The 118,395-nt window shown below is 64.4% G+C and overlaps 2 protein-coding genes across 2 annotated transcripts; one reads left to right on the forward strand and one right to left on the reverse strand.

Moving 5' to 3' along the window:
• Positions 1-7,696: 7,696 nt before the first annotated feature.
• ARHGAP23 (Rho GTPase activating protein 23) lies at positions 7,697-27,813 on the forward strand (the record flags this gene model as incomplete). Its single annotated transcript, XM_082010702.1, is given in 25 exon segments — positions 7,697-9,144; positions 11,588-11,767; positions 14,922-14,946; positions 15,851-15,943; positions 16,338-16,416; positions 16,697-16,751; positions 17,731-19,180; positions 19,766-19,921; positions 20,050-20,161; positions 20,251-20,308; positions 20,480-20,617; positions 20,716-21,015; positions 22,236-22,297; positions 22,631-22,758; positions 22,932-23,050; positions 23,132-23,287; positions 23,751-23,829; positions 24,230-24,303; positions 24,385-24,474; positions 24,678-24,803; positions 24,946-24,987; positions 25,103-25,196; positions 26,641-26,672; positions 26,786-27,632; positions 27,635-27,813. Coding segments are annotated over 25 exon segments (4,971 nt in total). The 5' UTR covers positions 7,697-8,847.
• Positions 27,814-31,812: 3,999 nt separating this feature from the next.
• SRCIN1 (SRC kinase signaling inhibitor 1) lies at positions 31,813-75,896 on the reverse strand. Its single transcript, XM_082010789.1, has 18 exons — positions 75,613-75,896; positions 63,027-63,050; positions 47,952-48,144; positions 47,368-47,566; positions 47,102-47,195; positions 45,859-46,688; positions 45,405-45,497; positions 45,156-45,199; positions 44,686-44,864; positions 44,271-44,446; positions 43,876-44,006; positions 42,933-43,080; positions 41,759-42,071; positions 41,150-41,399; positions 40,774-40,928; positions 40,504-40,656; positions 34,892-35,029; positions 31,813-32,429 (listed from the first exon to the last, which is right to left on the reverse strand). The coding sequence occupies exons 1-18, from the start codon at positions 75,871-75,873 to the stop codon at positions 32,304-32,306; spliced, it is 3,507 nt and encodes a 1,168-aa protein (XP_081866915.1). The 5' UTR covers positions 75,874-75,896; the 3' UTR covers positions 31,813-32,303.
• Between the last annotated feature and the right edge of the window lie 42,499 nt (positions 75,897-118,395).

Here is a 118,395-nt window from a genome sequence, read left to right on the forward strand (position 1 = left end):
CCTGGCACTGGGCAGGCGCAAACTCCCCCCGCGATGTGCCCGTAGCCCCTCGAGGCCACGTCCTGCCCCTGCGCCTGGCTCCCCTGCCTCCGAGCAGCCCCCCGGCCTCGAAGCAGCATGGGTATTTGCAGCACCGCTGACCCACGCTGTGGATGCTCCTCCTGTGGCATGGGCGCCGGCATCACCCGGCGGTAATGGACTGGGGGGCACTGGGGTGATTCCCGTCTCTCCTGGGAGCAGCGTGGTGCCAAGGAAGGCCAGCCCGACCGCTAGCTAAAACCCTATTTCCTGCCCATTTTGTGCCAAATCCCAGTGAAGGCGTTGGGTGGGGATGGGAGCCCCACGGGGGGACCTGGCCCTGGGGGCTGGTGGCGGGCGGCACGCCGGTGGCGGGGGGCTGCGGTGTCCCGCTGGCACAACGCCTGCTCATTTGAGCAGAGGTTGCGTGTCCTCACCCCAGAGCTGGATTTGGTTCCTCAGTTCCTGGTTATTTGAACTTGGCTTCCCCGGCCTGGCGATGGGGCTAATAACCGGCCTCAAAAGATTAATTGGGGTGTGCGAAATGGTTCAGATATGAGGAGTGCTGCTCGTCGCAGCGGCTGAGCATTAATCATGGTTTCTCTTCAGATTCCTCCCTGCTTACTCCGTACCGCTGAGCGCTGGCGTTTGGATTTTCAGGGGGGGTTCAAGTCTCGAAATCTGCTCTTCTGCTGCATTTTGGGGTGAAATGTGCCCTCCTGGGGGGCAGCACCTGGAGAGCGGGGGCTTTGCTCAGTGCCTGCCTCTGTCCCCCACTCGCTGGGTGACTTGGGGTGCTGGATGACTTGGGGGGAGTTATTTAACCGCCGCTGCCTCCCCCTGCACGTCCGGGGAGGATGGCGGGGAGGAAGGCGCTTTGCAATCCTCCGGCGAGGATTTTGTGCTGCGTAAGCAGAAACCCTGCCCGACGGCCGCCCCGGGGGCTGCGTGGCAGGGGCTGCGCCCCACCGTCCCCAAGCCTTCGGCCGGCAGCTGCTGCCCTCGTCCCCGCGCGGCTGCTGCCTCTGTCCCGATTTACCTCTGTCCCTATTTACTGGCGCTGCTCGGCAAATTGAATTTCTTAATGCCTTTCCCCCCCCTTTCTTTCTGAACCCTGAACTTGAAAGACAGGAAAAGCCTGTGCTCGGGGCTGCCGCTGCAATCCTGCCTCGCAAGCGTGAAACCTGGCACCGGCGCCGGGTCGGGGCACGTGGCACGATGCCATGCTGGGGTCTGGCCGGCGGCACCGGGGTTTTCGGAGCCGTGGGTCCTCGGCCACGCGGAGGGCTCCGACCTCGCTGCCGCTGCAGTTTTAACCTTGACGTGTATCACGCGCTGTGCCCGGCCGGCAGCTCTGGCACCCGTCTCTCACGCCACGGGGAAACTGATGGGTGATGTGTAGTGTCCTAAACCCCCCGGGGCTGGCAGCGCTGCCTGGGCACCGTCACCGGCAGCGTCAGGTGCCAAGGAACCACCGCCGGGCGTTTTTTAGGACTTGGGGACCGTGGTCTCTGGGGGTTCGATGTTGTAAGTCTGGCAGGGGGGAAATCTGGTGACAGCTCTTGGTTTGGGGTCAGAGCGTGGGGGCTGGCTCACCTGCCCCGGCGGCGTGCGGGTGCTGCCGGGGTGCAGTGGGTGCTGCATGCCTGGGTACCGGGAGCGCTCAGAGCCGGTGGCTGGGGCTTCTCCCGTTCCGGGAGAAAACACGGAGGACAGAGGGGTTGTCCTGGGAAGCTGCTGAGTCCCAGGGAAGGTCTTATATTCTCATTAAAGGGGAAATAAAAAAAGGATTAGGTTTTAAGTTGGTGCCGTCCCATTAATAAACCAAGTTTGTCTTCAGCAGGCAGCAAGACCTGATTTTAAAAAGGAATGGAGATAGATGACCTATTTTAAGCTCTCAAGTTGGAAAATATCGACCTGGCTGCCTCTAGGCCGCGAGCGGCGCGGCCGGCTGCGTGAGCTGTGCCGTGCCGCCTGCTCCCAAAACCTGTCCAGCTTTCCAGGAGCCGGCCCGGCTCGGGATGCCCCAGGTTGCAAACCAGGGTGGCTGCTTTAAACCTGCCGCCGACCTCCTGGCCACGTCCCAAACGTCTCCGGCGCTGGCTCAGAGCACCCGAAGCGGCTGACTCCTTTTCCGTGGCTGCTTATCCCCAGGATTTCATTAAGTCTTCCCTAATTGCCTTCTTGGGCCGCGCCGCAGCGAGCACACCTCCGCCGACGCGGCTGCGTGTCGCAAGACCCGCGGCGTCGCGGTCCGGCGGGTGGGAGCCGCCGCCTTGGTGGGAATCGGCCACGTGCCTGGCAGGTTTGGTCTGCGCCGTGCGAAGCCCCGGGGTCCCCAGCCCCTGGGGCAAGTTGAGTTCCGGGGGTGGGAGGATGCCGGGACGGGGATGGGGGGGTTTGGTCCTGCTCCCGAGCCGTGCTGGGAAAATGGGAGCTGGGAGCTGGAGGGCAGAGCTGGGCTGGGGTCTCCTCAGGGAAAGGGGTAGAAACCCAGGTTGTGAGTCGTTGCAAAGTGGCCGAAGTGGAACACCGGGGACCGCGGGGACCGATCCTGCTCTCGCCCCAGATGGGGGCTAGTGGGGTCTTTGCTTGCTTGAGACCCCGCTGTAGCAGGAGGGAGCCGGGGCTGCGGTGAGCCGTGCCGGGGCTCCAGCAGGGAGCAGGACCCTGCCGTAACCCCCGAGCCCGGCCGCTGGCGCAGCCAGGCAGGTCCCAGGGCTCTGGGCCCCCTCCACCCCCGGGGCTCTGCCTTAAAATATCCGCCACCGGTGGCACCCCCAGGGCAGCACCCCCAGACCTGCCGCCTCACACCCCGAGGTGCGGGCGTGGGGGTGCCTGCGGTGGCTGTGCCCCCCCCCAGCCACCCCGTCAGCAACAGTGGGTCCCTTGATGGGGCCGAGCGCGTGGGGCAGCCCCGGGGCGGGTAGGACGGAGCCCGGTGGCTCCGGGGGACAATCGCGCTATTGTGGCACATAGTGGGCTCTTTTTCTGCCCTGCGAGGCGGGGGGCCGGGCTGCGGTGCCAGCGCTTTCGGGTTGAAGCGCGGTCCGTGCCGGGGCTGGCGGTGACTGGCGTGGCAAGCAGCGGGATGCTGACATCCCCGGGTTGAGGGGCTGCGGTGGGGCGGGGAGGTGGCGGAGGGGAGATGGGCCGGCGCGTTCGCTTACGGATGCGTGTGAGCGGCGGAAAAATGTTGGGCTGCTCCTAATCTCAGGAAAACGCCGTTGGGTGCCGGGGCTGCGGTGGGGCGGGAGGTGCTGTGGGAGTGTGGCTGTCCCCAAAGCCGTGTCCCCAAAGCTGCCTCCTGCCCTCGCTGCGGCCGGGGGGAAGCTCAGGACCCTGCTTGGCTATTTTTACCAGCCGGCAAGAGGTGCAGGATTCGGCACTTCTGTGCATCCCCCGTCCGAGCGTCGCCCATCCCTGCCCTCCCTCCCCAGCCCTTGCGCTGGCCCCTCTCCACGGGCGGCACCCCAGGGAGGTGCGAGGGGGTCCCCAGCCACAGCCCCCACCCCCGGCCTCCGACCTTGAGCGGGGCAGGGGCTGGAAGGCGCGGGCAGCCTTCCCCTGACCTCCCCGGGTAGGATTTTCCGCCGCGGAGGAGCGGGAGCGGAGCGCAAGGTGCCTCTCGGAGCCGCCGGAGGAAATGGCTCATTGTTAGCCCTGCTGAAAAAAAAAAAAAGAGACCCAAAAAATTGCAATAATGAGGCCAGCTTCTATTTGAGGGTTTCCATGGGAAAAACAGGAAACGGAATCCTGTTACTTTTCTAGGGCTTGCTGCCGATAACGCCGTTTTTAGGACAGGGCAGAGAATGAGGAGGAGGAGGCGCTGGGGATGAAGGCAGCCCCGGCAGCAAGCCCTTGTCCCCCCTGCTCGGAGGCTTGGTCCCGCTTCCTCGTGGGCTGGGAGGTAAAACTCCTCGGCGTTGCTCTGGGTCAGTGTTCCCAGCCCCTCCGGTGAGCCGGCGCGGGGGCTCAGGCGCATCCCCGCGGAGCTCGGACCTGGTGCGGCTCCGGTGCGTGTCCCCAGCCCGTGTCCCCTCCTTGGAGCCACCTTCCCCGCCCGCACCGTGCGTTAAGGATGAGCCGTGCGGGCTGGGGGCCTGCGGGGCGAGGGGCACGGAGGGGTCTGGCACAAGGGATGCCCTGGGGGAAGAGGCCATGGGAGAGGTCAGCAGAGGGGACAAGGCTCTCGGGCTGCATTTCCAAATTTCTCTCGATGTGGCACCAGGGACCCCCGGCCAGGCGAGCCGGAGCCGTCCGGAGCTGCCGCTCTGAGACGTGGCAGGAGCGAGAGCCTCGCGGCGCCGGGGCTGGCGTCCCCGGTGCAGAGGCTGCCGGGAGGGAGCTCGGTTTGGTCGCGATGCAGCCGGGAGGGGATGGAGCCAGGCAGGGACCAGCGCGGCTGACGGCGGGGCTGCGAAGGAGACGCTGTCAAGATAAAAGTTTGCGTTGGGAAGGAACAAGGCAATTTCCTTCCCCGCGTTAACACCCAAACTGGAGCGGGAGGGATGTCAGAGAGCCGGTTTGCGGCTCCTCCGGCCTCTTCGCGGCTCCGCTTCTCTTTGGCACTTGGCTCGGTGTCACCCAGGCAGAGTCACCCCGCGCCCGGCTGCTTCGGGTGATGGGGATGTGGGTGGGGGTCCCTGGCCGGGCAGGTGGCTCCGGCGTGGGGTGGGATTTGGCAGCGGGTCAAGCTGCGCCCTTGGCAGCGCCCATCCGGCCGCTCGGTGCCGCCAGCCCAGCGTCTCCCGCAGGACCCCTGTCCCGTGCTTTCCCCGGGACCGGCTGTGAGGATGGGGAGCCCCGTGCCTGTGCTCGAGCCGTGGGTCCCGGCGGCCGTCTCCGGTTCCCCTGCGAGGTCTGTGGGGTTTGCCCGGGTGCCGTGAGCCGCGCGGTGGGTGCTCGGGTGCTGCCGACAGCCGGGCGGTTGTGAGGCCAGTTGTGATGCTCTTGTGGCATCGTAGTGGATGCTCAGAGCAAACCCAGCCGGCATCGCCTGTCCTGACAGCCAAAAGCCACCCCCAGGCTTCCCGCCCCGGCTACGGTGCATCCACCCCGATAAGTCCCTGCCCCGGCTGGGACGTGGCCCGGGGGCTGCCGACGGCCCGGGGGTTTACTGGGAGGTGCCTGGGGGGGTTCTGTCCCTCACCAAGGTGTTGCTGCCTCCTGTTCCCAGTGCTGCTGCTCCTGCGTGGGATGTGCATCCGCTCTCGGGTGGCTCCCAGCCCAGCTCCCTCCCGCTCCCTGCGGGACGCAGCCGCGCCGTGCCGGGGCAGGGGCTTCCCGGGGGATGCGGGGGGCATGCGCCGGCTGTGTGCAGGCAAGCAAGCCCACCCCCAAATCCCCGCTGAGCTGCAAAGCTCCTTGGCCCTGGTTTGGGTTAAAGAGAATTAAAATGCTTTCTCCTGCGGGGCGGTAATCCCGGAGGCTGGGGCACGGCCAGGCAGGCTGCCCGGCTGCTCCCGGGGCGCTCCCCTGGGCACTGCCCGGGTGGGACCCCCCGTTCGACCTTCCCCGCCGGGACCCGCCGCAGGTGGGAGCAGGCAGCGGCTTTGCCATATAAGGGCTGGAAATCGGTTATTGTCTCAACATGGCTTTCTCCTCCCCAAAAATCCTATTAAAACCTCATTTTTCTGACCCTAATCTCAGGTCGCTGTTCGGGAGGGATTAGCGTTTGCCCCCCCAGCCCCGCGTGCTGCCGGCTCCACGCTGGAGAAACCTCCTTCCCGGGTGGGAAGCGGTGCCGGAGGAGGGAGGCTGGGGCCGAGCACCGGCAGCTGCCTGTCCCTCTGTCCTCTGTTCCTGCCCGAAGCGTGACGTTACCCTCGCTGCGTGCCGGGGGTTGCGATGGCCCCGCTGGCAGGGACCCACGGCCGCAGCTGGCGGGGCCAGGACATGGGGTGGGTGGCACCCCCCCAGCTGGGAGCCCCGAGTCCGTGCCGGGGGTGTCACCAGCATCCGAGCAGGGGGGGAGAGCTCGGGGAGCAGCGGCCGTGGGGCGGGGGGTGGCATCGGTGCAAAACACAGAAAGCCCCCCCGGCAATGGCAGGCGCGGCGAAGGCAGCGCTGCCCGGGGCAGAGGCGGGCAGGGGGCTGGGGCAGCGCTGCCCTTGCACGGCTCCTCCGTGCCTCAGTTTCCCAGCAGGTTTGGCTGGGGGGGCGGGCAGGGAGGCGATGCCGGCAGAGGGCCCTGCAGCCCGCCGGCACCGTGGGCGCGTGGGCGCGTGGGCGCGCGTCCCCATGCCCGTGCGCCTGTCCCCGCGTGCCGGCCGCGGCGGCGGTGCATGCCGGGAGCGCGCGGCCTTCCCCCTTGCTCCTGTTTGGCTGCGTATTTAGGACACTCCTGTGCAAAACACAAGTATTTTGGAAGGCGTCCAGGCGCGCTCGCATTCCTCGGGGTGGAATCTGCCCCCGCGAACGCCGCCTGACCTTTCCCGCTTTGGGCTGCGGGAACAATCCTGGGGCCCGTCCTGCCCTCGACGCCCCCCCAGGGGCCGGGGACCCCTCCTCAGCCGGCCCCCGCACCCCCAGGCTGCTGGGGCAGCTCCTGCCTGCTTGCTCAGCGCTGCCAGGAGAGGCACGGGCAGAGGCAGCAGGATCAGACCCGCCGTTCCCAGGGCAGCTGGCACGACTCCGGCTGCCCCGGGACCCCCGGCCGGGGGGGGCCGCCGCGGCAGGCTGCTCTTTCCCCCCTTCCAGCCGGAAAGCGAAGCCCCCCTGGGCGCTGCTCGCGCCGACAGCTGTGTCGGCTGCGTCTCGCTGCCCGGGCCGGGCAGCTCTGCCTGCTGGGACACGCCGCAGCTCTGCAGGCTGCCTGTCCCTGGGCTGGGGGCGCGGGGCTGCGCCCAGGGCAGCTCCCACGGGAGACCCCCCCGGGAGAACCCCCGGCACACACACCGGGTGACGCTGGGGTGGTCCAGGGGAGGAAGACGATGGCAGGGATTTGGGTCCCACGTTTCCCCGTCCCAGTTTCTCCCTGGGCTGCTGGCACACAGGTGCCAGGACGGTGTCATGGGGTGCGCTGGGGGCGTGCAGCCAGGACCCTGGGACACGGCTGCCACTGAGAGTCGAGCCAGCCCCCGGCAGGGCTCAGGGCAGGCGCTGGGGCTGCTTTGGGGCAGAGTCATGGCACCTTGGCCAGGGTAGATGCTGGGGACGTGCTGAACGGGCTGCCAGCACGCAGGGGGTCTGTGTGGCACCGCACCCTGGGGACCGTCCCCGCGCTGGCAGGTGGGGGTGCGGGAAGTGGGTGCCTGGCATCGGGACCGGCAGGCTGGTCGCGCTGTGGTGGGGTGGAGGGGGGGGCGGAGGAGAGGAGGGGGCTGCGGCAAGCGGGGCAGCCGTCCCCGAGGCTGCGGGCTGCAATCCCAGCAATGCCCGGCATTTCCCCGGCGTGGCTGCACGTGCCTCTCCTCGGCCTTCAGCACGGCAGGAATGCAGCGCGGGACCCCCTCGTGCGGGGAGCGGGACAGGCAGCGTGGGGTGAGGCAGGGCAGGGGGATGGTGCCCACCCAAAGCCCCTGCCCAGGTCGGGTGTCTGCGGGTGCCGGGCTCACCCAGGTGCTGCTGTTTTCCTTGTTCCTCCCATGTTTTGACCGCCACGGTGGAGGTGGCTCGGGGGGCACGAAGTGGGTGCAGGGTGGGCTGGGGAGGGGTGGTTTGTCCCCCTGGAGCAGCGGGAGCTCCCGGGCACCGGTGACGAGGGCGATTTGCCGTCCCTCCCTGTGGGCTCGACACAGGGGAGCCAGGGTTGAACTTGGGGGCTGGTGGCTCCATGCCTGGGGGGCGACAGGGACCCGCCGCTTCTGCAGCCCTGGGTACCCCCTGAAATGGGAGATGGGGCTGGGGGGCACTCTTGGTTTGGCTCCTGGTGGGAAACGTCTTTGGAGCCACTTGCCCTTTGCCACAGGCACTGAGCAGTGGGGTCGGGGGGCTGTGTCGGTCCCCGGGGGGCTTTCTTGGTCCCCAAGGGGCTGTGTCGGTCCCTGGGGTGCTGAGCCAGCAGAGCTCGGGGCTGGTCTCTGCTGCGTGGACTCTGCTGGGTGCTGGGGACAGAGAGGGGACCAGGGGTGTCTCGGAGCCCTCACTGCCCCCCTCCCCATGCAGAGCCCGGTGGTGGCTCGTCTCCTGACTGAGCAGGGGGGACACTTGCCGCACCCGCAGGCTGTCCCCCTCCCTGTCCCCGGCATCTCCCGAAGAGCGAGCGGAGGAAGGAAGGAAGGGGCCGGGAGGAGGGAGAGGAGGAAGCGGGGAGGGTGGGATGCTGCCCGGGGTGATGGAGGAAGAAGGGGGTGGATTAAAAAAAAAAAGAAGAAAAGAAAGAAAGAAAGAAAAAAGGGAAAGTCCGGGCAAAGTGACGCTGCAGGCGGCGGGGGCTGGCGCGGCGCGGGGGGCGGTGGGCTGGGCACGCTGATCCCTGCCAGCAGCTGGAGCCCCAGCCTGCCAGCCCAGCCCTCCGTCCATCCCGCCCTCCATCCCTCCATCCCTCCATCCCACCCTCAGTCCATCCCTGCACGGCGCGGGTGGCTGGGTGGGGGCCGGCTGCCGCCCGCCACGCCGGGGCCGTGTTGCTCGCGGGGGGTGCGAGCGAGCGTGCGAGTGCGCGAGCAGCATCGCCGGGCTGGGAGCCCCGCACCGTGCGTCGCCCGAGCCATGCGAGACGGCGCAGCCGGCCCCGCGCCGGCGGCTGGCCCCCGCCGCCGCGCGGCCCGGCTGGGGGGACGAAGCCGGTGAAGGCGGTGGGGAGCCCATGGCCGTGCCGGCCGCTGGCTGAGAGCCCACGCTGCTGCGCCTCGCCTGCCGAAGCCGGGCCCGGCCTGCGGCCGCATGGTGGAGGAGAGCGCGGACGGCGGGCAGCGGGGGTCCCGGCGGGGGCTGCGGGGTCCCCCCCGGCCCCCGCCAGCCCCCAGCCCGGTGGCGGTGGTGAGCAAGGGGGTGTGGAGCGTGGAGCGAGCCGGCAAGAGCGGGCGCTTCGAGCGTGCCGTCGGGGTGGACTGCAGCTCGCCCGAGCCCCGCTGCATCTGGCTGAGCAGCCTGCGCCGGCACGCCGCCGCCGCGGAGCACCGCTGGCCCCCGGCCCCCCGGCCCGGCCGCCTGCCCCCCCGCACCGACAAGTGCCGCCGGGTGAGAACCGTGTGCCCGAGACGCCGGGTGTCGCGCCTCGTTTGGGGCGGGGGGTGCTTTGCAGGGGACGGGGGGCTCCCCCGGTGGCGGGGGGGGGCTGGGGGGGTCGGGGGGGGCCGTGTGCTGGGGCTGTCGTGGCGCCCGGGCAGCGCGCGTCCCCTTCGTCCCCTCCCGTGCTGGAGGGAGGGCTGGGGTCGGGTGGTTTGCTCCCTGCTGTCCTGCTCGCCATGTCCGGGAGGGGGGACAGATCCCGCCCCCCCAGGAGGGCTCTGCGGGGCGCGGGGAAAACACTCCTTTGTTCTGCGGGACTGGGACACTGGCGGGAGCTGCCTGTCCCGTCGTGTCCCCGCGGGGGGAGCGAGGTGGCGCGGTGCCATGGGATCACGGGGGACGGGGTGCTGGGGACGAATGGCTGAGGTGGCAAATCAGGTGTCAACCCCGCTGCCGGGGCAACTGGAGCATCTGCGGGGCCGTGGGGGATCTCCAAGCCCACAGCTGGGGGGCTCTGCAGCCCAAAAAGCTCCGGGCCAGGGTGGGTGAGGAGGGAAACCGAGGCACAGCGGTCCGGGATGGTGTGCTCTGCCCACCCCTTCGCAGGGGCTTGCTGGGTCCCTGCGGCGGGTGACTTCCCCGGTGCGCTGGGGGGACCGGAGGGGAGCTGGGGTCCGGCGGGGGAGAGGCACCACGTTGAGGCTGTGAAAGTCCTAAAGGAGACTTAGCGAGGGCAGGTGGGGTCGGGGCGCCGGGTCCCTGCGGGATGGGAGCGTTCCCAAGTGATCCCTCCTCCGCCACGAGTTACAGGACCTTGGGATGGAGACGGGAAGCGGCCTGGGGGGTATCTCCCTTCGCTTGGCCGAGTGGCCGGATTCAGGCTCACGGGACCAGGTCCAGGGGACCACCGATGCTGTAACGGGTACACCATGGGGACGTGTCCCTGTGTCACGGGCACGCCGGAGCCGTGGCACGTCCCCCCTCCCTGCGGGTCGGTGCTGCCGTTGGTGTCTCCACCGATCCTACCCTCTCCGAGGCTTGTCTGTGCCGGTTAAAATCAGTGGGGCACATTCAGCTGTCAGCTTAAAAATAATCCAGCGAGCCGGCGGCCAGCACAATGGAGGGCGCAGATGGGGACAGGCGCCACGCTGGGATGCTCATGGCCCCGGGGTGGAGGGATGGGGGTCCCTGTGGGAGTGTGGGGTGCCCGTTGCCATCTGGTTTTGGGTCACCGGTCAGGGCGTGCGTGGTGCAGGGAGGGCTTGCGGGGAGCTTTGCCCCCCCGTCTGGTGCTGGTTAATGGGGTTTTCTGCCTCTCCGGTGCCGGTGTTTGGAGCGTCGCGGCTCTCGTTGTGTTCTGGGGTGTCTGTGGTGTCTGCGAAGCCCTTGTACCCCCCAGGTTTGCTCCTGGAGCAGGTCCGCGGGTGCCGTGCCGAGCACCCCCCGTGCCAGGCACTGCCCGCAGTGCCAGCGCTGTGCCCTCACCCCAGGGACCCTATCCCCGGGGGGACGGGACCCCCAGCCCCACCTGCAGCCGGGCCCCGTGCGGGACGTGCTGGCACAACGGGTGCAGCCCGGCCCTGCTGAGCTGCCGTCAGATTTCCCCACCGGCAGCGAAAAGGCCCACTCAGCACAGGCGCAGACAAAGGCTTTTTGTGCCTCGTCCCTTTGTGCGTCCCTCTCCCTCCCCGCTCCCCGTCCATCGCTTCAACCGAGACGGCGCCTGAATTTTAACACCCTCGCCCCGGGGTGGGCTGACGCTGGTGCAGCTATGGAGAGCAGCAGCATCCCTCGCCAGGGCTGTGCTAAACCCTCCCCAACCCCACCGAGGTGTCAGGACTCCTGCTGTCTCTCCAGGCTCCCCGCCCGGGTCCCAGCCGGGATGGCCGCGGCTGCTCTGGCTCTGCCGCAGCCCTGTTCTCCCTCCCGACAGCGGCACCGGAGGCTGCGGGACGGAGCCGTGTCCCTCTCGGCTCGATCCGCTGCTCCAGGCAGCGTCTCTTGCCGGAGCCCAACGTGGTGCCAGGTCCCTGCCCCGTCTCGGGAAGCATCACTCATCTTCCGGCTTGCCCGAGGTTATTCCCGCAGCGCCATCAGAAGGGGACCTTTTGTCCCTGACTCCCCCATCCGCCCCATCTCCTCCTGCTGCCTCCTGGGTCCCACCCAGACCCCCAGGCACAGCTCATTCCCCTGCCTTTTTTTTATTCATTTCCTTCCCATGCATCTTCTCCCGAAAGGTCCAGTACGAGGAGTCTCGGGGGGTGCTGGTGGGGTGGTCTTTGGGGGCTGGAACTTGCTGTTGCGGTGCTGGGAGTAGGGAGGGGGCTCCGAGGAGCGGAGCGGCTTTCCCAGCAGGTTTCAGCCCTCAGCATGGGGCTTTGAGGGGACTGGTGGGGGGCTGACTGCCTACACCCCCGCCCAGAAGTCACATCTTCTTCCTCTTCCCCTACAGCCAACGCCGGGCCGGAGAGATGGGGCGTCCCCAAATGCCAACGTGGCCCCGGAGGGGCTCTTCCCCTGGGTGGGCCCGAAGACGGTGGTCCTGCGGAAGAGCTCGCAGGGGGGATTCGGCTTCACCCTCCGCCACTTCATCGTCTACCCCCCGGAGTCGGCAGTGCACTCCACCGCCAAGGTAGGGCTGGGACTGAGGGGGGCTGAGCTGGGCTTTGGGGGCCACCAGGACCCCCAGAGCTGCTGGAGCGGGGCTCCGAGGTGCCGTGGTTGGATGCAGGATGCTCGTATATGGGCTGGGGGTGGGCAGGGGGAGGTCCGAGGAGCTGTGGAGTGGCCCGTCCGTCGCCTGCCTCGTTGGGGTGCCTGGGGCTGCGCCCACCCATGGGTGGCCCTGGGATGGAGGAGCCCCTGGAGCTGCTGCGAGACGTGCTCGGAGCAAGCAGCAAGTCAGCAGCGTCTCTGGAGATATCCCAGAGCCTTTCCGGTGGAGGACACGTCTGTCTGCGGGAACGGAGAAAATCCCTCGGCTCCCAACGCCAGCTCCGGCATCCCTGGGGATGGCCGGAAAAGGCACGTCGGAGGCTCGGCACAGCGGGACGGCACTCGAGCCCAAGTGACCCACACGTGGCCCCCACGGAGCCGAGCCCGGGAGCAGGTGCTCTGGAGGATGCTCTGCGAGCCCTTCCTGGCATCCCTCCAGCCCTGGGAAGTGCCGGCAGGTCCTTGCCCAGCGAGGGGCACGTGCCCAGCCCCACCGGTGCTCGCCGCCTCTAGCACAGCAGATTTACGGCTCCCCGTTTCCTTCCGGGCTGTCAGGCGGAGGCTTCGGGCTGGATCCGCCGCGGGACCCGGCGGCCGCGACCGTGGCTCGGCTGCAGCCGGACCCTTCCCAGGTGCTGCCTTTTTGTGGGCAACCAACCCCCAGGCTGGCTGTCGCCTGCTGCGCCCTCTGAGCCCTCCAGAAGCCCCGCGCCGGGCAGCACCTCTCCCCTGGGGGTGGGGGGGACCCTGCGAAACTGCGCAGCAGCTTCCAGTGTGGATCGTGCCCTCTGCACCCGAAGGCGACCAGCCAGCTCTCCTGCCCGCCCGGCTCCCGGCCCCCGGGGTTTGAAATCCCCCTCTCGCCCCGCTTTCTGCAGCGGCAGCTCCGTGCGGAGGAAGAGAGAAGCGTCTGGGAGCTGCGTGGTTCACCGCCGCCGTTCCCCTCTCCGGGGTGGGCAGACCTGGATGCTCCCCTCGCCCCCAGAGCTTCGCAGCCCCACGGCTCTGGCTGCCCCACGGCTCTGGCTGCCCCACGGCCCGGCACTCGCTGCCTCCCTCCCCTCCGGCAGGCAGGGAACTGCAGCGGGAAGTGAGTCACGGGGTGGGGAGAAGCAGCTCGCTGGAGTCCCCGCTCAGCATCCTCCGTCACAGCGCTTTTCCCAGGCTCCCGATTCTGCTTTCCCAAAATCCTGCCTGCCTGCGCTGCCCTGCCCACACCGGGAACACCGACCCGGCCCGTCTCCGACGGCGTCACTATGCAGAGGAGCTTTCGTCCTGGGGATGGGGCCTGAAGCTTCTCCGAACTGACCCACTTGCTTCCACCTCCCCACCGTCCTCCCAAGGCGTCCTCCGAGGGCGAAGGACCGATCCTGCCCCATGGCGCTGGGCACCAGGGCTGAGCCCCGCCAGGGCGGGAGCACACGGGGCCGCGTGGGAAGGAGCCAGATCAGCGCCGGGAGGTGGAGATGCTCTTGGAAAGGGGCTGGGAATAGCTCCCGGCACCCGTCTGAGCCAAAGCCGGCGCTCCTGGGCCGGCGGGGCAGGGTGCGGCACGGCTGGCTCAGCACCCGCGGGTGCCGGCGGGCAGCCAGGTCCGGGGGCTGAGTTTCGGTGGGGTTGACTCAGCAGGGAGGTTGGCGGCAGAGCTGCGTTCAGCGTGCCGTGCTTCGGCAGCGCCGCGCCCCGCCTCGGCCCCAGCCCTGGGAGCGGGGCTGCCGGGCTGCCCCGGCAGCCGGGAAGGGCTCTGGGCTGCTGCAGGGCGAGGAGGGGCCGCGAGGGGGGTGAGTCTGTGCCTCCCGGGGACCTCGGTGGCCCCACGCTCCTGCCGTGGCTCCGTGGCACGGGCGGTGGTGCCGGCTGTGTGCCGAGGCCACGGGACGTGGCTTTTCCTTCTCGCCATGCGATGGACACCGTGGAGAGATGCCTCCAGCCCCCTCCTCCTCCTTGCCAGGAACGTCCCCCCGCCACACTGGGATGGGGAACTGGTCCCAGAGGGACCTGCCTGCCCTGGGGACATCGGGGCTGTGTCCCCGCTGCCCTGCACTGACTCGGGGCTGGGGAGGGAGCTGTGGCTGCCGAAGCCTCTTGGCCGGAGCCAAACTCCTGGCCCTCCCGGAGACGGCAGGATGCGGCACTTGCAGCGTGAGAAATCCCCTTCCAGGTGCCGGGGTCCCTCCTTGGGACCCGCGTATGGGGCTGAGCAGCCCGGGGTGCAGCCGGCTCCCCGGCAGGGCTGGGGGCTCGGTGGTGTGGGTGCAGCCCCACGTGGGTGCCAGCACCCTGTGTCCTGCCCCAGCTTGGGCACCTCAAAGGCAGCGTGGCTCTGCAGGGGCGTCCCCACGGGAGGACGTGAGCGATGAGGGCAGCAGCCCACGGACGCAGTTCCCACCCCAAGGGACAGAGCCGCGTGGCTCCCAGTGCTGTCCCCGGCCCGTGGCTGGGAAGGGGGTGCCGGGACCCCTCTGCCGTGCCCCCCGCAATGCCCGCCGCAGCCCTGGCAGCCTGCAGAGGTGGCACCCCCATGGGAACACGCGCCCTCCGCCAAATAATTGCAGGGCTAAATATAGCCCCGCTGGCGGCCGGTGCCCCTCCAAGGACGCCTGCGTGAAGCTGTCCCCTTCCCGGGGGTCCCTGCCACCGGGACCCACTGCCCGTGTGCTGTGGTGGCATGGGTGCCAGCGGGCACCTCCATCCCTCTCCTGGGACCCCACTGCGGGGGCTTGGGCTCTCCCTGGCCAGGCTCAGTGGCCCGGGAGAAGGGTGAGATGCCACCGCAGGGCTGGCTGGGCCCCTTCCCGCTCCCCTGCCCCAATACCGGCCCCTTCCCCGGCAGCTGGGTACGGGGGGCTGCAGCGGGTCCCGCTCCCTGCCCGCCGGCGAGGCCACGCGGGTGGCCCGGCCAGATCCGGTGTCAGGAGGTAATTTTAGCCGGGGGCGGTGGAGGGCAGAGGGACGCGCAGGTCCCACGAGGGGCTTCGTGGGGCGGGCACCCCTCCGGTCCGCTCCCAGTCCCCCCACTGGGGCTGCCCTGGCCTGGCCACCAAATAAACGTTTTTCTCTTCTTTTGGCAGGAGGAGGAGAATGGGAACCGAGCAGGTGAGCACTGGCACCGCACCGCCGGGGGGACCCGTGGGGACCCCCCGCGCAGGGGGGCGTCGCGGCCCGGATCGGTGGGCGTAGGGGTCCGGGGGGCACGCGGCCGTCACAGGTCGCGGCGGGTGTTGTGGCCGGGGGACGCAGTCTGCCGACTCCGCTGGCTGGCACCGCGGCCCTAAATACCGGCCGGCGGCGAAGCGGCGCGGTGCTTCGGTGGCAGCTCGATGGCTCTTGGCGCGGCAGATGGGCTCGGCGTCCCCAAAGCCCTTGGGAGGTTCACTGGACCTCGTGCCCAAGGGGGGGTCTGTGCCGAAGCCGGAGGGGCTGCGGTGCGGCCAGCACCGGCCGCCGCGGCGGGCGGCTCGGCTGGGCGCAGGGTGTTCGGGGACGGGACCCCGCTCTCCTCCCGGAGGCGGGTGGTGACGTGAGCGAATGTGAAGGCGTCAGAACGGATCGGCGTGCTGGCGGGGCGACGAGGCGCCGGGGCTGCGCTCCCCGGGGAGCCGGTGTGGGCGGTGGTGGCCGGACCTGGCACCCGCTGCCCGTCGGGGCTGGGGGGACGCTGGCCTCGCTCTGCGTGGTGGTCCCCGGGGGATTCAGCATCCCTTGTCGGCACCATCCCTCCGCTACCCCCCACTGGCCCCCGGCCCACCCGCCCTCCGGTTTCTTGCAGAGGAGCGTGGCTGCAGCCGCGGCCGGGCCAACGGGTGCCGGGGGGCTGCCCCGGGAGCGGGGCTTTGCCCGGGGCGGGACCTGTGCTCCACGGGTCCCAGGCGCAGGCAGGGCTGCCACGTGTGGGCTCGGGGAGGCGAGGAGGTTACCACGAGGGACCAACTATGCTTCTTGCCGTGGGACGGGTCCGGCCGTGCCGGCAGCTCGCTGACGCTCTGTCCCTGGGGAGCAGGTCCCCCCCGGAGCCGCCTGGAGCCCATGGACACCATCTTCGTGAAGAACGTGCGGCAGGACGGGCCGGCACACCAGGCTGGGCTGTGCACCGGTGAGCGGGGGCCCGCGGCGCGGCTGGGCTGGCAGGGTCCCGGAGCCGGAGGTGGCTCACGGGACGCGTGCCGTGCCCTCCTCCTCTGCCGGGGGCTTTCTTGCTGGGTTTGCTCTTTTTCTTGCATTCCTTCTTTTTTTCTCTCCCGTCTCTCTGCTCGCTGGCACTGCGGGGACTCTGCTCCCTTATCCCCGGCCTGGGATGCTCAGAGCAGCGTCGGGGTCCCCGTGGGTTAGGCTGGCTTTGGAGTCCCCACAGCCCCCCTCACCACACGGGACCTGGCTCTGCCCCTGGCAAAAGCCCCGGCCGTGTTCAAACCCTGCCGTGAGCGACCGCGGGGACAGCCAAGTGCCACTGACTCGTGGTGACACTGTCTTCCCCCCGTGCTCTGCAGGGGACCGGCTGGTGAAGGTGAACGGGGAGAGCATCATCGGAAAAACCTATTCGCAGGTCATCGCGCTGATCCAGAATAGGTGAGTCCCCTTCCCGGGGCTGGGAGGAGCGTGGGGACGGGCAGGGGCGGGGAGGTGACGTGAAGGGGACACGTCGCAGCAGGCTCTGTCCCCCGGGTGTCACCACGGCCGGTGGGAGCCGTGAGTCACTTGGGCGCCCGCGGGCAGCAGCGCGCTGCAACCGTCACGTGGGGACGGGGACGTTCGTCTCCTCATGGGGGATCCGGCCAAGCGTGAGATTGGCCCCGCTGAGGGGGACCGACCCTGGCTGGCCTGACCCCTCCGTCCCCTCTCCCCGCAGCGACGATGTGCTGGAGCTCTCCATCATGCCCAAGGACGAGGACATCCTCCAGCTGGTGAGTTTGCCGGGCGGGTGCCAGGGACCCGGCTGGTCCCAGGGCTTGGGTTCCCCGGCGTGGCTTTCCCGGGCTGTGCTGGCATTCGTGTCCCGCCAAACCTGAGGGGCCGGTCTGTCCCTGCCCGCGCTCCTTCCACGCCTCGGGTCGGGGTGGCCATGTGCCCTTATGTTGTTGGGGACACTTGGGGACAGAGCCCCACCAGCATCCTTGCAGCAGCAGTGGGCACAGAAATGGAGATACCAGGGGGTCCGAGGCAGGAAGGATGGGGGATATGGCCCCTGTTTTTTTTGGGGGGACATCCTCGGGCATAGCTGGAGGGCCTGTTGCTTTGGGTCTCGGGGTCTGGCTTATCCTTGGAGCACCCCAAGTGGCTCTGCTGTCGGTAAGCGGGGGTCTGGGGGCAGCGGTGGCCCCGGCAGGGTGGCCCAAGCCAAGGGCGTTGTGTGTGGGGCTTCGCCCGGTGCTGCTCCGGTCCTGGCTGCCTCCCAGGACTCTGCCGGTGGTGCTGCTGCCGCCGAAGCTGCCGGCACCCACCCCAGGCTTGGCTATTAGGTGCTACCGCTGCTTGGCCCCAGCCGGGGGGACCCGCTCCTGTTGGGCTGGGGGGGTCTTACAGCCCTGGCAAGGGGGCTGTCACGTCTCTGCCTGCCCCGGGCTCTGAGGATCCCCCGGGCACGGAGTCAGAGGTGCCTGTGAAAAGTGAGAAGGGAGAGAGCCGTGCCGTGCCGGGGTATTTTAGGAAGGAGGGGAGGGCGGTGGGGTGAGCGGTAGGGCTGGTGTCGGTGGCAGCGTTGCCCAGTGCCGGGGGGGTGCCCCGTGGGAAAGCGGGACCTGGGGGGCTGCAGCCAGCCCTGCCCAACTCGCCCCAGCGGGGGGGTTTGCTCACGGGTTGGGGAGGAGCAGAGAGCATCCCTGCAGGGGCAACGGGGGGTTATGGCCCCGGCCCCCCCACCCTGACCCCCCTGTCCCCCCGCAGGCGTATTCTCAGGATGCCTACCTGAAGGGCAACGAGCCGTACTCCGGCGGGGCGCAGAGCATCCCTGAGCCCCCTCCCATCTGCTACCCACGCAAGACGTACCCCTTCCAGGCGCGGGGTGCCGAGCCCCCGCCGGGCCAGCCGCCGGACACCCGCGCCCACCGCCCCGCTGCCGCGGGCCCCTCGTCCCCACTCAGCGCAGCTGCGCTCGCCGGCACCCGGAGCGAGGCGGGCGGCAGCCCTGCGCACCGCCCCAACGAGCCGCAGCCCGGGGGTCCCCCCCCGCGCCCCGCCGCACCCCACGGGCACCCCGGCTCCTTCTCCCGCACCGGCTGCCCCAGCAGCGTCGCGTCCTCTCTGCCCGACCGTTACGGGGTCCCCCCCGCCGCTCCCTCCTGCTACGGGGTCCCCAAGCACCTCCCGGAGCACCGGACTCACTGCGGCTTCAAGGAGGGTGTCGGGGGGCTGGCGGGGGCCGGGCGGCCCCCCCGGGACGCGGCGGGCAGCCAGCGGGCGCCCGGCCGGCAGGAGTGCCAGCAGGCTCTGTCCCGCTGGTTTTGCAGCCAGGAGCCGCGGCGGAGCGCCTCGGAGGAGCGGCGGCACGCCATGCCGCCCCGCTACCGCAGCGTGTCCCAGGACCGTTTGGGGGGCTCGGCAGCGGCCCCCCGGGGCTGGCCCCACAGCGCCTCGCACGACACGCTGCTGCAGCCCTCCCGCGAGGGCTGGGCGCCCCGCGCCCGCTCCGACCACTACCTGGGCAGGTACGGGCGCTCCGTGGAGGCACTGGAGCCCGGCGCCCTGCTCTCCCCTGGCTTTGACCGCTCTGCGTGGCCGCCCCAGAGGGTCTGCCAGGCCACTGTCACCGCTGCTGGGCAGCCCGTCCCGCACAGCTCCTTCGCACCTTCGTCCTCCTCCTCCTCGCGGGAGCCTGTGCAGAAGCACCCGTCGCAGCCCAACCTGCAGAGCGTGGATGATTCAGGCTACATCGGCTACCGGAGCTACAGCCCATCCTTCCAGCGCCGCACCGGGCTGCTGCATGCCCTCTCCTTCCGTGACCCGGCTTTTGGCGGCCTGCCCACCTTCAGCATCTCGCAGCGGCCGGCCGCCCCGCTCCCAGAAAGGGGGGTCCCCGCTGTCCCGCCAGCCACCGGTCCCCCACCGGTCCCTACCGCACCCAGGGAGCAGCGGCCGGAGAGCAGCCGGGTGCCCGAGCAGCCGGAGGAGCGGCGGGAAGAGGTGGTTTTGCGGCAGAAGCCGCCCACGGGCCGCAAGGTGCCGCCCCCCCTGCGGCAGATGAACTTTGTCTTCCCCGAGGGGGTGAAGGAGACGGACATTTGCGATCCCCCACCGGCCAGCGGCAAAGGGGACAGGCCGGCGGCCGAGCGGCAGGGCCGGCGCATGGCTCCCTTGGCGGCCCCCGAGGACTCGCTGGCGTCCATCCCCTTCATCGGTGAGTCAGGGCGGCTCGCTGGCCGGGGGGGCGGCTGCTCCAGGAGGCGGGTTCAGGAAGTCCCGTGCCGGGGAGGACACGTTTTGGGGGACAGGACATCTTGCACGGTCTCAGAGCATCCGTCCGTGGCCAGCACAGGGATGGGAAGGGGCTGCACCGGCAGCACCCACTGCACCCAGCACCCCGCTGGGCGTGCTGTCCCCGGGCAGGGCTGCAGGCGTTGGCAATGGGGTGCCAGGGTGGCCACCTCTGCCTGGGGGGGACCCAAATGGGTCTGGGGGAGCTGCCAGCTCTGCCCCCTCCCACACCACAGCCTGCCTGGTGTCTGCTCCCAGGGAGGGACCCCGGAGCTGGACAAGGGAGGGAAGGGATGGGGTGGGTTGTGGGGCCGTGGGGGTCTCTCTGCACGAGGGTCTGGGTGCAGCGCGGCTCCTGGCTTTGCTGGGGGTGGGAGCGTGTCCCCCAGCCCAGCCTGGGCACCTGCAAACCCACCTCCTGCCAGAAGCGCCGAGGGGGTCCCAGCAGGGACATAGTCCCCCCGTCCTGCCCCGGCCCCTCCTGCAACGCTGCCCACCCCTCTCGCAGATGAACCCACCAGCCCCAGCATCGACCTGAAGGCCAAGCACGTCCCTGCCTCCTCGGTGGTCTCCAGCGCCATGAACTCCGCACCCGCCGTCGCCACCAGCCCCTCCTCGCCCACCTTCGCCTTTGCCCTGAGCCGGCACTACTCCCAGGACTGCAGTAAGTGCTGGGGAGGGGGCTTCGACCGGGGCCTGCGGGGAGGTGGGATGGGGAGGAGCAGCCCCCAGCCCTGGAGCTCTGCCCCGTGCCCGTGGGACTGAGCAGCCTGTGCTTTCTCCCCCTCGCAGGCAGCATCAAGGCCGGCCGCCGCTCTTCCTACCTCCTGGCCATCACCACCGAGCGCTCCAAGTCCTGCGACGATGGTCTGAACGCATTTCGGGACGAGGGGAAGATCCTAAGGTAGGGCTGGACACCCCCCCCAGTCCTGCCAGCACGTGGCTCCCGTTCCCTCCCCACCGTCCCGCTCACGGGGGCTGCTCTCCCCCCAGGAGGATGCCCAGCCGGGTCCCCAGCCTCCGCATGCTGAGGAGCTTCTTCACCGATGGGGTGAGTGTTGGGTGACGGTGAGGGTCGGGGGTCCTGGGGGTGCCCCCCCCCGCCTGGGTACCCCTACAGGAGGGCAGCCCAGGGTTGCTGTGCCCGTGGGGATGGGCGGGCAGGGGGCTGGCAGAGCAGGGGGGTGCGTTGTCCCAACGGTGCCCTCCGGTCCCCCCGCAGTCTCTGGACAGCCTCGGCACGTCCGAAGACGCCCGCTCCAAAAGACACTCAACCTCCGACCTCTCGGACGTCCCGTTCAGCGCCGTGAGGAAGGAGGGCTGGCTCCACTGCAAGCAGATCCTCACCAAAAAGGGGAAGGTAGGCGGGTGCCCCCCCGAGCCCGGCCGGCGACGTGGAGGGGACGGTCCCCGCCGCAAGCATCCCTGAGGTCCGTGCCCCGTCCCTTCTCCCCGCAGAAGGTCGGTGGAGGCATCCGGCAGTGGAAGCGCGTCTTCGCCGTGCTGCGCGCCCACTCGCTGTACCTGTGCAAGGACAGGCGGGAGGCGGTGACCTGCGCCCCGGCCCCAGGTGAGGAGGAGCCGCCGATCAGCATCCGAGCGTGCCTGGTGGACATCTCCTACAGCGAGACCAAGAGGAAGCACGTCTTCCGGCTGACGACCGCTGACTTCTGTGAATATCTCTTTCAGGCAGAGGATCGGGAAGACATGCTGGCCTGGATCAAAGTCATCAGGGAGAACAGCAAGGCTGAGGGCGAGGTGAGAGCCACATGGGGCTCCCGGCTGCCTCTGGCTCTCCCGGCACTAACCGCCTCGGCTCTCTCCGGCTCTTTGCCTTGTGCTGCTTCCCCAGGCCACCGCCGGCTCCCCCGTGGCCGGCCGGTGTGGGGCTCGCTGGTCGCGTCCCGTGCTCCCAGGGGTGCACGGGGGCTCGCGGGCGCCGCGGTGTCCAAGAAGAGCGCGGCTCCGCCGGCCTCGGCTGGGGCGGGGTGCGCCGGGGCGCTCAGCGGAGGCGGCGTGGCTCCCCGCACGCCGCAGCGGCGCTTCCAGGCAGGGTCGGCGCCGGATGCGCTGGCGGCATTTGGTCGTGCGGTGGAGAGGAGCGTGCGTGGCTCTGCCGTGGTGTGTTGTGTCTCCTTTGGCGGAGAGAGATCTGGCAGGGAGGTCCCTGCCTGCACCGGCCATGGTGCCCGCACGGTGCTGCCGGATGCCGGGGCTGGTGCTGGGTCGGGGCTGAGTCCTCGCCCGGCAGCCATGGTCTGTGCAGTGGGTCGTTCGGGTCTGAGATGGGGAGAGCGGCTCCCCGGGGCCATGGGCTCCAGCGGAGGAGCCGCGGGGCTGGATGTGCCAGCGCTGGGCTGGCCGCGCGCCGTCTCCCCGCGGTGCCGGGATGGCCTCGTTTGGTTGCAGCGTTTGTGCTGGGGTCGTGGCAGGCTCCGGCCCTGGAGGGTGCGTTGAGCTCGGAGCGGTCTCTGGTTCTCAGCGGCACAGCCCCGCTCCGGAGGGCGCAGGGGGCTCGGTGGGGCCGGCAGCACCGGCACAGGGAAGGTGCTGCCGAGTCGGAGCGTGCGGAGCTTTCTGGGTACCCGCCGGGGCCGTGGTGCCGCCGGGCGGGCAGCGTTCCGCAGGGACGGGTGCGTGACTTTGGACGCTGCGTGGCGCAGCGGGTGCGCCTGGCGCGAGCAGACGGAGGTGCGCGTGCTGCCGAGGGACGCGCTCGTCCCTCAGCCTTTGTGTCCGGCCCGGAGCCCGCGTGCCGCCCCGCGCTGTGGCGAGGAACGCCGCAGACCGCAGCGGGGCAGCGAGCGCTGGCGGGCACCGGCGGGCACCGGCTGTTTCGGGGCAGCGAGGACGCGGTCCTGCCCTCGCCTGGTCCTGCCCGGCCCCGCGCGGCGCCCGGCAGAGCGTGGACTTGCCCGGGGCCTCCGGCGGACGCGCTGCTCAAGCTCTCCCTTCCCCTCTTCTCTCTGCCTCCCCAGGACCCCGGTTTTGCCAGCCAAGCACTTATCAACAAGAAGTTAAACGACTACCGGAAAGTGAGGTACGGACCCGGGGCCGGTGGGCACCGAGACCCCCGAGTGCTTTATTCACCTCGATTTTAAAGTGATGGAGCGAAGCCAGTGCCTTCCTCGATGGGGCAACGCCGGAGGTGCCGGCTGCTCCTGCCTTCGCTCGGGGTGCCGGCAGGGTCCGGTTCAGCCAAACTGGCACTGAGGAAAGGGTTAAAGTGGCTTAGTGCTCCCCAGGGGTCCCCATTACTGGGTGTAGGGTGCAGCCCCATGGGCACGGGTAGGATGCTGGCGTTTGCCGGGAGGTTTTGCGCCGGGCTGGTGCCTCCGGCCATGCCCCACCTGAGCCCCCGCTCTCCCCGCAGCCCCGCGGGCACCAAGCCCGACTCCTCGCCCAAGGGCTCTCGTGGGCTGGGGATCCGAGCCGAGTTCCTGAAGCAGACAGGAATGAGCGCACCCCGGTCCCCCAGGCAGGATGCGGCCGTCATGAAAGGTAGGTCCCACCCCTGCAGCGTGGGGCACGCCGGCACAGCAACCCTGGGGGCTTTGCCAGGAGGGGTCCTCGCCCCAGGGCTGCCATCATGCTCGTCCCCGTAGGGCAGCAGGGATACTCGTCCCATTTGTCCCGACTCATTAGCAAACGATCCTGTGGGTTTTTCTCCCCAGATGAGAGCAGCTCCCAAAAAGCCCCATGGGGCATCAACATCATGAAGAAGAACAAGAAATCTGCCCCCCGGGCCTTCGGCGTGAGGCTGGAGGACTGCCAGCCTGCCCCGGACAACAAGGTAGGGCCACACCAGCAGTGACAGCCCTTGGGGACCCCGCACAGCCCTGGCACCTCCGTCACCCCCTCCCTGTCCCCGCAGAATGTCCCCCTGATCGTTGAAGCTTGCTGCAAGGTGGTGGAGGACCGAGGGCTGGAGTACATGGGCATCTACCGTGTGCCCGGGAACAACGCGGTGGTGTCCAGCCTGCAGGAGCAGCTCAACAAAGGAGCCACCGAGATCAACCTGCAGGATGAGGTGAGGGCAGGGCGGGCTGCATGTCCCTGTCCCCGTCCCTGTCCCCATCCCTGACCCCATCCCTATCCCTGTGCCGCTGGGATGCTCCTGGGGTTGTTGTCCTGGTCCATGGCTCTGTTGCCATCCCCGTCTCCATCATCACCCCCGTCTCCAACACGACCATCATCCCCGTCTCCATCATCGTCCCCATCTCCATCGCCATGACCTTCCCTGGAGTGCCAGGGCCACCTAGCGGTCGGTGGCAGCAGTGTAGGTGGCAGCTTGGGGACACCTTGGGGACATTTGTCCCCTTGCGTCTCACCATGGCACTGCAGCGGCACAGGGCTTTCCTTGCCATCCTGCCATCCTCACAGCCACGGCGGTGCCGGCTGGTGTCACCCTCGGTGTTGGTGGCCTCGGGTCCCGCTGGTGCCTGGGTTTGCCTGGCGTGGTCCCTCTGAGCAGCCTCTTCTCTCCCCCGCAGCGGTGGCAGGATCTGAACGTCATTAGCAGCCTGTTAAAGTCCTTCTTCCGAAAGCTGCCCGAGCCCCTCTTCACTGACGGTGAGTCGCTGCGCCCCGGCCGTGCGCTCCCCCCGGCCCCCAAAGTGGCCACAGATGACCCTGTGCCCATGGCCACATATCCATGGCCGATACCGCCTGACCAGCAGCCCCAGAGCCCATCCCACCCGTCCCTGTGTTGGGGACAGGTCCCCAGACCCCGTGACAGAGTGGGCCAGCCCCCACCCAAGGCGGGGGGCTCTGCAGACCCCCTCCTTGCTGAATCCCTGGGGCCAGCCCTTGTCCTTGTCCCTCCTTGCCCTCTGTGCCATGTCCCAGTGGGACCCCACCAGCAGCCAGCTCCCTCCCCAGCGTCTCTGGCTGGTGCAGCCGGGGGTCCCTGGCCCCGGGGGGTGCCCTCTCCCCTCCGCCTGGCTCTGACCCCCCCGTATGCTGCTTTCAGATAAGTACAATGATTTTATCGAGGCCAACCGGATAGAGGATGCCAGCGAGAGGATGAGGACGCTGCGGAAGCTGGTAGGGAGATGGGGCAGGGGCTGCTGCGGGTGGGAAAGGCAGCGGGGGTGAGCAGAGGGGTGACCCGGCGCCTCCCCACAGATCCGGGACCTGCCGGGTCACTACTACGAGACTCTCAAGTTCCTGGTGGGTCACCTGAAGACCATCGCTGACCACTCAGAGAAGAACAAGGTACTGTCCGCTCACCCCAGGCATCCAGCCCCGGCACCGTCCTGGGGCCGGGCAGGCTCTCCCAGACCCCTGCCCCAGCTTGAGCCCCCCAGCTTGGGCTGAGCCGTAGGTCGTGGTGGGGTGAGAAGGGAAACGGTGCCTGATAGAGCGGGGAACACTGAGGGGTGGCCACGGGCAGGCACTAACCCCAGCTCCGGTTGCAGATGGAGCCCCGAAACCTGGCCCTGGTGTTTGGCCCCACGCTGGTGCGGACATCCGAGGACAACATGACCGACATGGTGACACACATGCCCGACCGCTACAAAATTGTGGAGACCCTCATCCAGCACGTAAGTGGCGTCGGTGCGCGGGCGGGCATCGGCGTGGCTGGAGGAAGGGGCTGATCCGCACGCCGGGGATGGTGGTCCCTGGCCGCGCTGGGCTCCCATCGCTCCTTGCCGGTCCTTAACCCCTCTCCCGTCTCCCCCGCAGTCGGACTGGTTCTTCAGCGACAAGGAGGACAAGGGCGAGAAGGTGAGCCCCGTCTCCCCCGGGGGGGTCTCGCTGTGGGGCGGGGGGTGCGGAGCCCCCATTAGGAGCCGGGGTGCTGTCGGCAGCCGCCTGACCACCACGTCCTCTCCTCTTGCAGACCCCCGTGGATGAGAAGGAGGCTCAGTCTGTGCCCAACATCGAGTACCTGCTCCCCAACATCGGCAGGACCGCAGCACCCGGCGATGCCGCAGGTGAGGAGCAGTGCCCGCGGCACCGGCCCCGCTGGACCTGGCACCGGGGCACCCCGGGGCGCCTCTCCAGCAGCTCCATCCCCCCACGCTCACACCGCCGGGGCCAGCCAGCCCCGCTCGCCGTGGCCACGGCAAACCTGTGCATGCCAGAGCAGGTCATCGCCCCTGGGGGTGCCGGCAGAGCCCCCTCCCCACCCTCTCCCGTCACCCTTCTCTCCGGTGGCTGCTCCTCGTCCTTCTGCAAACCCGGCCGGTCGCGGCACCCTGGCAGCCCACGGGACCCCTGCCCGTGCCCTCTCCCCCGCGCCAGCCCACGCTGCCAACCCGGAGACCGGGAGACTTTGATGTTCGACTGATTTCTTACGTTCTTTCCTTGAACTTCTCTGTGCTGTCCTCTTCCTCCTCCTCCTCCTCTTCCTCCTCCAGCGGACCTCCTCGAGAGCTAGAGCGGGTACAGTGTTGATCCTGGGTGCATTGCTCACGCACTAACTCCTCCGGGCGATCACGAGAGAGTGGGAGCAGGGGGGGACAGCGGGAGGGGGCCCTATCCTGCCCAGCCACTGTCCCCAGGGTCCCCAGCATCGCGAGGGGCAGCCAAGCCCCTGGGGAGCCCCAAATCCTTTACCCCCGTTTCTCCCGGATCGTTGGCTGGTGCCTGCGGTGGCGCTGGGGCTGCTGTTGGCATCCCTGGCAGGGATGGGTGCTGGGTGTCCTGGGACCGGCACACTCGGGCGCTGGGGTATGGGGGTCCTGATGCCCTGGGGAGGGTCAGCACCCCCTTTCTGCCTCCCCCTCTCTCGTCGTCAGTGGCTGCTAACCCCATCCCGGGGCGTGCGGGGTGGGAGAGGGTGTCTGTCGTCTTGTCTTTCACACCACGGCAGCGGGGCCAGGGCTGCCTGTCACCCCTGTGTCCCCACTTGTCCCCTAACCCCCCGGGGAGCCGGGGCAGCCCTATGGCCTGTCCCAGCGCCCTCCGGCACGGCCCATCCCAGACCCCACTCCGAGGCTGGGTCCCCGTCTGGGTGACGTGGCGGTGGCAGTGCCGTGCCCAGCCCCGGTCCCATCTGTGCCCCATGGCTGTGGGGGGGTTGGGGTCCTGCCGCTGGGGTCCTGGCTGTGTTTCCTGGCTGTGTGTGCCTGTGTGTCCCCCCCTTATCCCCACTCCTCTCCTTGGGGCTCTGCAGTGGGTGAGCAGTGCCAGGGACCCCCGTGCACCGCCGGAGCCCCCCCCAGCCTCCTGGCACCTCCTGCAGCTGCCGGCACACAAACCCGCTCGGCGCTGGCGTCACTGCCAGAGGCCAGCCGGTCCGATGGCCCTGGCATGTCCCCATCCCGGTTTGGGGGAACGGAGCGGCATCCCCCAGCTCTACCCACCAAACCCCCTCCCCTGCACGCACCCACCCCCGGGGCCTGGCTAACCCCCCCTCTCTGCTCTGCTTTACAGGCTCGACCCGCAGCGGCTCCGCCAAACCGAAGGTAAGAGGGTCCCGGGCTGGGGTCTGGCAGAGGGGGGTGCGACGGCCGGGGCACGAAGCCCATCCCTAACCCCGGCACCTCCATCCCTAACCCCGGTGTCACCGTTTTCCCAGGGCACATGGCCGTCGCGGAAGGCGCCGCCGCACCGGGAGCTCCTCGCTATCCCCTTCGTCTCGGCCGCTGCCCGCAAGAGGAAGAAGAAGAGGGATGCCGAGGGCGTTGGGAGCAGCACCGACGACGATGTGGAGCGCAGGGACACCCCGGGCCGGGAGCAGGAGATCGAGGGGACCGTGGCCACCCTGGCAGCACCCGGCAAAGCCCCCCACGGCACCGGCGCCGAGCCCGTGGCCCCCAGCCCAGCTGGGATGGAGCAGGAGAGCTCCCTGGAGCCCGGGGGTGCCGGCTGCGATCCGGCGCCGGACGCCCGCTCCATCGTGTCAGGCTACTCCACCCTGTCCACCATGGACCGCAGCCTGTGCTCCGAGGTGCAGTCGGTGGCCGGGAGCCGCGGGGAGGAGGCGGATGATGAGCGCAGCGAGCTCAGCCACATAGAGACGGACACGGAGAGCCGGGAGGGCGCCCGGCCCCGGCCGAGGCAGGCGGACGGGGGCACTGGGGACGAGGACAAGGGGCCCCCCAGCCGCCCCTCCTTCAACTCCCACCGCCTGATCCAGTGCGACACGCTGGCCCGCAGGAAGGTGGGGCGGCCCCGGCTGGCCGGTGAGACCCTGGTGCCCACCGGGGAGGACCAGGGCTGGGATCCCCCCGGGCGGCCCTCGCTGCGGGAGCAGCTCCGGCAGCGCCTGCGCACCTCCGCCGATGACATGGGGGTCCACCTGCGCCGAGCCCACTCCCCCGAGACCCGCCGCAAGAAGAGCAGCTGGCGCCGGCACACCGTGGTGGTGCCCGGCGGCCTCACGGACCTCAACTTCAACGAGTGGAAGGAGCCGCGGGGGCTGGAGGTGCCCCGGGACCCTGCCACGACAAGGACTCGGGGCTCAGCAGCCTGGAGTCCACCAAAGCCTGGCCCCCGGCACCCCCCCCAGCACAGCCCGGCACTGCCGGTGAGGGGCTGGCCACCAAGAGCCCGCCGGGCAGCCCCGGCCCCCCGGCCCCCCTGCGCTTCCCCCAGTGCCTCTGACCTCCCGAGACGCCCCCCGCCGCCGCTCCCCCCCCAGCCAGTGTTTAATTTAAGGACTCACCTTCGTTCTTGTATTTAATTGTGCTCTGGACAAGCTGCTGTTATTTAACGAGTCTCCGTGGCCCCCGCGCCGCGGGCGGGACGAGCTGCCTCGCCCCCCCTTGCTTTGGGGAGCGGCAGGGTCCCACACTGGTCCTGTGCCACAGCCTGGCCCCATCCCGGGGTGCCCCGGCGCCCGGGCAGTGCCGGCAGGGTGGGAGGGGGGCTCGTGGGGACTGTCCCCACCCCACCAGTGGTGGCCCTGCTGTCCCCGGCCGCGGCGGTGCGAAGTGCAGGCGCTTCTCCGGGTGCTGCCGCTGGCCTTGCCGGAGACCTTCCCCGTGCCGGGGACCCCGGGGACCCTGGGGACCTGGGTGCTGCCACACTGACCTGAGCGTGCTCCCTGTGCCGCGGGGTCTGGGCTCTGTGCCGGGGGGCGGCTGAGCTGGGGTGGCCCTTGGCACGCGGACGGGGTGACGAGAGGGGCTGGCACGGAGGGGCACGCTGCGAGGGGCACACCGCCCTCCCCGGCACCCCCATGAGCCGCAGCCACGATCTGGCAGCAGCTTGGTGTGCGGCACGGCACGGCGTGGCGCAGCCCCCTCCCCAGCCCCACTCCCCTTCCTACCCTCCCCAGGCCAGAAGCACTTTAGGAAGGGGGTGCGATGCAGCCGCCGGGGGGGGACGCACGGGGACCCTCGGCCTCGCCGTGCAGGCACACACGTGCCACCAGCTCGGGCGGCCGCTGCCGGGGCCGCGGCGCGGGGCGTCAAGTCACGTCACTGTTTCTCCGTGTCGTTCTCATACGTTCTGCAAATATTTGCTGTAAAGTTGTTTTTTTTCTTTTTTTCTTTTTTTTTTTTTTGTAAATATTGTCTCTGTGTAACATATTAAAAAGGATTTATAAGGATTTTTTAAGAAGCTGAAAGGCCAGCCCCGACTAGGGGACGTGCTGCACCAGTGTTGACTTTTTAAACCCTCCTGCATGTGCCCCCCCGGCGTGTTGTACGAGTCGGCCGCGGAGCCGGTATATGCAAAATTGCAAAAAAAAACCCCAAAACCCCCACCCCGCTTCGGCCGCTGCGCCCCCGTCCCGGTCTATATATTGGAAATAAACTGGTTATTTGAGGAGGTGGTTTCCTGCCGTTATTGTTTCCCCGGCTGGGGGGGGCTCGGTACACGGACCCCCATTTCCCTGTGCCGCAGGTCCTGGAGCACCGGCAGCATCCAGGGAAGGATTTCTCCCGGCTTTCCTAGGAGGCTGGGGGGGAAGGGGGTGGACGCCCCCCCAGATCCTCGACCCGTCCCCAGGGGATGTGGGACCGGGGTGGTCCTGGGGTCCCACCCCACCACCAGCACAGCGACACGACAAGAGACCAAACCTCGGGGCGGGGGGGGTGTGTGGAAAAAAGTGCCATAGAGAAAAAAACCAAAAAGTAATTTTATTAAAGCCAGACACTCTGATAGAAAAGAAAAGTAATAAAGGGAAAAGAAAAATAAAAAGCAACCCTTTGTCATCGGAGTTTGCGAGTCACAATGGTCACGTTGCGCACAGAACTACCCATGGCATCCACAGCGACACAGGGACAGCGCGGGGCACAGGGCGGGGGCGGCGGGGGGCCAGCCCCCCCAGCCCCCGCCTCCGCCCTGTGCAAGGCTTTTTTTTTTTTTTTTTAATTATTTTTTTTCCTTTTAAAACAGTTCACAAGAAAATTCATGCTAAGAGACACACGACGTTGTAGAAACCCCAAAACAGCCTCTAAGGAGTATTAGGAATTTTTTTTTTTTTTTTTTGTCCTTTTTAAAGTCGTAGCCTTTTTTAAACAACATCCAGACGAGTAAAGCGGGGTGCGCATGCAGCGGGCGCCTCCGACACATGCACGATGCAGGCAGCGCTTTTTTTTCGGGTCATTTTTGCAACATTTTCCTTTTTTTTTTTGTCCTTTTTTTCTTTTTTTTTTTTTTTTTTCCCCTCCCCGGTTTAAACCAGAATCAAGTTGGGGTTTTTTTTGTTTGGTTTTTTTTTCTGTCCTCTTGCTTCAGCGAAGGCACCGGGGCGGGTGCTGACGGACGGTTTGCATGATGCCATGAAAGGACGGACGCACACGCACGCGGAGACACACGCTCACGGAGAAACCAGCCTGATGGGCAGCGGCGGGGGGAAAGAAATGGGTGCAAGCCAGTGCCGTGCACCCCCTCACCCAGCGCCGCCCTCCTGGTCTGGAGGTGGGGGCCCCACAGCGTGGCACCCACCAGCGCCAATGTTTGGGAGGGGGCTCCCGGGATAAAGCCGGGGTGCAGCAAAGGGAACGGGGACCCCCCCCCCCCTCCCCCAAAGCAGCCGAAGCTTGCTCCCAGAGGGATGGGGGTCCCGGCACTCCCGTGGGTGCTACCGGGATGAGGGCTGCACTACCTACAGCCCACCGACCCCTTTGCACCCGGGGGGCCGGTGGCACTTGTCCCCCTCATGCCCCCAGGCCAGCGAGGTCCCTGGGGGGGCTGTCTGCAGGGCCCCTCCATGGGTGCTGGTGGGACAGAGGGGGCACATCCGGCCCCCCGGGAGCACCGGGACCGGGAGGGGGGCTGTGGAGGGTGGGACGGGACTGGGGGAGAGGGGGGAACCCCCTCGCCCCCCCGGTCCCGGCCATAGGAAGCTTTGCTACAGTGTTTCACTTTGGTACCAAGAAAAATAATTAAAAACTAAATAAAAACGCATCAGGTGACTTGCTATTGCTGCGGGGAGGCGGGTGCTGCGGCACCCCGGGGCCGGCGCCCGTGGGAGTCAGCGTCCCCGGGGGCACCCGGCCCCTTCCCCCCGGCTCCGGCAAGGGACGGGGACGGGGAAGGAAGGTGCTGCACGGAGGGTGCGAACGCAGCAGGAGGGCTGACAGGCCGCTGGGAACCGGCCCTCTCAAAACCACAGGGAGCTACAGTCTAACCAGGGAAGAAAATCCACCCCCTAATATACCAGACGTGAAGAGATTTATTTCTTTTCTTTTAAATATTTATATATATATTTATATTACGTATATTATATATATATAATATGTAAATATATTTTTTAAAACAATATAAAATGTTAAGACACTTCACTTAAATGTAAAGAGTTGCTTTTTGCAATCCAAAGAAATTGCATCATGATTTTTTTTTTTAATTTTTTTTTCCTCTTTGTTATTCAAAAAAGGCTCGTTCTTCTGTACAAAAATGATTGATATACAAAAAAAGGGGGGGGAGAGAAAAGAAGAAAAATAATAACAAAAGCAACCCAAGGACGAACTAGCCAACGAAAGGAGTGATTCGATCTCGTGTTGCACTGCGGCCGGGCCGCGCCCGCGGCAGCGCTCGGTGCTGCGCGCACCCTGCGCGCGCGCCCGGCTGGGCCGTGCTGGTGGGTGGTGGACACGGGCGGGCGCCGCTCGGCCACGCACCCCGGGGACCCCCCGGGTCCCCCAGGCTTGGCGGGGCTGGGGCCGCTCCCCGGGGGAAGGACCGCGGGGCCGGGGGGCTGCGGCGCGGGGGCTGCGGGGACCTGTCCTGCCTGCTCGGCCCCGAGGGCTTTCGGTGCGCGGGAAGGGGACAGCGGCCCGGCAGGGGGGCCCGGGCCGCCCGAGCCCCCCGAGCACCGCAGCAGCCCTCCGCCCCCGCGCCCACCCAGGCACCCTTTTAAAGTGCTACGTTCCGACCCGAGGGCGCCGGGCCGCCCGGCTCGGCCCCTTCCCGCCCCCTCCCCGTTTTACATCCTCAGCCTTCGGCCCCTGCGGCGGCAGCGACCCCCCCTCGCGAGGGCACCGACCCCTCGGCCGGCAAAGGACGGGGCCCGGCCGCAACGCCGAGCAGCCTGTCCCCCGGGCGGGCGGCTGTCGCGGATGCTCGGCGGCGGCGGGGGGTGAGCCGTGGGGTCGGGGGGTGTCGGGGGTGTCTTCAGCAGCCGCCGTTCCCCACCTTTCCGCGGCGGGACGGGTGCTGCCCGCGCGGGCGGTGGGGTTGGGTGCTGCCCGGCGTCCTCCTTGCTTGAAGCTGGTGAAAGCGGTGGAGCGAAGCTCTGAGAGCTCTTCGATAAACGGAAAACGGCAGGGTGGGAGGGGGAGGGAGGAAAACCAAACCAACGGGAACCCAACAAACCGAAATGAAGAGGAAAAAGGAAAGAAAAAGGGAGGAGAAAGAGAGAGAGGAACAGAAAGTGGCTGGTTGGCCATTGTGGAGCGAGATGGGAGACAGAAGTCGGGCCGTGGCGGAGCGGAGGCGAGACACAAGTCAGGCTGTGGCGGAGCGGAGGCGAGACACGAGGTCGGCCACATTGGAGCAAGACATTGGAAAAACAGAAAGAGAGGGACGGGTGGTGATCCCTCCAGGTGCCTCAAGAAGACAAGTCCCAGGGAGGAGGAGCCCAAGGAAGAGAGAAGCCCGGCCCCAGGAGCAGGAGAGCGGTTGGGTGGAGCTGGCAAGGATGCTCAGAATGAGATGGAGGAGTTCCTTGCCCCAAAGGAAGTCAATACGGGGATGGATGTTCTGCCAGATGCGGGTTTTTCTGAGACCGCGGGGGAAGTCTCACTAGCCTCTTTAGATGGTCTAGCGGCCTAGAAAGAAAAGCAAGATTCAAGGAGGAGGAGGAGGAGGAGGAGGAGAAAGGAGAGGAAAGTCAAAGTTTCTTAAAAAAAAAAAAAAAGGCAAAAGAAAGGAAAAAAAAAAAAAAAGGAAAGGGAAATAAAACCCAAAACAACCAAGAACCAAAGAGGAGTTTGTTCAGAAGCAGCATTGAGTTAGGCCTGAGGTCAAGCAGCTGGAAAAGGTCCACCACAAACAGCACGAGATGAGCTGGTCCCACGTGTTACTGGATGGGAAGGGGAGAGAGGCGAGAGACAGCCAGACGGACAGACGGACATGTGGACAGACAGGCACAGACAGAGGCGGGTGGGCGGAGGGGAGAGGGGAGAAAGGCGGGGAGGGGGACACAAGAAGGGCAGCGTTAGACCGGGGGTGCACGCCGCGCGGCATAGCGCCCAGCTCCGGCAGCCAGCGCCGGGGCTGCCGCGGAGGGGCCGTTCAGCCGAGCGGGGCAGAGCCTCAGCAGCCCCACGCCAGCCCCGGCTCCTCCGAGAGGTGACGGTGCCCACCCTGGCCCCCTGCGCCCACCGCGCTGGTGTGATCACCACCAGCAGTGCCACGACCCAGCTCTGCTCATGCAAAAGCTGGTCCAAAGGGAGCCGGGGCACCGGGAAGGAAGGATGCTCATAAACCCTCCCGGAATGGGGAGAGGGCTCCTCCAGCCCCTCTCACCCCTGCCGCAGGGTGGTGGGCTGCTGGGCAGGGGGGATGGCCAAATCCTGCACTGGGAGGGCAGCGAGGACAAAAGTCCCAAGGAAAAGTCCTGGTCTGGCCACCCCAGCGAGAGCACCGGTGGGTGCAGGGGGCTGGGTGACCGATACTGCCACGGGGTGCCCGGAGGTGGGGGCGAGGACGAGCACGGTGACACACAACCAGGACTGTCCTGTTGTGTGGCCGCCAGGGACTGGGACTTGGTGGCCTCCCTGGGGTGCCTGGGGCCAGGAGATGCTGCCCAGCCCCTTGGAGCTCCCGGCACAGCCCTTTTGGGCCAGAATTTCTCTGCTCCGCAGTCCATGGGGCAGTCCTGGACAGGGCAGCTGGAAGCCCCCGTCTCTCCCTGATTCTGCAGGGGTGCAAAAACCCACATGCACCCACGTACGCTGGGGGGGACTGGCAGGGAGACCCCGACCTCGAGGACGGACGCTGCCCGGGGACGTATCGCCGCCGCCCTGGGACTGCCTCGGTTGCGGTCACGATGAACAGCACCCACGCCGCTCCGACCCTCCGAGGGGGCAGACGGGGGGGCTGAGCCGTATTGCCAGAGCTGGGGGGGGAGCAAGGCACCCATTCTGCTCATGCGACATTTGCCCACATTGCATGAAATCCGCCCCCAACCCAGCTGGGAAAAACCTTTGGTTTATCCAACAGGGTTTATGGATCCAGCAGAATGAGCTAAATGGGGTTTGGGGGTCTGTGAACACCCGGCCCAGGGAGGGGACTTGAGACACAGAGCGGGGAGGGGAGGATGGGGTGAACCTGCTCCTGGTGCTGCTGCCCACGGTGGGGCCAGGAGGTGGGAGGGGAGGGCTGGGAGGGGGAGAGGAGAGGCGGGGAAAGGCAGAGGGCAGTGAACCAGCTGTGGCTACCTTGTGGGTGGCCTGGGCAAGCTGGAGAGCCACCGCCAGCACTGTGGTGTCAGCAAGAACAGAGAGGAGTGAGCCCCGCTGCCAGTGGCAGGAGCGGTCCCCAAGGACAGGTGAGGGGTGGGTGCTGGGCGGGGGGACACACACACCATCCCATCCCAAAGCGCTCCTCTTCCAGCTGCTGTGGCCCCCCCCACCCTCTCCCCATGCTGCTGGGTGCCCCGGTACCATCACCCTGCCTGGGACACCCCCTCTTGGGACGAGCTGCTTCTGCGGACGCGGCGGCGTGGCGCATGGAGGGTCCTGGCCCTCCGAAACCTCCCGGGACGGGTTGGGCAGCCCCAGCCCCAGGTAAGTGAAGCCCCTTGGAGCCCCTGTGCCAAGCACACAACTCGTCACCGTGGCCAAGATGACCAGAGGTCTCCGAGTCCCTCAGGGAGAGGGGACCAATGTTGGGGTGCAGCCCTGTCCGTCAGGGCAGTGGTGGCACGCAGGGCTGGGGGACAAATGACTCTGGCTTCAGCCTCACACCACACCGGTAACGAGTTTGCCACTCTCAGCACAAAGTCGTGTCCCTGTCCCCAGCATCCAGCTATGGAAACCACCACTCCAGGCATGGATGGGAGCGAGAGCCCCTCCTGCACGCCAACAGCTGGGTCCCCATGTCTGCAGCCCCACCGGGCTCAGCCAAGGCGAAGGGAGACACCGAGAGCACGCAGTCCCCAAAAGCAGCACCCACGGGTCTCCCCTGTCCCCCTGCCCACTATGAGGCAGCAAGGGAGATGTGGGCAGCCTGCGGCTTGGCCCTGCTGCCAGGAGAGCCGGCCGGGACGGCGCTAGGGATAGACTACCTGCTGCTGGCCCTGGATCCGCACGTACTCCATCCGCTGCTTTATGTGCTTGCTTTTGTCGGGGCTGCCCTGCTGGCTCTGCTTCAGGCGGGACGCTGGGTTCACCACCTTCATGGCTGGGATGGAAACGCCACCGCTCTGTCGGGACAGAAAGTTTGGGGAAGGGGGTTAAAACCGGGAGATGAAAGCCCGCAGCGGCACCGCTGGCAGCTGGGCACTGCCGGCACTGGCCGCCAGATGCCTGGAGCTGTGCCGAGCCCCTGCGGCACCAGCGTGCCGTCCCCGCCCGGCCGGCCCATGGTGGCAAACCCAGGCAAGGACAAGGTCACCGGCTTCAGGTGCCAAAGGAGCCAGGTCGCTTTGGCGAGCTCAGAAGCCAGCCAGGACTTACCACCAGCCACCACTGCAACGCAAACAGGGAGTTAGGGGCAGACATGGCAAACACCAGGAGACCGAGGGCAGGGGGAGAGCATCCCCCCGGGGCAGGGGTGCACGGCCCAGAGAAAGGAAAAAGAGGCGACGGGAGGCAGAAGCAGATTCCAGGTGGAAACGGCGGCAGTGGAAATACAGAGGTTTTTATTAACTAGCTGTGCACGGATGGAGATATGAAGGCTTGCAAGAGCAGCAGCGAGGGAAACTGTACCCGTACGCACGTTCCCTGGCACTGCGGGTCCCTAAAGCAGCGCCCGCACGGGAGCTCGGGCGATGCCGCACGCCGCAGGCTCACCGTGTGTCCCCCCGCTGCCTGGGGCACCCCAGATCCCCTCCCTGCCATCACTGCTGCCTCCTGCCTGCCCCACGCCAGGCCTGGACCAGCTGCTGCAGGCAGCAGAACCGGCAGTGCCAACGCTGCCCCAGGGACGTGCGATTGCTGCCCAGATTGCACCTCCGACGGGAGAGGGCCAACGGGTTACCGCAGCGAGGCCAGGTTACTAAACCAGTGCAGGCACGGCTCTGCACGCTGCCTGCCCTGCTCTGAGCTCCTCAGTGGTCCCACGGATGGGACACGGGGACCCCCGCAGCCCACAGCACAAGGAAATCCAGTCCCTGCCTGCACCGCACCTTCCCCGGCGCCCCGGGCACAAGCAGGCGCTGGATCTCAGCCTTCGCAACCAGCTCGCAGCGTCCTCGAAAGGTGGCCCGAGACCTGCCCTCTCCCGCTCTGCCTTCGGGACTGACCATGCCAGCCTCTCCTGCCAGACCCTGAGCTGAGGGTACCCGTGCGCGTACCCGTGCCAGCCACAGCCATAAATCCATCCCGCAGCTCCGCTTCTAGTTTGCCGGGCTCCGGCGGCGCAGAAGGAGCTGACAACAGGAGAAATTGCAGCTACACCCACTTGACGGCCCATTCACCCAGCGAGAGCACCACAACGGGGCCGCGGCGTCGCTGAGAACCGGGGCTGAGATAATTACTGCAAATGAAAAAGGAGATTTATTCCCCAATGCTGACTGTTAATAAAGGAGCAGGCTGACATCGGAGCGGCTGAGGGCATTTTCCCCCCTCTTTTCCCAGCTATTCAGCCAGCCAAGCGACTGCCGCAGATTCCAGCAGAAACCCATTTGGATGGCTTCGGGGAGCCCGCGCTGTGATTTAATTAGGAGAAACAGCTGCCACGCTCAAACTGCAGTTCGTTAGAAAAGTGCTTATGCAAAACGAGGGATGCTGCTTCGTCACCCAGTGCACCCAGCCCTTGCCGGCCCTGTGGGATGCTCATCACCAGCAGCGTGCTCAGCCCCAAAACCTGCCAGGGCAGAAGATACCAGCCAGCCAGGGTCTAATTCGGTGCTATGCGCAGCAAGGGATGGGCACCCGGTGGCACCGGCACCGCCTGCCTTTACGCTGCCGACTCCGCTGCCTGCAGTCCCGCTCCTGCTTGCCTGCTCTTCTCAAACCCGTTCAAGTGACAGGGAGAAAAAGAGATTTGTTTTCCACCTTGGCTCTGCCTGGAGGTAGAGTCACAGAGGGAGCAGGTAGAGGTGGAGGAAGAGAAACATCAGAGTGAGTCCAGGGCAGAGCACAGCAAAAGGAATAACAGAAAATAAACCTGCGGAGTGTCGAGAGGGAGCTGCGGCTTGGGTAGCAGAGGTGGCTTGGTCTTTCTCAGAGGTGGGCTCTGGGGAGCGTCATCTCTGGCTTGACTGAGCTCCAGGGCCGTCCCAGCGTCACGGCTGCTGTGTTCGAGATCCCCCAGACCTTTCCTGGTCTCCTCGCCACCATCCTCAGACCCGGCTTGTCCTAGCAGTTCTTTAGGGAATACGAATTCAACCGAGGGATGGCTGCTGATCTCACTGATGGTTATCTCCAGCTCACGGATAGTTTCTTCTAGGCTATCCAGTCTCTGGTATGTGCCTTCATAAATCTCTTTGCTGCGCGGGGTCATGGAGCAGCGAGGGGACAACTGCCCTTTGCCGAGCCCCTCCGCCGCCTTCTCCCCTGCCCTGGCATCCTCCGTACTGCCTTTGCCCGCGGCAGCCGGAGCCACACCGGCACGGCCCGGTGACGCTGCGCAATGGCTTGGCCGTGAGAAAGCAGCGACCTGCTCCTGGGGATGCTCAGCCCGGGACCATCCGCTGCCCCGCGGGGCTGGATTGCTGCCCGGGAAAGACCCGGGATTTGGCACCGGGCAGGCTTGTTTGCAAGCCCCAGCAGAGTCTTCAGGAGGGAGCGATGCCTCCCACAAAGCTCCTCCTCGGGGGTCCCCATCGCTGGGACGCCGGGGAATGGCGCCGGGCGCCCTGCCGCCTGCGCCGGTGGCGGGGAGCGTTGCTTCGCCATCTCCGGGACCTGCCGCCTCTCCCCGGGGACGAGGAGGTTGTGCAGCCGCGGGATCTTGGTGTGAAGACTTGCTGCTGCCTTCTTGCCTGCCGGCAGCGTTCAGAGCAGCATCCCCTCCTCCTTCCCCTGCAGGACAGCTCGTCTTCCACTTTGAGAGTGACGGGACCTTGCTGGCTGCCGGAGGGAACCTCCAAGTCTCTGCTGCTGCGTGGGCACGGCCCCGAGACGGGCTGCTCGGGGGCTGCGGCGCTGAGGCTGGAGGGTACCCGGCTGCGGACACAGGCTTTTCGGAGCTGCCAGGAGACACACGGCATTTCCTTCCCGCCTCGGGTGCGAGCTCCCCTCCTGCTCCTCCGCCGCCGGCCGGGTCCCCGTGCTCCGAGCAGCCCCTTTCCACCCACGCCTCCAGTTCGGCTTCGGGGGACGGCGGCTCAGACACCCACTCGGTGAGCACAATCTGGGGGAGGGAGAAAGCCCTGCTCCCCGGGGCTGCCAGGGCCGGTGGCTCCTAGGTAGAGAATTCAGAGAGATTAAGAGCCCGGGGGAGAGCGGTGGGAAGAAGCGGGGAGCTGCTGGGGAACACTACGTGTCCGCACGCACCACTTGGGTCCCCCATGGCTGGTGCCTCCGGGCATCCTACCGCTGCAGGGGGGTGTTCCCCCAGGAAGGGAGACCCTCAGCTCCCTCCTGCCCAGCCCCGGCGATCCCAGCGGCACCCACAGCACCAGCAGAGGCTGGTGTTCTACTGTGGTTAAGGCAACCTGGGTCTGGGAGATTTTGGCAACAACTTGCCCGGAATTTTTAGCAAAAACGAGTCGGTGCTGTTGTACCTCTCGAATACCTTCGGAGACCCAACGGCCACAGAAATCCAGCTTCGATTTCTCCCATGCTGGTATAAACTGGCACGGCACTGGTGCAAGAGCAGAGCCCGGCCCTTGCGGGCTGCTCGCTCCTGCAGGACGCCGCTGCTGCCAGCGGAGCCGAGGGCAGGCGACGAGGCGTCGCAAACGAGCTGCCAAGGGGCACCGGACCTTTAAAGCCCCTTTAAAGCAGCGAGAAGTCCCTGTCCTTCCCCCCTGCTCTGCTCCTGCCCCGAGGGAGATGCGAGGCGCCCTGCAACGCCCAGGGGAGCGGAGCCGGCCGTGCCCCCCGCCGAGGCGAGGGAAGGTGAGCTGGAGGGATGCTCTGGCAGAGGACGTGCCCCCCTGCAGCCGCAGCCGCGGGGTCTCTGCCCCACACCCGAGCCCTGCCCTGGCTGGGGGGCTGCCGCCTCCGCGGGGGCTCTGCACGCTGCCGGCGCTGTGGCCTCACGGCAGAGCAGGGCGATACGGCGGTGCTCCCCTCGCTAGACGCTTTCTGGTGAGGGGCTCGGCGGGACCCTCTCTGTCCCCTTGTTCTCCACCCCTCGAGCACCCCCAGCTCCATCCCATCCACCCTCCGGCCGCCTCCCTTTCCTGCTGCGCTCGCCACCCCGGAGCGCAGGGCAGGGCGGAGGGCAGGCAGGCCGGGAGGGAGCCGGCGAGGGTCCCGGCAGTCGCCGGCCCGCAGCCCAGCCCTCTCCCTTCCGCCCGCATCATGCACGTGGAGCGGGGTCTCCCTGCGCAGGGCGCGACATGCACCGCCTGCCGCGACCCCCTTCCAGTGAGACCCTCCCCGAGCGGCGGCAAAGCCGCCCAGGCGCCCGGTGGGGCGCGAGAGCAGCGAGCCCTCCCCGTGCCCTGCCTGCTGCGGTGCTGGCGTGGCCCCTTCCCTCCTCCCATCCACGCGGCCGCAGGATCTGGCCCTCACGGCAGCCGCCGCAGCCCCGTGCTGCTGTTGCGTGGGTGAGTGCTCGGTCCTGTGCCGTGCCGGGGCCGCACACGCAGCGGCAGTGAGCGAGGGAGTGGAGAGAAGCCATTAGTTTGTTAAACCAGAGAAAGACGCAGAAGTGAGTTAAAAAGAGGTGGGAGAGGAGGTGGTTAAAGTGCAGCCCGGCGGCAGGAGAAGGGATCGTCGCTCGGAGCGAGCTGTTACCTTCCATCCTTCGGCTGCAATGGAGGCTGCGTTGGGCCACATGTCTGCGTGCCCAGGGGAGACAGCAGCCGCCAGCGGATCGTAACGGAGCTTGGGAAGGAAAGGGGAGGCAGAGCTTCTCTGAAACACCTGGGGAGTCAAACACGGGGGTTGGAGCAGGGAGGCTTGGGGTAACGACGGCGCAGCCCGTGCCTGCAGGGACGCTTGCCGTGGACAGGGGCTCGGCAGCGAGTGAAGCAGCGGCTGTTCTCTTCAGCCACGGAGGCGACCCCGTCCCTCCGCTGCCTGCAGCATTGCCGGTCCCCTGACTCCTGGGGGAAAACCAGCCAGGGAAAACCATCCACGACCCACTCGGGCACCTCCACCATAGCAAATGGGGGGAGGAGGTGGGGCACAGCCAGCCTGGGGGTGTTCAGAGCCTCCGGACAGCGTCCCAAGTGGGATCTCTTGCGGGGTGCCCTGTGCTCAAAACCCAACGAGCCTCCAGCTGAAGCTGCGTAGTGTTAAAAAACAAACGAGTTTGGCTTAAAGCCCAAGACAGGGTGGAAGCGCTGAAGAGAGACGGTGAATCAGGCACACAGCACCTGGACCCAGCGAGGGGTCCGGCAGGCGGCAACTGCTCCGTGCTGCCCATTCCCGCGGCACCGCGCTCCTGCGGGGACACAGGTGAGGAGGGGGAAGCCCACTGCTGTGCCAGTGCTCGGGGTGTCATTCTCCGGACCTGAAGCCAAGGTGTTCCCCGCAGGCGCCGGGTGCAGCCACGCGTGAGCAGTGGCGTGGGCATCGCCTCCTGTGCGGGTAAGCTGGGGCATCCCGCGCTCACCTCCAGCTCCGCAATGATGCGGTCCTCGTCGTCGTCGTCTTTGATGGCAGAGGCGATGATGGGAGGGGTGGACGCTGGCCTGACCACCTCCGACACCGTCCGTCTCAGCTTCACCTGGGGCTTCTGGGTCTCCAGCTCCTCCGACTCGGCCTTCTGCAAGGGGGGGAGCAGGGCAATGAGGGGCGGGGGGCACGGGGAGCCGGGGCTGGTCTTGCCGACGGTGACCCACTCAGTCCAGCCCAGCAGCCATCCCGTGGCCCTGCTCCCTACCTTCATAAAAGCAGGCTCCTTCTTGCTGGTGACGATGACTTCGCCGCTGCGGGTTGTGGTCAGCCCGTGGGACGAGGGGAAGCTCCGGCGCGGCGGGGGAGGCGGCGGTGATTTGGAGGGCTTCTCGGTCCGGTACCGTGGCACCGTCAGTTCGTCTGGGCACAAACGATGCTGTGAGGGCACGAGACCTTTCCCTGCCCCTCTAATATAACACCCGAGGCTCTTCCGCTGCCTCCCGGGGCATAAACCTCCCTTCGGGGCAGCACTGCTCAGCCCAGGGAGACCCGCTGGTGATGGCACGGCCAGGGCACACACAGGATCGGGCACCCCCAGCCCCGGGATCCAGAGGTGGACCCCTGCCCTCCCCACGCCGTACCTGAGCCCCTGCGGCCATTGGGGTCCCCCTTGCCCCCCGACTTCGGTGCATGCTGCGGCTTGGATGGCTTGTGCTCAGGCGTGGAGGCGGTGCTGCCGCTGCCCGTGCCTTGCTTGTGCTTGGCAGCGAACTCCAGGTCGGGGATGGCCTTCATCAGCTCGGCTTGCGTCTCCTCCAGGAGGCGGTTGATGTCCTTGGCACTGTACTGGGTCAGCGCCGCCCGCTTCTCCTCCCAGTCCCGCTCGGCAGCCTGCGGACGGCAGGCAGAGCCCGCTGCAGCCCCATCCGCACGGCAGCTCCTCCTGCCCTCGCAGGCAGGACGTGACCCACAGCCCTGCTGCCGGACCCCCAACCTGCTGCCGAGCCCGGGAGGAGCGGGGGGGCCAGCGCTGCCCCCTTCCCCAAGCTGCCCACCCCCTCGATGTGCAATTGGGGGTGCTCCCAAAGCTGCCAGCATCACCTGGGGCTCCCCACTCCAGACACCCCATCGGCTGCAAACCCAGCGAGGAGGAGGATGACCCAGTTCCTGCCCCCAGCTACAGCGGGCAGACGCAGGGATAGACCCTCTAGAAGAGCCCCCCGAGCTGAGGAACCCATCCCAGGTCTCACCTCCACGGATACGGATTTGTCCGCACTCTTCTTGCTGGGGGTCTCCGGGCCCGTCTGGGTCTTGGCGGGTACCATCTCCGGAGCTCGGGAAGGGTTATTGCTCTTGGCGGGGTGGGTCTGGGTTTGGGAGGGGCTGTGCCCGAAGCTGGGCATGCCCAGGGTCTCGGTGACAGCCGTCAGGTGGTGGAGGCTCACGGGGGGGCTGGTGGGCATCTCCAAATCCAGCCCTTTGCTGAAGTCTGTCTCAGGGGCCACCTTCTTGGGCGACTGGCTGAGGTTGCTGGGGGAGGTCCACACGCCCTCGTCCACTTGCCTGCCAGGGACAGAGCAAAGGTGCTGGGTGTCTGCACGGCACGGGGCGGGGGGTTACTGCACCCTCTCCAAGCCACGCCACAAAAAAATTGCTCTCCCGCAGCTCTGCGTTACGTGGCTGAAGGTTGAGGTTCTCTGATGTCTAGGAAGGGGTTGGAGTCGATGCTACAGCGCACGAATGAGCTCCTCTACCCGGCTGTCCATTTTCAGGAACCTTGTAGGCAACCGGACCTCGCCGATCCTGGCTGAATCTGGCCGAGATTGCCCTTTGGATTCAGGAGTTATCAGGGCCGGGGAGTGACAGGCAGGCTGATTCAGACACTGCGTGATCATACGAGCTCATTTCCACAGAAAACCAGGCTAGCAAGGAGCCCGAGGCGAGCCCCGTGCCGGAGCCCTCCTCCTGCGGCGCGGCCGAGCGGTAACATCCCCAAAGGTCTGGTAATGGGAAGAGGCAGGTGGGCTCAGCCAAGGAGCACAGCTCAGCCTGCCGCTATCGTTAGGTCTGGGAGATGATTTTTCTCCAGCAGAACGTTTTCTGCTCCTCAGGAGAGGGATTTCTGATCACACCAAGGGTTGTGGAAACGTCGGTTTAGAAAGAGGGGTTCTCACATACACACTGGAGAGGACCGAGGGCATTTTTTAGTTCCTCAACAGAAAAATGAGCCTTTTTTTCAACAGCCCTTGGGATTTGCATCCATAATGTAGAGAGGACACCAGCACACGCGCGGAGGGCACAGGGACAACCGAAGGGACCAGCTCTCTCCTCCCAGGTCCCCATAAGGGGCAGATGCGGTTACGTGGGGGACAGTCAGGGCGAGTGCTGGGGGGCTGCGGGGCCAGGACCGGGCTCGGGGCTCACCTGCGGATCTGGGCGAGGGTGTCCGTCACCATCTTGCAGCGCTTGAGCAGACCGTCGAGGCGGTTCGGCTCCTCCTTGAGGAACTTGACGGCTTCCACCTCCACCCGCAGCACCACCCGCATCTTGCTCTGCAGGCTGGGGAACTGGGCTGGGGTGGGAGAGCGGGGGGTCACCAGGGCCCCCCGCTGTGCCAGGGAGCCCCTCCCAGTGCCCGGCTGGCAGGGCCAGAGGACCCCCCGCCCGCCAAAACCACCATGGCCATCATGCCCATGGCAAGGGCACCCCGCCAGATGGAGCGGGACGAATCCTGGGGAGCCTGAGCTGCTGCCTCTCCTGCTCCCCGTGCCCACCATCCCTCCTCCGTCCACCCGCAGGCACCGATCTCAGCCCCTGCGGGTGCCACGGGCACCAAACACTGCCCTGGAGCTGGGGGCTTGGTACCCAGGACCCTGGGGACTTGGAGGCAGGGGCTGACATGGAGCAGGGTGCTCCTGGCTCCCTGCCTGGTGCTCTGCTCGCCGTCGCGGCCGCTCAGCACCAGCCCAACTTTATGGGCAGGAGGAAAGCGGAGCTGCTCCCGCCTCTGCCCGGTGAGCCCCAGCGCTCCCCACGGCCGCCCACGGCCCCCCTTCTCACAGCCTCAGCGACTGCTGCCAAATCCTGCCGTGGCTCAGACAGCTCGCGGAGCGAACAGGGCACGCGGCAGGAGAGGGGGGTGCAGCCCTCGCCCCCGCGGCAGCAGCCCGAAGCCTGAAGGACACACACAACGCTGCCGGGCACCACGGGAACCTGCCCTGGGGATGCAGGCGAACACACCGGCAGCTGCGATCACACAAACCCGGAGGCAACGGGCAACCTGGAGCATCCCATGCCTGGGCACGGAGCAGGGAGATGCAGGAAGGCTCCGCTTGCCACCCAGCCCTGGACCCAGCCACGTCCTCACCCTTCAGGTCCGTCAGCGTCTCCCCGAGCTGCTTGAGCACCACCGCCTTCTCCTCCAGCTCCTGCACCGGGATGAGCCGGTGGTTGTGGGCCAAATCCTTCTGGATCTTCTCCACCGACTTCTCCAGGTCACTGTGAGCACAGGGGCAGGGCAGGGGCGTCACCGCTGCTCCGGGATGCTGGAGAGCACCGGCGGGGCCAGCCCGGCAGGTCCCCGCGCGGCAGAGGGGAGCCGGGCTGGGGACCCCTCCGTGCTGGGCGTGCGGTCAAGGATGTGACCTGGCACCGTGCGGAGCTGCTGATTTACACCCATGGAGGATCTGGCCCATCGAGGTCAGCGCGCAAGGGCCCCCTCCCCACTCACATGCCGAGCCCTGTGGCCAACCCCCGGCTCACTTGAGCTGCTGGGTGATCAGCTCCTCCTCGTTGAGGTAGCGGAGCCGCTCCTCTTCCACCAAGCTGCGCTGGCGCTGCAGGGGGTCCTCGTGCTTGCGCATGGTGTCCGTCACCCGCACGCTGATCTCCGTCTCCGTCCGCCTCAGCATCGTCTTCACCGTCTCCTGGTTCTGCAACTGTGGGGACAAGGAGGGGGGGGATTCAGGGTGGGCCAGATCCCCCCCGATGGGGACTGGTGTGGGTGCAGGGCTGGCCACCGCAGGGACAGCTCTGAGCTCGGCGTGGAGGGGGATTCCTCTGCTCTCCCAGGCCCAGCCCCATGCAAAGTCACCAGAAAAGGGGGATTTTCCTGCTCTGGGGCTGGAACCCCCCCAGTAAGAGCTGGGCCGGGTTGGGGTCCCCACCCGGTACCCACCTGCATCTTCTTGAGCTGCTGCAGCTGGTTGCGGAGGTCGCTGGCGTTCTGCTGCAGGTCGTGGAGGTGCAGCTGCATGTGCAAGCGGGTGATGGCCGTGGGCTGCCCCGCCGGCGTGCTGGTGGCGGAGGGCGGTGGGGGCGCGGGCACCGGTGTCCCCATGCCGCTGCGGCTGGTCGCTGCGGGGAGGGCAAGCAGAGGCTGCTGAGGGAAGATTCCCCACCCCGAGGGGGGTTGCAGACTTCGCTCCTCTGCTTCCCCGGGAAAGACCTCTCTTTCCCCACCCTGTGCTTGGGTCCAGCAGTTCTGGGGGGTCCACCCGCTCCCCCCACGCTGGCTCCAAGGAGAGGCCGCCCCGGCGCGGCCCCGCGGCGGGACGGGGGGGTCCTGCTCCTGCGCCCACCCTGGCACTCCCGGCAGCCGGGGGACGAGGCGCCGCAGGGTGAGGGGCTGGCTCTCCCGTCACTTACACGCTGATGGGGGGGTCCCGCCGTTGGTGGCTTCTGTCTTCTCGCTGCAATGAAAGAGAGGAGGGGAGCGAGCGTGGGCCAGGCGCCTCCGTCCTCTCCGGCTCAGGGGACCGCAGGGGCATGGTGGGGGGCTGGTGTCCCCCGGGAGGGGGCGGGAGCCCCCAGCCTCAGCAGCAAACAGCCCAGCTGGAGGCATCCCCCTCCCCACAGCAGGCCCCGGGGTCCCACGCCTGCCCTCGCGCTCCTTACCTGGGGGTCTCGGCCTCGGAGCCACGGAGCAGCGCGCTCTGCACCAGCCCCGTCAGGCTGGCGATCTGCTTCTCCATCGCCTCCATCCGCTCCCTGCCACGGGGGAGGGAGAGGGGCCGGGTGAGGAGCTGGCTCCGGCACCGCGGACACCCTCAGGCTTGTCCTGGCCTCACCCCCACCCACCCACCGGGTCCCCGCGAGACCCAGGAGGGACGCGGGGGAGGCGGCAGCGCTGCCGTCACCAGCTACATCACCCTCTTCGTTCCCTCTCTCTTCTTGCCTCCAGCCACCCCCAGTCGCTCCCCTCAGCCCCGCACAACGTGCTGCTCCATTTCCCATCCGTTGGCGCCGGGGCAAAGCCTTCCTCCGCTCTCCCTCTGCCTCCCCAGCTGCACCGACGGGCGACCACCTGAGCAGCAAAGCCCGTATCCGCAGCGGGGGGTTCCCCTCTCACCTTGTTTCCGTGTCCTTGGCCGGTCCAGGGGAGCCGAACCCCGAGAGCGGGCGGTCGCCGGGGCCAGGAAACAGCTCCGGCGGGCCAGAGGAGCTGGGGTTGCGCGGCTTGTTGACGGGGCTCTCCATGAAGACGGAGGAGCAGGAGTCCTTGCGGAAGGACTGGCGGACGGGCGAGGAGCGGCTGGGGGGTCCCGAGTAGGGGCTGTGCGGGCTCTGCCCCGGCTGCACGTCCACCAGCCGGCCGTCGGCCATCTTCTGCGGGGAGGAGGGGGGCATGCGGAAACCCAGGCCGGGTCCGTACGTGTCGCTGTAGATGGGCGCGCTGGGCTTGTACAGGCTGTCCTCCAGCTCCGTCTGCAAGGCGGCCGCCGAGTAGGTGCTGAGGGAGCGAATGGAGCCCCGCTTGTACAGCCCCCCCGAGTAGCCGAAAGGGTCTCCCATGCCAGCCAGCGACTGGGTGGAGGTGATGCTGAGCCGGCCCTCGTGCACCATGCCGTAGGGATCGGCGTACAGCCCCTCGTTCTTCACCAGCACCACGTTCTTCCCGGCCAGGTCCTCGTCCGGCTTCACGTCCCGGCGCTCCAGGATGGCGCTGGGGCTGGGCGAGACGCCCGGGGCGGGCGGCAGGTTGGAGAGACGCTCGCTGTGGTGGACGGGGCTGCCGGCGTAGGAGGGCGGGCGGCCGCCGCTGTAGGACATGCGGGAGCGGGACGGGGAGGAGGACTGGAGCACCGGCGGAGGGGAGCCGGAGGCGAGGTGGGAAGCCGGGGACATGTTGTTCAGTCGGCGGGTGGGAGAAGACTCCCTGGAGGTGTACACCATCTCCCTCTGCGGGAAGGGGCGGGGGTGGTCAGCACCGTCCCCCGCGGGCTGCTCCCCTGCCCTTGCTCTGCCTGGCTGGGATCCTGCCTCGCCGCGGACCGGGGTCCGCAGCTCTTGCGTCTCGCCCGGCCTCGGCAAACAGCAGCTCCCTCATTCCCACCCAGGAGCGGGATGATTTATTCTGATGAATCCCCTCATTATCATGTTTATTACCCTGCTCTCAGGCCCCAAACATCCATTCTCTTCAAGTCACACTTCACAACGCTGGAACCGGGCAAGACGAGTCACGGTCCTTACTCCTTCCACAAACACACGCCATTACCAGTCCCTCTGTCTCCATCTCTTTCTCTCTGTTACCGGTCCCAGCCCCATGGGAGCGCCCACCCCGGCTCTCCCCGTGACACCCCGGCCCCTCTTACCCTCAGGTCACCGTTGGTGATGTGCGAGGCTGGGAACGAGGCGTAGAGCGGCTCTTTCCGGTAGATTTTAATGATACTTCTGTCCTGGATGTCGCTGAAAGGAGAGGCAGAGCCGTGAGCATCCCGGCCAGGCAGCTGCCGGGTCCAGCCACAGGACAGCACCCACACCCACCCTTCTGCTTTCATGCCACTAGTTTCCTCGCTCGTGATGCTCTTAAAGAAAGGAAAATCAATCTGCAGTGGCTTTCTGAGCCCCCCAGCCTCACCGGACATCCTCCAGCTCGTAGAAGACGTTGCGCGACTCATCCTTGATGAGGATGGCCGTGTTGGGAGACTTCAGCATCCCCATGGTGAGCTTCTGCGGGAACATGTGGACAATGAGGGCGTGCAGGGTGTCCATGCTGCTGATCTCGTGGGTGATGTGGACACGCCTCGTCTCATCCCCGAACTGCAGGAAAAGGACCCCTGGAAGCAGAGGGAGCAGAAAGCGGTGAGATGTGCCCACGCCTCTGCTCCACGCAACGCTGAAGACGTGCCGAGGGCCGCGACGCCGGTCTGGAATTCTGTTCCAACTGCTCGGAAGCCTCTGCGCGAGCCCGACCGAGGGCTCAGGGACCTCTGGCCACCCAGCCTCACCCTGGAGCCGCGAGGCCGAAGGCAGCTCATCCCCTTCAGCCGCCCTGCGCGGCGGGCAGTGGCCCCCCTCCTCCTGGGGTTATTTGGGCAGGTACAAACCAATCCCACACCCGGCGTACGCCGGCATCTGCCCGCAGAGACGGGCAGAGAGGTTTGGTGGTGGCCAGGCAGGTACGTGCTGCCCGTCCCGGGGGATGCTGAGCCCCGAGGGTACCTGGCGATCGCAGCTTCGTCTGGCTGGTGGACCGGGACAAGGGCAAGCTCTGCCGGAACCGGTTCATCCTGTTGAACCCCAGGGGCAGCTCCGCTTCCGACATGGTTTCCAGGGATTCAGCCGAGGCGAAGGAGAGTTTGGCTTGATCGGCCAAGCCGGGCTGGGAGCCCTGGGAGTGTCGGGAGCTCCTTGTCTAGAAGGGGAGAGGGGAGAGGTCAGAGAGCTGCGCTGTGCCGCTCCCGCGTCTCCTCCGGCGCCCAGCGCCGGGACGGGCGGCTCGGGCGAGGCTGAGCCGCACCCAGGGGTGCTCGGTCCCGGCTCCCCCGCTGAGTCAGCAGAATGATGTGGTCCGGGTACGGTGCCAGCTCCAGGCCTCCTCCTCTAACCACGTACAGCCCCTTACAGTCCCTGTGCCTCCTGCCATTGCTCGCTCACCTGCCCCGCTTCGGGCTCGCAGCGCTCTGCATTGCAAAGCCTCCCGGTGCCACCCCGGGCGTTTCCGAGCTCCCCCGCAGCATCCCACTCGGAAGAAAACCGGAGCTAGCTAGCAGGCGACTGAGCCAGGGCCCGCACACAAGCGCTGGAATAACCTTAGCAATTACAGGAGGTTACACATCCATTACGCCAATGAACCGGCTCCCGGGAAACATAAATGCCCGGCTTATTCTGGAAGCAAAGCAGCGGCAAGGTTTATGGCTGCCTGAGCCAGGGGAAAGTAATAGGTTTGGGTTTATAGCAGTAAAAATTTAATATGCCAGGAGTCCAATTTCGCACGGCCAAGCTGCATAAAAGTTCAGGCTTCAGATACGGGTTCTCTGCACAAACACCTCGGAGCACGCAGCCGGGTTCCCTTGCCACAGGTACCCGCCCGGCAGCGGAGCGAACGCTGCCTGTCGATACCCCGAAATACAAGGCTTGATTTTCCAGACACATGTTTAACGGTGGCAAATCAAACGGAGAGAACAAACAGCTCCTGGGGTGTGGAAAAGGCAGCATGGAAGGGACAACAGCTCTATTTTAAGACCGAAAAGAAAAATCAATACGAAATTATAACAGCCACCATCATCATTTAAATTAGACATTAATTGGAAGATTTAATTAATCCTGTGGGGCGGGGTTTTCTAGGACTTGAAATGTTCTCCCTGTAGCTAATTGCTGGAAAATTGACTGCTTAGTTCTATCGCTGTTATTACCGCACACAGCACGCCGGCAGCGCCCGGGCCAGCGGCTCCACCAGTGCCGGCCACGGGGGCACGGGGGGCTTTGCCGCGGCTAAGGAAGCCGCAGTGAGCGGGAGATGGAGAGACCCGGTCTCCTCTGCCCCATGTCCACAGCACGCAGGTCTTCGGGGCGTAGCGGCCGGTTTTGGGGCTCCCCACCCTCGCACATGGCTTGCGGTCCCCCTCCTCCGGCCGTCTCGCCGCGCGGCGCCGAGCGCGGTGCTGTGAGCGGTGCGGCACCCCAGCTCCTGACCCAGGATGGGTCCTGGGCTGCCAGGGCTGCGCCTTAGCCCGGCCTTGCCCTCCCGGCAGCCCCTTCCCCTGCGCCGCGCCAGCGGGGTCTCGCCCGCCCCATCTCCATCCGCCCCACTGCGCTCCCCCCCGCCCCCAGCCGCAGCCCACAGCTGGGCTGGACTCAAAAGCCTCCAGCGCTGCCCTCCCCAGGACGAGCCTGTCTGGAGGAAATAACGGTAAGAAAGAATGGATTTGGCCGAGGGGGGATCGCTGCCTCCCCCTCCCCGTGGCGTCACCACGTAGCATCCTTGTTGCTAAGGGCTGTTGTGGTGTGCGTGCCTCGGCGCATCACCCCGCGGGCCCTACAGCCCCTATAGCACCACAGTCCCTATGGCCCCTATCGAACATAACACCTCAATGCACAGCAGTCCCTATGGCCCCTATAGCACAACACCCAACACACCACAGTCCCCACGGCCCCTACAGCACAACAGCCCAATGCACCACAGTCCCTACGGCCCCTATAGAACATAACACCCCGACACGCCGCGGTCCCTACGGCCCCTATAGAACATAACCCCCCGACACACCGCAGTCCCTACAGCCCCTATAGTACATAACCCCCCGACACACCGCAGTCCCTACAGCCCCTATAGTACAACAGCCCAACACGCCACGGTCCCTACAGCCTCTATAGCAGCCCGACACACCGCAGTACCTACAGCTCCTATAGCACAACAGCCCGACACGCCGTGGTCCCTACGGCCCCTACAGCAACAACAGCCCAACGCACTACGGTCCCTACAGCCCCTATAGCACAACAGCCCAACACACCACGGTCCCTATGGCCCCTATAGCACAACAGCCCAACGCACCACGGTCCCTACAGCCCCTATAGCACAACACCCCAACAACACCGCAGTCCCTACGGCCCCTATAGAACATAACACCCCAACACACCACAGTCCCTACAGCCCCTATAGCACAACAGCCCAACACACCACGGTCCCTACGGCCCCTATAGCACAACAGCCCAACACACCACGGTCCCTACGGCCCCTATAGCACAACAGCCCAACGCACCACGGTCCCTATGGCCCCTATAGCACAACAGCCCAACACACCACGGTCCCTACGGCCCCTATAGCACAACAGCCCAACGCACCACGGTCCCTACAGCCCGTATAGCACAACACCCCAACAACACCGCAGTCCCTACGGCCCCTATAGAACATAACACCCCAACACACCACAGTCCCTACAGCCCCTATAGCACAACAGCCCAACGCACCACGGTCCCTATAGCCTGCGGGACGGCTGTGGGAGCGGGGCGGGGGGGAGAGCTGCCCTGCTCTAGGAGAGCCCGGACCCCTCCTGCCTTCTGCCTCAGCCCCAGGGTGGCAGCTGACCTCAAGTAATTAAGCTCATCTGATGGAGCTAATTATGGCATCAGTCAAAGAAAAAAAAAAAAAAAAGGAAAAAAGGGCAAGATGGAAATTAATGGATTTTGAGCCCGGGAGGGACCGTTCTGGCCTGATGCTGGGCACAACGTGCTCTCCCGGCGGCCCCGCAAAGCCCTCGCCGGCACCGTGGCGAGGCCGCACACCCCCTCCCCGGCACCCCTCGCTGCAGGGGGTGCAGGACCTGCCGCGGCTGGGCACCGCGCACCCACGTTCGCCGGGCCAGCGCAGGGTGCCGGCGAGCTGGAAAGGACAGACCCTGCGGCGTGAGGGGGGACCCCATGTGCTATGGGGTGGGGGTCTCCGCTGGTTCTTGCCTGGGGCCGTTTGGGCTTTGCCGGGGGCGCAGCCGTGGGACCCGCGCCGAGCTTTGCGGCCGCTGCGGCCGTCCTTGGCCTCCAGCGGCCCGTTGACGAGCCATCTCCGAGGGAATTGTTTTTTATTGCTCTGCCTCGCTAACGACTTATCCCGCTATAAGATAATACGTTAACTGACAACGCAGCCCCCACACCCTCTGCCACCGGCTGGTGCTGCCGGGCCACGGCAGCCCCCAGGGCGGCTCTGCTTCCCCGCCCCGGGTCCCATTCACAAGCCCTTCCAGAGTAGCTGGGACCCCATCGCAGTCGCCAAGGTCATGGCACACCCCGAGCGTGGCGGCACCTGACGCTCTCGTGTGGCTTCATCCGTCACGGTGGGGGAGTCGAAAATGGGTTCCCCGATCCCTGTTTTGCTGGAGATGTCTGGGGGGGGCCCAATCCTGCCTTGCTGGGTGCCACCCTGGGGTGAACAGCGCCTGGGACCTGTCTGTGGCAGCGTCTGCGGCGACAGGATGGATGTCCCCTGCTGTCACAGGGGAACGCGTCGCCCTGCCGTCCGTCTGGAGGAGGGGGACACGTGGGGCCGTGGGTGCTGCCCCGGTCCCGGGGGCACGCAAGGCTCCAGTTCCCGGGCGCCTGCCGGGGCCCGTGTTCGGGGTGCGTGGGCTGAGCTTTCAGTCCCACGCAGGACAAAAACGAACATCAAACCCTCGTCACCGTCTCCAGAAGGGAAAGAGCCTCCCCCGAAAGCCTCGCCTTCCCGCCTGCTCACCGCATTTCAGAGCCCCGGGCGACCAGACCAGGGTTCAATGCTGGCACCCGCGCGCCCACCCAGCCGCACGCTGCCGGCTGCGGCCACGCAGGGTCCCAGCCCACGCAGGTCCCAGCTGGGGAAGGCTCTAGGGGTGCAGGATAAATCCCGGCTGCTGCAGCAGTGCTTTGCAGAGAGATGACCAAAACCCACCCTGGACCCCAGGAGCAAAGGCATTTTGCCCCCTGCTTCACAGTTATGCCCCCCCCAGGGGCAGTTTTGTCCAAGACCCCCACTCAAAGGGCTGGGTCTCCTGCAGCTCCAGAAGAGCCCGATGTCCCCTGCGGCACCCGAAACCCACCTGCGGCAGCAGCAAGGGGCTGGAGGGGAGGGGACGCAGCTCTCCCACTCGCTGTCCCTGCGCCACAGCGATGCCACGCTGGGAGATGACCCGTTTCTTGCTGAGCCAGCAGCGACAGCACAGGGTTAACACAGCGCCGGGCTGATTTCTGCCGCAGCAGCAGGAGCAGCAGCAGCAGCAGGAGCAGCAGCAGCAGCAGCAGCAGCAGCAGCAGCAGCAGCAGCGTGTGCTGGGAGCTCTCGGGGCAAGGCTGGCTCAAGCCCCCAGCTCAGGGGCAGCAGCGGCATCTCCCCCAGCCCGGGGGCCAGCAGCCTGCCCCACACCAGGGCGCGGAGCGTGGGGGGCAGCGGGCTCACGGGCAGGGCACGAAGGGAAGGCAGAGGAGCGCAGCTGCCCGAAAGCAAAACAAAAAGCCGGCCAAGGCCGCAGGGCAGCGGTGCGGCAGCCCCGGGAGCTGCTGGCTTTTGGGAGGGCAGAGCGGCGGGTGGGGCGATGGGCGCCAAGGTCAAGGCGGCGGCAGCCTGCCCTGGGGAAGAAACCTGTGTGCTACCTGCCGGGGAGCGGCTCCCAGCCCCCGGGAGCCTCCTGCGTGCTGGAGCAGGGGGAATCGGGCTGGTGCGGAAGCATCAGCAAAGCTTTGCAGCCGGGGAGGGCACCATGGGTGCTGTTTCAGCGGTTCTCCCAGTGAAAACCCACTCGCAAAGCACCCGGCTCCCCCCAGGCCCCTCCTGGGGAAGGCAGCGGGAGCCCCCCCCCCGCCGCCGGTGGGGACAGGAGCATCCCCAGCCCCCCCCGCCTCCCTGGGAGCCTTATATAAAAGAGGTGGGACAGGGAGCAGGGGGAGACTTGGGGACTTTTGTCTTTTATCTCCCCAGAGCTAAAAAAAGATACAATTAAGCGATTCTTTTAGCTCCTAGAGCTCCCAACAATCCCTTTACTGTCAGTGCTGAAGCAGCTTCATTATATCTGCCTGGCTAGATAAGGATGCTCCTCTCCTCCTTCTCTCCCCTCCCTTCTTCTTGTCCCCCTCCTTCCCTCCCTTCTTCCACACCCCTCTCCCCTCTCCGATATTACCTTCCCCAGCTTTGCAGGCTGAACGCTCTGGGCGGAGGGAGGGAAGGAGCCGAGGTGCCAGCGGTGTTTTGGGGGACCCGGCTGGGGAGTGAGGCTGTCCCTCTGGACCCGGCAGTGATGGGCACCGCTGTCACCCCGCTGGAGCAGGGGCAAGCAGCGGAGCCGCCCCGTCTTGATGGAGAGCTGAGGTGGCCGCAGGGAAGAGGGGGAGAGTTTAGGAGGGGAGTGGCGGGACCGGGGCACAGGGAAGGGTGGCAGGAGCCACCCAAGCCAGAGTTTGGAGGGAGTGGAGCTGGGAGAGCTGGGGCAGAGCAGCAGCTCTGGACCTCCTGCAGGGCACTTAAAAGAAGATAGGAGAAGAAAAAACAGGGAAAAATGTGTGGGGAAAGGATCCTGCTCCGGGATAGAGCAGGGCACTCTGCAGCTGTTCCCGCGCAAAGCTCAAGGCATTGGCAGCTCGTCACGCTCATTAATATTTCCACTCGCTTCCTAAGGACCGGCAGCAAGCCTGACCCTGCAAAGGGACCCTCGGAGACGGCGCAGAGGGTTTGTCACAGCCTCCGCCGGCACCTCGCTCCCACCCACAGCGGGCTCCGCGGGCGGTGTGGGACTCGATCTGAGAACAAAGCAGCCATTTCAGGCCCGTTTCTGCCTGACCTCTCTGTACATCGCACACACCAGCACTCAGCAACCTGCAGTGCTCGCGGGTGTTTCAGCCGTGGTACGAATATTCTTTGCAACAAGGAGACCGGGCAGTAGAAGGGGGGTCCCTGAGCAGCACCCTGCCGAGACGTGCCCGGGGCTCACGGCTGCACTTCCCTATGCCTCTTCCCAGCTCAGCCCGAGCTCCGCAGCCTGTCCTGGCAGAGAAGCCAGCCCCCCTCCCCTCCCAAAAACCCGCCGGGACAGGCAGAACACAGCCCACAAGCGCCGATACAGACCTGTACTCGCAGCTGGGAAGGACAAGCCATCGCCGTGCTCATGTCACAGGCAGCTCCCGGCCCCGAGCTCAGCCTCTCCCCAGGACCCTGCCGTCAGCAGGCGAAGCAGCCCGGGCTGCACTGGGCAGCCGCTGCGGGGCTGGGTCCGGCGGCAGCCCCCGGACCCCCCCCCAGCTCACGCTCCATCCTGCGCCGACGGCGGGGACGAGGCGCTGGGCCGCATTCGGGCCGGCCGGGCATCGCCCTCGCACGGGCGGACGGAGCCCTGCGGCGGTCCCGGGCAGGCGCGTTGCCCTGCCACGCTGCCGCCGTCCCAGGCCCGTCTGTTTGCACCTCCTCTGCCCCGCCGCATGATGGGGATAAAGGCGAGGGCCCCCTAAAATCCACTCCGGCCAGCCTGGGAAACAGCTGGCATGGAGCTGGCAAGCCCAGCCCCGGGCAAAGCAACGCAAGTGGTTATTTACCGAGTACATAAACCCCCAGCTCCAGCCCCTGGTTGGACACTGATCTGGATTAATTCCTCATAATCCCCTTCTCATCATTTAATCCAGCATCTGAACACAGGTCCCATCTGGTGGTGTGCTGAGCTCTCGGGATGGGCACTGGGTCTCGGCACCCGTGCTAAAGCTGGGGAGACCTCACCGGCCTCCAGCTGCGATGCTGGGAGCGGGGAAGGACATTTCAGCGTCATCGCCGTGCGGATGCTCCAGCGATCGCTGAGCTGTGCTGGGAGTCACCCTGGGCTCTTGCTGTAGGACCAGCGTGAGCCACTGCACCTTTCTGTGCCATCTCCTGGCACAGCATCCCTCAGAGCTGGCGCTGGGAAGAGCCGTGGGAGAGGGTAACAGGACCCCTCACGTGGGGCTCCTGCCTGATGCTTCTCGGACCCTCGCTCTCCATCACTCTTCTCCATCCCTACCTCTGTCTCCCTATCTAAAAACATGAAGTATCTATTTCTCTCAGCCATTACCTGCATCCCTGCCCTTGCCTGCGTGCACATCCCCTCGGGCTGCCGCTCAGATTTTGGTTGACCGGAGCTAGAGGGGATCGTCGCTCCCGGCGGCGTGGGGACCGTGACACCGCAGCGCTCCCTCCGCGGGGCAGAGCCAGCGTGCCGGCAGCCGGACAGGACAGGTGCTGGAGGACGAAACCGTCCGTATTTACGAGCCAGAGCTGAAGGGGAGCATCTCTGAAAGCCTGGCCCAGACCACTGCTCCCAGCCCGCACCATTCCCTGGGTAAATGGATCTCAGGAACAAAGGGATGGGGAAAAACAGCGGACACAGTCCCTTCGCCCTCGCCACACCTGGAAAACCCTTTCCATGGATGTTGCAGGTGCAACCCCCATCCCCAAACACACCGGCTCAGCGCTGCTTCTCTGGGCTGCTCTGGGACAGAGCTGAGCCTCTTCCACCCCATCCTTTAGGGAAACGTGTCTGTGCCAGGGGAGCTCGACCGGGAAAGCCTCTCCCTGCCGAGCTGGGGAGGCTCCCAGTGCCTGGGAGCTGGAGAAGTGGAGGATGCACCAAAGGGGGCTGGGGACCCCATCACCACCGGGACCCCGCCTGGGTGAGCGTCCCTTAGGGCGCGCAGGGAAGCGGGGACGGAGCCTTGGCCGCTCGTCTCTGCGCCGCCAGCGAGGGTCAGCAGCGAATAAAGCTGTTAGCAAAGCTGGGAGAAAAACAACATCTGTCCCTCCTGCAGCTCTGCTGCTGTCAACATTTCCAAGGAAAATTTAAATGGAAATTTGAAACTTTTTTTTTTTTTTAAGCAGCTCTGAGAACTGTTAAAGAAACAGAGGCAGGAGGGGGAGGGAAGGAGGGATTTCCAGATATGTGTCCTGCAATGTTCCCCCCCATTTCTCTGCCTGCCTGAGCCCATCACAACATCGGGGGGGCTTCAGCCAGGCCAGCCTGCTCCCACCTTGTTTGCTTGGGAGTCATTCAGTCCAGCCCTCAGGGAGGTGCTACCTGCCCTTCCCTCCCTCGGAGGTGCTGGGAGGAGAGCCCACCACCTCGGTCCCCTCCTGGGCCCCAGTAACGGCTGGAGGGGGTCCTGGCCTTGGGCAGGGCTGTGCCATTAGTGCCGCAGGGTGCGGGACAGTGGAGCCTTTGCAAAATGAACTCCAGTTCGTGTCTGAAGAACTCCTTCGAGACTCCCCAGCCTGCCCAGCTCACGGCGCCAGGAGCCTGGTCACCACCCAAAGCAGCTCTGACCCCTCTGCAAAATGAACCGACGCCAGCGCATCGCAAACCGCACCATTCATTCATTCATTCCTAACGAACTCCTCTCACCCTTAATTATTGATGCTCCCAGAGAGTGAGTCAGCCAAGAGCTGCCGGCTGTTTTGTAAGAGGAGCAAAGCCCAGGTAACAAGACACTTCCCCAGCAGACACCTCTTCACCTCGAGTCTGGCTGCAAATCCCTGCCGGCAAGCATCCCCGACCGGGACGCAGCATCCCTGACCAGGATCAGAACACAGCATCCCTGTCCAGGACCAGAACACAGCATCCCTGTCTGGGACGCAGCATCCCTGACTGGCACCAGAACGCAGCATCCCTGACCAGAACGCAGCATCCCCGACCGGGACACAGCATCCCTGACCAGGATCAGAACACAGCATCCCTGACCGGCACCAGAATGCAGCATCCCTGACCGGGACGCAGCATCCCTGACCGGCACCAGAACGCAGCATCCCCAGCCAGAACAGCATCCCCAGCAACCTGGGCATCCCCTCACCAGCCCCCCCAGCCCAGATATCAGCTCTCGAGTTCCAAACCAGTTTCAGACAGGGCAGCCCAGCTGTCCCAGTACTGCACGCACAGGGCTGTGGTGCCACCCTCCTCCCGCACGTTCCAGCTCAGGCACTTGCTCCCAGCGAGCAGGGGCCGAGCGGATGTGACGGAACCCCTCCGCACCCTTGTGCAGCGTTTCACACCAGCTCCACCAGCCAGGAACGCTGACTCCAGCAAAGCCTCCATGCAGGGAGGGACTTCCCGCAGCCCAGCTCCTGCCTGCTGAGATGGAGGAGCCAGGAGTTGCCCAGCTGGGAAGAAAAGGAGGAAAAACTGGAGGTAACTGGGACTTGAGCAGCAAAGATGGAAGAAATGAGAGGCCCAGGGTGCTCTGAGCATAATATAGGGATATAGTGCAAGTCTCCCCCATCCAAGGGGCTTGCGGCCTCTCCATCCCTGTCTGTCGGCCCCCACCTCTCTCCCCCCGCCTGGGTCTCGCCACCAAATTAAAAGCGTACCGCTCACGGCAGCAATAATTCATCCAACGTCTAATGCTCAACATTTTGTCAGGATTATCCCGATTAACCCAGAATTAATCCTGATCTCAATGTTAACAGGATTAGCGTTAAAATCGGATTAGTTTTTTAAACCGGACCCCTCGACTAAAGAAAGGGGCCTTCCCCACCAGATGTGCATCGCCTGCTAGCGGCAGCCAGATGTGAGCGGGAGCCGGGCAGGGGCTCGCTACCCTGCGAGGGACCCCACGCGTGGGTGAGACGGGGCACCCCCACAGCAAGCGCCTCCGTCACACCGGCACCCATCGCGCCTGCCCTGCAAAGCACACGAGCTGCCCGGCCCTCTGCGGGTGACGAGCGGGAGCCTGGCACTCGGATGTCGTATTTCCAACTAGAAAATACCCTTTTGCCCTCAGACACGGCCCGGGTGGCTCCGCGGGGGACACGGGTGGCTGCTTGCTCCCTCTCTGCATTTTTTTCCCCTGCCTGCTGGCACCAACAGCCTCCCGCCTTCGCCTGCCTGCTGAATATTTAAAAGCCTGGATCCTCTGCAGCCTCATGAATATTGACGGCCGCTGGTTGCCCGCCAAGGGGTCCCTCTTGGTCCCTCACCGGCCACCACGGGCAGCGGGGTCGGCGGCAGCGGGGTCGGCAGCGCCCGGCGCAGGGGAGCGGGGTGCGGGCACGGGAGAAGGCAGCTCCAAGGGCCGTCCCCACCGCACCGCACCGTCAGTCCCGCCGTGCTGAGGACTCTGCGTTCAGCCCCCAAAACACCCGCTTTCTCTCCCAAAGCACAGGGGTGGAGCAGTCTCGCCGCCAGCGGTGGGGCAGCCGAAGGTCCTGGTGCCCAGGGCGGGGGGCTGGAGCTGGGACCAGCCCCGGGTGAGGGGACATGCCGTGCCCACTCATCCTCATCTCCCGGCGCTGGGTGCAACCTTGGCTCCCACGGGCAGGGTAATCGTTAACCTCCCAGCAAAGGCAGCCGAGCTTTCGTTCCTGGAGTCGTTCTCCCCGTGCCTCAAACAGCCACGTCCAGCCGGGCATCCGTGGGGAGAGGAGCGTCAGCCTCCCCTCCGCGGGGAGCGGAGCATCCCTGCTGTGAGACCCTGGATAAATGGGTGGTGGGGGTCTAGAAACAGGCCTGATCCGTCATGTCCCCTGAGGCTGGGACGGTCCCGGGGGATGGATTATGGAGGGGTACGTGGCAGGAGATACTTTTGGGGCTGAGGGTGCCAGTGCTGCCCCATCACTGCTACCTCGACCCTGCGTGGACGTTCGCCCCAGCCGTCCCCTTCCTCACTGGCGCTGAGCAGTGGCCGCGTTTAATCTCTGCTCTCTGGCGACGCTGCCTTGTGTGACAGCATCTTCCAAAAATAAGCAAATTACCGCATCCTTCAGGGACGCTGGCGGACGGGAAGCAAGTGTGAGAAAGCAGCAGAAAGGGGACGGGGCGGGGGAGAAGGGACAAGCCCTTGCTGGGGACCGCGGGGCTGCAGCCACCGAGGGAGGGGGCCGGTGGACAGCAGTGGGGACGCTCGGCTTAGCAGCATTAGTGACAGGGACTTCACAGGGACAGGTGACAAGGCTCAGCTCTTTGGCATCTGCGGCGTGATCTGCTTTAACGGCTGTAGACAGAGAGGCCGGGCTCAGCTTAACACGTGCGGGTGCCTCGCGGGGGGAAACAGGCTCAGCGGGGCTGGTTGTGCAAAAAAACCCCCCAAAACCCCAACTTCAGCAGCAACAGCCGTCGGTAAACAGAGCCCCAAATCCGGGACACGGGCCCAGACTCTGCTGCAGGTCGTGCTGATGCTTCTCCCCCTGGGTACTCTCAGGCCAGTTACCTCGTCCCACCGCGCCTCAGTTTCCCCGTCCCTACAGTACGGATGCTACTCTCATCCCTGCTGCGATACCAAGTGGTGACAACACCCAGCACGGGCAGATAACCGAGCTCTGGAGAGCAGCTCCCACGGGCAGGTCAGAAAACCAGCAAGCGCTCCAGAAGCAGAGAGCCAGGAGGAGCTGGGAGCCGCTGCTCCCCCCCCGGGTACGCCCCAGTGCCCTCCTCTCGCGAGCGATAAAATATTACGCAGCGGAAGCCGGTCCCCGAAGAGCGCGGCGGACGCCAAGGCCAGCGGGAGGGCACGGGGAGGAGGGATGGTGCAGGAGCGGCAGGATTACAGGAGCTAAGCCTGCCTGGTATTTGCTTGTCTCCTGCAAGTAAATACCGCTGCCTGCCTGTAATACCGGCTCAGCAAACGCCTCGAGTCCCCGGCCTGCCGGCGGGATGGAAATGGCTTCCCACTAAGAGGATGCGGCGTTCCCGGGAAGCGCTGTGCCCTGGCCGTGCCGCCGACTCCGCTGCTGGAGCCCGAGCTGCACGGTTACGGCACAACGTGGCTGAGACAGCCCCGGACGCTTGTTTTTAAGATAAACATGTCCTGTCCCACTCCTTTTTCTCCCACATCCTCGTCTTTTTTTCCCCCCACTGGCTTTTGCTTTCGTCCCTTTGATGTCCTTTTAAAGCCCTGGCACCAAAGGAGCTCTGCCGAGGCTCTGCCTTCGGTTCTTCCCATTTTCCGCCAGCCCACAAGTGACAGTGAGGAGCCGGCCCACCCCCCGCATCAGCACAGCGGGAGCCCCCAGACCTCGGTACCGCCTCGCCGCTCTCCGCAGCGGAGCCCCCTCCCCGCTGCGTCCCCGGGGAGGGATGTGCCCCCCCAGCCAGATCCAGCAACGGGTCCCTGGAGCCCCCGAGCCCTGCAAACCGCGGGGCTGAGATGCTCCTGCCCTGGAGAGGCTGAGACCCCGAACAAGGCTTTGAGTCCCCCCAAAAGGGCAGGGATGCAGGCTGTGAGCCGGGAGGCGGCTTAGGTGAGGGAGAGGCGGGTGGGCACCGGGCTGCCCCGGCCGAGGGACTCGGACACCTGCCTGGGCACTCGGGGACCGGCGGCAGCGTGACAGTGGCCACGGAGCGGCCGGATCGACGGCTCGGTGCGAGCGCACAGCCCGCCCCGGCGGGCGGGGAGGGACGTCGGGGAGCTGAGCTCAGTCCAGAAGCGAGCGCAGGAGGCGCAGGGACGCGCTGGGGCAGCGGCTGCGGCAGCACCTGCGGACACGAGGGGATGCGGAGGATGAAACGGCCGGGGACAGCGCGATCTCCCGGACCCCTCTCCGCAACGACGGCACCGCCGCTAACAGACGAGAGCATCTGCTTATCTCCAGCACCGAGACCGACAAACACAGCGATGCGCGGCCCCCCTTCCCCCAAAGCCCGCGCCTGGAGACCCCCAAATCGCAGCCAGCAGCTGCCATTGCCTGTCCCCAGGCAGATGGGGGATGCCGGGGCGGGAGGAGAGCAAGTCCTGCCCTGCGGGCCCTTCCGCAGCAGCGTGCCGAGTGTCTCTGGGAACTTGGCACGGCCCTTCCCACCATCCCGTCCCCTCCGTCCCCCATCAGGGGCTCTGGCTGCAGCCCCCGCTTTGGCCAAGAAGGGCTGGCTCTGCCCCCCGCAGCGGAGGGGGCAGCTGGAGACGGACAGGGAACCGAAGGGCTCAGGACAGTTTTATTCCGGGGAGAGAGCAGGGGGGTGGGAGGCAGCTTTCCCAGCCGAAGGCCAAGCCCGCAGCTACAGAAGACCCCAGGGGACGCAGGTGGCCGCGGTGGCCTCAAGGAAGCCCCCAGCACCTGCTTGCTGGGACCAGCCTCCCCGCAGGGCTCTCCCGGTGCCAAGCCGTCCCCAGCTGCCTCTGGCTCACGGGGGTCGGGCAGCTGGGGGGCTCCCTCGGCCGGGAAGCGGAGGGGGCTGTAACCCGTAACGCGTTTGCGCCGCAGATACAGCCGGGGAAGATGCTCCTCCTGCCACGCGAACCCGCAGCCGCTGCCGAGGAGCACCCCTCTGGGGTGGGTGGCCCCTAAGGATCGTCCCCGTTTTATTTTTTGCTCACACAAAAAAAGGGGGGGAGGGAAGAGGCTTTCGTGCCTTCCCCCCCAGTGCCAGGAATGTCCCCAAGAGCACGTGGCTGAGAGCGGCCGGTGGGAACTCAGACAGCTGAATATTCGGGGAGCCGCTGCTCACACGCGTTTTATGCTGCAAGTACTTCAGGAATGAAAACTCGGAGCAAGTGCACATGTTATGCATTTTACAACTCCTCCACTCTCCGCCGCCAGCCGAGGAAAGCGCCTGTTTTTTCCACAGGAAGAGCAAAGCCACCGGAGACAACACGCCAAGGTCATCCAGCAACACGCCTGACCTTGAAGTGTTGCCACCGCATCCCTGGGCGAGGAGGAGGAGGGAGGAAGGGGAGTTGCGATGACATGCGCACTTCACCCTGCCAGACAATAGGGCAACTGTTCGCAAGGTGCTGGCAGGAGTCGCCAGGCAGGCGCAGACCCCCAGCGCTGCCCGGAGACGCCGGTCAGGGTCCCCTCCTTGCGGCCTGGGGGAGGTGGGTTTAGGCACAAAGCTCCCGGTGCAATAAAGCAAACGCTGACGCTTTCTCCCTTCTGCTGCTCCGGCAGCAGCCTCCCGACGGAGGGGCCGGTCGCGTGACGCCCCGGCGGCAGCGCAGAGGATGGAGGCAGAGATGCGATGGCCGAGGCGGGACAGAGCTGCCCCTTCCCACCCCGCAGAGCCCAACGCCAGCTCGACGACGAACTTTGCTGCCTGGCCCCGAGGTCCCTCGACACGCCAAACGTGAGCCGGTCGCTGGGGTCCGGCACGGCGTTTGCGTCGGAAAGCCCGCTCCTCCTCCGCAAGGCGCAGGCAGAGCCCGGCTTTAGGGAGCAGCACGCCGGCACCCCCCATCCCGAGACCCCCGAGTCGCCTGCCCTTGCCCATCGGCGTGGGGTCAGCCGGGGCTCTCCGGGGAGCGAGGGGCTCGGGAGAGGGAGGTGAGGAGCCCGAAGCGGGGAGCGGTGCTGGGCAAAGGGTCAAGCCCAGCGCCGATAAGCGACCGACACCCCGTGCGATGGGAAGCACGGCAGGACCCGGCGCGCGGCAGAGCCGCCGGCGGGAGGGACAGGCTCCGCTGGGCAGCTCTGGGAATCGGAGCATCCCTTGCATCTCCGCCCGGGAGCAGGCACCCGGACGGAGCTCCACAGGTGGATTTCTGAGCCCATCCGGAACAGGCTCTTTTCTGTCTTTTTCCTGGAATTCAGGTCTCTGCTGCAATGAAATAACTCTACAGCAGCAGGATTTAACGATGGGGTCATAGTGGTCTAAGTGAGGGCAGGACACAGATCCATCCCCCTCAGAGAACAGGTTTGTATCTGCACAACAGCTCAACCCAGAAGCGTAACATCCTTCTCACGAGCTTAAACTGCCGCTGAGCTGAGAACAAACTGCGTTGGCACAGGAATCCTCAACAAAACACCCAAGCTCCCACCCCCCTACACAGACACAGGGATGAGGCAAGGGTGGAAAAGTGCATGCATTTCAAACAGAAGCATGAAAAATCAGAAATACTGACCTTAAAGCTCCAGTAGTTGGGTTGCTAACAAAAAATAAAACAACAAAACAAAAGAAAACAAAAAAATACCATTAAGATTCTGGTTTGACTTTTGTTTTCCTTTTGAGAATTGTTGACTTTAGAGCGCGACATTAAACCTGCTCTCGTTTCTGCTTAAAGTCCCCTCCCAGCGGGTCGCTTAAGTTTCACGCTGCTAAGGGCTGGCGAAGGGGGAGCGGGGCCATGCAAGCAGGCGGGGACGGCAGCGGGCGTTGAATGCAGACCGGGGTGCAAGGCAACTGAAGCAGAGCAAAGCGGGCAGCGGGACGGCAGCCCAGCATCGCTACTGGAGTCACCAGTATGCCCACATACGATACGTGCCAGTCAAGCCGCTGCCCTGCGATTCGGTGCCGGAAGCCAGCATAATTTTCATTTTTAAAGGGATCTTCCAATCGCCCCTCTTCGCCCCCGCCGCCTCCCTCTGTTCGCAGCGCTTCCACCGGCGTCAAGCCAATGTGCTACAGCGAATGACAGGAGCTGGCATCGCATACAGCCCAGCAAGCTGGGAACCTGGGAGCTTCCTTCCCCCAGGTCACCCACTGGTAGCCACCGGGACGGGGCTGCAGCAGCCCAGCGAGTCCTCAGAGGACAAGGCAGGGACTGAGAGCGCACCAGGGCCGAGCATCCCCGGCACACCGCGCCGCCGGCCAGCGGCCGGCGAGCTCCCCGCTGCCGCGGGCGAAGCGCAGCGCAGCGCTGCGGCGCAGGGCACGCGCTCGGCACAGCGGCACGGCAAGCAGCTCCATCCCGCCCCGGCGCCGGTGCCCTGACGCCCGCACAGCCCGGCCCGGGCAGCAGCACCCCGGCTGCGGCAGCACCCCGAGACTGTGTTCGAGGAGGCAGCGTACCCAGCAGGAGAGAAATGACACCCGGTGACGAGAAGCGTGATCCACCTTGCTGGAAGGGGAAGCATTCTGACATCACCAAGACGCGCAGCTGATGGGTGGGGTGGAAGAACTGGGTGCAGGGCAGCTTTTATCCCAATGCTCTTTTTATTGGGATCGAAGTTCTTGGCTGCTCTTTCCTCCTCTCTCACACCCACCTACCACCTTGCTTTTTTACAGCATTTGTTTCCCCACCACAATCACCATGGCTGCAAACCTAGTTTGTTACTTAGAGGATGATATATTATTATTATTATTACTACTACTACTATTATTTTAAAGAGAAAGCAAGCTCCCGCGCCAGGCTGCCAGTCCCCAGCAGCCCCTGCAATGCCCAGTGCCTGCCAAGGAGTCGCCTATCGCAGTGCTCTGGGAGCAGAGGAAGGAGTTGCAATAACGTTAGACCATCGCAGAGTATTTATCCAAGGACTTTACCAATCCGCGAGCAGATCCGCTGCCGGGGTATTAACCCTCCCGCTGACGAGGCACACAGAGGTCTAGTCTATGCGTACAAACGCAAATTCACTTGTTAGACTCTTCTCAAGCGTCAGCAGGATGCTTTTATTCCAATTCGAGATGCAGTTCGCATTAATATTCCAGAAGACATCAGTAGACCCAGACCAAGTTCTGCCTCAACCAAACCAAAACTGTTTTAGAAGCGATTTAAGTCAAACGCGCGCAGCGTTTTCATGCAGCCGAGCCTCAAGGCACAAAGGTCTTTTCCAAGGGCACGCTGTGACTCAGAAGCAGAACCAGAAATAGACGTCCAGAGCCGTGATTACCAGGCACAATTAGATAACAACCGGCAGGATCCGAGCCTGTCCTGGGCGCGTAAAGCTTTTCCAAAACACCGGTACTGCACGAAGCCGGCCGCCGCACTGGGCGATCGACACGCCAACGGCGGCAGCGGCAGCTCTTTGCAGCCTGAGCGCCCGGTGCAAGGTGCCGGGGGCAAGGCACGGCCGGCGGCGCCGGTTCTGCCCGGCCGGGCATGGCGGCGTTGCCGCGCGCCACGCCGAGGCGCCTGACCCCAGGTAGAAGCTCAAGCCACCGCGGCCGCGCGCCCGGCGGCGTGCTCCTCCTCAGCCGGAGGAGCCGCGGGAAGGAGCGGCCACCCCGCTGCCTCGAGAGGCGAGCGGGACCGCATCAGCTCCCGACGGGTTTGCCGCGCCGCGCCTTGAGCCGGGAACCTCTCGAGTTAAGCTGCGCGGGGCAGCGGTTGTGCAACTCGTCCAGCTCCCCAAGGCCAGACCCCGATGCCGCCTCCCAGGACAGACTGCGCGAGGCACCCGCCATAACTCGCCGCCGGTTCCGAACGGACGGGAGGAAACCCTTCATCCCCTTCCCTCGCCAGACGCGCCCCCTCTAGCAGCAGGAAGGGGGCGAGACCCCCCGGCCCGGGGAGGGCAGCGCCTGCTGCCACCCGGTCCCTGGAGGCACGGATACGCCGCCGGCACGCCGAGGGGATCTCGCCCCCCTAAGTCCCCTTCGTGCTTTGACGGGCTGCACTGCGCCTCCGCAATGGGATTGGATATTCCGGCCAAATACTCCAAGCGCTGCCGGAGAAAGAGTTGTGGCCAAACCAGTCTGTCCCAGTCCCCAGAGGGGCCCAAACCAGTCTGTGGTAGGAGATGATGCTCCTGACTTTTTCCTCTGCGACTTTTTTTTTTTTCCCTCCACGCTCTTTATTTTGCTGTTGAAGAGTCTCAGTAATTTTCCTCACACCCTGATATTACTGATCCTATCTCGTGCCAGCCCTTGGTATGTATTTTATTTATTATTTTAGGATGACTGGACAGGCTTATCACAAAGTCCATAAATTACATCCCCACCGCACACAACCACTCCACATCAAACCAGCAATGAGCTTGTCTGAAGCCCAAGTGCCATGGGAGGGCATCAAGAATATTCTGGAAGAGATTTGGGCTGGTTTGCACGACGCAGAGCATGCGCCAGGACGGCACCCACCCTCTCCCAGGTCCCTGGGTCCCAGAAAAGCCCCTGCGCTGGGAGCCCCAGGAGGGGTGTGGGACCCCCAAGCAGAGCTCTGCCTGCAGCGGGGCTGCCGCCGCCAGCCCGGATGGGTAACAGGGGATGCGCTGCCTGCCCTGCCTGTACCCTGCCAAGAGGCAGGGCTGTCCAGGGCCGACAATCTGGTGCTGCCTGCCAGGGCCAAGCGGGCGATGGACACCACCAGGCAGACCTGTCGGGGCGTCCATCTGTCCTTGCAGGCGCTGCTGCCGCAGCGGGCTCAGCGGGAGCAGGGCTCAGCGCCGGCGCTTTGCCCGGCCCATCCTGCCGTTTGGCTCGTCCTCCACGCACCCCAAATCTCCCGAAGCAAAGAGGACGTGTTCCCCCGGCACGAGTCCCCCGCTCCGGGCACAGGCTGTGCCCGAGGAGGTGGCAGTGACAGGGGACCAGGGCGGCACAAGCAGCCACAGCCGCTTCCCACCAGCTCCCCCAAAGCCGGGGGACGGAGCAGCGACAGCCCGAGCGCTGCGCCCGGCTGCCCCACGAGCACCGCGGCCGCCGGCCAGGCTGGCACGGGTGGGTTTGTACAGAGAGGAGGGAGGAGGAGAGGGCCAAGGTAGAATTAACATATCGCTGGCTCTTCAAAAGCATCACGGGGAGATAATGGTGTGAGAGAGGATTTGAAGCGACAGCCTTGTTACAACCGATAAAGCAGGCAGCTCGCTTGCAGCAGAGCTGGGCAGAAGGTATGAAGAATTACAAAGGCTGAGATTATAATTACAATGAAAGTCATGTCCATGATGCTGCAAAATGATGGACTAGGACCGGGGGCTCCCCGCAAAGCACAGACGTGTGCACACGTGTGTGCGCTTAGGAGCTGGAGCACGCGTGCGAGCGCAAAATGGGGGCTGAGGTGCTCTTGTGAGCCCACGGCCATGAGGGAACCCACGCACACAGGAATGCTCGGAGAGATGCACCCGCATCCGCACGCATGCACGCTGCAGAAGAGAGGAAAACCAGAGCTGGGGGAACGTAGAGGAGAACACTTTGTAGTTAAGTTAAAAAAAAAAAAAATTAGTCTTTGTGATCGTCCCAGGAGAAGACCAGGAGGTAAATGAAATCTGAGCGAGTCACTGCCTTGACCAAGGCAGACTTCCCCTGGTTAGCAATTATAACACAAATCTGTTAGTGATTAACAAGGCAGGACCGAATGCGTCCCTCTAAAATGGACAGCAGCAGCATCCCCAGCACGCTCCACCGAAGGGAGGGACAGAGGCAGTTTCGTTGGCTTTTTAATTAACTCCTTTTCAGGAGTTCCAGTTTCTGATAGAGTCCCCCTCAGGCACAATGTCTTGACAAATAAAAATCTCCTTGAAAAATAAAAGTAAAGTGAACTTAATCTGTTTCTCCTTATTAAAGTTTTTTAATGCTTTTCAGCACGAGAGAAACTGAATTAAAGCGGAAACGGCAAAATGACAAGGCAGAGAGTCGAACGCGAACAGCAACCAGCGTGAAGAGTGATGCCGACACTGCGCGTTGCGCATGTTGCCGTCTGAGGTCCTGCGATTTCTCCGACCCGAGCACCCCGGCGGGCAGCAGAGAGGCCGGCGCGAGACAAGACGGGGCGCGGGAGAGCCGGGGCCAGTTCCCATCAGCCCGGGCTCCCAAGGGGCCTCGGTGAGCCATCCAGCCCAGACCCCCCCCCAAAAAGGGCACCAAGGCACTCGTTTGGCTGTTCATTTTTCAGACACAGGCGTCTTTAGGCGGGGACTTGGGTTTTACTACACCTCTCTGCAGTCGCCAGCCCAAGGAGGCTCCGATGGCCATCAAGAGATGTCAGCGGAGAGGCCATAGCAGGTTGCCACAGAGACCCCGCGGCAGGCGTCACCGCCGGACCCCCGGCCCGGCTGCGCTGCTCAGGACCACACCGTCCCGCCGCCGGCCCACGCACCAGCCTGCTCTCCAAGAGAGATCGTCAGCTCTCCAGCCGCAATTAGAGCCTTGACCTACAAGGCCGGGTCTCGGAGGCAGCCCGGGGGGTGTTAGAGCACAAATGCCCTTGGACATGGGTGGGTTTGTGCTCCTGACCCATTCCCAAGCCCCCTCCTTTCCCGGTGCCAATACAAAGCGCATCGGCAATGTCTCTTACACAACGCAGCCCAAGCAGCGACGCTGCATCGGGACAAACACTCTGCTGAGGATCAGCCACACAACCGCCTGCTTGGGCTCTAAAATCACCCTTCTGCGGCCTCCTCGTCCAAGGTCAGGGTCGCCTTTTGTGCTGCAGGTTCCCCGGGGTCCGGGCTTGGTGCTCAGCACATTCCCAGCCTGCTCGTGATGGAGGGGGTCCTCTGCCCCGTCGCTGCCCGGCCCCTGCCCCGGCAGGAGCACCCCCAGCACAGGGGCCGAGGGCTCCTCCACCCGCTCCCGGGGCGTGGGGAGGGCGGCCAGGGAGCGGGGCCAAAGGTTTTTTGGGGGGAAGGCAGGGAAACCAGGCAGAAGTTGGGCAGATCGGATTGCAGAGTAGCTATGGCAACGGCACGGCGTAGGTGGACCAACACAATGGGGACATGCAAGGTAAACCCGGCACCAAGCAGGCAGCAAGCAGGCAGCAAGCAGGCAGCAAGCTTCCATCCATTGTACACAGCTGGGGACCTGCCAGGGACAGCACCAGGATCCGACCCCCGGCAGTTTTGGGGTGACCTCCATCAGGTGCCTGCAAACCCAGGGAAGCTCATCCCTGCAGGCAAATCCCTGAGAAGGGCGCGGGGGGCCGGGTCCTCCGCAGGGTCCCCTGGACCTCTAGGACCTGCAGCACGGCACCCATCTCCCCGTGGGGCTACAGCAGCCCCGTCGCCCCACGCCGCGAGACCTGCCTCGCGCCGCAGGGTGCCGGGGGTACCAGCACCACGGGGTGCAGCGGAGGGTGCTGGCCCCACCCTGCCCAGCCAGCAGCAAAGCTGGGGGGGGGCAGAGGGCACCGACACGGCCGCTGGTGGAGACCGATCTGTTCTTCTCCGCTCGCTGCCTACCGCTGCCAGCACCGCCACCAGCACCGCCGCCAGCACCGCCGGAGCCAGGTCTGCATCAGCAGCGGGGACGGGAGAGCTGCCTTTCTGACTGCCGCAGCTTTTTGGCGTTCTCTCCCCTAACCCCGCTCAGCGCCAGCCCAGCACCGTGACACCGGGGGAGGCAGCAGCCCAAGGCTGTCTCGCAAGGACCCCCGAGGCGGAAGGAGCCAAATTTGCCTTAGGAACAGCAGGAAACTTTGGGCAGTGGGGCAGGGACAGATGCACGCGTTCACGTCGTCGCGTCCGTGTGTACCGGAGAGGCAGGAATACGCACGCCCCTTCCAGGCTGGCAGTGCCGGCACCGCGCTCCCGTGAACCGCGGCGAGGGACGGGGGAGTGCTGGGAGCCCAAGCGCGCCGAGGGAGCTCACCGGGCGCATCCCACCTGCCGCGGGGAGTGAGTCGGATCCGATTCCCGCTGGGTATCTCCCTGCTGGACTATACCACGGGCTCATTAATGCCCTGCCCAGGGCCGCCATCGCCGTCACCGGTGCGGCCGTATTTATTGCCCACTTCTCAGGGACTTCAAGAGCCACCTCTTCCCTCCTCTATGCATAAAGCCCAAGAAGTGGGGTGACCCACAGACCTTTCCATGACTCCCAACTCCCAGGGACCTGATTCTCAGCCAAACTGGGCCAGGTCTCTCTTAATGAGCCAGGAATTGCTCCCAGTAGGGGAAAAACAAGAGAATCAATAGAGACAGCTCTGGCTGCAGCCATAGGGACACACACACACGCTCGTTCATGTTACTCCCGGCAGCCACGCACGCTCTCCTCCACCATTACAGCAGTTTGCAACGGTTCACAACGCACTCCGCCTCTGGAGACCGGGATCAGACCCCGGGAAGAGCAGCAAAGCGCCCCACTTCTCGCTCCCGCTGCCCCAGCGAGCTCCCGCCAACCGGTTCACTGCGGGCAGCGTTCGCAAGCCGCCAGCACCACCGGTTTTGCAAAAGCAGAGTGCCCAGGTACCGCATGCCCTGCCTGTGCACCCCCAGTCATGCCAGGCGCCCCACGAGGACAAGACACCCCACGCCAAGGCCACGGGCACCTCTCCGCGTGCCCAGCTCCACCGCCTCTCGGGGGGCTGGAGCGAGGTGGGCCAGGCTGGGCGCACACCCGGGGGGTGCTCACAGTGCCGGCGGGGCCGCCGCAGGAAGGATGCTCGGCCAAGCGAGCCGGAGGCAAGACGAGCCCCCAGCATGGTGCGGGAATGCTGCATGCCCAGGCCACCATCTGCCCCTCTCCATGGCCCAAGACGGGGAGGGGGGGAGCAGTGTCCCCTGCAGAGGGACAGGGACACGGGTGATGATGCGGGGCTGCCCTGAGAAGACGGGGGCTGCACAGTGGGGCTGGCACGGGCACCATCGGGGGCTTTACGTGGCCCCATGTGCAGCCGGGGGGAGCTGGGTGAGCCCCCCCAGCTGCTGCACCAAAGGGCAACGCAGGGACGATGGCACCCACAAGCGAGCCTGGGAGTGGGGGGGGACCCTCAGAAAAGGGGAACATCGGGGGCTGGAGGGAAAGGGGGGGCTGAGCACCGCTGCCAGGGGAAAGGCACGATCGGGGGCAGCGGTTGGCGATGGGGGTGGGAGAGGGGGACCGGGATCTCGGGGTGGGGGAGCGGGCTGTTTGGGGATGGATGGGGGCGACACCGGCATATCTGAGGAAGGGGAGGTCGGGGGATCGCAGTAGAGGAGAGTGGACACCGGGATACAGGAGGGGACCGCGACGCCGGACCCGCACCCCCCGGAGGGCTGCGCGCTGCTCCGCCCCGCCGGACCCCGCTCGCCCCGGTACCTGCGGCAGGTGAGCCCGGCCCGGGATCCGCAGCGCCGACGAGCCCGGCTCGGCTCGGCTCGGCTCGGCTCGGCTCGGCTCGGCTCGGCGCGGCAGCACGGGCCGGGGGGGCGGGCGGGGCCGGGGCCGCTGCGCGCGGCGCGGAGCGGAGCCGCCACCTCCCGCCGCTGCGGCCGCCGCCGGCCCCGCGCGCCCGCCCTGATAGGGGCGCGGTCGCCATGGCAACCGCGACTCCACCTGCCGCCGCGCTGCGCCGGCCCGCCAGGCGGGGGCGCGCGCTCCCGGCGGGGCGGGGGGCGCCGGGGAACGGCGGTGCTGGGGGAATTCGGGGTGCTGTGGGGCAGGGCTGGTGCTGGGGGCGCGGGGTCTGACAGGCAGCCCAGGCCCGCCAGCCCTGCAGCAGTTCCCCGTGCTCTGTGGCAGGGCCATGGGAGGGGGGCTCCGGAGAGGCTGTGGGGCGGCTGCACTGTGCGTGCACACCCGCCCATGCACCCCCCACCCACCCCCCATAAGACACTGCTGCAGCACAGGGTGCCGCCGGGCTCCCCCCACCCCTCCCCAGCACCCTCGGGGGCTTTGCAGCCCGTGCGGGAGCTCCGCGACCCCGGCGCCATCTCGTGCAGAGCGCCCAGGCTGCCCACCCGGTCCTCGCCGGTCCCCCCGGCTCCCCGCGACCCCCGGGGGTGCTGCAGAAATGCATCAGCACGCGCCCCCCGAAAGGCTCGACCGGGCTGATAAAAATCACCGGGATTTTTTAATATTCTTTTTAATCAGCGGGAGCTGGGTCCGAGCATCTGCGGGCAGGAGCGGGGGCTGCAGCAGCCCCGGGGGGCCGGGCCCGGGCGCCCCGCCTGCCCCCCGGCCCCCGCTGCGCACCAGGCCCGAGGCCGGCGCTGCGGAGCCGGCCCCGCTACGGAAGCACTGTTGGCAGCAACACGCGCAAAAATCCGCGCCGGCTGGGAGAGCCCCCCGCGCTGCCCGCGGACCTGGCCGCACAAACCCCCATCCCCGAATTGCAGCCCCCCGGGGTGGCCGCACACCCTGCCGCAGAGGAGGGAGGCAGCCGACACCCCCACTTTGTTCGGGGAAACTGAGGCACAAAGCCAGCTGCAGCAAACCGGCACCTCCCCAGCCTGCCTGCACCCCTGCCTGCACCCCTGCCTGTAGCATTGCTCCTGCCCTACGCAACACCAACGCACCCAGCAGCGATGCTTTAGGGGCTCTCGGCGAGGCCGGGCCCAGCTTCGCGGGTACGTGCATCTGCGCTGGCTGTTATTTATTTATTCCAAAGTTGGATTTATTCTGGGCAGCTGCAAATCTGCTGCTGTCAGGCAGCCACCGGCACGTTCACGCTCAGCTCGAGCCTTTGCCTTTTCTTTTTTTTTTTTTTTTTCCCCTGCAGCAGAACTGGACAAGCTCAAATCCAAGCTTTTATACACTTTTATTTAGACCTGAAAGAGGCATGTTTCTGCTCCAGCTCCGCTGCGGTATTTAACCCCATGCTGCAGCTTATGAGCTGCAAGGCACCCGAGCAGACAGGGCTTAATTGCGATACAGCTGGCATACATGCATTTAACTGGTTACGAGCAAGGGAGGGTTTGTAATCCCTTATTTTCTGGGATTTATAATTTTTCTGTGTAAAAACACACATTCCCCGTTGGTACGCACCCTCTGAGCCCCGTGCTGGAAAGCACATCTAAAAGCAATGTGGATATTAGTGAGAAACAGGGAGGGGCGAGGAGCTCACTCCCTTAAACCATCATATTACTCTTTTTCTAAGCGTTCCTAACTTTCTAAACGTTCAGCATTGCGCACCGTGGGGGTGGCCCTGGCCGAATCGCATGTCCCAGAGCATCGATGCGCAGGGAGATGAGAAACCCGGCCACACCGTCCTTCTCCTGCTGGATTTACTCCTCCCGGGGCAGGATTTACCCCGAATGCAGACCCAAACGTGCTCCATCAGCCATCTCGTCCCCATTCCCATTCTCCTATTGTTAACGTGCCCATTTAACACATTCTCCCATCTGGGTTTTAAATTAGCTAGTGGCCGCCTTGGACTTCTCCGCAGATTTGCTAGCGGTCTGCTGGGTGTTGGTACAATTATTTGCCTGGGTTTTTTTTCCTGTTCCATTATATATACGTACGATTAAAATTAATATTGCGCTCACTTTCCAATTCCTATGCATGAGTACAATGGCGTTTTGCTGTGGGCTTTGCCACGCTGAAAGGGATGCTGACATTTATGAAATGTTTCTATTCACCTCTGATTTTGTAAACTCTCTCATACGTAATTTAAAAAAAAAAAAAAAAAAAGCCTGTGATCTGAAATACCTGCCAGGCTCCCCTAGAATAGCAAAGCAAGTTTCAAATGTTTCAGGCAGGCCCAGAGTGCTGTATCCCAATGTCATTTAAAGGTTGGCACCCGGGGTTTCCAATGTTTCTAGTTTCATTTTCTCCCTGTTATTATTTACCGCCCGCAGGGAAAATGAAGAAAAAAGAAGAAAAAAAAAAAAAAAAGAAAAATACCATTGGGGGGGGTATTTTCTTTCCCCACCAGTTGCAAATCGGTGATGCTTGTGGCTGGGCCGATGGATGGAGCTATGCCCCTGGCCAGCACCCTGCCCAGGGAGGGACGGAGCCAGCCCAGGGCCGTGGCCCTGCACGGCCACGCAGGTGACCCTCACCCCTCTGCAACCCAGCCCCAAAGAAACAGGCTGGGTTTGACCAGTGCCAATAGATGCCTGGACCCCCCCGGTTCCACTGGGCACCCCCAACCCCGAGCGAGGGGGTTCAGAAAATCCAGATCATCTTTCACCTTATAAAAATCCTCCAAAGCTTATCAGACCCCGTGTCAACGGGAGCTGGATTTTTGTATAGCTGCTGCTTATGACAAAAAAAAAAAAAAGTCCTTAAATCGTTATCATATTAAGGGAAAGATTCCTGGTTATTTACTGAGAAATATCACTCTGCGGCTAGAAATGTCACTGCTCCCTCTCGCAGGCGGCCGCGCGGATACGGACCGTGCACCGCGCGCGGCGCCCAGCCCCGCTCGGGCTGACGGGGACGGCAAAGCTGCCATCAATAATTAGCCCTTAGGCAAAAATCTGGATGCTCGGCTGGTGCAAATCACCGCAGCCCCCCTCCCCGATTTGGCTGCTCCCCTTCGCATCCAGCCACAGCCTTTTTGCAAGGAGAGGGGCTGCGGGGCGGGGACCCCCCCCGGTGCTCCCCGAAGCAGCCTGGCCGGGCGAGGGAGGGTGCAAGGCGAGCGGCAGCTTGGAGGAGGCAGCGATGCCGCTGCGGCTGCCTCGGCGCGGGCGGCATGCCGGGGCCCTGCCGGTTTTCTTTACAAAGCTGCATTTCTTTCTGCCGCGCTAGGTCTGGGAGCCGCCGCCTCCGTCCCTCCGGGAGGCATCTAGTTGGAGATGATATAAGATTTCCTCCCAGTCGCTTCCTCCAGCTGCTCCGCGCTTACCCTCCCCTGTGCCTTTTTATAAACGTGCCGGTTTAGGTGGGGATTTATTGCTGCCCCGACAGCCCCAGGGCTGGGGCATCACTGTTACCCGGAGGAGGAGAGGTCTGGGCTCCCCAGCACCCTGGGGTGCTGCCCGGCCGGGGGGGCACCCCTGGCCGCACGGGATGGGTATTGTCCCCAGGGACCATTTAGCCCCCGTGAGGATGCCCAGGCGCGTCACCCGCCGTCCTGCTCCGAGGACCAGCTGGTCCCTGGGGGAGGATCAAGCCCCCCGGGGAACACAACCAAGGGACATCCCCACACGGACGTGGGTACCAAACCCCCGGTGCCCCTTGCAGCGGTGCCGGGGCAGAGCCACGGCCCCTCGCTGCCTCTGCTCGTCCCGCCCCGCAGCCCCCCGAGCTCACCGGCCTCCCTGGCACCTCGCCGGGCAGCCGGGGGGAGATACCTGCACCAGGAGCTGCACCGAACCCCCCGGCTCAGAGAGCATCCCCGTCCCGGCGCCTGCGCCGCTCGGGTCGGGGCTGGCTGCCGTTTTGCACCAACGTCCTCAGTCTGGGGGAGTCCATAGCACAGAGGAGAGCGCGGGGGCTCGGCGGCCGGGCTGGGATTTAAGCAACCACCTGCCCAAACAACGATTAATGCTAAACCCTCACTCCCCGGCACAGACACCCGGGGATGGGCTGTGCCGGGGCACCGCGGGCTGGCGCGGTGCGGCGCCGCAGAGCTGCAGCCGGGCTAGGGGTGAGGGCCGGGGCGAAGCTTTGCCTGGGCAAACTCCTCACTCAGACCTTTCGTATCATGCGCGCTAAGGCGCCTGCTTCCGAGCTGGGGGGCTGCAGAGACGTGGGGAGCCTGGCAGAGGCTTGCGGGGCCGTGCAGCGCCCGGCACGCAGCAGGGTTTGCCGACACCGGCCCACGGGTCAAGCTGCCCCTTCCCCGGAGAGGTTGGGGTTTGCAGTCCAGCCGAAACCCACAGAGACCTGGGCTGGGTGTCACCCTTCCGTGGGTCAAATCCGAGTGCCAGCTGCCCCCCGTGGCCATCACACCCACCCCTCTGCATGACCTCTGTATGGAGAAATATCCCTCTCCTCCCCACAGCTGCCAACAGCCCGTGGGATCGAATCCACCCGTACGGCAGGATAAATCTGCCTGGGACCCCCCAGCCCTCTGGAGAGAGAGGGGTGCTCCCCCCCGGGCTGGGGGCTGCTCCCCTCCGGGGCCACTGCAAGCGGCTACCCATCTCGTGCGCCATCTGAGCCCCTGGTGAGCCCCTTCTCCTCCGGACAGCCCCAAAGGGAGAGCTGGGGTCCCTGTCCCCCCCCCACCCCGAGAAGACGCCCCTTACCTGGTCCCGCATGCGCTCCTGCTGCCCCCGGAGTGCCAGCGCGTGCTGCGGGTACTTGTTCTTCAGGTGGTCCATGAAGGCGTCCCGCTTGCGCTCCATCTCCGACTTCTGGAGCCCGGTGAGGGCCTCCAGGCTCTGGGCGGCGATGACGGTGTGCCGGCGCTCCGAGGTGTGCACCAGCCCTACGTTGGAGAAGCGCCGGGTGCCGTTGCCCAAGGTCCGGTATTCCCGTGGGTACTCGGCATCGTCCGCCGAGATCATGTGGGTGCTCGTCCTTTCGGGATCTGCACGGTGGGGGGGAGAGCAGAGCGGGGTCAGGGCTGGACCTGGGGCGGCCCCACTGCTGTGGGGCAGAGGTGGGGTGCTAAGCTCTGGGGACGGGGAGGGGATTTTAAGCTAGAAGTGACAGCTGAGCCTAGCTGGGAGCTGGGTCATCCCTTCCAGGGACACAGCCAGCGGGTTGGTGGGTGCAGGGTTTGTCCCCCCGCGATGGCAGCGGCGTTCCTGCCCCCGGGGCTGGCGGTGGCAGCGGGTGGATGGGGCCGGGGGCGGCAGGAGGGATGGAGGGGCTGGCATGCCACCGACACCACGACGTTCAGACCGAAACAGGAATAAAACAGCGTTGGGTCATTAAAACGGCACAGACAAGACACGGGAGCCGGGCACCGCCCCCAGCACAGACAGACAGGGACACGGACACACGGACAAATCAAAAAGAAAATGAAATGGGGGCCAGGGCAGGGGAGGCTCGTGTCTGCCCGTCAGCACCTGCACTGTGCCACTGCCCTGCTGCCAAGCCCTGCCAGAGACCCCCACGGCAGGGGGAGACCCCCACGGCAGGGTCAGCCCCCCGTCCTGCAGCCGCTGCTGCCAGGAGCCGGCGCAGCCCTCGGGCACCAAACCCGGCACCGCCGCCGCATCCCAGGGATGCTCTGCCCCGTCCCAGCCCTCCTCACCCCGTCCCGGCTGGGCAGAGCGGGCAGCGAGCGCGGGCAGGGGGGCAGGCAGGCGGCCACGCGCGCAGCGGGGTGGAAGGGACTCGTCCCTTTGCTGAGCGCTCGCTCGCTGCACTGGATTTTAATTTCCAGGGAAGTAGTGCCGAGCACGCACCGTGGGAGCAGTAATGAATGCCTGGAAGTCCCCGCATGCTGCCAGCGCCTGGCACCTCCTCGGTGGCTTCGGGGTCACCCCGCGGCCCCCAGCCCCTGCCCAGCCCCATGCCCGCTGCAGAGCAGCCCTGGGACACCAGTCCCCACCCCAAGAAGCTGCTTTTGAGGGTCTCGTGCTGTCTGAGCCCGTGTCGCACAGCCCTGGGCTGCTCCCGGCCGCCGCCGCCGTGCCTGCGCCAAGGCCACGAGCTATCGCCGCTGCCACTGACTACTTTGGCAACTTGCAGCAAGTGCGTTGCAGGGATTCACCGTGCTAAGGCTTTCCTTTTTCGCTCGCCATTTAACCTTGATCCATTATTCATCTCCCTCCTTGACCTTTTTTCCCCTTCCTTCCTTCCCAAGCTCCTGTTAAGCAAATCGTTGAGGGTTTTTCCTTTTCCCTTAATTATTTATCAGCCCAACATATTAGCTTTATATCAACTGATTGTGTTATTAATGTCGGACAGGACTCCAGCACGTGCTACAGACCTAACTCCTCTGCTCAAGGTCACGCAGGGGGTTTGCTACAGGCCAGGAGGGGACACCACGCTCTCAGCAAGTGCCACGGGGACATCCTTACCCCTGCCAAAGCTGGATCCCCTCCAAAAACCAACCAGCCCAGCTCCTTTCCCCCACGGCTCCATCACCAAGCGTGACCTCAGCCAGGGAACCGTCACCCCCATACCCAGAAGACGGCAACAGAATCTGAGCGAGAGCTGAAGCTCCCGGCCCCTCCCCAGCTCAGGCTTCGCTCAGCCGGGTCCCCGCGGCACCGCCGCGCAGGGGAGGTGGTTGGCAGCGTATCAGTCGCGTGCAAAACGCCCCGAGACCCTCCAGGGAACGTGGCACAGGAGCGATGTCAGAGCGGACACCTCGGTCCTCCCGCTGGCAGAGGAGAGGGCAGCGCTGAGCGCATCGTCCCGGGGTCGCCGGGCACCACCGGGCTGAGGAGCCTCTGCTGAACTCCAGCACCGCCGGGAAATGCAGACGGAGCAATTTCCCCCGTACCCCCCTGCGGAGCCCCAGGAGCTGCCTTCCCGCCGCTCCTTTCCCATAACAGCCCCCCATAACAGACGCTTCTCGCTGAGGGTTTGCTGCTACCAGGCAGAAAACACCGTCCTGCCCTCGGCCGGTCGCTCATGCGCTCGCTCTACGACGGCAAAGCAGCGGAGACGCGCTGGGGAAGCCACGTCCAGCACCCGGCACCCAGCCCAGCCCCAGCACCGGGTGCCCATGGGGTGCCCATCCTCGGGAGCAGCCGGGGAGCTCTCAGCTCAGGGGCCGGGGGAGAGGGGGAGCGGGACGCCGGACATCCCCCGGTGCAGGCAACGTGCCCAGCGTAGCCCACCCCACCAGACCAGCCCCTCCGCAGTGCCGGATCCAGAGTGCCACTGGGAGTCCCAGCCTTGCCGGGTCCCATCGGAATGGCGTGTCTGGGAAGGCTATGAAAGAGGGATGAAGGGTCACCCTGAAAGCCCCCAGCTGCAGCAGCGGCAGGGCTGGGAGGAAGGAGCTGCAGCTCTCCCTCGCTGGGGAGAGCAGCAGGGTGGCAGCGAGGAGGCCTCGAGCTGGAGGAAGGCGCAGGGACGGGGGCTTGGGCGTGCGAGAGGGGCTGGTTCCCTGCAGCCGCCTCCCCGGTGCCTCCACCAGCCCCGGGTTTATCAGCCCTGGGGTGAGGCCACGTTCCCAGCTTCTTCCCACCCTCCTCCTCCTCTCGCTGCCAAGCCACGCATCAGCATGCAGCTCCCCGCTCCCTAATTACATGCTCCGAGAGTGGAACGCGCCAGCTCGCTCTCTCTCAGCTGACTACTAAAAAGGATGATTTGAACAGCCCTGCAATCTGCACAGGGTCAGAGCAAAGCTGGATGCCGTCGAGGGCTCTTCCCCTCGCCGGTGGTGCCGCATCCGCTCCCGCATCCCTCGGCGGGCTCCAGAGCAAGCTGGGGGGAGGCAGCCCCAGCACCACAGACCCCGATCCACGAACCACACTAAGGTGAGAGGAGGAAAAGCCACGGCAGACACACGTGTGCCTGTCCCCACGTCATTCACCTTTCCCCTCCAGATATCCCAGCCCGGAGCGGAGAGAGACCATTTGACAAGGGAGCAGCCAACAACTGGGGTACAGGGGCTCCTTCGGAAAAGGACCTTAAACCACCCACGGTCGTGCTTCCCTGGCACTATGTATGAGAAAAGGGCGTTAATCCTTCCCTCCTGGCCCCACCCCAAGGGGATGATTACATCCCGCCACCCAAAATCCCCCCACCAAGTTGTTTCTCCTCCTCCCACGCAGAGACGGTGCACGGCTGCCGGGCAGCGGTACCCCCGCATGGGCTGCCCCGCTGCCGGCGACGGCAGCAGCAGAGCCCTGGAAAGTGCTTCCCGGGGCTGCTTCCAAGTAGGTCACTGGGGTGGGAGAGCCGGTGGCCGGAGCCCGCCCGGGGTCCCCATCCCGGCACGGCCTCAGCCCCGCCAAGCGGGGTGCCCCTCCGGGCCGTGTCCCCCGCACAGGGACCATCCCATCGCTTACCCGCGGGCGCAGGACAGCTTCCACGGCGGCCGGCAAACTGCTTCAGCGGGACAGGGGACGCAGCCCCCGGGTCTCCAGGGGCTGAAGGCGGCTCCTTGGCTGGGCGCAGGGCTCCCACGACAGCCAAAATCCCACGGTAAATCCTGGCAAGCCCCTCTCCAAGCAGCGGGGGGTTAAGGGAGCGCGTCTCTCTTTGCCGATTCATCCATCCATCTTCCTTACCTGCCGGCAGAGGTGTCACCCGTGCCGGGGCCACAGCCCGGGCTTCTAGCAGGACGTGGCCGTCTCCTCCTTCCCGGGGATGCAGCGTCTCCAGAGGCACCGGAGCCGGACTGTGCTTCGGGTGATGCCCTTCAGGACCGGGGCTCTGCAGCCCGAGTAGCAACTCTTCCCCGGCTCCCTGCTCCCTGGCCGGGAGACGGGGGTGGAAGAGACCCCCAAAAACCTGCCCCTTGCTGCGGCCACTGCCCCGCGGGAGCCACGCCAGGTCAGAGCGCCCGCAGGGTCGGTGGCACGTCCGCTCAGACCCCCCTCCAGCAGCTTGGCAGGGCTTTATCATAAAGAGGATCTTTCAAACACAGTTTATTACTGCGGTTTCATAAATCTTCACGAGGCAGCAAGGCTCACGCCGGCCGTGAAGGCAATGGCAGTTAGCGGAGCATGAAAAATAGTCCAAGAAAGCCATTGTACAAAAAGAGGGGAGGGGAGGGGAAGGAGAAAGTACATTTGGGGAGAAAGGGAGGCAAAAGAATAGAAGCCCCTCGGAGCGATGCGGCTCCCCCGCACCCGGCCATTAAGGCAGCGGGAAGAGCCGGATGCGCTCGCCTTCCTCCCAAAGGCTGCGGCTGCCGCACTGCCAGCCCGCTGCCTGCACAGCACCCGCGGAGGCTGCCCAGCACCCAGAGCCCCGCTCGGCACTAACCCCTTCCTTGCCACGCTGCAGGGCCCGGGAGCGATAGCGGGGAAGGGCAGGGAGAGCCTGCGCAGCCGACTTTGGTGGGGCATCCCAGAAATACCCACCCCTGCCCGAGCCAGGACCTGCGGGCGTAAAGGGACCTTCAGAGGCATTGCTGCCCGGGGGGTCCCTGTCCCTGGCTCAGCCGTGCTCTATTTGCACTCATTTCGGGATGGGGGCACGGTGGCCAAGTACCCCCTGAGACCTGCCCCAGGCTCCCATCTCATCCCCACGATGGGGCCAGCAAACAGCCAAAAAAAGTGCTGGGAGCTGCACAGCTGCCGGTGCTCTCCTACCGAAGCCGTGCCCTGCAGCAGGGACAAGGCAGCCGACACGCTGGGGGACACACAAACGCCCTCCGCCCGTGCCACCGCCGTGTGCCGAGCGGGTCCAGCCATCGCCAGTGCTTTACGCAGCCAGATCTGTTTAAAAATCAATCTGCAGAGAAACGCATCCCTGCTTCGGGCCAAGCCCCTGGGCTGCGGATGCCCCTGTCCCGTGGGGACGCAGGGAGCCGGACAGACCCAGGGTCCATCCAGCACGTGGGTGTCGAGGTGAGGGTCTCTGCGGGGCACCGGGGGGGCAATACGGGGAGGGGAAGCTGACGGGCGGCTGGGCTGAAGTTTCCCTGACGTCCTCTTGCTCCCAGGCTGATGGAGACGCGGCACCAAACCGCCTGGGAAAAGCCAGGCAATGCCAAGGCTGCCCAGGAGGGACCATCCGTCCCGGGACAAACCTCCCCTGTGCCCATGCTATGCCCGGCAGCCCCCGGGAGGTGGGGGATGCAGCTCTCCCGCCTCCTCTCCCCGTCCCCGAGGGTCCCTCCCTGCAGCACCGAGCTGCGGCTTAGCCCGGGCTCAGCAGCAGGCAGCGGGCTCCCCACTGTGCCTTTCACTCCCAAATTCAAGTGGAACCAGGGAAAATAAAACACCACCCGCCGACCGTTTCACTGGGAACTTCCCGGCCGGGTTAGCGCAGACCCCACGGCGCTGCTCTGCCGGCACCGCGGCCAGGACGCCGCTTGGCTCCTCGAAGGCGGGCAGGGGCACGGTGCCCGTGTGCGGTGGCAGTCCGGATGCGACCCTGCAGACGTGGCCCTGCCTGTCCCCAGCCACTACGTGCCCTGGACGCTGCCTGCACCCTGCCTGCAGCCCGCTAGTGCCAGCCCCGGCGATGAGGAGCCGGTCCAAAGCCATGCGCTGCGTTGGTGCGCACCGGTTGCTCCCCGGCTGGAGCTCGGGACAGTCCAGCTGGCACCGCGCCGCGACGCTGCCCTGACAAGCAGCTCCTTTACTTTGGAAGCAGAGAAACAACCGGATAAATTCCCATGTCATTGTCAAAACCCAAACTGAAGGAGAAATCCCATCTGGCCAGCCCTGCAAAAAGCTGCAGCTACTTCCCACCTCACCGGGTGTTATCACACCCACGCGTGCACATGGAAACGGGAGACGAGTTCACCTCCCGTCTCCCACGGACGGCAGCGCCAAGCGCAGGGCCAGCAACGCCCAGCTGCCCACTTTGTGCTCAGGGTCAGGACCGGCACTCTCCTGCCCAGAGCCCCATCCCCACATCCCTCCTTTGAGCTGGGGCACACGAGCCAGGCTGGCCCCCCGGGAAGGGGGACCCGGCCCCCCACAGAGCTCCTCCAGCCTTGCCCACCTCAGCCTGCGGCTCCCCTGTGGGCTGCTTTTGCAGGCAGGGCTCCCTGCCACCACGCTGCCTGTCCCCTGCCCGCTCGCAGTGCGGGCATCCCACTGCAGCAGCAGCGGCTGAAAAGCACGGAAAAGCATGAACTGGCCCCTGTCCTTCCTCCTCCTTGGCTCGGCACCTCCCCGGGATCTCCCGCCAGCTCCAAGCTGGGAGCCATCCCTACCCTCACCCACGTTCCTCCCTGCAGGAGGGCAGGGACCGGCACCAGGGCAGCCCCGTCGCTGCTCTCCCGCGTGGCGTTCGTCCGGCAGACGGCCGCGCGGCTCGCGAGGCGGCTGCGATGCTGACGAGGAAGAGCCCGGTGGGGTGGGCTCTGCTGACGGGGCAGTCGGGGGTCCGTCAGCGGGTAAGCCCTGTGTGAGTGACCACACGGTGGCCGAGCGGCTCCGCTTTCACCTCGCGGCACCGAGCCCGGCGGCTGGTCGAGCTACAAATGCCAGGGCGAGCTCCGGGGCTCCCGGCCAGAGCGGACCCCCCTCCTCTGGTGGCAGGGGCCGGGGCGCTCCGGGTGCCCGTGGCAGCACAGACGTGACCTGACCTGTGCCACGGGCCCGGTCAGCAGAGCCTGGGAGCATCGGGGGATGCTCCGGAGGCAGCCGGCGGGCGGGAATGCCCCTGCAGCCCCGCGGGAGGGGCAGCACCCGAACGAGGGCTTCTCCCCACCCCTCCTGGCCCCCTCGACACCCCAACAGTGGGAAGCAGCGACCCTCACTGCAGTGGGAGGCAGAAAGGAGCTGCCCTCGCCCAGGCAAGGGTGACGAGATGGACGGAGGGTGAGCTCAGGGAGGAGGGCTCACAGCTGGGAGCAACGGGGCAAATCTTTCCCGCGCCGTCGGCTTCCTCCCCGGCCTTCGGCAGGAGGCCAAGGCCGGCGGCATCCCCTCGCGGAGAGCATCCCTGCCCGGGACAGAGCCTTCCCCGCCGGGGACCGGAGGAGCAAGGAGCCCGGCGTGCCCTGGCAAGCGGCCGCATCCTCAGCTGGCGGGGATGGCACAGCGGCTGGGGAGATGCCAGCAGCTCGGGGACGCCAGATAAAAATAAAGGAGCGGAGAGGATGGAAGGGGCCAGGCTCTTCCCAGCAGAAACACAAGCCACATCATTGTGGTCTCGTCTCCCACCCACGCGGCAGCAGCGACTCGCGGCGGCGCAGCTGGCGGCCTGGCGAGCTGGGGGGGATTAGCCCGGGCGGCGCCAGCCAGGTCCGAGCCTGGGGATCCCCCCTGCCCCCAGATGGGAGAGGGAAACTGAGGCACGGGCTGGGGGGAGGAAACCTCTGCCCCAGGGCGAGGCACGAGCGCGGCTGCAGATGGGGATGCTGAGACGCGAGGGAGCCAAACCCAGGGTCGGAGCAGGGGGAAAGCCCCGGCAGAGCCGTGTGCTGCCTTCGTGCCCAGTGTGGTGCCCTCGCTGGATCAGTATTTAGCATCTCCCGAAAGGACCTGGAGTTTTCCCAGAATCTTGGCAGCGCCCGCTGACTCCCACCACCGCGCTGAGACAGGCGAGCGCAGCGTCTGCCTGCGTGCAGGGCGTGCGTGGACGCAGGGCCGTGATTCACCCGCAGTCGTGCCGCGAAGCGGAGCCAAGTCTCCGTGCGAAGCTGGGCCCCCCCTCGTGCTCGGCCTGGGGGGACAAGCCTTCGGGATGAGCCCGAGACGGCGGCGGGAGCCCCCGGAGCCCCCATCACCTGCAAAGCTGCCGCCTCCGTCCCCTCTTCCCCTGCAGCGAGGTGTTCGTGCTGCTCTGAGAGCCCACCCTGCCCTGAGGGTCTCCCTGGAGGATTCCCAGCACCGACCAGTGCCGCAATTCAGGAGCAGCCCCGGGGATGCAGCTGCCCCCACCATGCTCCTGCAAAGCCGGGTCACAGTACGTGTCCCCGGCACTGCCGCCTTGAGCTGCTCAGGCAAATAGTTCTGGAAATCAATTCCAATCTATCAGGCATCAGGAAAGGGATAAACTGCCCCCTCAAGACACCAAATCGATGGTTCCTCTTAGCCCAGAGCAGCAGGAGGGAGGTGGGGAGAGGGGCTGCATGGGAGGACAGGGAGCGTGGGGGGTGATGGCGGGGGGCCGGGGTCCCTCTGCAAGCGAGAGCCGGGTCCGGTCGGAAGGAAACAGCCCCCAGACCAGCTCGCGATGCGGCAGAGGGCAGGGAAGATGCATGCAAAACCACTCCGGGGCTGGAGCAACGGGGAAGGCTTGGGAGAGCGGCTGCGGGTCCCCGGGAGCGTGAGGCTCGGGCTCCAGCCTGCCCCGATAACGCGTGGCTGCACGTATTTGCTTGGTTGGAGGCAGTGCCTCACCTGAGTCCTGCGGCCAGCGCGTTGGCTTCAGCCCTTAGGCTCATCTCTCCGCACGCAGAGCAAGAGGGCAGAGGCACCGGGAGGCTGCGGAGCCGGCTGGGGGGCAAGGGGGGGCGGGCAGAGGAGGAGGGTGAGCTGGAGGTGATGCACATCCAGATAACAAAATCGATTCCCATGACAGGACCGTCTTCCTCTAATGAGACACTGAGGGAAGTCACTAAACAGAGCGAGGCCACCGTGACCGCTTCCACGACGGGAGCGACACGACGGAGCGGCGCGGCCCGGCAGCGGGAGGGGGCTCCATCGGCAGGACCCTCCAGCCTGGCCCCCGGCCACAGGCAGCTGCGGGATCCCAGCCGAGAGCCGGGCGCGAGGCCGTTCGCAGGCTGCGTCCCGCGCGGGGCACGGCCACGAGGGACGCGCGCCAGCAGCGCCAGCTCGGAAACACGGGCAGGCTTTGCTTCGGAGAGCTTGCCACCTAAGGCAGAGACAAAATGCAACAAGTCGGCGGAGAAGAAGGCCGGAGGATGAAACGGAAAGCTCCCGTGCAAGGACAGCACGTGGGCAGGGCGGCTCCGGGGCGGGCTGGAAGGGCAATGCCCCTGCCCGCCGCGCAGCCGTGCACCGCGCCAGCCCTGCGGCTTTGCTAAATGCGCTTGGTGCAATTTTTCAAGCAAGCTAATCGCTTCCTCTCGTCTCCTGCCATTAGTGCGGTCAAGCCAACTGCTCGCCCGCCGGCGGGAGGCCGAAGCCGCCCGACGGGAGCTTCCACTCCGCGCTGCTCCTCCTCAAAAGCAAAGTCGTCCGGAAGAGCAAGGCAGGGCCAAGGGAGGGAAGCACCCCCCCGGCATCGCTGATACGGGGGGCTCACAAGAAAAGCCACTAAGGGAAGAATTCAAGCCAAACCCATGGCTTTTCCAGCCCTTGCCCTGCAGCCTGGGATTAGGGCCTCCAGCTGGAGTCACCGAAGAGCTCAGCTCCGCGAGGAAGCGCCCGGGAGGGGGTCGGGGACCGCGGTGACGCCGGCGGCCGCAGGAAGAGAGCCACGCCGTGCTCAGCCCCGCACGTCACTTGGCCCGTCTCTGCCTTGGCACAGGGGGAACAAACTCTTTTGAAGACTTGGCTCCCGCCGCCATCGCGACGTGCTTGGACGCGCAGCCCAGAGCTCCGCGGGTCCGGCCACGGCACCGAGCCCGGCTCCAGCAGCCTCCCACAGCCTCCAGGCAGGAACTGGGGGGGCTCTGCCTTTTTGGGTGCCTCCTGCCAGGAGATGGGGTCATGCTATGCTCCAGCAGCTGCGGGGGAGAGGCTGGAAGAAGCAGTTTCGGTGTTGTGGAAGGGGCTCAGGAGCCCAGGAACGCTCCAAATGGGGTGCGGAGAACAGACCCTATTTATAAGCGCACAGGTAGCACGTAGGTGGTTGGTCACAGCCTGCTGTGCCAGCCTAGTTAGTCACAGCTAGTTAAAAATCAAAAATGCTGAAAAAATTTGCTCAGATCCATGTCTAAAGCCTCTTAGACGCAGGAAAGCGCACTCACAATTTGAAAACACGGGCTAAGATCCAAGAGGGCTTCACTGTCAGCCTGATCAGACACTCCGGCACATAGACCCCGGCACGGGGATGCTGCGGGGATGTGTCCCCCCCGTCTTCAGGGCACAAGGACACCGAGGTGCCCCGTCCCCGCAGGGCTCCCTGGCGGGTGCTGCAGCCCCCGATACATCCCACCTCGGAGTGGGAAGCTGCGGGTGACGCCAGGACAAGGCCGCCGCACCGCCCCCGGAGGCAGATGCCGTCCCTCCTGCTCCTGCCAGCTCTGAGCAAAGCCCCGTGCTGCCTCCTGCCTTCCTAAACCCGCCGGGGCACGTCGGAGGGAGCTACAGCCCCTCCGCCCGCGGCCCCGCCACCAGCGCCGGGCAGAAGCTGTCCAGGCAGCGAGGTTTAGTCAAGCAAAAGGAGGGCAGCAGCAGCTGCCTGCAGCCCTGCCTGCCTCCTCTCACCAGCACCCGGCACCCAGCCCACCCCGCGCCGCCGCCTCCCAGGGCAGAGCCCACCTGCGTGGGGCTGGGACCGTCCCCGCGGGGCCAGCGTCACCCGGTGCCTCGGGAGCCCGCGTGACCCCCGCGTCCTCCCCGCGGTCCGTACCAACGAGCGGTGGAGTCAGCCTGTAGTCCCCGGGCTCGGCGGGTCTCTCCTGCTCCCGCAGCCTCGGCGCGGTGCGGGGGGAAGCGCCGAAGGGATGTTTTGCCCAGCGAGGAAGCATGGTCGCGCCCAGGCAGCCAAGAGGAACCGGGAGACTGCTCGGAGCACGGCTCCAAAATCTGTGCGACAAACACGTGCATCTTACCGCATATGTTTAAACTAAATTAAATATGGTTTTACTAATCACTTGGCATTTAAGGCAACATGCCGTCTCTGTCAAGTTAAATCTAAGGAGACGTATCGAGTTGCATTAGCTGTTTATGTTAATTAAATACAGAATCGGTTCATTATTAAACATGTATGCGGCAAAAGCGAGCAGCTAGGTGGATTGTTACCGACCTTGTTACACGGCACTGACCTCGAGGAAGCCTGCACGCAGGAATCGGTCGGCGCTCAACTGCGTGGCCGCTGTCGCCTTACATCCAGAGCCGAAACCTCCGCACGGGGAAGCGGGGCCGGAGCGGTGCCGGTGCACAGGGCGGACGGATGCGGGAGCTCCCGAGCCGGTGCCACCCGGCTCCCGTCGGTCCCCGCTCCTGTCCCCGAGCTAGCGAGGGGCGCGCGGCCGGCGGGCGGGCGGTGGGGCTGTCTCCATGGCTGACAGTCACTGCCCCAGTTTCTCCGCCGGTGGCCATCCCATCCTCCCGGCACCAAGCCAGCGCTTTTGCTCACATCCTTTCCTTACCCCGGCAACTTTTCCCCCCCGCCCGGTTTTATTCCTCGGCTCCGCGCGGACGTCTGTCTCTCTTGCTCTCTTTTCTGGCTCAGGCGTTTCAGAGCTCCCCGTGGGTCCCTGGGTATTTTTTTTTTTTTTTTTCTTCCTCTTGAAATGTCAGCGTGCCCCCTCAAACACATCACATGGGCTGGGAGCCAGGAGCCAGTGCACAGCCACGCGCAGCCATCAGCGCCGGCAGATTGCCGCGCTGCCCCCTCCCTGCCCTGCCAAAGCGAGGGCCCACCGGCGGCGCGCCGCAGGCTGCCGGCGCTGCTCGCGGAGCCCGGCCCGCGCTCCCACCGTCCCCGGCCCTGGGTGCAAGCCTGGAGGGTGCACGTGTACGGGGTGCCAGGGCTAGCCGGTGCTGGGGACACGAGAGCCCGTTTGCCTCCCCGATGCCAACCGAGCTGCCCACCGAGCTTCTGCTGCAAAGGTCTCGTCCCCAGGACGTGACGCTGCATCCGGCCCTTGACCGTGCTGAGCCAAGTCAGGTCACAACCTGGTCTTGTACAGGTCGCAGTGACCCTTCCCAAAGCTGCCCAGAAGCCTCCCCGGCCAGGCTGGCCCTGGCAGGGGCTGCCGAGGTTTCCCCGGGGGAGGGAGGGACCGGCCGTGAAGACGCGACAGCCGCCAGAGGCACAAGCCAGCTCCTCTTGGTCCATGCAGCCTAACCAAGGCCATCGCCGTGCCCGCCTGTCGGGGTGTGGTTGCATGCCGCTTCCCCCAAGGTCCTGGGGAGACGCTGACCCAGCCACGGGTACCCCAAAACTCAGTCTTACCCCGACCCAAGGCAGTCCTGCAGGACCGTGACACCCCAGCAGAGCCCTGACCTGTCCTGCGAGGACCCCTCCAGCCGGGCTGCCACCGAGCAGCACCCAAACGCCGATGCAATGCAATTAAAGCAAATTCCAGCAGCCCCCTCGGGCAGTAGCAATGCCAGCAGCACCCCAAAAACACCTGCACACGCACTTACGGGGACAGTCGCATCCTGGCCCCCAGTCACAACTACGGGAGAGCCAAGAGCTGCATTTCTATCTGCCTGAAGTATGAAATACCCAGCTGAAATACCGTGGCCTCAGCATTGCTCTGAGAAACCCAATTCGCACAGATTTAAAAACCCACCAAAGGGCACTTTGCTGATCAACTAGATGGAAGCCAATTAAACCCCCCTGTTCGGAGAGAAACGGCTCAGCTGCTCAGGAGATGGGTCTCCGCTGCCTGCGCGCTGCCTGCCTGCGCGCAGAGTTTCTCCTGACATCTGTGGCAGAGCAATCCCAGCTAACGACAGCGTGTGCTCTGCCCGGCTCCGGTCTCTCACGCTTGTAGGGTCCCACCTGCCTTGCTCCTTCCCACCTTTCCAGATCTCTCCCCTCTTCTCCGGTGCTGGGAAGTGGCATTGCAAACTCACCCCCTTCTCCTCCGCCCTCCGTTCCCGGTGTTTCTCCCCAGCCAGCCTGCCCTGCTGCACCAGCTCATTTTGGCACCCTAAAGGCTATCTATCTCATGGACGTTCAACCACTCAAGCCTTGAAATCGCAGCCCAGGCAGCCCCAGGTGGGCAGGGCTGTAGAGCCCAAGAATCCGCACACCAAAGACTAGCAGGTAGGCTTTACCCCCATTTTGCAGATGGGGAAACTGAGGCATAGATGGAGTAGGGGGGACAGGAGCGCTGCTGGCTCAGAGCCCAGCGGTGGCAGAGCAAGGAGGGAGAAATTTGGGTGCGCTGAGCTCTTGGCTGGAGCCCTTCCAGGCTCTGAAACAGCCGCAGCCATGAGTCACGGCTGGCACAAGCAGGCGGGATTCATTGCATGCTCTGCCATGATGACCCCCTAAAAAAATCCTGCTCTTCTTTGCTGAGCTCTTCTGGAGAGCACTGAGCGAGGAGGCTGGGCTGGCTCCCGCACACCACACGTGCAGGGTGGGCTTCTTCCCCTCCCTCCCTTAGCCTGGGGCCAAGGGCATCTCCCCCTCCCCATTTGTTTCGTGCCTATCTTATCTGTAGCCTGTGTGTTATTTGTATTGGCACGCTGGCCGTGCTTACTGCGCTGAGCCAACACCACGGGGAAGAGGTAGGACTTGCTCCAAAGAGCTTTGAGTCAACACGGGCAACACAGATGGGAGGTGCAGTGTGAGGAGACATGACCAAGGGCAAACAGCAGGTCAGTGGCAGGGCTAGGAAGCTTGCCCAGCCCTCCTGCATGCTGGGACCCAGAGCGGCAGGGAAGATGCACCCTCCTCCCTGCCACAGGGACAGCACAGGGATGCTAGAGCTGGAGCTCTGGGGGCATGAGCAGGGTGCAGTGATGGGAGGATGCTGTGCTGGAAAAGCAAACACGATTACTGCTGGCAGCAAGGATTAATTGCCCTTCCTGCTGATCCCTGAAACCTGGCTCACTCCCGCAGTCCTGCTGCAGGGAGGGCCAGAGGATGGGGTGACCTTTTAATTCTGATTGCTCTGCTGATGAGGAGTAAATAAGCATTATTGCCGTTTGAGCGCCGCTCAGAAGGGCCTGCCTGCGGATCTATTGCTGCCTGACATCCATCGCACCGATGGTCCCCACGCTCCCGGGGCGCAGAGCAGCACCCGCCCCCATTTCACAGGCAGGGAACTGAGCTGCCGCGGGATGGGGGCAGGAGGCGAGGGCAGCACCGAGCACCCAGGTTTACCCCAGGATCCTTCCACGACCTCCATCGCTGCAGGGACGGCGGGTGCCAGGCACCATCCCAGGTGCCACCAGCATCGCCAGCGCCTGGTGCTGCTGCCGCAACACCAAGGGGACGGTCCCCAGGAGGGTCCTGCCGTCACCGTGGAAGGGGCACCATTACACACACCTGCAACCCGAAAGCTCAGCTAGACTTGCTCAGTAATGGAGGAAAATACCTGTTTTTAAATCCAACGGTAGATCTTCCCACTTCGGGGCTTTCCAAGGCTGACTTCTGCAGTGCCAACCTGAGCTGGCGGGGTGGTGGCAGGAGCCTCTTGCGCTCACAGAAAGCCCATTGCTGGGTGACACCTCGCCCTCACCCGGGCCGGGGAGAGGCTGGTGAAAGCAGCCGGGGTGAGACGTCTGCATTTACGCCTGCGATGCCAGACACGGGTTTGCTCTCAGCAGCTCCCCGCGGAGCTCTTGCCAGACAGCACCAGCACCTAATGTGCCTGCAAGGGAGAAGGATGCCCAAAGCTCGGCTCCGTGCCCTTTCTCCGGGCGCTGGTGCCGGCTCCGAGGAGGAGCACGGTCTCTGCGCCGGGCAGCGCCTCTCCCCTCCACACGCCAGCCGATTCCTCCGTGCCACCTCTCTGCGCTCGTATTGAATCTGTAAGCTCTTGAGAAACACGACCGCTTCTCACAATGCCCGTGTACAGCCCCAAGCACAGCGAAGCCCCGCTCTGCCCCGGCGCCGCTCGCTGCGCTTGCGATCCGAACAGTAAGACAGTTATGGGGTGGGTATACAGCCGGTTCCCCCCCAAGCCGGGGCAGACAGCGCAGCTTTGTGTCCGCTCACAACTGGGCTCAGCACGCGCAGTCTATACAGCAATATTCACGCACGCGGTGCCGTAACACGCCGCGCACAGTAGGTCTATTGTACATCGTTCAAACGACAAGATATCGGGGACGAACCCGGCGCTCCGCTCCTGGGGTGGGCGACGCCGCTCGGGAGCCGGCGGCGACGCCGAGTTCCAGCGCTGGAGGAGGAGCGGGGACACGCCACGCCACGCAGCCGAGGCGGCTCGGAGAGGCAAGGAAGAGGTAAGCAGGAGTGGAGCGAGGCTGAAGGTCTTGCAAAAAAGCCACCCGTGCTGCAGGAGGTTTGATCTGCCCGTGCGATCGACGCTGAGCGTCACCTGCGTGCCCTGTGCTGGGCTGCTGGACCCCGGCCCGCCCCGTGCCGATGGAAGCGCCCCGTTCCCGGGGGCTGGCGTGAACGAGGTGCAGGATTTGAGCTCTCCCCGCAGCAGCCGGTCTGCCCGTCCTCACGAGCACAGACAGACAGACAGACAGCCTTTCCTTGCTTGTACTCAGCAAGGAAATAGCATCAGGTGGCCGGAGAAGGAGCCTCTGCCAAGAGCACTCAGACGAGCACGACACTGAGCTGCTGAGCTGGGCGGGGGGGGATCTGATGGAAACCAGCGTCTCACAGGGAAACGCTTTCCCGTGCTTGAATTCCATCCTCAGGCGACGCTGCCCGTTACCGGGCCAGGAGAGGCCGCGTCAGGACACGAGCTCTGCCTCGGACCGGAGGGGTCGGATGGCCGGTGGCTGTGGGGACGGTGACTGCGGGTCAGGCTGCTTAGACCAGGCTTTATCCCAGCCCTCGGGGTGCCGCAAGCGGGAAAAAGCCCCTCGCCCAGGCACGGTCGGGCACCGGTCTGGGGGCAACTTAGAGCTCGGTGGACAGAAAGGCCTTTTCCCTTTCAGAGGCCGGCGATTGTATCGTACCAGCAGACGTATCGTATCTGCTACTATCAGAAATGGGGAGGAATACAGATCAAGAAAAAAAAAATCCGTTGGAGACCTTTTGACGTCACATGGCTAAAGGCATTTCACAGCTGAAGGGCCAGGGAGTGTAATTTCTTATTAAACTCAGCCAACTGGTGGCTGATAAGTTCTTGAGTAATAAAAACTCCTTAAACCCCAGCAAGAACCCAGAGGTGTCAAGGCAGCTCTGAAGATGGTTCAGCCTCCTCGGAGGAGCGAAGGGAACGGGTCTGCAGGAAAGAAACCAGGGCCACATGGCTGCTTCGCCTGCCGAGGCTGCAGGCAACATCTGCCGAGGCTGGCATCGCCCGAGAGCGCTGGCAGGGCTGGCAGGACCCGTCACAGATCCGAGCCGGGATCTGCCGAGCGGTGGCAGGTGGAGCAGAGGGGAGGACTTGGCACTGGGAGGGCCCCGCCACACGCTCCCGTCCCCGTCCCCGCCAGCCTCCCACGGGCACCAGTGCCGCCGTGCACTGGGGCTCGGCTCCACCGGCAGCCCAAGCTGTTCCCGGGCGCCCGCTCGGCGAGCCCCTGGGGCTGGGGCTTTGCTCCCCAGCTGGCGAGGAACCCAAAACCCGCCTGGGGAAGCGGCAAGCGAGAATTTGTTCCCCAAACGGCACAACCCGAGCGATGCCTGGCAGCGCAGCCCGGCCGCGAGCTGCCGCGGCAACACCTCCCGAGCCAGGCTGGCGCCCGCAGCACCCAGCTCCCACCCGGTGCCGTGGCACGGCACCAAGTGCTTCGGCACCCACGGCGCTTCAGCAGCCTTCTCCCTTCGCTCACTTGCTGAGCGCAGGTGCAGCAAATCCCGCGACCAGATTCGGAGCTGAGCCTTGCCCCATCCCAGGCGGGGGGGGATCCAGGAGGTGCGCCCTGATCGGCGTTAAAACAGCCTCCAGCCTGAAGTGTGGAAAATGAAGGAACATACGCCAGGACCAGCTGCAGCAGCAGCTTTTGCAGATCCAGGTCCTGGTCCAGGTCCCTGGAAGGAGCTTTCAATTTCCCTCTGCAGAGGGAAAGCAATCCCCTGCATGGTGAAAGCCCCGGCAAGGGCAGCACTGGGTTTTGGGGGGGTCACAAGCTCCCTCCTCCCCAGCGCTTTAGGTGGGGGCAGATTTCTCAAGTGCCACGGGTGAGGTTCACGGCTCCTCAAACCTTTCGGCATCGACAAGCTGTGCCACTGCCAAACCATTCGCCTCTTATTCTTCGGGCGCCTGGGGGCAAATCTACAGGAGGGGGTAAGCGAGGGTGGTCGCACCGACGCCTGGGGGCTGCACCCACCCGGCCCGGCCGACGATGCTGCTGCTGACCCTCCTGGAGAGCCAAACCCCTCCAGGACATCCGCGCTGGGGGGGAAGCAGCCACCTGCCGTAAACCCGGAGGGAGGGTACGGGGGTTTTTAACAATTACTTTGCAGGGTAGAGAAAAAACACAAGCGAGCGTCGCTGGCACAGAAGCTCACCCGGGGGCTGCCCAGGCGTTTTGGCAGCCGCCGGCTCCTCATCCCGCAGCAGTGTCACATCCTCCACACCCCCACGCCGGATCCCCGACACCCGGGGACCGCTGCTCCCCGGTCACCCTTCCTTCAAAGGCGGCCGCGGTGTGCTCTGATTTAAATCAAAGCACTGTTAGCTACAGTGCCATTACCACTGCTGAAAACGGTAACTAAATGGCATTTCCCCACCGCTCCATTTATATTTCTGTGCTCTTTACCCGTTTGTAAACTGCAGGAGGGAACAATTTAAGGCATCTGAGTGAAATGCTTAAATTAACAATTTACAAATAGCTTAATTGAGGTCCTGGTCTCTCTCTTCCCGAGCAGAAGCTGCTAAATGATTCTGAATCATTCCCATTTATTGGTTCTTGCACTGTGAATCACAGGCCCTGGACTACGATAAAGGCTTTAATACCTTGGCGCAGGCTGGGGGTACCCGTCACGCCGAGCGCGGCTGGCGACAGACGGCGGGAGCCACGGACGGGAGCTGAGAAACCAGAAACTGCAAGACCCAAGGGTGGTCGATAGAGCTGCCTGGAGCCGAGGGATGCTACAGGGCGTGCGGCCACCCTGGGGGCTTTTCGGGGCTCTGAATAGGGGCTGGGGCTCAGCCAGCCTCCATCACCCCGCACGGTGGAGAGTTGGGGTTTCGGGTACCACCCGACGAAACAGCCGGTGGAATGCAACAGCCCCTTCCCCAGCAGCAGCCGCAAGCCCTCCTGCCACCGCCGCAAACCCCGGCCGGGGGGCTGCGCCCCACTCCTCGCCCACCCTTCCCAAAAGCTGGCTCCCAGCAGGGGAGCAGAGCGGCCGCGGGCAGCCGTGCCCGGGGAAGGACGGGGGGTCCTGCTCCGCCCGCAGCCTCGCACTTCTTAAACCTCTCGCTGGCAGCCAAGGACGCTCACGTCTGCGTCAAACTGCTCAGCCCCCAGTCTAATTCTGGCACATCAGACAGTAATTATAGGTACATCACCGGCGCTGACAAGTCTGGCGCGCGTCAGCCCGGCACTGTCAGCGCGGCACGGCAGACGCCCCGCCGGCAGCCCAGAGGGGCCACGTCCTCTCCCACCTGCTCCCGGCTCTATTTTGGGGCTCACCGGGCCCCCGGGCACCCCCCGTTACACCAGGGCTCATCCCGCTGCCGCCGGCCCCATCCCTCTCCCGGCACGGAAAGCGAGCTCCGTCACCCGTGGGTTTCCACAGCCCCGGACCGTGCTCAGGAGGCTGCTCCTGCGTCTGCCGGGTTTGATACTGGATTTCACCGGCACTTGGGTGAAGAACCGGCATCTGCTGCCTGCCCCCGGCACCTAGGAGAAGGCTGCCCACAGTCCAGGCACTGATCCTGGCGACGCTGCCCAACCACGGGCGCAACAAGCCGGACCTTTGCTTGGTGTAAATCACCGTGGCTCTGTTTATTGCAGTAGATCAGCCCGGCTTTACATCAGGGAGGGGTATCGGTACATCTATTTCCATTGCTTTTTTTTTTTTTCTTAATAAAGGCAGCAGGAAACCAGAGGCGAGAATGCCCCCGGCTGCCGGCAAGCCAGAGCTGTGGCCGTGTGGCCACGAGGGCCAGGAGCCCATAAGGCTCCAGCCCAGGAGCAGCCTGTGGTTGGGAAGCGCAGACAGCACCAGCGAGGAGGAGGAGGGGGAGGCAGGCTGGCTGTTTGCTGATTTTAAAAGGGGGAAGGAGAATGCATGTAGGGGGGAGAAGCAATAATTTTAATTAAAAGGCAAATGACTGCACTGAAAATTGACTTGAAGCACAGAGATATTAAAAAGCTGTTGACTCTCTGAATTACTCCTCCCTGAGTTGCTTGACACAGGAGTATTTAGACAGCACGGGCTGGTTTAGCACCCTGACTTGGGGAGCCCCGGCGAGGGGAGAGGCGAGTGGGAACCTCTGGGCAGCGGAGGGGGACAGCCCCTTCCCTTGTCCCGGGGGACACCGTGGCAGCCGGGACCCCTGCCCTCTGGTCCGTATAAGCCAGCATCGTCCCTGCCTGCAGCTGCTGTCCCCTCACCTGGGCAAGCCACGAGGCGCGCATCCCCCATCCCCGGGCCGCTCGGAGCTGCCCGGCTCAGCCCCCTCGCAGACCATCCCTCGCTTCTCCCTGCTCGGGGCTCGGCTGCGTCGACGGGTCCCCGCTGCAGCCCGTTGACTTGCGGCGAGGCTCGGGAAACACAAGCCAAGCCTCCACGCTGCCGAGACGCCTCGAAAAGCTCCCTGGCTGCCTCCAGGGTTACCCCGAGCCGCATCGCTGCCGGAACCCGAGACGGGATAAAAGAGCGGTGCTGCTTTCCGTCGCCGAGCCACAGGTCTGTCAGCCTAAGCAGGTGCTACAAACCTTTCAGAAAGGGTCAAAAACTCCTTTTATCCATGGGAGACAAGCTCATTAACTGGCATCGTTACGCGGCTGTGGGATGACCTTATAACTGTCTATATGTTCACATCCACAAGGATGCAGCTTCTGAGAGCGGGGGCTCTTTAATCTTGTTCAGACAAAGGCAGAACAAGATCTGATAGCTGGAAGCTGAAGCGTCAGAAACGCAGACGAGAGGGAAGGCAAACGTGCTGAAGGGGGCTGGGGAGAGCCTGCGCCGAGCCGGGTGGCTTCTCCGTTATTTCCCACCTTTGGGCCGAGGCAGAGCATCCCTTCTGGAAGACAAACGCCCGCGCAGCCAGCAGTTATGGTCTTGATGCAGGAGCTACTGCCGAGCCTTTGTGGCCTCTGTCATGTGGCTGGGTCAAACTGGGTGATCAGAAGGGTCTTTCCTGGTCTTGAAAAGACCCCACAAATCCAGCAAATTCCACGAATCCTATCCGTTGCCTTTATCCCCTCCCCTCAGCCTGCCTTGTGCTGGTTTGAACACCTCCAGGTGCTGCCTGACCCGTTCAAGAACTTGTAATCCCAACAGGGCATCACCATTATGCTACTCCCCGCCAAATATGTTGAAGTTCAGCATCAGCAGGACCTGCAGCCCACCCCACCTGAACACCAGTGATGAAACTACCAGGGCTGGCTGTGCCCCCAGCCCCGCGAGCCAGCTCCCAGCTCCTGTGAAGGGCGACAGGAGCCATGGCCACAAGCACAGCCTCCAAGCCTTCCTTCCCACGTGGCCCAAGGAAGCGGCCGTGCACCCTGCTCTCCAGCTGAGGGGCAAGCGTGCACCCCATTTGGAGCCGGGGACTTAATTGCATGTGTAATTCTGGGCCAGCAAACGAGCTAGAAGAGCGCTGGGCGCCTGGGGCAGGTCCCCGTATGGATGCACGACCTGGCCGTGGGCTGCTGCCTTCATCCCGCTTCCCCGCTCCCATTTCGGGATAACGTGCTCATCGCAACTCAACAAGGCGTTTGCGGGAAACGCAATTAAATCACAGCGCGCCGTTCCAGCGCCTCGCTTTTACAGCGAGAAGGCTCTCGTGGCGGGAGGCCTGGCACACCCCACGTATTACAAGCTCGATTTCCTCCGCTTCCAGGCTGTCCTCCCTGGCACAGCCCTCCCGTGCTGGCACTCCAGCTGCCCGGCAGCGGTGCACGTCCCTTAGGAGGGACAGACGTGCCGGTGCAGCTCCTCTTACCTTCAAGCTGGCACCGGCACAGAAAATCCACCCGCTCCAGGGCGGGAGGCCACCAAAGTCCCAGATAAATAAGCCTAAAGCAGAAGGAAATGGGATGGTGCAGGTCGGTGTCCCTCCAGGGATGCTGCATGATGCCGGCAGCTCTCAGCCCTGGGGAATGGCTGTGGGTTGGGCTCTCAGAGAGCTTAGATGTTGGAGGAAATGTGGTTTTTCTGAAGGCAGGTGGTTTCCTGATCACCTTGGACCGGGACTGACCGGTGCTGCTGCTCTTGGGATTATTTTAGCTCGGAGCTGCTGCCCTGATTGACAGGGCTCTGGTGCACCCCCCAGCCTCCCCAAAAAGAAAGGCTGAAATCTTTGCTGAGGCGCTGGAACCATCTCTGGCAACGTGAACACCCAGCCCATTAGAGGCCGACAGATGCCATAGAAATAAAATCTATTATTATGACAGACCCAGCAGGGGTTGCTACTGAACAGATTCCACCACATTTCCCCTCTTACAGCTTTTCTAAACCGGCCTCGCTTCCACAGCCGGCTCCTAGATAAGGCACCTGCCTCTCCGCCTGACCCAAAGAGCCAGCGTCTTCCTCCCATTCTCCTTTGAAAGCTCTCCCCTCCCATTCCCAGCAAGGAAAACCCCAAACCTTACAAACTCCGGCACTTGGTGGGGAGCTGGTCCCTCCAGGAGCAGCAGTGATGCCTCCAGCTTCGAAACCCTCCCTCTCCTACAAAGAGGGTGGGAGCTGATGCCTTAATCATCAATGCAAAGCAGAAACCGGGCAGCACCCTCTTATAAACACCCGGAAAAAGGAGCTACAGGTGCTGCCCTCACCCACCACGGTCCCTGCACCCGGGAGAGGGTCGTGGAAGGAGCGAACATCAAACACGAAACAAGCAGGGTGGGGAGGAGCACGCTGCTGGCCCCCGGCCCCGGTACTGACCTGGAGACTTTAAACAAAGGGAACAGAGTCCTGGCTTCTTCCCTCCTGCAATTCGATCGAGCCCTGGTTAGGGACAGGAAAGGAGGAGATTCATGAATGAACGCAATCCGGGCGGGAAAGTTCGCCAGGGATGGAGGGGAATAAACAAATAAATCAGAGCAAGCAAACACATAATAAATCTGAAACAAAAGAGCAGCAGCAGAAAGCGTCCGAGAACGAAATACAGCGTGGAGAGCGATGGGGGCCGGGCTGTGCCCTGCCGTGGGGGCACGAGAGCCCCTTCTACCCCTGCCCACGGTGCCGGACACAGCCGCCCCTGCACACGGAGGGGTTTGCTTCCACGCGGAGGGAGGCAAACATCCGCGCACAGGCTGCAAACGAACCCCGAAATGCCCAACCCTGCAGGTGCTGCAGGGTCTCGTCGAGGGGACCCTGCGCGGCTCAGCCCCCAGCCCAAGCCGGGGACGCTCGCTGGGAAGAGGGGTTACGGGCAGGGAAGAGCAAGGGAGAATCAGAGTAGATGGGCTTGTTGGGGTTTTTTTCTGGCAAATACTCAGATTGGACCTTTCTATCACAAGTGAAGCTGCGCAACCCCGTTGTGCCCCGATGGGTGCAGCAGCACAGCCTGTCCCGGGGACCTGCCAGCTCCCTGCGTGGGCAACGTCGGCTCCGAAATCCCAGCACCCAAAAGCACCTTCCCCGCCCCGGCTCTGCGGGGCTCGAACCTGCCCGTGGGCACGGGCTGGCCTCCCGCTGACGTGCTCCCTATAAGTGAACACGATGCCAAAAACCGAGACGGGCGAGTATGGGGAGGGGAGAGGTGCTGCGCAGGGCTCCCCCACCCTCTGCCCCACAGGTCCGGACCCCCCGAGCATCCTGCCCACACGCAGCTGAGCCCAGACACTGCCTGGCTCCCAGCAAAACAGCCCAGAGCTGCTTTGAGCCTTTGTTTTTAGGGACATGGGGTGGTTTTCTCCTCCCCTCTGCAAGGAGCGGGGTGGCAAGGGCAGGGGCCAGCTGAGCCGGCGAGACCTCGGCTCATCCACGAGCACCTTTTCTTTGCCGGGCAAAGCTGCGCCTAGCGCCGGGAGGCGGCTCAGCTCATCCGTCACGCCCACGGCTGCGGGATATCTGTCCCCTCACCCCAAGCCCAGCTCTGCTCCGCGTGTCCTGGTTTGGGTGTCAGTCCTTCCGTCGCTGTCCTCCGGCTTTAGCCCCAGAGTGAGACCAGGCAGCTTGGGGGGGCTCTGGGGGGGCTCTGCGGGGCCCCCTTTGCCCAGCAAGGAGGAGGAGGAGGAAGGTAGCAATGCGCCGTTTCTAACCCCTGCGTGGCTGCAACCCCAACAAATAGCACTGACGGATTCAGCAGCCCCGGGAGCGCTGCTGAAGCTCTGCCGTGCGGCGCGCGGGATGCTCCCAGGGCGGCCTGGAGCTCGGCCAAGCCCCGTTGTCCCTGGCTTGGCGGTGGGTTTTCACCCTCAGACCCAAGCGGGGGGATTCAGTTTGCGATGTGCAGCTTCCCCCCCCTCCCGCCGCCCCCGGGACTGGCCGGGGCCACACGCATCCTCACGGATCAGGGTGCGGATTCAAAGGCTTGTGGCTCGGGAATGGATTTCACGCCCAGAGTGAGTAAATAATCTTAAAGGCATAATGGGAGAGAAACAAGAAGCACGAAATAAAAGTGAAAAATCCTTCCTAAATGCGCTTTATTCATTTGTTTTGATAATTGCAGTTCAGGTTTAATTATTTATGCCACGCTTTGTAATACGCCAGGAAACGCTCCGGAGCGAATTTGTTGCTGTCGGTGGCTGCGCTACCCGGCAGCCCTCGGCAAGGGCAGGGTGCTCGGCCAGGGGTGCCCGGGGGGACGCAGGGACCCCAGCCAGCGCTGCCAGCCTGCCCAGGCACGGGCGGCGGAGACCACCTGCCCGACCTGGCGCGAGGGGCGACGCTCCCGCTCCCAAAGGTAGATCTTACCTGCAAGAACACATCCTTCCTCTCCCCGGCTCGCAATGAGACCTGAGTGACAAAACACAGCTTTTCTAGTGGAAATTAGAGAAAGGAGGGGGATGAACGTGGCTCCTTTTACACATTTTCCATGGAGAAAGACTGAGCTCTCCAACCTCATCCTCAGGATTTTCGTGGTGTTGGGGGGAGGGAAAGGCTGGGAGTGTTCCCGTGGGCAGCCCCCGGCAGCAGGTCCCAGCTCCTGGTTTCAGTCTCCGCTTCTCCCTACGTGACCTTGGGCCAAGGACTCGCCCCAGGAGCGCCTTGGCTTCCCCACACGTGGAAAGGAGATAACAGACTTGCTTTTATGAGGGGCCGGGCCCGACAGCTGAAAAGAGCTAATTATTATCTCTGGAGCACCACAACCTCCCTGGATTTATTTTGGCCGAGATACCGAGTCGTGGGGCGGCCAAGGAATTCGCTCAAGGTCCTGCCACGTCGCGGGAGCGGAGACCCCAGCAGCTCCCAGACCGAAGCCACCCTGCCCCAAGCCGCCCGAGCGCGCGGGTTCCCCAGGGCTCAGCGGCAGCAGGGACCCTTGCTTGCTTTTACACCCTGGTGCAAACCTGGAGGGAGCAGCACGGGTCCCTGCCCGAGGGCTCCCACCCGGCCCCGAGGGGCCTCGCGCGTGGAGAAGGTGCTGCCGCACACCACTGAGCCCAGGCAGCTCACGCGGGGACGTCAAGCTGGAGGCGCGGATGGAGCCGGGAGCCGCGGCGGAGCAGCCCGGCCAAGCCCCGGCTGTGCCACGGGCCGTTCCCCGGGGAAGGAGCGGGGCGTTGCTTCCTGCAGGGAGGAAGAGGAGGAGGGCAGGGAGAGGAGTGGGGAAGGTGCCATCGCAGTGTCCTTGAGTGTCCTTTAGAGGCTTTGCTTTTCACGCAGTGCAGCGGATGAGGAAGGACTAAAAAATCCCAAACTGCTCTCCTCTTTGATTCCCCCCACCGCAGAGAGGCTTGGAAGGAAGCAGCGAAGGCGAGAGAACGGAGGCGGCATGCGGGAAGGGAGGAGGGAGAAACGTAACGGGTACGGGAGGAAGGAGACGCTGCCGGTCCCCTTCGAGAGGACAAGGGCTTCCCGGGAGCCTCCCGCGCTCGCCCAGGGCTTGGCAGCTCCGTGTGCCACGGAGGGGAGGCGAGGGCAGAGGATGCTCCGAACAGCCGTGCACGATGTCTTTTCCCCAACGCATACCCGTAGCTCGGCATCACCAAAAAATCCCAAGGGCACACCGTGCCTGAGCTGGCTGGCTACTCCTGAGCGTTTCCAGAAGCAGCTGGAGGAGGAAGGAAAGGCGAACGGCTGCTCCGCATGCGCCTGGCCAGGCACGCTCCGCGCACAGCTAGCGCAGCCTTCGGCCTCACCATCATCCCCTGCCGCCCAGCGGGCAGAGGGCGATGCCATGGGCTGGCACGGGGAGGTGAGCTGGCAGGGCTGGAGACACGCGACTGCTCCGTGTTTGGTCTGGGCAATGTGTTTTTAATGAGCCATATAATGTTTTTCAAATTATGCTGGTATCATTAATCCTCCTGAAACGAGACACATTCTGCAGCCCGCAGGCAGCGCCGGGGCTGCCTGTTGCACAGCCGAGCAGGCAGGCGCTGCCTCCGCTCCACTGCCTTCTGGTGGCAGCGGGGCTGCCGAGATGGCACCCCGTAGCCCTGTCCCCCACTTCCACAAGGGACCCAGCACGGGGCTGGCCGGACCCCCGTGCCACAGCACGCGAGGCGCGGTCAGCTGAAGGAGGACCACGGCTCTGCACCTCCTCTCCGCCCCACGTTCCTCGGTGAGACCCACTGATCCGAGCTGGGTCCCGCCAGCACGGGCTCGCGCTCCTCCTCAGCCCGCCGCGCAGCCGGCAGCCGCGCAGCCGCGAGCTGCCGGTCCCCAGCCCTCCCAGGGCTGGAGGTGCCGCAGGTCCCTCCCTGCTGGAGACGCTCCAGAGGGGCAAAGCGATCTGGGAAGCAAAAGCCCCCAGAAACAGCCCAGCAGCACCTGGGAGGAGGTCACGTCATCCCAAACCGCCCTGCCCGTCTCTCGAAAGCACCATGGCCTCCCGCCACGGGGAGCTGCCAGCACCCAGCGCTGCCCTTCGAGCCCTCCCGCGAGGCAGAGCGGCTTGGGACGGGACGGTCTCGTCCACGTGATGCGGGAAGAGGCGCAAACGTGGGCGCTTCGGGCCTCCGCCCGCGGTGGGTCCGGCCGGTCACGGCAAACGGGAGGTTGAAGGCAGAAAAAGGCACGTGCCGGCCAAAGCGGGACAGGAGACGGCCGCAGCGGGCTCAGCCGGCGGCCGCCCCGGCAGAGGTGGACACCCGCGTGTCCAGCCCTGCCTGCCTCCCCGCGCGCTTCCCTGGAGATCCAGCTCTAATTGCAGGAGGGAAGTGCTGTATTTTTCCGTGCAGGAAGACTCAAAGTGACACTTTTTCCCTTCTCTTTTCGGAGCGCTGGCTCATTAACATAAAACCACCGAGCCAAATAAAAACCCCGAGTGCCGTGACAGCATCCCTCCAAGTAACGCGGGAGAGGAGAGCGTTTTCGCCTCCAGCTCTGCCCTTGCCAAGCGCCATGGCAGCGCAGAAGGAAAGTCAACTGGCGGGTGGCTGCTTCACACCCTGTTACTGTGCCACGCGGCTCGGCCGAGCCGCCGGCAGATGGATGGGATTTCGAGCCGGCAGCGACCGAGGGGATGCTCGGGAAGAGCAGCACGACTCGAGCCCCTTGGCAAGGCTGGGAGAGGGGTCAAAAGCCCAGACGCTGGGCAGCGGGAGCAGGGGTTTCTCTCTAAGACAGCCTTTTCTCCAGGTACCCAAAAACACCGGGACCCTGGTGCACGCAGGGTCACTAAGGAGCCTCCGGGCAGAGCAGGAGATGGGCACGGCAGTGCCATGAGTGCTGACTACCGGCTTGCAAGATGCACGTGCTTTATGCGCAGCAGTTCTGTAGGAATTTGGCTTCTGAAACATGCCAGCGCTTTAGAAACGTGCGTGGCGTGCGGCGCTGTGCCTGGCGTCCAGCTGGAGATCTGTGTCAGAGCCAGAGATCGAACCCAGGGCACCCGGCGCCGCAGCCCATGGGCCAGGTCCCTGCACAGCCCTTCCTTCCGCGCACGTCGCCGGATTCACCTCTCCCTTTTCATCCCTTTCCTCTCCCTCCTCCCCTGCCCACACCTCAGAGCTTGTAAAGGACGGGGCAACCCTCCACCGGGCAATGCATCCCCCCAAAATCCCACCCCAGCGCTCCATCCCTCCCTCCCGACGCCACGGCAAGCTGCCAACTCCCTCCCGGCTCAGCCGGCTACGGGCTCCGAGCCTCCGTCGTTCTGCGCTTGGTCCCATTTTAGCTCAAAATATCCCACTAAAAAGAAAACCACAAAAACCAGACCAGATGCCACAACCACATCTCAAAACCATCTCTCTGGGAGTCAAGCTACTGGGCTGGGAGCTACAGCATCCCTTCCCCACCTTGGGTACCCCTGCCTGCCACGGGTAATAAAGCCAATTACAGAGAGCCACCGACCATAAGATTTTGATGCCAGAAATCCCAGGGTGCTCACAAGGAAAACGCCAGGCACTTTGGAAAAGGGAAAACAGGGGGGACGTGCCGGCAGGTCAGGAGCCAAACGCTCTTTCCCATCACCACGGCTGCAGCGAGGTGGGCGAGAGCCCATGGGGCAAGGGCCGACCCACAGCCCCACGGTGCCCTGTGGGGCGGCAGCCCCGGAGCGAGAGCCGCAGCTCAGGGATGCCTGGGCTGACCGCGGGACAGGAGCTGTAAATCTGGGCAGCTCCTGAAACGCGGAGGCTTTTAACAAGCTGTAATTGAAATATATAAACTGGAGGTGGAAGAGATCCAGCAGTGTCAGCCAAAGCGGCCGCTCACAGGCTGGAGCCGCAGGCAGGGCAGCACCCGCGGGCGAGCAGGAGCGGTGCCGGCGGCTGGCCGCAGCCCGGGGAGCCCTCGCCTCCACCCACAGCCATGGCCCACCCGTTTTCGGATGCCCCTTTCCAAGGGCTGAGAGGCTATGGGGGTGGGAGAGGAAGAGAAGCTGCTCTTTGAATCTCCTTTCCCAGTTATGCTGGAACACTGGTTCCCAGTTTAGGGCTGGAGCGCAGATGCTACGTTTCCCAGCCTGGAGCTATTAGCCGTGCTGGAAGCCCAAATGCATCATCTTCCTTCGCCCTCCTCCCTTTGCAATCAGAACGTTTCAGCACAGGGGGGAAAAAAAACAAACAAACCCTAAGTGTTTTTCCCCTCCCTTCCTCTTCCTCCCGCCCCCACCCAGCCCTCTCCATCAGTCCTTCTGTTGGAGACGAATTTAAAAAAAAAAAAAAATTCTTCATTTGCATTTATTCTGAAAGTGGAAATCATGCAGGGGGAGGGAAAAAATAAAAACAGCTGACGGCAAAGTTTTATTATCCCCAATTGGGCGGCAAGGAGCAAATCAGTAATTTTTTAACAAGCATTTAAGCTCCTTTGCTGAGTGGCTCTTGGAGCCCTGGTGCACCTGCAGCCTGGCGCAGCCAGGAGGGGGGTGATGAGGACCTTTGATGGGGAGCAAGCGCAGCTGAGGGGTAACAGCACGCGCTCTCCCATCTCGAGCTGAAGATCCTTGTGGTGATGAGCTGGGACCTCCCCAGACCCACAGGCCCTGCTGCGGCTGCTGGAGACGGAGCCTGCCTGGGGGGTAAGACCCGCTCGCGCGGACCCGCGGTGGGCTCCAGACCTCCCCGGACGATGCTAACGGGATTGCTCGCTGCTTTTTGAATCCAGCAAGTCTGCAAAGCTTGGCCAAGCAGCCTCTACACTCCTCCCCAGGGACCTCAGACCAGACATCTCCCGCCTCCCCCACCTAGAGGTGTTTTAATAATAATAATAATAATAATAGTAGTTACAAAACTTGACCTGGCACAAAGGGGCATCTCTGTCCCCATCATTCCTCCCCCCCACCTCCCACCCAGCCCCGCATCAGTGCTGCCCCTTGCCAAATGCAGGCCCCCAGGGCTGTGGGTGCTGGCGCCCATCGCGCGGCTTTCCTGGAGGTCCAGCACCTCCAAGCCAAGAGCTGCAGCGCTGGAGCAAGCGGCAACTGGTGCTTCACAGATTGCAAGCGGTAGCAAGCTGGGGACGCTATCCCAGCACCGGGGGCAGAGCAAAATGCTGGAGAAGTGACTCCCCCCAAAAGTGGGGAGCACAGCACCCTTCCTCCTCCCCACTCGCACACCGCAGCTTCCCAATGTCCGGTTCAAACCCCGCTCCACTGTGCCCTCGAGCCTTCCCGAAACACCCCTCCAGCCTGCAGCCTCCCTCTGTCCTCCCCAACATGCTTGGAAAAAAAATATTGACGGCAGGAACCTCAACAGACTCGCCCATGCCCGCAGCACCCTGGGAACACCCGCACCCCTTCGCCTCCTCTTCTGACCCCCAGACAGACCGCAGCCAGCCTGGCCCCGGCCCCCTCCCCAGGCACCGAGCCCCGGCTGCGTGGGGATGCTCCCTGCAGCCTTGGGCCGTGCTCCACGCTGCGGGACGCGGTTCACACGTCTCCGTGCGTTCCAGGCACGTCCCCGGGGCACAGAGGCAGCCACCGTGCGCCCCAGCTGGGATCGATGCGTGGCAACGAGGAGAATCGATGTCTATAATTAAACTCTGCACTGCTGGGCTGCATCCCTCCCACCCTGCTCCCCCCAGCAGACGCGCCAGTGGGGTCTTTCGGCCCCACGGCAGCGGCCCGTGGGGACTGCAGCTCCCCGCCGCCACCAAGGCAGCACCCACCCGGGTCCCTGCAACGGCAAAGGGCACCCAGGGCCCCCCTGCTCCCACAGCAAGGCTTCGGTACGGAGAATTTCTTGGCGGAAAAAGAAAGCGGAGGCAGGCACGGGTGGGTGTTTCCCACCAGGCTGGGCCTTTGCTGCGAGGCTGATGCTGGGAGCACCGGGGGAAGGGAAGGAGGGAGGGGAGGAGGACGATGTGGGGGACGGGGGTGCTGTCCCCGCCGGGGCGGAGGTGCCCAGCCAGGGTGGAGCAGGTTCACGCCCCGGGCTCACACCCACCCCAACGCAGCAGAGAGCTGCCTTTATCCCCCTTTCCCTAAAGGGAAAAACCCCATTGTAGCCGAGCTATGCAGCTTTCCTGCGTGGGGAGCCAGGGCTCAGCCTGGAGCCCACTCTGAGAGCCCCACCAGCGATAACCCCACCACCTCCCAGGCCAGTGCAACTGCCACGCCAGTTCTCAGCATCGCCCTCCTGGCCAGAGCCACCCAAGCTGCTCCCCACCCTCTCCCGTTCCAGCCCACCTCGTCGGGAGGGGGATGAGCATCTCCCGGACCATAAGCGGGACATTCCAGACAAAACGAATGAGGAGAGCATCCCTCCTTGCCCATCCCGTTGGGAGGCAAGGGACGGCTCCTGACAAAGACTAAAACTCCCTTTGCACAAAGACACCAGCCCTTTGGCAGCCCTGCCAAGGCCTGTGGCTCCCCACTCGCTCCCCCCACCCACCCAGCCCCGCCGGGGGGATCACAGCCCACCAGCAGCTCCCTGGGGGAACAAGCTGTCTGTCAGAAGGAGCACGGAGCCATTTCCACAGGCACGTGAATGCTGGCAGCTTCGGGGGCAGTCTGGTGGGAAATAATTAGCATGCTGGAAATTTATTCCTCATTAAAATGAGAGAAAAGAGAAGAGCCACTGCCGGGGCTGCAGAAACCATGTGGCTTTGGGCAGCTTCGATGGGGGGCACTGCCCTGAATCCCGGGCTGGGTTTGCCATGGGGGGGGATCCTGCACAGCAGCCCCCACACCAGCAGCAGTGTGAAAGCCATGGGGCAACCAGAGGGACTGAAAAGCATCTGCACCCCCAGGACCCAGGTGCTGGCAGACCTTGAGCACATTTGGGGTGCCTGGGGCTGACTCAGCTGAATTCCCTGCCTGGTGTCAGGGTAGGGGACACCCACCCCCTGCATAGACTGGCTGAGCAGAGGGACCCTTTCCACCTCCATCCTTAAGCCAGAGCTGGCTGGATGTGACCCCCTCCCACTCCGAGACGCCTGTGAAGGGGTGCAGCTCCTGAGGGCCAGGAGCCACTTGCAGCCAAAACCAACTTCCCTGGGAGTTGGGTGCCAGCACCCACACAGCAGCAAGCAGGTGTGGGGGGCAAAGAACCGCCACTCCCCAGCCCGTCTCACCACAACCAGGGCGAAAATGGAGAGAACAAAGAGGGGTGAGGCTGCGGGGCGAAGGCTGGGCGCTCCCCACGGCGTGGGCAGACAAAGGGACCCCCACCCATGGGCAGCACAGCCCTGAAACACGTCCCTGTCACCCAGCGGGGCTGACACGGGGCAGGGCAGCGCTGGTGGCCGCAGCACACCGTGCACACCCACCCGCACGTCCACTCACCCCGTGCTCCTGCGTGCACACAGGCTCTCGTTTACCCCCCCGAACACGCGGGGAGCGGCCGCAGGGCGGCGGGGGCGGGGGGAGGGCAGGCAGCCTTCGGAGTTATTTTAAGTTTCCCTCCCCGCCGCCTCCCCCCCACGCCCGGGATGCGCCAGATTTTCCTCCCTCCTGCAAGGATGCTCAAAATACCTCACAAGGGGCGACCTGCAGCCCCGCGGCCCGTCCTGCCCTTTGTGTCTGCAGCGGCCGGGGGGGCGGGGGGAGCAGGTCGGGGAGCAGCCCGCAGCACCCCTCCTCCCCGCCCGCCTCCCCCGGCTGGCAGAGAAAGGCGATCCGGAGCCCGGCAGCACCCAGCCCGCTCGGTCAGCAAAACATCCCGTTTCACGCAAAACGCTGCAACAGCGGAGCCGAAACAGCCCCAGGCACAACAACGAGCACCCCCCGCGCGCCCGCGCCCCCAGACACCCACCGCCCCGGCTCCCCACGCCCGTGTTTCTAGGACAGCGGCTTCTCCAGCTACTTCATCCTTCCGGGGCGAGGCGGCCCCGACAACAAACCACCCCGAGAAGCGGCATCACCGCCAGCACCGGCTCAGCACCCCGGTCCCCTGTGCCGGGGGGGGCACCGCGGCCCCGGTGCGGGCAGCCGAGCCCTGCGCACCCCCCCCCCCCCCCCGCCCACCACAACCCCACGCACACCCTTCCCGAGTGTCACTCCACAGCCAGCAACTCCAGCACCGGGAGCAGCGATTTTTCCCCCACCCTGGGCATCGGTACCACTGCCCCGGCAACGTGGAAGGAGGAGGAAAAAAAACCACACAAATAAAAAAAATACCTGCTACTTAAGAATGGATGCACATAGTGAGAGTGACATGCCTTGAGAGGGTGTATTCCCCATTTCTGCTCCGCTTGCTCGCTTTCTTTTCTTTCCTTTCTCTCCGAGAGGGGCTCAGGCCCAGCCAACCATGGGAGATGGAGGCAGGAGTGCGAGCAAGCGGGCGCGCGGGTGCGAGCGCGCGCTGGGGTGTGTGCGCGTGGGAGCGCGCAGCTCGGCGATGTACAAAGGAACAAATGGGAAAAACACATTAGCTCATGATAGATTAATGTGCGGGGAGACGGCTCCCCCTCTCCGCTCCCTCTTAAAGGCCCCTACGTTTTATCCGGCGGTAGGTGGCTAGCCCAAATGCCAGGAGCGGTCCAGGGTGGCGTGGGGTTGCCACCACGTGCCACCACCCGCTGAGAGAGGGAGAGGCAGCCGGACCCACGGGGGATGCACGGGAGAGGCAGCCCCAGGGATGCGCAGGAGGAGCGGACATTGTATACCTCCAAAGGGGAGAGCAAAATTGCATTTGCACATCTCCGGGGAGAGGGGCGGGGTGGGCGGTATCCTGCCACGGTCCTGCACGGGCAGCAGTATTGCTTCTGCTGTAAAGGTGGGGCGGGGGAGACGAAGCAAAAAAGGTGGTGGAAAAGCTGCCAGAGGCCATACCTCGCCCCGTGGCACCAGCAGCTCCCAGCTCACGCAGCCAACATCGCTCGTCCATCGTTTGGCAACTGCAAATTCCCTGCAGAAGCAGCCAAAGGCCCTCTGCAGCAGAGCGCCGACGGCACCGGGGTACCCACGTCAGGGCTCGGACCCCGTCTGGCAGCGCCCGCCGCGGTGGGGACCCAGCCCCGGGCTCTGAGCACTCGTGGTCCAGGGGGAGAGCAGCCCCCACAGCGTGACGGGTACACGAAGGTGCCCCGCTGGCACCTCATGCCGGTTGGCATCTCCTGGCCCAGGGAAACAAACCTACGGTCCACCAGGGAGAAAGGGGAGGGACGGGGCAGGAAAAAATGAACAGGCAGCCGCTTTGGCTTGCACAATTCCCCAGGACCGGCGCGGAGGGCTTGCGGGCTCTCTCCCCCCTTCCCTCCCCACCAGCACCTCCCCACCCAGCGAGGGGAAGGGGAGGTGGGGGGGACACCAGCTAACCCCGACCCCCCACAGCCCCTCGCTCCCCGCAGCGCTGCATTAGCTGGAGAGCTGCTGCCCGGCGGCACGGGGGAGCGCGGCAACGCGGGCTCCATTAGAGAACATCCATGGGGCGAAAGCGCCAGCGAAGCGCATCTCGGCGGGGCCGACGTGCTCCCGACAGCAGGACGCCCCAGTACACACGGCCGGGGGGGCCGGGGCACCCCAGGGCTGGCACGGGCTGCGCACGGGGCCCGCTGCAACCGGCCGCCTGCCCCTGCCCGGCGAGGAACCCCCGCAGGCTGGTCCCGTGCTGCCGGGCGGTCCCGCCGTCTCGCAGCGCGCCCATCGCCGCCTCGCGCCCCTGCGGCCGCATCCTGCCGCGGCGGGAGAGGGGGCGAGGGGAGCTCTGCCTGCGGCGGGGAGAGGAGAGAGGGAGAGAAAAAGATGAGCGAAAGGAGTTGCTGTTAGACCTGGGAGCGCTTCAGAGGTGTGATAAGAAGTGAAGTGTTTATAACACCGAGTGAAATCCTCCGGTCTGTGTCTTGCTGGTGGGCAGATTAGAGGAGCCAACGTTCCCCCCGGCATTAAAAGTCTCTCGTTTAATACCAAACCCTGATCTGCTGCTCCGTGAGAGATGCCACCGGGAAAGTCTGAACCTGCCCATGCCGGAGGCGAGTGCGGCCACCCCACGGGGCCACCCCGCACCCAGGCACCTCCCAAGCCAAGCGAGATGATCTGTCCCGCGCAGGTTCTGCCCTCCCCAGGGGCTCTGGGGTTTCCCACGGCAGACCCCACCCCCCTGCCTGGTGCGAACCCAGGGGGAGATTTTTTGTATGGAGCATCAGGTGGGAAATTCAAGGAGAGGTGTAAACCGCTCCCTCTCGCAGTGGGAGCTGCCCAGGCCACCAAGGAGCAGATTAGAGACATTTTTGGGGTATCTGGGATGGACATAAACCTGAGCAGCCAGGAGAGGCCAAGACGACCTGACACAAACCCAGTGACAGCTTCCCCGCGCCGCTGGCGAAGCCCCACACGTTCTGCACCAGCAAGAGCAAACCCAGCCCCGGCAGCGGGGCCACACCGCGGGGTGATGCCGGCTGACAGCTCCCCGACTTCCCAGCTTGCGGAGAGGCAGGGGTTTTGATCACGGCAGATCCAAGTGAGGCAGTGAAATGTCTCTAAATGAGCTGAAATGCGGTCTAATCGGCACATCTATTTTCTAACAAGTTACATATTCCCTTCAGAGCTCCAGTCATTTCAAAAACACATTAAGGAGAAATATTTGAAAGCTAAAATGTATTAAACAAGCACTTCATCCTCATCAGCAGAGAGGTTATAGACCTTTGCTGGTCTCCTTCCAATAACCTTGCACGCAAGATACCACGAGGCAATCTCCTGTTTTCAAAAACCCATTAAAAACACGTGCAGGGGAGGCCGGTCCCGGGGACGAGGCTGGGCTGACAGCCCCCCACCCCGGGCACCTTCGCAGGGGCAGGACGGGGCGGTCGTGGTCCCCGGGGGCTCCCCTACGCCAGCCGACACCATGGGCAGGGGGCTGGCCGAAATCAGGGGGTTGACCTGAAAACATCCAAGGTTTCTTGGAAGAAAGCCGACAAGAGCGCAGGTCTGTGTCTGTTTTCGGAGGCTTTGCAAAAGGGGAAGGGAGAGGGAAAGTCCCTGAGCATCACCTGGGTGCCCTGAGCATCATCCTCTCCACAAGAGCGAGGAGTTTGATTTGAAAAGGGAAGCAGATAACACGTACAAACCGCACGATGCCGGGTACCGGCGCGCCAACATCTCCCACCGCGCGAGGGCCGTGGGAACCGGATCCCACAGGGGGTCGGCTCTCCCCCCGGCACACCCCAAATCACCCTCCACACCAACCCCACTGCAGAGATCCGCGGCCTTTTTTCTTTCCAGTGAAAGAGGGGAAGGGAAGGAAAGAGGCTCCGAAACCTTCTCCCCTTCTCCCCAGCTCAGCCGCAGCCTCACAACAGCATGGCCACCCCTCCACCCGGGGCTCGAGGTCCCTTCACTGCCAGGCTGGACAGGAGGATGGTGAAAGCTGAGCCTCAGCTCTCAATTATTTATCACACGTTTCTTTTTTTGTCCGACTCGTCCTAAAAAGCCCTTTAAAGCACCCGCTGCAGGAAGAGATTTGGGTGCTCCTTACCTTTAACTATCCCTCCCCACAAACTGAGCCATCTTCATCCTCCCTCCTCTTCTGGGGAGCCCAGGGCAGCTTCTACCACCTGCTCCAGCGGGTGGCAGAGGTTTTGGGGAGCAGGAGCTCCTGCCACCTGGCCTCTGCAAAGAGAGGGCCACAAATGGCACCCACAGATGGGGAGGGGGCAGTGCCACAGCCTCCCCCTCACCCAGGCCAGATCAGACCACACCTGAGGATCCAGTGCCCCAAAAGTTTAATACTGTGATGTCACTAGGATGTTCTTACTTGCCCTACAATATCCTTCCTCTTGGTCTCAGCGAAACTCCCCCAGGAATGAGCTCCCAAGCTATGCAGCCATCAAAAAGGGCTTTTCTCTTACCAGTCTGACGCTGCCAGCCACTTCCCTGGGGAGTCACACCCCCCATTAACAGGGGCCTTCACAGCAGGCAAAGCCAAACCTGCCTCCCAACATGATCTCTGCAAAAAAATAAACCCCAGCTTGCCTGTGCCCCACCCTTAAAACCCCCCAGCTCTGCCCTGGGGGGGGGGGGGGCAGAAACCAAGTGCCTGGAGGAGGCTGTAAATGGGAGCATTGATACGAGCGTCACCTGGGCGCCCTGAGCATCACCTGGGCGTCCTGAGCATCACCTGGGCGCCCTGAGCATCACCTGGGCGCCCTGAGCATCATCTGGGCGCCCTGAGCATCATCTGGGCGCCCTGAGAATCACCTGGGTGTCCTGAGCATCACCTGGGCGCCCTGAGCATCACCTGGGCATCCTGAGCATCACCTGGGCACCCTGAGCATCACCTAGGTGTCCTGAGCATCATCTGGGCGCCCTGAGAATCACCTGGGTGTCCTGAGCATCACCTGGGCGCCCTGAGCATCACCTGGGTGCCCTGAGCATCACCTGGGCATCCTGAGCATCACCTGGGCGCCCTGAGCATCACCTAGGTGTCCTGAGCATCATCTGGGCGCCCTGAGAATCACCTGGGCGCCCTGAGCATCACCTGGGTGTCCTGAGCATCAGCTGGGTGCCCTGAGCCCTTGCCAGCTCGGGGCATTGCTCTGAGGTTGTCCCCCACATTAACAGTGACAGCTCAGTCCAAAAAACCCACAGCTGCAAGCAGGGACCCGTCCAGGCTCTGTAGACGCCCGTTCGGTGGGTGAAAGCCTGTCTATCCCCCATGTAATCCCAAAAGCAGGAGTGGGGCAGAAGTGAAACGAGTTTGAGAGGTTTCAGGCTCAGCCCTGCCCTCCAGCACCGTCCCCCTCCCCTCCCCGCCTCCCCTGGGAGACTCTGAAGCAAAGCCTGAGCATCTGAAGCACTTGTGTCTGCTTTGCTCATATTTTTAATATAGCTTCACACAGAGCCATCCCACACACATCTGTCCCCCCTCGGCACAGGCTCACAGTCGCCGGCGTGCCCAGCCCCGCGCCCACGCTGGCCGCACAGCCACACGTTTCCATTTATAATGCACCCAGTCACGCACAAGCCCTCGCATCTTCATCCCGCCACACGCAGGCTGGGGAATGTGCCTTTTCCATTCCGCCCTCCAGGCACATTCCATCTTCTTCCAAGATCCACCTGGAAAGCTTAAGAAAGCCTTTATGTTCCCTTCAAGCAACATTTGCGTTGCCACCATCCAGCCCCTTTCCCCCTAAAAAAACACTCTCGCAAGGCTCCTACCTGCAACGCCCAGATTTCCCGCTCCTGCACATCCCTGTTACGGGCAAAGAACAGCAGAACCACACCTATACTGCTGCGGCCTCTAAACATATATATTATTCCTCTCCCAAATGTAAAGCCAGGAAAACGGGCACAGAGCAGGGGAAGGGACTTCGCCAGGTTCCTCTGATGTGGGAGCGAGCCCAGGGTCCCTGCTCAGCCCCAGCTGCCTCAGCCCACGGAAATGTCCCTCCAGGAGCGCAGGGAAGAGGTTGGAGCACTCCAGAAATTACTTGGACAAGCGATAAAAGGTATCTAGAAGAGGGGAAACGTTGCAGAACCTGAATAAATTCCCCAGTCTGCCCCACACAGGGATAAAACCGGGAGGAGCTGGCTGCCCAATTGCACAGTGACTGGCAAGGGCTTAATAACAGTTAAATAATACATGTATTGGCAGATGTTTATAAGCAAAGCCACCAGCAGCAAATAGATTTTTTTGTCTCAGAAAGGGACCCTTTGCTGCCTCCATGTCCCTTCACATCTGGAGCACACGAGAAGCCGACAGTCCCGCTCGGAACCTGCCCGCGCCTGATTTCCACTGGGAACTGGTCCGCGAAGCTCACGTGTGCTCAGCAAACTCTGAAAACCGAGCGATCCTCGTCTCCCAGCCATCCCACAGCAAACCCAGGCACGCGGAAGGGGATGACCAGCCCGTCCTCCACGGAGGTGGGCAGTGGAAGGAGGTGACGACCTTCAACCACAGCGGCTTGAAGGGGAAGGGCTTGAAAGTGTAGAAATTCAAATCCCGAAAGAAGGGCCTTGGGCAGGGAGTTTGGACCCTCAGCTTGTTTCTTAGAAACGGGAAAAAAAACTTCAGCCCTAATGTGGAAACCCAGAGCCCGAGGTCCGGGCCAGATCCTCGCCCACCCACGGTCACGCTGGCGTGGAGGCTCACCCGCAGCGGCACACGGGTGCCGTCACACAGCGATACCTATCGCTGCACATCTGGATCGCGTGTCTGAATCCACAGGGATTGACCCAGGTACAGCGACCGCCGTACGGAAACACCCAGCCCTCCTCGTCACGCTGTCGAAGTCAGCCGGCGAGCTGGAGCACCGGGAGCAGGAGCCGGCTCGCGGCGGGGATGCGGCATCCCACGCGCTCGGGGATGCCGGACGGCAGAGGCCGTGCAGGCGCGAGGCTCCTGGGCTGACACGCTCCCGCAGCGGCTCCCTGTCACTGCCATTATCCACCGCTTTCCTCTGGGCATCGGGAAGAGGAAAAGTCTCCATGGCAACCGAGGACAGATGTGACCGTGACTTGTAATCGCGCTCCACAGCCAGCACGTTTTGGGGCTGAACGAGGCACCCGTGTACCAGACACGCTGCAAACCCTCTGCGAGGAGACCTGCCTGCTACCACCACCAAGGAGGGGAGACCTATGATCACCCAAATTTCACAGCAGGGAACTTGGGCAAGGTCTCACAGGGGAGCTGGGGCTGGACTCCCACTTCTAATCCCCAGCCCAGTCTCTCCAGCCCAGTCTCTCCAGTCTCCGGTGCTGGGACTGCCCTGTCCGCCACGGGTTAGGACAGGAGGGTGGGATGTGCCGTGCGTTATGCCACGTTTTTGCGGGTCGCGGCCAGCTTCCCGGGCTAGTGTTAAAAGGGAGGTGTTATCTTCCATCAGCCGGTAGCCAGGTTTCTCTCTGCAAGTGCTGTATGGGCAAAGAATTGTTGATGCATAATGTATGGACATCTGAGCAGGAGGGGGATGGAGGGAAGAGGACAAACAAGAAAAGGAGAGGGGTGGAAAAGAGGTTGGGAGTCAGGTCTCCTCCCTCTTCACCCCAGATCTGGCACCTTTCCCTGTTGTGCGTGGACCTTCTGCTCTCTAAAGCCTCGCAAAACGCGCCGCTCTGCGCGGCGCTGCTCCGTGGGACCTTCGGCCACGCCGAGGGCTGTCCCCAGGGTCTGGCCATTAAATGGGGACAGAGCCCCAGCAATCCTGCTCCTCCGGGGCTGAGCGGTTGTCAGTGGTGGCACAGCAGCCCGTGGCCACAGGACAGACCTACGTACAGGACAGACAGCTCTGCATCCTCGCAAGAGATGTCCGAGCGTCCCCGCAGCCGCCCTACACAGGGAGAGAAAAGCCAGATGCTTTACGAGGTCTGATTTCTTCCCGCAGCTTTAAGAGGATTTTCTCGTTAGAAGGAGCAGCTTTGCTGATCGCGGAGATGACCGATATTTCCACTAACCAGGCAAGAAATCCCACGCTGACCCCCAGCCGCGGTGGCCGGGGGGGGAGGACGGGCTCAGGGCTCACCACGCTCGCCGGACTCGGTGCTCCCGTCCCTTCATCGCTCGGGGTACCACCAGCCCTGCCTCTGGCAGCCCCCCGGCCGATGCAGCCCGGGAGGCAGCAGCAGCGCTTGCTGCTCAGCACAGAGAGGAAAACCCCCCAAAAGCCCCTGTACCCAGCTGGCCGCAGCCTCAAGATGATGTTGGGGATGTAGCAGCAGCCGAGAGGTTGGAAAACCTGCCCGGGTGACGGTGCGGGACTTCCCCGTGTGCGGGACCGGCCGGCGGAGCCCCGCACGAGCCTTGTCCCAGTGAGGACAGCAAGAAGACACGTTAGTGTGGCCGATGGAAATTAGTTCACCAGCATCCTCCTAGTCACCAGGGTTTAGTGAAGGTTGTGGGAAACAGGAGCCATCACAAAAGCCCGTAGAAGGCTCCCTCCTGCTGTGGGGGTTTCTCCGAAGCCTCGGGGCAGCTCAGGAGAAAGCCAAGAGGTTTGCTGGGAAGTTCAGCGATGGACGAGAGAGATGAGTTATCAGGGGCTGATCACAGGCAGAGGCTGACAGTTAAAAGGGAAGGAGACGTGCTGGGGCAAGCGGGGAGAGGGCGTAGAAAGCCATGAGAGCAAAAAGCAGCAGCTGATTTATTTTTCTGTTTGTGCTGGGAGGAGGAAGGACAGCAGAGAGGAGCAAAGAGAAGAGCCACGCAGCAAAACCATCAGGGCTGAAGAACCACCTCTGCAGCAGCGTCCAGCATGGACATGCTTGGGACAAAACGGTGTTTGTCAAGGTCAAGGGCAGTCCTCAACTGCTGGAGACAGAAGCAGAAGAGATCCCAGCGACGGACTCTAGAAGGGACTGGGAAGAGTGGAGTTTGGGCAATATTCTGTGCCAAAAAAAAGAGGGTGCTGTTAAGATTAAGACACTGGGGAAGGGAAAACGCAAGGAGAGCGCTGAGTCACGGCTAACACCTCGCTCGTGGGTAAATGCCACAGCCTGAGCAGTGCTGTCTGCAGCAACCAGAAAAGAAAGGAAAAAGGGTAGGGTAGAGGACTCGGAGGCAGGGATTACACATTATTTACCGTGGCTGTGCTCGAGCTGATGGCTAGACAGCCACCAGGAGACAGCACAGAGGCAACCCTGAGTCATTAGCTGGGATGCAGCGAGCGCTCGCAGACCCTGCGGGCTCCTCCCAGTGCCCCGAAGTAAAAGCGTGCGATGGAGAATCGCGTCGGAGGCAGCAGTGCCTTGGATTTCTCCAGGTACTCGCTCTCCTGAAGCGGAATTTTCTCTGCTTCGAGCGAGAGGGTCCTTGGGCTGCCCATGACGTCCCTGGCATCGGCTCGGTTGCGAGGAGGGGCTGCCCTGGCTGGGGGGGTGCGGGGGGAGCCCGTGAATCACGCGCCGCATGGGCTGGCCGCGCTGGGAAAGCTCAGGAGGTGGAAACGTCTAAAAAGAGCGAGTTCAAAGGCTATTTCTGTAGCAGAAGGAACCAGAAACTTGGGTCAGAAGAGACAGGAGACATGTCGGTGGCTTGTTAGATAAGAAAGACAGGTTTCTCCAAACTTGGAGGACAAGGTCCCCCATGCCAGCAGCTCAACCGCACCCCACTGCGGAGTTCAGGGTCACAGGGGTGTCCCCAGCTGGGGGTCGGGGACCCGGTGCCGTTTCCAGCAACGCCCTGGAACTGCAAAGCACATAAAGAAGAGTTAAGGAGGTCACAGGGATCTGCCTTCTGTATATCGGTTAAGGGAGGCAGGTCGATTCTGCCCAAAGCCACACGGCCGGTCGATGCCGAAGCATGCCTGAAGTCCATTTTCCCCCAGCACCGCGCCGTGCTCGCCCCGGGAGGGCGAGGCGACGGGCGGCAGTTTGGGATGACACTCTCCCCTGCGAGCGATAAGCAACAGGAGCATTGCACGAGGTTTTCTTCTTGCTTCCCACTGACTCACTGATCTGGACTTGGCAATTCAAATATTGTTGATCATCTCTCCTGCCATACAAAAAGAAGGGTTTTGGCAAAGACTTCTAGAAAACTTGGGTTCATCCCAGTACAAATGAGGAAAACTTTTGAAAAGTCAAAAATGCACAGGATGAGAAAAAAATGTTTTCCTGAAAACCTAAAGCCAGATGACTGCATCTCTCCTCTCCCCTACAAAGGCAGCAGCATCTTCCTGCGCTCAGGGTACTTTCTCCATTTGATTTACACAGTAAAATACCCTCCTTCCCAGCTTCCTTGCCCTGGTCTCTCTCCTTCGGCTTGAGACAGGCTCCCTTGACTTTGTAAGAGGACAGCAAGGCAGGCAAAGCCACCTGCATGGTAAATCCATTTCCAAGAGGAATTTGTGAGGAAACCAGTTCTGACAGACTTTTTCCTCCCTTGTTTTCCTGAAATGCAGCAGCAGCAGCAGCCTCCAGCAGACTGTACCTTTAAATCAGAGACAGGCTGATCCCCAGGATAGCAGCTGGAAAGGGCATATCCACAGCTCCAACAGGGATAAGAGCCTCTGCAGTCCCTGGGAATTAGCAAACACGGGCTGACAGCGGAGCCTGGAGCCTGCCTGGCTGCAGGTATTTAAGAGGCTGCGACCGCGAGCTGGAGGGGGAGCAGGGTAGGAGTCAAACGCGCGATGCAGCGGGAGCCGCAGAGGACGGGCGAGCTCAGCTCACCCAGCGCCAGGACAGAGGCGGCAGGGCTGGGGCTTGGCCCGTGACCAGGAGGACGCAGCCTGCGCGGAGGGAAGGACTCGCTCCTCCCTCCTGCCGGAGCTCAGCGCCTTGGAGCGTCAGCTGCGAAGGCACAGAGCTGGAAAACTAAACCAAAACACACCCCAAAAAAAGCGTGGGAACGCCGCAGCGGGGCAGGAGCGCAGACACGCGCAGGCTCCTGACCCTGCGCGCCCTTGGGCCCCGAAGGGCTTCTGATATGATGCTGTTTAGGATGGAAACGCCAATCACGTTTCCCTTCAGTGTGATCCTGTCGGGGTTGGGCTTGGCAGCCAGAGCTAATTAAATGCTGGATGCAGTCGCTGCTTAGATTAAAGTTTGTTCCCTGCAATAGTAACGCCAAGGTTGATGGAGGCAGCCTGTGCTTCCCTGTATCCGGCGAGAACATCTGCCACAGCCCGCTCGCATCGGTCCGACCCGCTCCGTGGCTGCCCGCACGGGTCGGGAGCGAGAGCCGCCTTCCCTGGCTCAGCCCAGGCTTATCACCCCCGCGTGCGCGGGAGGCAGGCAGCGTAGGTGAGGA

Source organism: Phaethon aethereus (genome assembly GCF_964289735.1).
Source record: "Phaethon aethereus genome assembly, chromosome: 25".
Taxonomy (NCBI): domain Eukaryota; kingdom Metazoa; phylum Chordata; class Aves; order Phaethontiformes; family Phaethontidae; genus Phaethon; species Phaethon aethereus.

Excerpts from the sequence above, each read along its gene's own strand:
- SRCIN1 (XM_082010789.1), bottom strand. The coding sequence starts at position 75,873 with ATGATCTCGGCGGACGATGCCGAGTACCCACGGGAATACCGGACCTTG. Across the intron at positions 40,929-41,149 it reads CAATGGCCGCAGGGGCTCAG|ACGAACTGACGGTGCCACGG; the intron begins GTACGGCGTGGG and ends GTTTGTGCCCAG. Across the intron at positions 35,030-40,503 it reads GCATCATTGCGGAGCTGGAG|AGCGGTGGCGTTTCCATCCC; the intron begins GTGAGCGCGGGA and ends CTGTCCCGACAG.